Source organism: Saccoglossus kowalevskii, chromosome 18 (assembly GCF_978046115.1).
Source record: "Saccoglossus kowalevskii chromosome 18, keSacKowa6.1, whole genome shotgun sequence".
Lineage (NCBI taxonomy): Eukaryota > Metazoa > Hemichordata > Enteropneusta > Harrimaniidae > Saccoglossus > Saccoglossus kowalevskii.
The window spans coordinates 31,722,630-31,865,745 of NC_140658.1; the positions used below are offsets into that span (position 1 = coordinate 31,722,630).

At 35.4% G+C, this 143,116-nt stretch overlaps 5 protein-coding genes across 8 annotated transcripts; 3 read left to right on the forward strand and 2 right to left on the reverse strand.

The window, feature by feature from the left end:
- Positions 1-3,913: 3,913 nt before the first annotated feature.
- Positions 3,914-61,151, forward strand: LOC100370536 (cytosolic carboxypeptidase-like protein 5). Of its 4 annotated transcripts, none has more exons than XM_085492713.1 (18): positions 3,914-4,036; positions 12,569-12,634; positions 13,815-14,147; positions 19,490-19,661; positions 29,301-29,464; positions 30,950-31,127; positions 33,568-34,628; positions 35,869-36,004; positions 36,422-36,606; positions 37,032-37,237; positions 37,527-37,813; positions 40,891-40,968; positions 49,724-49,809; positions 51,333-51,544; positions 52,162-52,228; positions 55,601-55,688; positions 57,628-57,759; positions 60,821-61,151. In XM_085492713.1, the coding sequence occupies exons 3-17, from the start codon at positions 13,942-13,944 to the stop codon at positions 57,736-57,738; spliced, it is 3,237 nt and encodes a 1,078-aa protein (XP_085348839.1). In that variant the 5' UTR covers positions 3,914-4,036; positions 12,569-12,634; positions 13,815-13,941; the 3' UTR covers positions 57,739-57,759; positions 60,821-61,151. The 4 variants fall into 4 exon arrangements, with proteins under 4 accessions (XP_085348839.1, XP_085348840.1, XP_085348838.1 ...); XM_085492714.1 differs by lacking the exon at positions 40,891-40,968 and adding an exon at positions 47,249-47,281 and having other exon boundaries at positions 60,821-61,150; XM_085492712.1 differs by lacking the exon at positions 57,628-57,759 and adding an exon at positions 47,249-47,281 and having other exon boundaries at positions 60,821-61,149.
- Positions 61,152-68,226: 7,075 nt separating this feature from the next.
- LOC146732302 (uncharacterized) lies at positions 68,227-70,048 on the reverse strand. The gene is made up of 2 exons (XM_085493414.1): positions 68,537-70,048; positions 68,227-68,512 (listed from the first exon to the last, which is right to left on the reverse strand). Exons 1-2 carry the CDS (start codon positions 68,993-68,995, stop codon positions 68,492-68,494), a joined length of 480 nt encoding a protein of 159 aa, XP_085349540.1. The 5' UTR covers positions 68,996-70,048; the 3' UTR covers positions 68,227-68,491.
- On the reverse strand, positions 68,227-80,404 carry LOC146732301 (TATA box-binding protein-like 1). The gene is made up of 6 exons (XM_085493413.1): positions 79,829-80,404; positions 76,858-76,940; positions 73,568-73,631; positions 71,962-72,065; positions 71,767-71,861; positions 68,227-70,182 (listed from the first exon to the last, which is right to left on the reverse strand). The coding sequence occupies exons 1-6, from the start codon at positions 80,060-80,062 to the stop codon at positions 70,097-70,099; spliced, it is 666 nt and encodes a 221-aa protein (XP_085349539.1). The 5' UTR covers positions 80,063-80,404; the 3' UTR covers positions 68,227-70,096.
- Positions 80,405-80,757: 353 nt separating this feature from the next.
- On the forward strand, positions 80,758-95,765 carry LOC100313617 (geminin-like protein). Its single transcript, NM_001168082.1, has 7 exons — positions 80,758-80,853; positions 90,265-90,516; positions 91,556-91,699; positions 93,592-93,637; positions 93,741-93,823; positions 94,096-94,185; positions 94,807-95,765. The coding sequence occupies exons 1-7, from the start codon at positions 80,773-80,775 to the stop codon at positions 95,122-95,124; spliced, it is 1,014 nt and encodes a 337-aa protein (NP_001161554.1). The 5' UTR covers positions 80,758-80,772; the 3' UTR covers positions 95,125-95,765.
- Positions 95,766-105,620: 9,855 nt separating this feature from the next.
- LOC146732303 (uncharacterized) lies at positions 105,621-122,853 on the forward strand. Its single transcript, XM_085493067.1, has 4 exons — positions 105,621-105,929; positions 114,734-114,854; positions 115,068-115,235; positions 122,768-122,853. The coding sequence occupies exons 1-4, from the start codon at positions 105,621-105,623 to the stop codon at positions 122,851-122,853; spliced, it is 684 nt and encodes a 227-aa protein (XP_085349193.1).
- Positions 122,854-143,116: the final 20,263 nt, after the last annotated feature.

Here is a 143,116-nt window from a genome sequence, read left to right on the forward strand (position 1 = left end):
AGGCCTTATTTGACCAATAATGGTTAGCTGTGGTTGAAAGACTTACATTGTCATATTCAATAGCTTGTAAGTTCACCTATCAGCATACCGGTACATTCCTCCACTACAGGGAACCAATCAATTTACTTGTAAAATCAAATGATCAGTGCCTACCTACAACATGTGCTGATTGGTCATTTGCTTTCATTCCGTTTATTTCTAGAATACACATTTCGTCGATGTGTAGCAGAACAAAATTACAGTGAACAAGAATGAATGAGGCTATCAAATGCTATCAAACTTTCATAGTATTTGACTGTGCATGAAAATCCAATGTAAATGTTCACTGCTACTAGTCATCATTCCTGATTTACAGTATATGATATATTTTTTATTTATGAATTATGTTTTATTTTAACTATTGCTACATGTGGGATTTCCAATTACTAAAATAAAAAAAAAATATCAGAAAATAAATAATGAATGAAAATAAAATATATAAAAAGTATATAAATACATATTTACAAAAATGTAAAAAAAATAATAACATCATTATTATACTAAAGTTTGTTTAATGTCTTTTTTGGCTACTTACTCAAAGTAATATTTTGTCTTGAACTAAACAGTACTTGTGAATATTAAATTACAATATTAAAACCAATATCTAAAAAAAATAAATAAATAAATACATATCAAAGAAATAGAAAAAGTAATATGAGGCTCAATCTGAGGCTAGCTTCACGATTGTTGAAAAATCGTGACCAGTGATTTGTACACATTTCCCTCAAAGTTACCCATTTCTTGTGAAAATGTAAGGGTACTAGAAACAAGGAAATAATTATGCTGTGAGTTTATGGGGCACATTTTCACAGAATGCAGACCATCCTATGTCTCCTGCTTTGTGTGTCTACCTACGGTGTACATAACCTTCATGAAAAGCCTGCTGAGATGGAAACAACAAATAGCAATAATTGGTGGTATTGATTGGACGAACAAGTAAAATTCGTGCTTCAACACTTTTATTGCATAGCGCCCTCTTCTGGTGTAAACTGTAAACTATGGAAAAAGTTGTTTATACACCTGTTATGTACGGAGAAATGCATTATTTATTAACTTACAAAATGGCAAAATTTATGAAATTATCAAATTAATGCATAAAGGCCTCAAATAATAACTGAATATATATAATATATATAACATCTCGCTGACACTATTCAATATTTTCGTAATGATCTGCCAAGAATATATGTATAATGTAACTGAAGACAAACCAGTCATCATGTGTGACTGTCATTTTAATTGTACACTATTTAGTGATGATCTGGTTCTATTGGCACGTTCACCAGGAGAAAATTGTATTAATAAACTGAGAGTGTAATTTAAAGAATGGAAACTTGTTAAATATAAAGGAAACAAAAATTGTGATTTAAAAAAATTATAATCTTATAATTATGATTCAATTGATAGTTGTGTGCGAACACCGCTATTTAGGAACCATTTTTATTATTATTATAATCATAGATATTCAAACAACTCAACAGTTTACATATATACATGTACAATTTACATATAACTAGTAGCTATAGTTATCTGTAAGTGTCACCCCAATTTTCTTTCACACGTTGTTGTTGACAACTTTGAAGACTTAAGGAAGAGAAATCTGGACAGAAAGTGTACATTTGGGATAAAACATGAACAGCAGCTGAGACTGTTTCGCGGTTAAACTAAAAATTTAAATTTGGTTTTCAAACCTGACACTGTCAAAAAATTGAAACTGATGTGTACAATAAGAAATTATTGGTTATGTGCAAATATACTTAGTGATGATATACAGGTATATTTGCATTGTAATTTGACAAATATTGTGTCATGCTTTTCACTATCAAATGTCAGATTTGCTTTTGTTACATGAATGAGATGAAGAAATGGCAGTAAAATTAAGTTTTTAAACAAAATTGTTTATTGTATTCTTTATTGTCTTTGATGTTGAAGAGTTATCACCATGGTAATCGTGGATTATACGGTATGTCATATCTGATTGGATTATTATATGAAACAGAAATCATTTGTAACTTTTATAAAACACATGTTAGAAACACTTAAATGTAACAAACTCTGGGAAGCTAATAATCTAAATTCTAAAAACATAAAAAGAATTATTCAAAATAAACTTAAAGATACATATAATAATGAATGGATGAAGCAACTCAATAAAGACAACAATCAAAATGTTGGCAACAAATTAAAGACATACTTACTGGTAAAGAAAAATTACAAATTTGAAAATTATTCAAAAGTAATTTTGAATTATAAAATAAGATCAGCAATTACAAAATTAAGAATTTCAAGCCATAACTTGCCAATTGAGAAAGGGCGGTACAATAATATCCATCAAAAACAAAGAATAAGCAAATTGTGCGACTCATCTGAAGTGGGTGATGAAAAACACTATGTTATGAACTGTTCAAACTCAGATATTAAATCAAATAGAACATTTTTTTTTCACAATATTAGCTTTCCAAAACTAAATCAAGAATGTAAATTCATTTATTTGTTAAGTGCTTTGGATACTCATCTTATGATACCTTTCGCCAAATATGTTAATTCTATTTTAAATGTAGTAAATAGTGTATTTAGTGGCCATACTGCCGTATTGTACTATATCGGTGTTGTGTCAATAAATTATTATTATGAAACATAATATTATGAACCAAACACAGTGCTCGTGTTAACGACTGGGCCGGTGACTCTCATGTGTCACGTCCATGACTCTCGTGTTCGAATGTGACCCTCTTTCCGGTGTCACGCCCAGCGGACTCTCTCCTATGATTGGTTATGTACGTTTGACATGGCACTGCACGGACAACTCTGGAATACACAGAAAGTATATCATGGTATCACAGGGGACATCGGGAAACGAATTTGATTTGGATTGCCGATTTCTTGATGAAATAACAAAGATAAAATGGGTAGACGATGCTGTATACGATTGGACTAATGTTATATACAAGTACATATACAGAATAGAAAAGAATAATGTGGCATTTCTTTTTTGGTTAACAAATTAGTACAATCATAAAACTTAACGTGAATATTAAATGTGACTATTTACAGTATGTAAGAATGTGGCATTCTGGGCATTATCTATATGTAGTTTATACATTGTAATTAACTCTTCTTTGATTAATCACGTGTTTTTTAATATTACTCATTATTTGTGTGAATTGTTCATATCGTTGAATCCACTTATACAGGATTTGACTGTTGCGTATAGAGCGTCTCTGTTGTTTGCATATAAGGTGCTTGCAAATAACATCGTGCAAATATTCTTCAATCAAACTTTACAGACATGTTTGTGTTTATTGACGGAAATACCCAATGCTGATGATCCTATCTATTCACAAAAAACCTGAAATAAACAACAACAAAAAGTTCCTTTGGCAAACTTAAAGTTAGTCTAGTGACTTTTTGACGAAATTATATTTTCATTGCAAATGCACTCACCTGGCGATGGTCACATCTCAGTAGAACCTACAATGTATTCACTATCAGTTATAAAACTTACGCTTATTATTTTCAACTAATTTTAAAGATATTTTTTGTTCCATTCTATTTGTAGGCATATTGGGTTTATTGATATTTCAACTTGACAAGTGAAGAAAACATTTTCTGGTTAAAGATTTTCAGACTTCCGGGACTGTGAATATGCTCATATCAACGTTTTTCGTCGCAATCAATTCAGCGTTTTTTATGTATTTTTTTGTTTTAAATATGTGAATAGTGAACAACGTATTTTAAATGTTGACTATTAAAAAAATACGAGAATGGTTGTGATAATTCTCTTGATGTCAAACTTTTGGAAATAACTCCATATCACTTATTACGTGACTATCCAATCAATAGCCCACAATATGTCACGTGACACAGCAACAGGACCGTTTGTTTTGACCAAGAATCGGTAGCTTCCTTAATTTTATGCTTTGTGGCTGCACTGATATCTCGGATATTTTGCTGCCTGCCAACACAAACACACTGTTTTGCGATAGCTAAGATGCAGGTGAGTGTCAGATGGACCCAATTCAGCTCAGTATTTTGACAGGAGGTGCAATTATGCTCGTTTACCTTAGCGGTGCTCACTGACTGGGAAGTCGATAGAGCACCGCCATGTTGATCACCCAGTGTACAAGCGATTATGACATTTTTGCTGTTTGTTTGTGTATACCCGTAATTATGACCCCCTGTTATAGTCGAAAGAATATTTTAAAACCTAATGTATTGGATTCTTGATGTCGTTATCAAGTTGAATTGTAGATGTTAAACATAGCACTGCACGACTAAAATTGGAACTATTCGCTCGTTTGCTCGCCAAACTTCTGTCGTCGTCATTTGTCGATCATTACATTTAGTGGCGGATCAACTAAACTGTGCGTATCGTATGTCACAAATTTACATCGACGATAATAAGTTGTTGTAATAATAATTCATACATAACGAGTTTCATGTTGATCAGCTGGGTTCAGTGTTGACATTTGTGTGCATTAAAGGGGGCACGGCACATTCAGTGTTTATATTCTTCTAATATTTCTCAAATAGCATAGGTGATAAATACCTGAAGCTTGTAATTGTTATATTGTATTTTCTCACTTTGTGATAATATACAACAAGTTGGTATATTAAGGGTTACAATATTTGTAAAATTGGCGCTAGGTTAGAGGATTATTTGTTAGCTGGGTGGGTAAGTCTGAAGTTGGGGTTGTGGCAAAAATACAACCCCCGAAAAATGCATATTAATAGACTTTTTTTATTGAAAGTGTTTGTTGAGTAGTAAAGTGTAATTGCTGTTGCTTATTTATTTGATTTCATCAAATTCATAAAAATAAACAAGGACATGTATAACTATGATTTGTCATGCTAATTTTTACAAATAATAGCACCACTGCATGCAAAAACAACTTATCATTCAATCTGAACAAGAGAATCTGTGTCAGTTTCAACACTTTTATTGAATGGTGGTAATTAAATATGTTACATGCATATTTCGTCAAAGCTATGAAGAAAAATAAATATAAATTGACCTGAAAAAAAATCCACCAGATCTGAAACATTCCAGTAACCTCATACTTTTAATAATTGTGGTGGTCATTGTGCTGCCAAATTTTGTGTATTAAAACAATTTGTAAAATACATTTGTATGTCATCTATTATCATATTCACAGCTGTTTTTTGTTTCCTTTACGCGATGTACATGTAACTTGAGTGGTTGAAAAATTCACAGTGGTTGTCAAATTGTGGAGTTCAAGTATCACTATTACATATTATTATACCTTATAGCCCTCTTAGCCAGACAGATTCATGCATTTAGCAGTGAATATATTTGCATATTGACTTGATATAGCAGTCGAAGACGTAATATTCGGCTTCTGCACATGCACAGATATTACGATCGGTCTAAGAAATGCTGATTCACCATTGAGGTTTGTGTGCAAAATTTTAAGTAAGTTTAGATTGTTTAGATTAGATTAGATTGACCATGTTATTAAACTCGAAATATGTTGATTGGTTTCAACACTGAGCTTAAAATTAGTTCCATGTTCAAACAAGTTTATATGTATACTTATATTTTTATGGAATTTTAAATGACCCAAAATTGTTGACTATTATTGCTCGATTGAAAAAGTACAGAAATATATGATCTATGGAAACATTGCCTTTCTATGAGTGGTACACATTATCCTGTGGCCTACATATTTATGCCACTTGTAAGAATTTCTGGTGTGAAAGCAAGTTTATGAGATACTTATTTTACATTTACTGGTTTCAACCTACTCCAATGTAACTTTCTCTAGTGAGATTACTGTACATATGACATGTTCTACTGAAGTACATAAGAGCAATAGTATGGGAATCTTCTGCAAATAAATTTGACCTTTCTCTGGTAAAATGTACTTTGTCTGTCACAGACAGCTTTTGATCCTTGGAGACTTAGTAATGTTCTTCAAACCTTCTTGACATTTTCTTATAACATGCTAGTATAATCTACAAAACTTTTACTGCCTAGCATCAGTGTAAAAATATTTGAAGGTTGATTCTTTAAGTGTTAGCTTTGAGATGACAATATACAATTCATTGTTTTATATCCAACAACTCAGTTCAGTGTATGAATGGTGAATATGACATAGTCTAGTTGTTAATGTCTGGCAATGGTGGGTCATTCTTTGTAAGAGATGATGTTTTATTATGTACAACAACGGATACCATTAGATGGTATTTATAGAAGGACAGTTACTTGTAATGTTATTGGAAACAACATTCTCATTAATTTTAATGTTTCCAAGGTTAATTTGATCAGTAAAGATATTCTTACTTTATTTTTATGATGGAAGGTACATGTATAGACAGTTATTGTGTTACTACTAAGTGTGTGTTCTCTTTTGTCAAAGATTGACTCACATTTTGCAGTAAAGTTGGATGAATTCCAAGTAGTTTTGTATTCAATTCTGAATGTTGAGTAGATTGTGATGTTCTTTTGTTGGTCCTTAGCCTGTAGAACGGTAGAAAATGGCTGCCGTACATAAGGTTTAGCATTATAAACCTTGAGAAAAAAAATTAAATAGTTTTGTCAAGGTTTTAATATGATATGAGAAAAAAAGTGTACTTTTACTGACTATTATTTGCCAATACCATTTGTGTTACACAAGTCATAGGTCAAGTCAAGTCAAGTCAAGTCAAGTAGGAACCATATTTATTCTGTGTCAAGAAAATCCCAATATCTGACAAAATATCAATTTAATGTATCAGAAATGACTAAAATACCATAATAAAGACTAAAGACTGACACAAGGAAAGCTTATGAATCCATGAAGTACCAACATACATGTACTAGTAAATGATACAAATGTAATTGTCAGCTCATGTATCATGTTATTACAACTTCAACAAGAATACAAGACAGTACCCAACATGTTTATTGCGTGATTTGGTAAAATACATTTGAACTGTTATCATCGCGAATCATGTAAAAACTCTTCTTTTAAGACATATTTTACCTTTTAAAAATTGCTAATCACATGTTTCGAAAACCATCATGCAGTTTTCAACTGAAATCAATGCCAACACATCGTGCTAGGACATCACTTTACTTCCGCAATGTAATTTTTATGATCACTACCATTCGGAAAACTTCAGATTCTACTGGCATTACCATGCGGCTTTCTGATTGGTTAATGGCATTCTCGACCCATTGGGTCAAAGGACACATGCCAGTCAACTAATACGTCACAAACCGAAGCGATCAAGTGATCAAAAATAACCACTCCTGATAAAACTAAGTCAACTTTTAATTTTATTTCATATCAAAAAAAAAAGAAAGAACATTTTTTGCATGGCATCATGACTGAGTAAGAGGAATTATTGGTATAATCGGTGTATAACATCGCGAAGTAAGTTATGTCACGTCGTAACTTTGAAAGTTTTATTTGTTCGTTCATTACTGTGAATATATATGTTTTAGAAGTTGATGGTACGAATAATAAATTACAACAATACTCCAAATAATTACGTGATAAATTTTTTGAAGGAGAATGTTTTTGGAGTAAATAAGATTGTGAACATATTCCTGACTGAAACATTTCAAATGAGTTTTATTTAACTTTTTACAATATACATTAATATTGCAACAATAATTTATTAGTTTCTGTTTTAGTCTGCACCATTTGCATTTCAAATATATTTCATTTTTAAATTCAAACTCTTCTAAAATTGTGAAACATAATGTCTTAATTTCAAAAATATTTGCACTGCAACCGAACTCATTAATATTCATTGCTAATTAATATTCATATAGTGCATTAATATTCATGACCGACCAGCACTCACGTTGGGCTGGCGAGATCCCTAAGGCCTAGTCCAACAGGGCTACCAATTATTGACAGTACCCAGTAGTCCTAGTCCAACAGGGCTACCAATTATTGACAGTACCCAGTAGTCCTAGTCCAAAAGGGCTACCAATTATTGACAGTACCCAGTAGTCCTAGTCCAAAAGGGCTACCAATTATTGACAGTACCCAGTAGTCCTAGTCCAACAGGGCTACCAATTATTGACAGTACCCAGTAGTCCTAGTCCAACAGGGCTGCCAATTATTGACAGCACCCAGTAGTCCTAGTCCAACAGGGCTACCAATTATTGACAGTACCCAGTAGTCCTAGTCCAACAGGGCTACCAATTATTGACAGTACCCAGTAGTCCTAGTCCAACAGGGCTACCAATTATTGACAGTACCCAGTAGTCCTAGTCCAACAAGGCTACCAATTATTGACAGCACCCAGTAGTCCTAGTCCAACAGGGCTACCAATTATTGACAGTACCCAGTAGTCCTAGTCCAAGAGGGCTACCAATTATTGACAGTACCCAGTAGTCCTAGTCCAACAGGGCTACCAATTATTGACAGTACCCAGTAGTCCTAGTCCAACAGGGCTACCAATTATTGACAGTACCCAGTAGTCCTAGTCCAACAGGGCTACCAATTATTGACAGCACCCAGTAGTCCTAGTCCAACAGGGCTACCAATTATTAACAGTACCCAGTAGTCCTAGTCCAAAAGGGCTACCAATTATTGACAGTACCCAGTAGTCCTAGTCCAACAGGGCTACCAATTATTGACAGTACCCAGTAGTCCTAGTCCAACAGGGCTACCAATTATTGACAGTACCCAGTAGTCCTAGTCCAACAGGGCTACCAATTATTGACAGTACCCAGTAGTCCTAGTCCAACAGGGCTACCAATTATTGACAGTACCCAGTAGTCCTAGTCCAACAGGGCTACCAATTATTGACAGTACCCAGTAGTCCTAGTCCAACAGGGCTACCAATTATTGACAGTACCCAGTAGTCCTAGTCCAACAGGGCTACCAATTATTGACAGTACCCAGTAGTCCTAGTCCAACAGGGCTACCAATTATTGACAGTACCCAGTAGTCCTAGTCCAACAGGGCTACCAATTATTGACAGTACCCAGTAGTCCTAGTCCAACAGGGCTACCAATTATTGACAGTACCCAGTAGTCCTAGTCCAACAGGGTTGCCAATTATTGACAGTACCCAGTACTCCTTGTCCAACAGGGCTGCCAATTATTGACAGTACCCAGTAGTCCTAGTCCAACAGGGCTACCAATTATTGACAGTACCCAGTAGTCCTAGTCCAACAGGGCTGCCAATTATTGACAGTACCCAGTAGTCCTAGTCCAACAGGGCTACCAATTATTGACAGTACCCAGTAGTCCTAGTCCAAAAGGGCTACCAATTATTGACAGTACCCAGTAGTCCTAGTCCAACAGGGCTACCAATTATTGACAGTACCCAGTAGTCCGAGTCCAACAGGGCTACCAATTATTGACAGTACCCAGTAGTCCTAGTCCAACAGGGCTACCAATTATTGACAGTACCCAGTAGTCCTAGTCCAACAGGGCTACCAATTATTGACAGTACCCAGTAGTCTTAGTCCAACAGGGCTACCAATTATTGACAGTACCCAGTAGTCCTAGTCCAACAGGGCTACCAATTATTGACAGTACCCAGTAGTCTTAGTCCAACAGGGCTACCAATTATTGACAGTACCCAGTAGTCCTAGTCCAACAGGGCTACCAATTATTGACAGTACCCAGTAGTCCTAGTCCAAAAGGACTACCAATTATTGACAGTACCCAGTAGTCCTAGTCCAACAGGGCTACCAATTATTGACAGTACCCAGTAGTCCTAGTCCAACAGGGCTACCAATTATTGACAGTACCCAGTAGTCTTAGTCCAACAGGGCTACCAATTATTGACAGCACCCAGTAGTCCTAGTCCAACAGGGCTACCAATTATTGACAGTACCCAGTAGTCCTAGTCCAACAGGGCTACCAATTATTAACAGCACCCAGTAGTCCTAGTCCAACAGGGCTACCAATTATTGACAGTATCCAGTAGTCCTAGTCCAACAGGGCTACCAATTATTGACAGTACCCAGTAGTCCTAGTCCAACAGGGCTACCAATTATTGACAGTACCCAGTAGTCCTAGTCCAACAGGGCTACCAATTATTGACAGCACCTAGTAGTCCTAGTCCAACAGGGCTACCAATTATTGACAGCACCCAGTAGTCCTAGTCCAACAGGGCTACCAATTATTGACAGCACCCAGTAGTCCTAGTCCAACAGAGCTACCAATTATTGACAGTACCCAGTAGTCCTAGTCCAACAGGGCTACCAATTATTGACAGTACCCAGTAGTCCTAGTCCAACAGGGCTACCAATTATTGACAGCACCCAGTAGTCCTAGTCCAACAGGGCTACCAATTATTAACAGCACCCAGTAGTCCTAGTCCAACAGGGCTACCAATTATTGACAGTGCCCAGTAGTCCTAGTCCAACAGTGCTACCAATTATTAACAGCACCCAGTAGTCCTAGTCCAACAGGGCTACCAATTATTGACAGCACCCAGTAGTCCTAGTCCAACAGGGCTACCAATTATTGACAGTACCCAGTAGTCCTAGTCCAACAGGGCTACCAATTATTGACAGTACCCAGTAGTCCTAGTCCAACAGGGCTACTAATTATTGACAGTACCCAGTAGTCCTAGTCCAACAGGGCTACCAATTATTGACAGTACCCAGTAGTCCTAGTCCAACAGGGCTACCAATTATTGACAGCACCCAGTAGTCCTAGTCCAACAGGGCTACCAATTATTAACAGCACCCAGTAGTCCTAGTCCAACAGGGCTACCAATTATTGACAGTGCCCAGTAGTCCTAGTCCAACAGGGCTACCAATTATTAACAGCACCCAGTAGTCCTAGTCCAACAGGGCTACCAATTATTGACAGCACCCAGTAGTCCTAGTCCAACAGGGCTACCAATTATTGACAGTACCCAGTAGTCCTAGTCCAACAGGGCTACCAATTATTGACAGTACCCAGTAGTCCTAGTCCAACAGGGCTACCAATTATTGACAGTACCCAGTAGTCCTAGTCCAACAGGGCTACCAATTATTGACAGCACCCAGTAGTCCTAGTCCAACAGGGCTACCAATTATTGACAGTACCCAGTAGTCCTAGTCCAACAGGGCTACCAATTATTGACAGCACCCAGTAGTCCTAGTCCAACAGGGCTACCAATTATTGACAGTACCCAGTAGTCCTAGTCCAACAGGGCTACCAATTATTGACAGTACCCAGTAGTCCTAGTCCAACAGGGCTACCAATTATTGACAGTACCCAGTAGTCCTAGTCCAACAGGGCTACCAATTATTGACAGTACCCAGTAGTCCTAGTCCAACAGGGCTACCAATTATTGACAGCACCCAGTAGTCCTAGTTCAACAGGGCTACCAATTATTGACAGTACCCAGTAGTCCTAGTCCAACAGGGCTACCAATTATTGACAGCACCCAGTAGTCCTAGTCCAACAGGGCTACCAATTATTGACAGTACCCAGTAGTCCTAGTCCAACAGGGCTACCAATTATTGACAGTACCCAGTAGTCCTAGTCCAACAGGGCTACCAATTATTGACAGTACCCAGTAGTCCTAGTCCAAAAGGGCTACCAATTATTGACAGTACCCAGTAGTCCTAGTCCAACAGGGCTACCAATTATTGACAGCACCCAGTAGTCCTAGTCCAACAGGGCTACCAATTATTGACAGTACCCAGTAGTCCTAGTCCAACAGGGCTACCAATTATTGACAGTACCCAGTAGTCCTAGTCCAACAGGGCTACCAATTATTGACAGTACCCAGTAGTCCTAGTCCAAAAGGGCTACCAATTATTGACAGCACCCAGTAGTCCTAGTCCAACAGGGCTACCAATTATTGACAGCACCCAGTAGTCCTAGTCCAACAGGGCTACCAATTATTGACAGTACCCAGTAGTCCTAGTCCAACAGGGCTACCAATTATTGACAGTACCCAGTAGTCCTAGTCCAACAGGGCTGCCACATTGCATCATGAAAATAGATTATCACAGACCTGCTCATGCTGATATTAAGACTTTTATAAGTTTTTCAGAAAAACAGCTTTACTTTTACTTTGACCAATTATTCTTTTTCAAAAATTTTCCAAGCCCTGCAATATTTTTTTATTAGACGCATAAAATCCTTAGGAAAGGATAAAAAGGGTCTTACAGAAAGAAATTAAAAAAACAAACTACAATCTAAAAAAGAAAACAAAAAATAAAAACTTTTCTAAAAAAAATAAAACAAGTCAAAAACAAAAAAGACAATTTGCAGCCAATGGTGAATACAGAATATGGAATGAACACAAAATGTGGCCTAATACACTGATAGTTGTTGCTGTTTTGTTCCATAGCTGTTTTTTAAGAAGACAGCTAAGGCTGGTGCTAGAGTATGGTTTGCCATAATCAAAATGAATTTATTCTGACTATTTTCTTTATCAAAATTTGGAATTTTACTTTGTGCAGTCAGGAATAATTTGTCCCTATGGTGACTGTAAGCTGGACATTTCATTACAAAATGTTGCTCATCCTCAACTATATTTTGGCTGCACATATCACATGTTCTATTATCCAGCGGCACATTATTATGTCTGTCTTTCTCAATTTTAAGGTCATGGTTGCTTGTCCTGAATTTTGCAATTAACCTTCTAAGACCATGGTTCTGCATATTAATTAGGTAATTTTCAATTTTTAAATCTTGTTTGAAAAGTCTGTATGTTCTTAGTTTGTTTTTAGCCAAGGTTTGTTTTCTATTATCATTATGCATGTCTAAGATCTATTGGTTCTCAAATGATTTTTCTATTTTTTTATGAATAAAGTCTAAATTTTTCTTAATTATTTTTTCACTTGAGTTTACAATGGTGACAACATCTAAATCTTGCATGAGGGTTTCTACACTTGTAAACCATTTACTTTTTACATTCTTATTTACGAAGTAGGCTTCTCTTAGTAATGTGTTATCAGAGTTTGTTACCCGGTTGAAATACTTAAGTTGTTTCTTGATAAAACAGTCAATGGGGTACCTTCCTAGCTCACCATAAACAGCCATTTTTGGTGTGAATTTTGAGAGACCAAGAATGAACCGACAAAATGAAAGATGGACATCCTCAATTGCAGACTTAGTTGTGCTTTCATCAGCCCAAACATCACTACCATATACAATAATTGGTCTTATCAGTTTGTCAAATAAAGATAGTTGGAGGGGTATGTTTAGTGAGTTGTCATAACCGAGTTTGCATTTCAAAGCAAAGAGAGCTTTCATCCCTTTATTTTTTAAATTATTGATACCCTCTTTATGTTTGCCATTAGCACTTATAGTTATACCCAGGTAATTAATTTGCTTAACTATGGCAATTTCTTTTTCAGCGAAGAAGAATATATTATTGCTCAGGGCTCTGTTTGATTTATTGAATACAATAACCTTTGTTTTCTCTGTATTAACAGCCAGGCGCCATTTTGATATATATTTATTTAAGTTGTCTAAACAGTTTTGTAGCCCCCTAGCAGATTTAGATAAAATGACAACATCATCTGCATATAGGAGACAACTTACTTTTAAATTATCAAGAACCGGGGAGTCACAGTTTTCAGAGTTGAAACAGTCAGGTAGATCATTTAAGAAAATGTTAAAAATAGTAGGGCTAAGATTGCACCCTTGTCTGACTCCAACTGTTGATTTAAAGCTCTCAGTTAAACCCTCTTTTGTTTAGATACACTATAATTGTACTGGCATGAAATTATTTTAATAACGATAACCAGTAGAACCGATTCCAGTTTGAATTGAAAAGCTCTTTTGTCCTACTATATTTAAATGCAATTACCTTGGGGCTTGACCAACTTTATTATTTTATTCACAGGTGATTTTTACAAAGTTTGTCATCAACTGATGTTCTGAAAATGGAACAAACTTACTTGTAACAGAGGATACATGGTGTTATTTTGGGATATTACCCAAAGACCAGTCAACACATCAGCATTGCCAAAATGGTGGAAGTCCGCTGTGGTGGTTTGTTGTTCACCTCAAAGTTTGACTCTGGTAATTTAGCTCGTGTTGAGAAAGTCAGTCGTGATGATGAAGATGGTGATATGATTACAAGTCGTATTGGTGATCCATGTCCTATTCCTGATTATGAATTCAATGTTTGGACCAAACCAGACTGTGCTGGTACTGAGTATGAGAATGGCAACAGGTGAGTCTGTTCAGTCTGACTGAATCAACAGTTTAGTTAAATCTTACAATCATCATTGTGGTTGATGTGAGTGTCATGTAACACATACAACACATGTAAATGTTTACACACTAAATAAACATGCAGCCCTGCATGGTGACATGATGTGAATGTCATGTAACACATACAATACATGTAAATGTTTACACACACTAAATAAACATGCAGCCCTGCATGGTGACATGATGTGAGTGTCATGTGACACATACAATACATGTAAATGTTTACACATAGCAAATAAACATGCAGCCCTGCATGGTGACATGATGTGAGTGTCATGTAACAGATACAACACATGTAAATGTTTACACACTAAATAAACATGCAGCCCTGCATGGTGACATGATGTGAATGTCATGTGACACATACAATACATGTAAATGTTTACACACACTAAATAAACATGCAGCCCTGCATGGTGACATGATGTGAGTGTCATGTAACACATACAATACATGTAAATGTGTACACACTAAATAAACATGCAGCCCTGCATGGTGACATGATGTGAGTGTCATGTAACAGATACAACACATGTAAATGTTTACACACTAAATAAACATGCAGCCCTGCATGGTGACATGATGTGAATGTCATGTGACACATACAATACATGTAAATGTTTACACACACTAAATAAACATGCAGCCCTGCATGGTGACATGATGTGGATGTCATGTAACACATACAATACATGTAAATGTTTACACACACTAAATAAACATGCAGCCCTGCATGGTGACATGATGTGAATGTCATGTAACACATACAATACATGTAAATGTTTACACACACTAAATAAACATGCAGCCCTGCATGGTGACATGATGTGGATGTCATGTAACACATACAATACATGTAAATGTTTACACACACTAAATAAACATGCAGCCCTGCATGGTGACATGATGTGAGTGTCATGTAACACATACAATACATGTAAATGTTTACACACACTAAATAAACATGCAGCCCTGCATGGTGACATGTGAGTGTCATGTAACACATACAATACATGTAAATGTTTACACACACTAAATAAACATGCAGCCCTGCATAGTGACATGATGTGAGTGTCATGTAACACATACAATACATGTAAATGTTTACACACTAAATAAACATGCAGCCCTGCATGGTGACATGATGTGAATGTCATGTGACACATACAATACATGTAAATGTTTACACATAGCAAATAAACATGCAGCCCTGCATGGTGACATGATGTGAGTGTCATGTAACAGATACAACACATGTAAACGTTTACACACTAAATAAACATGCAGCCCTGCATGGTGACATGATGTGAATGTCATGTGACACATACAATACATGTAAATGTTTACACACACTAAATAAACATGCAGCCCTGCATGGTGACATGATGTGAGTGTCATGTAACACATACAATACATGTAAATGTGTACACACTAAATAAACATGCAGCCCTGCATGGTGACATGATGTGAGTGTCATGTAACAGATACAACACATGTAAATGTTTACACACTAAATAAACATGCAGCCCTGCATGGTGACATGTGAGTGTCATGTAACACATACAACACATGTAAATGTTTACACACTAAATAAACATGCAGCCCTGCATGGTGACATGATGTGAATGTCATGTGACACATACAATACATGTAAATTTTTACACACACTAAATAAACATGCAGCCCTGCATGGTGACATGATGTGGATGTCATGTAACACATACAATACATGTAAATGTTTACACACACTAAATAAACATGCAGCCCTGCATGGTGACATGTGAGTGTCATGTAACACATACAATACATGTAAATGTTTACACACACTAAATAAACATGCAGCCCTGCATGGTGACATGTGAGTGTCATGTAACACATACATGTAAATGTTTACACACACTAAATAAACATGCAGCCCTGCATGGTGACATGTGAGTGTCATGTAACACATACAATACATGTAAATGTTTACACACACTAAATAAACATGCAGCCCTGCATAGTGACATGATGTGAGTGTCATGTAACACATACAATACATGCAAATGTTTACACACACTAAATAAACATGCAGCCCTGCATGGTGACATGATGTGAATGTCATGTAACACATACAATACATGTAAATGTGTACACACTAAATAAACATGCAGCCCTGCATGGTGACATGTGAGTGTCATGTAACACATACAATACATGTAAATGTTTACACACACTAAATAAACATGCAGCCCTGCATAGTGACATGATGTGAGTGTCATGTAACACATACAATACATGTAAATGTGTACACACTAAATAAACATGCAGCCCTGCATGGTGACATGTGAGTGTCATGTGACACATACAATACATGTAAATGTTTACACACACTAAATAAACATGCAGCCCTGCATGGTGACATGATGTGAGTGTCATGTAACACATACAATACATGCAAATGTTTACACACACTAAATAAACATGCAGCCCTGCATGGTGACATGATGTGAATGTCATGTAACACATACAATACATGTAAATGTGTACACACTAAATAAACATGCAGCCCTGCATGGTGACATGATGTGAGTGTCATGTGACACATACAATACATGTAAATGTGTACACACTAAATAAACATGATGTGTTAATGTGTTAACCCTATAAGTGCCATCATTTTCCCCCAGAAACTTAAGTGTAACATTTTGTCTGTTTTTATGTTTTCTATATTTTATTTCAATACTTTTATCCAAATAGGCAATTTCTACAAGTATTGATCAAAATTTTAGAAAAATCATGAAAAAATTATGGGTGTTTAAAATTTGTAAATGGTGGCAAAAGTTGATGTGATTGGATGATACTCCAGGGGTTTTTCTCGAAAAAAAATGCAAAAGGGAGCACTGCAATTCAGCGGTGCCACCAAGTGAGGGAGATAGGATTTTCCATACCAGGGTGTGAAGTTTTTGATAATTCTAAGTTTTAATGGAGCATTTTATGGCTTTCTTGGGCCAACATTACTATCAGACAGGTCACAGTTGAAGACTCACATGTATGCGCCAGAATATGAATAACAAATATTGATTCTAAATCAGTATCTTTGAAAAGTTTCATTTACCGGTAGTTCTGTTTTATGCTGGGACAACTATGCCCACTGTCGCTTTCCTATGAGGACATTTGTCAACAGTCTAGCAACCCTGTGCCTTATTAGACAGTGACCTGTAAAACAAATTTTCGTAATTGTTGCTGATAAAAAATACTAATATGTGTGTGTGGCATTTGGCACCAAACAATCAGCAAACATATGTACTCAATAATCATCATTTAATGGAATGAATACTGTGTGCTACAGGAACAACATTTTTTGTTTATGATAAACCATTATTTACTGTATTCATCAAAATATATTTAAATATTACGTGTTCTCATCCATATTGTATCTATAAATTGTCATCTTTTCTTCTTCTATAGTTTTTCTCTAGTAAGTCATAAATCCATAAATACCATGACTTTGTGACAGATCTTATCGATTATTGATTGATTTGACCTGTGACCTTTATTTATGTGAGGCTTTGGATTAGTCCCTAGATATCAGTTATTTCTTAGTTACCATAGAATGGATTGTGTATCACTACGGGTGGTCTCTTTGCTGTCATGGTATGAACAGTTCACTTTATACTTGCAATTGTAAAGTGGGATACAACTTCATCATATGTGTTACTCAATAGCAGTCTAGATATAACAACAAAGTTGAAATAAATACAGTACATGTATTTTTCTACAAACTGTACATAAATTTGAGTTTGATAGTGTACAGCTATGTAATGTTGGTACACTTCCAATACAACTAAAAATATGTGGCTTACATTTTGTGTTGCTATTGGAAATATACTTATTCAGTAAATATACAACTTTGTATGTTTACCTTAGGACACTAGAGAATACAGCAATATACAACTACGACAGACATCAAACATCAGTATGCAGGTGCATGCAATAAATCTAAACCATCTATGTCACATTTTTTCCAGTAGTAATAGACGCTACATCCACTCTTTTGTAATGTAGCATGTCAATAGAAGCTGCATCCACTCTGTTGCGATGTACCATTTTAATAGAAGCTACATCTACTCTGTTGTAATGTACCATTTTAATAGAAGCTGCATCCACTCTGTTGTAATGTACCATTTTAATAGAAGCTACATCTACTCTGTTGTAATGTACCATTTTAATAGAAGCTGCATCCACTCTGTTGTAATGTACCATTTTAATAGAAGCTGCATCTACTCTGTTGCAATGTACCATTTTAATAGAAGCTGCATCCACTCTGTTGCAATGTACCATTTTAATAGAAGCTGCATCCACTTAGTTGTAATGTACCATTTTAATAGAAGCTACATCTACTCTGTTACAATGTACCATTTTAATAGAAGCTGCATCCACTCTGCTGCAATGTACCATTTTAATAGAAGCTGCATCCACTCTGTTGCAATGTACCATTTTAATAGACGCTACATCCACTCTGTTGTAATGTAGCATGTCAATAGAAGCTGCATCCACTCTGTTGCGATGTACCATTTTAATAGAAGCTACATCCAATATACCATTTTAATAGAAGCTGCATCCACTCTGTTGCAATGTACCATTTTAATAGAAGCTGCATCCACTCTGTTGCAATGTACCATTTTAATAGAAGCTACATCCACTCTGTTGCATTGTACCATTTTAATAGAAGCTGCATCCACTCTGTTGCAATGTACCATTTTAATAGAAGCTGCATCCACTTAGTTGCAATGTACTATTTTAATAGAAGCTACATCCACTCTGTTGCAATGTACTATTTTAATAGAAGCTGCAACCACTCTGTTGCAATGTATCATTTTAATAGAAGCTGCATCCACTCTGTTGCAATGTACCAATTTAATAGAAGCTGCATCCACTTAGTTGCAATGTACCATTTTAATAGAAGCTACATCCACTCCGTTGCATTGTACCATTTTAATAGAAGCTGCATCCACTCTGTTGCAATGTACCATTTTAATAGAAGCTGCATCCACTTAGTTGCAATGTACCATTTTAATAGAAGCTACATCCACTCTGTTGCAATGTACTATTTTAATAGAAGCTGCAACCACTCTGTTGCAATGTATCATTTTAATAGAAGCTGCATCCACTCTGTTGCAATGTACCATTTTAATAGAAGCTGCATCCACTTAGTTGCAATGTACCATTTTAATAGAAGCTACATCCACTCCGTTGTAAGGTACCATTTTAATAGAAGCTGCTATGTATCAAAATCATCATGCTTTTTTTTGTTTACAGGTCATGGTTTTATTTTGCTGTCAAAGGTGGATATTCTGGTAAACTTTTAAAAATTAATGTGATGAACATGAATAAACAGGGCAAGTTGTACAGCCAGGGTATGTCACCAGTGGTCAGAACAATGCCGTGTAAACCACGATGGGAAAGAATACGTGATAGGCCAACTTATGAGGTATGTGTATTGTTCAATTAAAAAAAGTTGCAAAAGTCTGCTGGGCTTCCATTTTTTATACTGGTTGTTCAATAATACTGTCAAATCTGTATTAGAAGCCGCATCCGTAATAGAGTCGCACCCATTTCTTTTGAATATTTGAGAACCAAAAATTCACCATTGCTCATATGTGTAGATTCTCTAATAGAAGCCACATTCCCTCTGTTGTACCATTTTAATTGAAGCTAATACAGATTTTTCAGTAATATCTGTATTTCATTGTGTGTTGTATGCTAGTATGCCGTGTCAAAAAGTTTGAATACAAATAAATGGATGTCCTATGGCTTTAGTTTTGAATTGAAGACAAAGTGATTAAGGGGCGGTAGTCATCGCCCCACGCATGCGCAAGATATATGGGTCTCATATAAAGAAAGATGGAGTACAAACTGAGACGTTACCAAGCTTTAATTAGCTATTTTTAGGTGATTTTAAGGTATCATATTGGCATTGGATTGTGGGAAAATCAATGTTTTTCAACACAAATGTCGCACATGTGCAGCGCGACGACCACCGCCCTTTAATACATACCGTACTCGTCCAACTTTAGTGCCCAGGGTACTCAGTTTGGAAAATTATTTTTTCAGGGGTGAACACTTAGTTGAACACCCATCTGGAAAAATACAATTTTCGGTCACCATGTGCCAGATTTGAAGGACTATTTTGTATTTTGGAGGAAAATAAACTACACTTTTATTAAAACCGAAACAGAAATGATCACAAAAAATATGCATATTTTATTACAGTATTAATTACATACCATCAGAATTTATGGTGTAAAATTATTAATCTGTGGGAAAATGGTTGAAATAAAGAGATTCATCATTATTTTTATTGTTGAATGTTATAGATTATACAAAAAATCATGATGCAAAGTAATTTCCGCCATGGTGTTTTTCTGAAAGATTTGTCATACAACTCAATTCAAAGTTAGCTGTCAGCTTATAGTGGGTAATTTCAGCCATGGTGTTTTTCTGAAAGATTTGTCATACAACTCAATTCAAAGTTAGCTGTCAGCTTATAGTGGGTAATTTCAGCCATGGTGTTTTCCTGAAAGATTTGTCATACAACTCAATTCAAAGTTAGCTGTCAGCTTATAGTGGGTAATTTCAGCCATGGTGTTTTTCTGAAAGATTTGTCATACAACTCAATTCAAAGTTAGCTGTCAGCTTATAGTGGGTAATTTCAGCCATGGTGTTTTTCTGAAAGATTTGTCATACAACTCAATTCAAAGTTAGCTGTCAGCTTATAGTGGGTAATTTCAGCCATGGTGTTTTTCTGAAAGATTTGTCATACAACTCAATTCAAAGTTAGCTGTCAGCTTTTAGTGGGTAATTTCAGCCATGGTGTTTTTCTGAAAGATTTGTCATACAACTCAATTCAAAGTTAGCTGTCAGCTTTTAGTGGGTAATTTCAGCCATGGTGTTTTTCTGAAAGATTTGTCATACAACTCAATTCAAAGTTAGCTGTCAGCTTTTAGTGGGTAATTTCAGCCATGGTGTTTTTCTGAAAGATTTGTCATACAACTCAATTCAAAGTTAGCTGTCAGCTTTTAGTGGGTAATTTCAGCCATGGTGTTTTTCTGAAAGATTTGTCATACAAGTCAATTCAAAGTTAGCTGTCAGCTTTTAGTGGGTACTTTCAGCCATGGTGTTTTTCTGAAAGATTTGTCATACAACTCAATTCAAAGTTAGCTGTCAGCTTTTAGTGGGTAATTTCCGCCATGGTGTTTTTCTGAAAGATTTGTCATACAACTCAATTCAAAGTTAGCTGTCAGCTTATAGTGGGTACTTTCCGCCATGGTATTTTCCTGAAAGATTTGTCATACAACTCAATTCAAAGTTAGCTGTCAGCTTATAGTAGGTACTTTCCGCCATGGTATTTTCCTGAAAGATTTGTCATACAGCTCAATTCAAAGTTAGCTGTCAGCTTATAGTGGGTACTTTCCGCCATGGTATTTTCCTGAAAGATTTGTCATACAACTCAATTCAAAGTTAGCTGTCAGCTTTTAGTGGGTACTTTCCGCCATGGTGTTTTTCTGAAAGATTTGTCATACAACTCAATTCAAAGTTAGCTGTCAGCTTATAGTGGGTACTTTCCGCCATGGTATTTTCCTGAAAGATTTGTCATACAACTCAATTCAAAGTTAGCTGTCAGCTTTTAGTGGGTAATTTCAGACATGGTGTTTTTATGAAAGATTTGTCATACAACTCAATTCAAAGTTAGCTGTCAGCTTATAGTGGGTAATTTCCGACATGGTATTTTCCTGAAAGATTTGTCATACAACTCAATTCAAAGTTAGCTGTCAGCTTATAGTGGGTAATTTCAGCCATGGTGTTTTTCTGAAAGATTTGTCATACAACTCAATTCAAAGTTAGCTGTCAGCTTATAGTGGGTAATTTCCGCCATGGTGTTTTTCTGAAAGATTTGTCATACAACTCAATTCAAAGTTAGCTGTCAGCTTTTAGTGGGTAATTTCAGCCATGGTGTTTTTCTGAAAGATTTGTCATACAACTCAATTCAAAGTTAGCTGTCAGCTTTTAGTGGGTAATTTCAGCCATGGTGTTTTTCTGAAAGATTTGTCATACAACTCAATTCAAAGTTAGCTGTCAGCTTTTAGTGGGTACTTTCCGCCATGGTGTTTTTCTGAAAGATTTGTCATACAACTCAATTCAAAGTTAGCTGTCAGCTTTTAGTGGGTACTTTCCGCCATGGTGTTTTTCTGAAAGATTTGTCATACAACTCAATTCAAAGTTAGCTGTCAGCTTTTAGTGGGTACTTTCCGCCATGGTGTTTTTCTGAAAGATTTGTCATACAACTCAATTCAAAGTTAGCTGTCAGCTTATAGTGGGTAATTTCCGCCATGGTATTTTCCTGAAAGATTTGTCATACAACTCAATTCAAAGTTAGCTGTCAGCTTTTAGTGGGTACTTTCTGCCATGGTATTTTCCTGAAAGATTTGTCATACAACTCAATTCAAAGTTAGCTGTCAGCTTTTAGTGGGTACTTTCCGCCATGGTATTTTCCTGAAAGATTTGTCATACAACTCAATTCATAGTTAGCTGTCAGCTTTTAGTGGGTACTTTCAGCCATGGTGTTTTTCTGAAAGATTTGTCATACAACTCAATTCAAAGTTAGCTGTCAGCTTTTAGTGGGTACTTTCCGCCATGGTATTTTCCTGAAAGATTTGTCATACAACTCAATTCAAAGTTAGCTGTCAGCTTTTAGTGGGTACTTTCCGCCATGGTATTTTCCTGAAAGATTTGTCATACAACTAAATTCAAAGTTAGCTGTCAGCTTTTAGTGGGTACTTTCAGCCATGGTGTTTTTCTGAAAGATTTGTCATACAACTCAATTCAAAGTTAGCTGTCAGCTTTTAGTGGGTACTTTCCGCCATGGTGTTTTTCTGAAAGATTTGTCATACAACTCAATTCAAAGTTAGCTGTCAGCTTTTAGTGGGTACTTTCCGCCATGGTGTTTTTCTGAAAGATTTGTCATACAACTCAATTCAAAGTTAGCTGTCAGCTTTTAGTGGGTAATTTCAGACATGGTGTTTTTATGAAAGATTTGTCATACAGCTCAATTCAAAGTTAGCTGTCAGCTTTTAGTGGGTACTTTCCGCCATGGTGTTTTTCTGAAAGATTTGACATACAACTCAATTCAAAGTTAGCTGTCAGCTTTTAGTGGGTAATTTCCGCCATGGTGTTTTTCTGAAAGATTTGTCATACAACTCAATTCAAAGTTAGCTGTCAGCTTTTAGTGGGTAATTTCCGCCATGGTGTTTTTATGAAAGATTTGTCATACAGCTCAATTCAAAGTTAGCTGTCAGCTTTTAGTGGGTACTTTCCGCCATGGTGTTTTTCTGAAAGATTTGACATACAACTCAATTCAAAGTTAGCTGTCAGCTTTTAGTGGGTACTTTCCGCCATGGTGTTTTTCTGAAAGATTTGTCATACAACTCAATTCAAAGTTAGCTGTCAGCTTTTAGTGGGTAATTTCAGACATGGTGTTTTTATGAAAGATTTGTCATACAACTCAATTCAAAGTTAGCTGTCAGCTTATAGTGGGTAATTTCCGCCATGGTATTTTCCTGAAAGATTTGTCATACAACTCAATTCAAAGTTAGCTGTCAGCTTATAGTGGGTAATTTCCGCCATGGTATTTTCCTGAAAGATTTGTCATACAACTCAATTCAAAGTTAGCTGTCAGCTTTTAGTGGGTACTTTCCGCCATGGTATTTTCCTGAAAGATTTGTCATACAACTCAATTCAAAGTTAGCTGTCAGCTTTTAGTGGGTACTTTCCGCCATGGTATTTTCCTGAAAGATTTGTCATACAACTCAATTCAAAGTTAGCTGTCAGCTTTTAGTGGGTACTTTCAGCCATGGTGTTTTTCTGAAAGATTTGTCATACAACTCAATTCAAAGTTAGCTGTCAGCTTTTAGTGGGTACTTTCCGCCATGGTATTTTCCTGAAAGATTTGTCATACAACTCAATTCAAAGTTAGCTGTCAGCTTTTAGTGGGTACTTTCCGCCATGGTATTTTCCTGAAAGATTTGTCATACAACTCAATTCAAAGTTAGCTGTCAGCTTTTAGTGGGTACTTTCAGCCATGGTGTTTTTCTGAAAGATTTGTCATACAACTCAATTCAAAGTTAGCTGTCAGCTTTTAGTGGGTACTTTCCGCCATGGTATTTTCCTGAAAGATTTGTCATACAACTCAATTCAAAGTTAGCTGTCAGCTTTTAGTGGGTACTTTCCGCCATGGTGTTTTTCTGAAAGATTTGTCATACAACTCAATTCAAAGTTAGCTGTCAGCTTTTAGTGGGTACTTTCCGCCATGGTGTTTTTCTGAAAGATTTGTCATACAACTCAATTCAAAGTTAGCTGTCAGCTTTTAGTGGGTAATTTCAGCCATGGTGTTTTTCTGAAAGATTTGTCATACAACTCAATTCAAAGTTAGCTGTCAGCTTTTAGTGGGTACTTTCCGCCATGGTGTTTTTCTGAAAGATTTGTCATACAACTCAATTCAAAGTTAGCTGTCAGCTTTTAGTGGGTAATTTCAGACATGGTGTTTTTCTGAAAGATTTGTCATACAGCTCAATTCAAAGTTAGCTGTCAGCTTTTAGTGGGTACTTTCAGCCATGGTGTTTTTCTGAAAGATTTGTCATACAACTCAATTCAAAGTTAGCTGTCAGCTTTTAGTGGGTAATTTCAGACATGGTGTTTTTCTGAAAGATTTGTCATACAGCTCAATTCAAAGTTAGCTGTCAGCTTTTAGTGGGTACTTTCCGCCATGGTGTTTTTCTGAAAGATTTGACATACAACTCAATTCAAAGTTAGCTGTCAGCTTTTAGTGGGTACTTTCCGCCATGGTGTTTTTCTGAAAGATTTGTCATACAACTCAATTCAAAGTTAGCTGTCAGCTTTTAGTGGGTAATTTCAGACATGGTGTTTTTATGAAAGATTTGTCATACAGCTCAATTCAAAGTTAGCTGTCAGCTTATAGTGGGTACTTTCCGCCATGGTGTTTTTCTGAAAGATTTGTCATACAACTCAATTCAAAGTTAGCTGTCAGCTTTTAGTGGGTAATTTCAGACATGGTGTTTTTCTGAAAGATTTGTCATACAGCTCAATTCAAAGTTAGCTGTCAGCTTTTAGTGGGTACTTTCAGCCATGGTGTTTTTCTGAAAGATTTGTCATACAACTCAATTCAAAGTTAGCTGTCAGCTTTTAGTGGGTAATTTCAGACATGGTGTTTTTCTGAAAGATTTGTCATACAGCTCAATTCAAAGTTAGCTGTCAGCTTTTAGTGGGTACTTTCCGCCATGGTGTTTTTCTGAAAGATTTGTCATACAACTCAATTCAAAGTTAGCTGTCAGCTTTTAGTGGGTAATTTCAGACATGGTGTTTTTCTGAAAGATTTGTCATACAGCTCAATTCAAAGTTAGCTGTCAGCTTTTAGTGGGTACTTTCCGCCATGGTGTTTTTCTGAAAGATTTGACATACAACTCAATTCAAAGTTAGCTGTCAGCTTTTAGTGGGTAATTTCCGCCATGGTGTTTTTCTGAAAGATTTGTCATACAACTCAATTCAAAGTTAGCTGTCAGCTTTTAGTGGGTAATTTCCGCCATGGTGTTTTTATGAAAGATTTGTCATACAGCTCAATTCAAAGTTAGCTGTCAGCTTTTAGTGGGTACTTTCCGCCATGGTGTTTTTCTGAAAGATTTGTCATACAACTCAATTCAAAGTTAGCTGTCAGCTTTTAGTGGGTAATTTCAGACATGGTGTTTTTATGAAAGATTTGTCATACAGCTCAATTCAAAGTTAGCTGTCAGCTTTTAGTGGGTACTTTCCGCCATGGTGTTTTTCTGAAAGATTTGACATACAACTCAATTCAAAGTTAGCTGTCAGCTTTTAGTGGGTACTTTCCGCCATGGTGTTTTTCTGAAAGATTTGTCATACAACTCAATTCAAAGTTAGCTGTCAGCTTTTAGTGGGTAATTTCAGACATGGTGTTTTTATGAAAGATTTGTCATACAGCTCAATTCAAAGTTAGCTGTCAGCTTTTAGTGGGTACTTTCCGCCATGGTGTTTTTCTGAAAGATTTGTCATACAACTCAATTCAAAGTTAGCTGTCAGCTTATAGTGGGTACTTTCCGCCATGGTGTTTTTCTGAAAGATTTGTCATACAACTCAATTCAAAGTTAGCTGTCAGCTTATGGTGGGTAATTTCAGCCATGGTGTTTTTCTGAAAGATTTGTCATACAACTCAATTCAAAGTTAGCTGTCAGCTTATAGTGGGTAATTTCAGCCATGGTGTTTTTCTGAAAGATTTGTCATACAACTCAATTCAAAGTTAGCTGTCAGCTTATAGTGGGTAATTTCAGCCTTGGTGTTTTTCTGAAAGATTTGTCATACAACTCAATTCAAAGTTAGCTGTCAGCTTTTAGTGGGTAATTTCAGCCATGGTGTTTTTCTGAAAGATTTGTCATACAACTCAATTCAAAGTTAGCTGTCAGCTTTTAGTGGGTACTTTCCGCCATGGTGTTTTTCTGAAAGATTTGTCATACAACTCAATTCAAAGTTAGCTGTCAGCTTTTAGTGGGTAATTTCAGACATGGTGTTTTTCTGAAAGATTTGTCATACAACTCAATTCAAAGTTAGCTGTCAGCTTTTAGTGGGTACTTTCAGCCATGGTGTTTTTCTGAAAGATTTGTCATACAACTCAATTCAAAGTTAGCTGTCAGCTTTTAGTGGGTAATTTCAGCCATGGTGTTTTTCTGAAAGATTTGTCATACAATTCAATTCAAAGTTAGCTGTCAGCTTTTAGTGGGTAATTTCAGACATGGTGTTTTTCTGAAAGATTTGTCATACAGCTCAATTCAAAGTTAGCTGTCAGCTTTTAGTGGATACTTTCCGCCATGGTGTTTTTCTGAAAGATTTGTCATACAACTCAATTCAAAGTTAGCTGTCAGCTTTTAGTGGGTAATTTCAGACATGGTGTTTTTATGAAAGATTTGTCATACAGCTCAATTCAAAGTTAGCTGTCAGCTTTTAGTGGGTACTTTCCGCCATGGTGTTTTTCTGAAAGATTTGTCATACAACTCAATTCAAAGTTAGCTGTCAGCTTATAGTGGGTACTTTCCGCCATGGTGTTTTTCTGAAAGATTTGTCATACAACTCAATTCAAAGTTAGCTGTCAGCTTTTAGTGGGTAATTTCAGACATGGTGTTTTTCTGAAAGATTTGTCATACAACTCAATTCAAAGTTAGCTGTCAGCTTATAGTGGGTAATTTCAGCCTTGGTGTTTTTCTGAAAGATTTGTCATACAACTCAATTCAAAGTTAGCTGTCAGCTTTTAGTGGGTAATTTCAGCCATGGTGTTTTTCTGAAAGATTTGTCATACAACTCAATTCAAAGTTAGCTGTCAGCTTTTAGTGGGTACTTTCCGCCATGGTGTTTTTCTGAAAGATTTGTCATACAACTCAATTCAAAGTTAGCTGTCAGCTTTTAGTGGGTAATTTCAGACATGGTGTTTTTCTGAAAGATTTGTCATACAACTCAATTCAAAGTTAGCTGTCAGCTTTTAGTGGGTACTTTCAGCCATGGTGTTTTTCTGAAAGATTTGTCATACAACTCAATTCAAAGTTAGCTGTCAGCTTTTAGTGGGTAATTTCAGCCATGGTGTTTTTCTGAAAGATTTGTCATACAATTCAATTCAAAGTTAGCTGTCAGCTTTTAGTGGGTACTTTCAGCCATGGTGTTTTTCTGAAAGATTTGTCATACAACTCAATTCAAAGTTAGCTGTCAGCTTTTAGTGGGTACTTTCCGCCATGGTGTTTTTCTGAAAGATTTGTCATACAACTCAATTCAAAGTTAGCTGTCAGCTTTTAGTGGGTAATTTCAGACATGGTGTTTTTCTGAAAGATTTGTCATACAGCTCAATTCAAAGTTAGCTGTCAGCTTTTAGTGGGTACTTTCCGCCATGGTGTTTTTCTGAAAGATTTGACATACAACTCAATTCAAAGTTAGCTGTCAGCTTTTAGTGGATACTTTCCGCCATGGTGTTTTTCTGAAAGATTTGTCATACAACTCAATTCAAAGTTAGCTGTCAGCTTTTAGTGGGTAATTTCAGACATGGTGTTTTTATGAAAGATTTGTCATACAGCTCAATTCAAAGTTAGCTGTCAGCTTTTAGTGGGTACTTTCCGCCATGGTGTTTTTCTGAAAGATTTGTCATACAACTCAATTCAAAGTTAGCTGTCAGCTTATAGTGGGTACTTTCCGCCATGGTGTTTTTCTGAAAGATTTGTCATACAACTCAATTCAAAGTTAGCTGTCAGCTTTTAGTGGGTAATTTCAGACATGGTGTTTTTCTGAAAGATTTGTCATACAGCTCAATTCAAAGTTAGCTGTCAGCTTTTAGTGGGTACTTTCAGCCATGGTGTTTTTCTGAAAGATTTGTCATACAACTCAATTCAAAGTTAGCTGTCAGCTTTTAGTGGGTAATTTCAGACATGGTGTTTTTCTGAAAGATTTGTCATACAGCTCAATTCAAAGTTAGCTGTCAGCTTTTAGTGTGTACTTTCCGCCATGGTGTTTTTCTGAAAGATTTGACATACAACTCAATTCAAAGTTAGCTGTCAGCTTTTAGTGGGTACTTTCCGCCATGGTGTTTTTCTGAAAGATTTGTCATACAACTCAATTCAAAGTTAGCTGTCAGCTTTTAGTGGGTAATTTCAGACATGGTGTTTTTATGAAAGATTTGTCATACAGCTCAATTCAAAGTTAGCTGTCAGCTTTTAGTGGGTACTTTCCGCCATGGTGTTTTTCTGAAAGATTTGTCATACAACTCAATTCAAAGTTAGCTGTCAGCTTATAGTGGGTACTTTCCGCCATGGTGTTTTTCTGAAAGATTTGTCATACAACTCAATTCAAAGTTAGCTGTCAGCTTATAGTGGGTAATTTCAGACAAATGTTTTACATTGAGTCATACACACACATAACAGTTAATTTCAAAATGTCACTTATAATTGTTGTTGTTCATCTTTAAATGATTATCAGAATATCAGAAAAGTTATTTCCTATTTTATCTCCACAGAATGTCGATGGTCAGTTTATTTTGTCATTTACATATCGTTTTGAATTCAAAGGAGGTGCGACATACTTTGCATTCTGTTATCCAATGTCATACACTGATTACCAAAATAAATTTGAGAAATTAGACGAACACTTTTCTGATTGCCAACTGTTTACACATGACAGGTGAGTCTTGCATTTGTTATGTTATGAATTGAATATTTAAATGTGTGCTATGGACACTTCCCATCATGGGAGTCAAACTCACAATCTCAGTACTTCTCAATAAACTAATCTTCCAACTGTCTGCATGATAGCAAGCTGTCTAGGTGATATTTACAAGTACATGAATAGAAACTGTCTAGATCTTGTTTACACATGCATGACATTTTGTTTTTCAGATTACATTCAAAATGCCTACCTGGCAGCCATTTTTGTTTTAATAAAATGCAGTTCCAGAGCCATATCTCTGACATGACATGATATTTCATGATCAAACTATATATATATTTCTTAAAATTGATAACTCATGCAGACTGTTACACATTTACTTGTGATGAGCATACATAGTCAGCTGTCTAGGTGATGTTAATAAGTACAGCATGTTTTTAACATTTTACCTTGTGTTTTTATTTCTTATCAGCGCATTCGTTTTACCACAAAATTATTCTCTGATTTAAAAATGCAAATAAATTGGAAGAAAATGCAGGTCATGACCCCTTAAATAATTATAAATATCATATTTAAATGTAAACCAAAAAATTACATTTACTGTAGAATGTATGTATGCTGCATCATTAAAATATGACGATAGAATTACCTGTCAGAGTATACGCTACTAATAGAGCAAATACTGTACAGTAATTACAGTAATAAAAAGCAGCACTTTAGTGTTATGTGCAAAATCTACTGTTGCTGATTAAGTTGCATGCAGGAAAACATTTGTTACTGGGTGTTAATATCAATTGAACATAGTCACTGAGAATTCTTAGAGGGAATCCAGTCATTTACAACATGTAATTCAATTTAGAACCACTTCACATTATAGCTTATGTTTAGACTGAATGAATTCATATAAATTGAATTAAAGAACTACTTGACATTAGTTTTTTACGTTTTCATTCTCTTAGGTGAAATTTCAATCAATTTGTGGTGTTCCATTAAGTTGTATTAACTATTGATTTGGATAACGCAAATGTTGCTTCTCTTGACAACTTGGATATTCTAATTTACTTAATTTCAGGTCTTTTTATGTTTAGGCTATGTTTGCTGAAGGCAGCAACTAGGATTTCAGGTCATTCACACGATCATTGCCACATTCAAAAACACAAATCACTTTGCGAATAGGCAAGGACACTAACAAAAGACACAAATTAGTTCTTTCACAGACTCACTAATTTCGGTAAGATTTCTAAGAACGTAATTCATCATATCTTGCACGGCTTCTTCAATTTGTGTGAGATCTTCATCACATATTACAGCCTTTCACATAAGATTTATTATGGTGACTCTGATGATTAAACAAAATGATTTAAAAAAATATCTTTTATTCTATTATCATGAGATTTCTATTATTATGTGTGTTGTATGTGTGTGTGAGTTGTTGTCTTGGTAGGGCACTGCATATAATGTCTGTTAAATTTTTTTTTATTTGCACTTTCTAATTGTCAGGCCAGTGGACAGTATATACTATCATCGTGAGCTACTATGTCATACATTAGATAAATTACGTGTTGATTTAATCACTGTTACATCATGCCATGGTATTACTACTGACAGAGATGAGAGACTGGACAAATTGTTTCCTGAAAAAGACAAACCAAGATCCCATAAATTCAAAGGCAAAAGGGTAAGTGAGGGCTGAAACACCAAATACATTCAGAGAAATACTCTGCACATTCAGAGAAATACTCTGCACATTCAGAGAAATACTCTGCACATTCAGAGAAATACTCTGCACATTCAGAGAAATACTCTGCACATTCAGAGAAATACTCTGCACATTCAGAGAAATGCTCAGCACATTCAGAGAAATACTCTGCACATTCAGAGAAATACTCTGCACATTCAGAGAAATACTCAGCACATTCAGAGAAATACTCTGCACATTCAGAGAAATACTCTGCACATTCAGAGAAATACTCAGCACATTCAGAGAAATACTCTGCACATTCAGAGAAATACTCTGCACATTCAGAGAAATACTCTGCACATTCAGAGAAATACTCTGCACATTCAGAGAAATACTCTGCACATTCAGAGAAATACTCTGCACATTCAGAGAAATACTCTGCACATTCAGAGAAATACTCTGCACGTTAAGAGAAATGCTCAGCACATTCAGAGAAATACTCTGCACATTCAGAGAAATACTCAGCACATTCAGAGAAATACTCTGCACATTCAGAGAAATACTCTGCACATTCAGAGAAATACTCTGCACATTCAGAGAAATACTCTGCACATTCAGAGAAATATTCAGCACATTCAGAGAAATATTCAGCACATTCAGAGAAATATTCAGCACATTCAGAGAAATACTCAGCACATTCAGAGAAATATTCAGCACATTCAGAGAAATACTCTGCACATTCAGAGAAATACTCTGCACATTCAGAGAAATACTCTGCACGTTCAAAGAAATACTCAGCACATTCAGAGAAATACTCAGCACATTCAGAGAAATACTCTGCACGTTAAGAGAAATGCTCAGCACATTCAGAGAAAAGCTCAGCACACTCAGAGAAATACTCAGTACATTCAGAGAAATACTCAGCACATTCAGAGAAATATTCAGCACTATCAGAGAAATGTTAAGTACATTCAGAGAAATACTCAGAACATTCACAGAAATACTCAGCACTATCAGAGAAATATTAAGCACATTCAGAGAAATACTCAGAACATTCACAGAAATACTTGGCACTATCAGAGAAATATTAAGCACATTCAGAGAAATATTCAGCACATTCAGAGAAATACTCAGCACATTCAGAGAAATATTCAGCACATTCAGAGAAATACTCTGCACATTCAGAGAAATACTCTGCACATTCAGAGAAATACTCTGCACATTCAGAGAAATACTCTGCACATTCAGAGAAATACTCTGCACATTCAGAGAAATACTCTGCACGTTAAGAGAAATGCTCAGCACATTCAGAGAAATACTCTGCACATTCAGAGAAATACTCAGCACATTCAGAGAAATACTCTGCACATTCAGAGAAATACTCTGCACATTCAGAGAAATACTCTGCACATTCAGAGAAATACTCTGCACATTCAGAGAAATATTCAGCACATTCAGAGAAATATTCAGCACATTCAGAGAAATATTCAGCACATTCAGAGAAATACTCAGCACATTCAGAGAAATATTCAGCACATTCAGAGAAATACTCTGCACATTCAGAGAAATACTCTGCACATTCAGAGAAATACTCTGCACGTTCAAAGAAATACTCAGCACATTCAGAGAAATACTCAGCACATTCAGAGAAATACTCTGCACGTTAAGAGAAATGCTCAGCACATTCAGAGAAAAGCTCAGCACACTCAGAGAAATACTCAGTACATTCAGAGAAATACTCAGCACATTCAGAGAAATATTCAGCACTATCAGAGAAATGTTAAGTACATTCAGAGAAATACTCAGAACATTCACAGAAATACTCAGCACTATCAGAGAAATATTAAGCACATTCAGAGAAATACTCAGAACATTCACAGAAATACTTGGCACTATCAGAGAAATATTAAGCACATTCAGAGAAATACTCAGAACATTCAGAGAAATACTCAGCAAATTCAGAGAAATATTCAGCACTATCAGAAATATTAAGCACATTCAGAGAAATACTCAGAACATTCACAGAAATACTCGGCACTATCAGAGAAATATTAAGCACATTCAGAGAAATATTAAACACATTCAGAGAAATACTCAGAACATTCACAGAAATACTCGACACTATCAAAGAAATATTAAGCACATTCAGAAAATTTATTGCTACGTATTGTCTCATTGATTTGGTTTATATTGTTAAGGTTATTATGGACAAGTCGTATAAGGAAATTCGTGAGTCCAAGAACAGAAACAATGTCTGATAATGACAAAGCAATCTATAAGAACAAAACAAAATGACTGCTAAGTACACTATACTACATCATCATCATCACTTGTATAATAATAATAATAATTTGAATGTTTTACAGCATTATAAATGAGATGCAGTGTGAAATAGGTATTTCAAATTGTCCTGATATTAGCTTTGTCTGACTTGTAGGTATATTTCCTGTCTAGTAGAGTTCATCCAGGTGAAACGCCAGGAAGTTTTGTTTTCAACGGTTTCTTTGATTTCATTCTTCGTCCCTATGATCCGAGAGCCAAGCAGCTGAGAAAGATGTTCGTGTTCAAACTGATACCTATGCTGAACCCTGATGGGGTTTCGCGTGGACATTACCGAACTGATCAGCGTGGAGTCAATTTGAACAGGGTCTACCTTGAACCTGATTTTGATCGACATCCTTCAATTTATGCTGCAAAAAAAATAATTGAATACCACCATGTACATTCCCGACTGGAGAAACCCACTGATCCAGCTGTTACCAAGAAACCAGAGACGCCAAAACATTCAAGTCAGAAAGTATCGCAAAGTGAACTCTGCAACACCAGCGAGCCCAATGCAATAATTGTTATTCATAATAGTGCTGAGGATACTAGTGCCAAAGAGAGTAGTGACTTAGTTTTAGAGACCATTCAGGTTTGTGAGAATGTGACGTCTGATTCTACAATGGAAGATAAGACTGCACATACAACTGCTGAAAATAATCGTGATGGTGTTTGTGGGGATGTGAATCTTCGTTCAGAGTCTTTGTTATCAGTTATAAGGATGTCAGAAGATAAGGATGACTCTGGTGCATCCGATGGGGAGGCGACTGAAAGTGATTTATGCAAAGAGGTTAACAACGTGAGTTTAACAGTCAAGGAAGATGCTGAGAAAAGTCCTCTTTCACCAAAGCTTCAATCGGAGAGCTCTGAAATGAAAAAAGAAGAGGAGCTGGAAAAAATTCCATGGAATGAAAGTGGCATTGCTGTTTACATGGATCTGCACGGGCATGCCTCGAAAAGAGGATGTTTTATTTACGGAAACTACTTGGAGGACGATGAACAACAAATTGAAAACTTATTATACCCTAAACTGATATCGTTGAACACGGCGCATTTTGACTTTGCTGGGTGTAATTTTACAGAAAAGAACATGTATACCAAAGATAGGAGAGATGGAATGTCTAAAGAGGGTAGTGGAAGAGTTGCTGTTTATAAAACTATAGGAATTGTACATAGGTGAGTAAAAGCTTTGCAGCTGAACATCTTTTGATTGGTGCAGTGGTGAGTAAATGAAAGTTATTGCTCAGTTCTGTACAAGGTCATATGAAGAAAACAATGAGGGTCATGAATCAAATTTTTAAGATGTTTGTGTTATTTACACTTATTACAGAATTAACACTATAGAGAAATTTTTTTTTTATTTTTGCTCAATAGGCTTTTGGTCTTGAGAGCTATTAGGGTAGTGCTGTTGTCAGCATTTGTCAACGATCTGATATGTAGGTCAAACTGTGGACAACGTCTGCTCACATGTGGGATTCTCTATTTGACAATCAAAGATACACTATTTGACAAAATCAGTATTCAATGAAAAAAGAGTAGTTTGAGAAGAATTCAATGCATGACAGGATTTATTGTAGTGAAGACAATATAGTCAACTTAGGTGATACACTAACAAATCTTACACTCCTGAATGCTGTAACTTTCCAATTTAATTTTCGGCTAATTAAAAGTTTTGTCCTACAATACAACATTAAGAAAAATGTTATCACAGCAGATCAAGACCCAGTGCTGATTAGTAAGTATAATTTTTTATCAGACAACATGCTGGTTAGATAACAAACAAAATTTGCATTAGTATTAAATTACAATTTACAACTCTCAGATTGTGACATATAGATTTCAGGAATTGTGGAAATGAATTATGTCTAAAATACATTCAATGGTTTTCAAACTTGGCAATCGCTTGGCTCCTTCATTTCATTGTTTATTCAAATTTTATTCGCTAAAGCTTTTGAATTAATTGTTTTCACATGAATTAATACATGTGATTCATCCATATACCATATGTCACACACAATACATTTCAAAGTATTGTTTCTGAGTGCAACTTTATTGGTTAAAATATTAAGTATAATTTGACTATTTCAAGAATAGGTTTGTGTCTGAAATTTCAGTGAATACTGACAATTTATAAGTAAACACAGTGGAAAGCTATTTCTTGTCAGGAAATACTATACACTTAAACTGACTCACTGCATCTTACACATGGTTTGCCTTGCCTGTGATGAAATGACAGGGAAGGTGTAATAGTACAACAAATACTGTTCTCATTCTTTGTTCTGAATAACACAATAAATTTTGTACGTGATTGCAAAAATGGATTATTTGTCTGTTTTATATCTTGGCAAATTTTGATTTTGGTCTTCAGTGTGTACAGGTGGTAAAATTTGTTGTTTTGTTTTTTTCTTATTCTTAGTTATACCTTGGAATGTAATTATAACTCTGGTAGGATGGTAAACCCTGTAGCACCAGCCACGATGGATGAAGGCCGGGCCACACCACCACCATTAATAGGATTTCCACCAAAATACACACCAGCACATTTTGAAGAGGTATCTGTAATTTCATTACTTGATTTTGTTTTAAAATGTTCATGGAATAAAAATGTTTTTTCTTTTTCTTTTCATAGGTGTGTTTTGATCTCACCACTGTCTAATACAACATTTTTTTTTTATTATTTACATTTCAACATTCACAAATCATCCTACACAAAATAATATACAGAAAAAAAGAAAAGAAAAATATTTCTGCACTGCAATACATGCATACAACAGTGGTTGATGCCATCCCAGGCTGCCTGAGTGCATACTTTCTACAGAAAACTATTATGTGTATACATGTGTTCTATTACTACGCATCTCTAATGGATGCTATTCATACATTATCATATAATTTGATGATATTTTAGTGACGTGCCAGACAGATATATCAATAAACACCTAAAATTACTCATATACATTTCTTATTAGGTTGGAAGAGCAGTAGCAATTGCAGCTTTAGATTATAATAATTGTAATCCTTGGTCTCGTCTTCCATTAACCGAACATACTCATTTAGAAGGAGTTCGTACATGGGTCAATAAATACTTGCGTAGTGCTAGAGGAGCGCCCTCACTGCCAAGAAGAATGTCAAGAATGTCTTCAAAAACATCTTGGTAAGTCACAACTTATGCACATTGCATCATGGGAAACATTCACCAGAAAAGACATAACAGAAGTCTATTGATTTGTGTATACTGTGGAATACTTTATTTTCGCTGGAATTAATTTTCGCTGAAAAGGCTTTTTGGGCGTTTTGTATGGAATTTATTTTCACTGATTTTTGATGAGTTTAATGTGAAATATAGGAAAAAAGATATATTCGCTGGATTTTATTTTCACGGAAACATCCCTTCAGCGAAAATAGCGAAAATAAATTCCAAGCGAAAATAAAGTATTCTACAGTAGTTTATGGAATTGATTTATTTTTCAAAACCGAGATGGGAGAACCCAACTATTTGGTGACTCAGAATTCAGGTTACCTTGAGGAAACCAGACAATCTAAAACATTTAAGGTTAATATTTCTCTTCTTCCTGACAGTATTGTGGCATCAGCGACTGCATACAACCCACCAATCAGAGGCAGACTTTTAGCAGAGTTATCAACATATACCCAGACCAGTACAACTACGTCCATACATACAACATCAGCCACAACATCATCACCAACAGTTACAACAAGTTCTAATGTGTCTAATGGCACAATGAGAAATAGAATTCCAATTAGACAGTTAGCTCCTGTCCGAGGTATGTATATTATGCACATTAATTCATGAGAGTGTGGATGGATATAGCAGATCTAACAGTAAATATGATATAATTTGCTGTTAAATCCACAGAGAAATGTTTGTACACACAGTCTGTTGCAGAATTCCAGGGTATTAGAGTGTCAAGATCAAATTTAGAATGAACTTTAGAAAACCAATAGCCATATCCACGGTTGTCCACTGCTATGGTGGAAAGGGAGCCTGTCTAATACATCATACATATTTTAATATACATTGAGTGTTTATTTCAGTGAAATCTTTTGATACAGAAACAAGGGCGTCACTAGAGCGACGGAAAAGAGTTATGCAACAACAGCAACATTACCAACATCAACCGCAGCGGTCCTTGTCAACGTCAAGTCTTGCATCAACGACTAGTACCATTTCAACTTCATCTTCATCACTTGGTAACTATGGCAACACCAGTAATCTAGGCAACAGCTTGCCAGTGACACTTTCTATGACAACAGCTCCTACTGAAATACCATGCCGACTATCAAAGCAGCGTTCTTCTGATAGCTCTGCCACTGAAGATGAAAAACTGTTTAGTAGAGTTGTAAGTATAATTGTTTACCTTCCTGTACCTCTACCTGATGCCCTGACTTTGAGATTGCTCAGAGATATCATAGATCGGCTATAGTCAGTGTATATAGATAGGCTGTAGTCAGTGTATATAGATAGATAGATAGATAGACTGTAGTCAGTGTATATGGATAGGCTGTTGTCAGTGTATATAGATAGACTGTAGTCAGTGTATATAGATAAATAGACTGTAGTCAGTGTATATAGATAGGTTGTAGTCAGTGTATATGGATAGGTTGTAGTCAGTATATATAGATTGGCTGTAGTCAGTGTATATAGATAGGTTGTAGTCAGTGTATATGGATAGGTTGTAGTCAGTATATATAGATTGGCTGTAGTCTGTGTATATAGATAGACTGTAGTCAGTGTATATAGATAGGCTGTAGTCAGTGTGTATAGATAGATAGACTGTAGTCAGTGTATATGGATAGGCTGTAGTCAATGTATATAGATAGGCTGTAGTCAGTGTATATAGATAAATAGACTGTAGTCAGTGTATATAGATAGGCTGTAGTCAGTGTATATAGATAGGCTGTAGTCAGTGTATATAGATGGACTGTAGTCAGTGTGTATAGATAGGTTGTAGTCAGTGTATATGGATAGGCTGTAGTCAGTGTATATAGATAGGCTGTAGTCAGTGTATATGGATAGACTGTAGTCTGTGTATATAGATAGACTGTAGTCAGTGTATATAGATAGGCTATAGTCAGTGTATATAGATAGGCTGTAGTCAGTGTATATAGATAGGCTATAGTCAGTGTATATAGATAGGCTGTAGTCAGTGTATATAGATAGACTGTAGTCTGTGTATATAGATAGGCTGTAGTCAGTGTATATAGATAGGCTGTAGTCAGTGTATATAGCTAGGCTATAGTCAGTGTATATAGATAGGCTGTAGTCAGTGTATATAGATAGACTGTAGTCAGTGTATATAGATAAATAGACTGTAGTCAGTGTATATAGATAGGTTGTAGTCAGTGTATATGGATAGGTTGTAGTCAGTATATATAGATTGGATGTAGTCAGTGTATATAGATAGGTTGTAGTCAGTGTATATAGATAGGTTGTAGTCAGTGTATATGGATAGGTTGTAGTCAGTGTATATGGATAGGTTGTAGTCAGTATATATAGATTGGCTGTAGTCTGTGTATATAGATAGACTGTAGTCAGTGTATATAGATAGGCTGTAGTCAGTGTATATAGATAGGCTGTAGTCAGTGTATATAGATAGGCTGTAGTCAGTGTATATAGATAGACTGTAGTCTGTGTATATAGATAGACTGTAGTCAGTGTATATAGATAGGCTGTAGTCAGTGTATATAGATAGATAGATAGACTGTAGTCAGTGTATATGGATAGGCTGTAGTCAGTGTATATAGATAGGCTGTAGTCAGTGTATATAGATAGGCTGTAGTCAGTGTATATAGATAGGCTGTAGTCAGTGTATATAGATAGGCTGTAGTCAGTGTATATAGATAGATAGATAGATAGACTGTAGTCAGTGTATATGGATAGACTGTAGTCTGTGTATATTGATAGACTGTAGTCAGTGTATATAGATAGGCTGTAGTCAGTGTATATATATAGGCTATAGTCAGTGTATATAGATAGGCTGTAGTCAGTGTATATAGATAGACTGTAGTCAGTGTATATAGATAGGCTGTAGTCAGTGTATATAGATAGACTGTAGTCTGTGTATATAGATAGACTGTAGTCAGTGTATATAGATAGGCTGTAGTCAGTGTATATAGATAGGCTATAGTCAGTGTATATAGATAGGCTGTAGTCAGTGTATATAGATAGACTGTAGTCAGTGTATATAGATAAATAGACTGTAGTCAGTGTATATAGATAGGTTGTAGTCAGTGTATATGGATAGGTTGTAGTCAGTATATATAGATTGGCTGTAGTCAGTGTATATAGATAGGTTGTAGTCAGTGTATATGGATAGGTTGTAGTCAGTATATATAGATTGGCTGTAGTCTGTGTATATAGATAGACTATAGTCAGTGTATATAGATAGGCTGTAGTCAGTGTATATAGATAGGCTGTAGTCAGTGTATATAGATAGACTGTAGTCAGTGTATATAGATAGGCTGTAGTCAGTGTATATTGATAGGCTGTAGTCAGTGTATATAGATAGATAGATAGATAGATAGATAGATAGATAGATAGATAGATAGATAGATAGATAGATAGATAGATAGATAGATAGATAGATAGATAGATAGATAGATAGATAGATAGATAGATAGATAGATAGATAGATAGATAGATAGATAGATAGATAGATAGATAGATAGATAGATAGATAGATAGATAGATAGATAGATAGATAGATAGATAGATAGATAGATAGATAGATAGATAGATAGATAGATAGATAGATAGATAGATAGATAGATAGATAGATAGATAGATAGATAGATAGATAGATAGATAGATAGATAGATAGATAGATAGATAGATAGATAGATAGATAGATAGATAGATAGATAGATAGATAGATAGATAGATAGATAGATAGATAGATAGATAGATAGATAGATAGATAGATAGATAGGCAGGCAGGCTGTTGTCAGTATATATAGATTGGCTGTTGTCAGTGTATATAGATTGGCTGTAGTCTGTGTATATAGATTGGCTGTAGTCAGTGTATATAGATAGGCTGCAGTCAGTGTATATAGATAGGCTATAGTCAGTGTATATAGATAGGCTGTAGTCAGTGTATATAGATAGGCTGTAGTCAGTGTATATAGATAGGCTGTAGTATATCTGTAACCTTCCTAGTTTGTACATGTAACATTAGGTATTTCCTTTGTAAGTGTAAGATGGAGTCCATTATTTATAACAAATTTCAAGGATACGCTGTTTAAGCCCAATTTAACTCTGATTTATTTCTCAAAGATCATTAGAAATTGAATAAACCTTCAATACCTTCCATGTTAGCACTCACCAACCATATAATTGTAATTGCACTTTAATTTATGTTTTTTTGCCTTTACTACTAATCCCATGTGTGTTCGTTGGCCATTGGTTTGTTATAAACAGCCCAGTTATAATGCTTTACCGCCTTCAAGAAGCTTCTCCAGACATGATAATCGCATTCCTATGAACGTTCCAACAACGGTAATTACACTCACAGTCTTATACATCAACAAACAAGAGTTCTGGGTCTGAGTTCTGTGTAAAAACCACCAAAGTATGAAATAGGAAAATAGTTACACAACATACATTTGAAAGTGTTAGAATATTACTAGATGTATTATCTGGTAATAGCTAAATTAAAATTAGCAAGCATGACAAAATGTTGCAAAATAAACATTATACTACCATTAGTTTGTTTTATATAACTATCATTGTATTGCCATAGCATGCCATCAGTATTGTCTGCATCTTACCATATTTAGGAAATGTGAATTCCAAATATACAACCATTTCCAATATGGCACATATTTTGAAGTTCATAGAGAAAGTTCTAATAATTTTTTTATAATTTTACTAAATTATCCTACTAAGTGTTTTGATCAGGAAGATGTTTTATCATAGGGTTAATACAAGGATACTGCAAAATATACACTCAGGCAATACATGTTTGCATTGACCTCCACTGCACGTCTGTCAATACTACTGTACTGTCTTCATGCATACTTTGTGGCATTCTTGCAATAACTGCTTATTATATAAAATTAACAAGTTTATTTCAAGATATTGCATAGTTACATGATCGGGAGATAACATCATACTTGTGTGTTCATGTATGGGCAAAGCTTCAAGAACAATATTACATGTATGTATGTATGTAGTGATCAATAAAACTTTTAATCCACTGCATACTGGTACTGTGTTCTATCAAGTATTGCCCCAAACACTAAATTCAAGTTAAAACATTGACCAATCAAATTGCTAAATCACAGGACTATATGTTTGTTTTTTGAGTCTGACTCATTTTCTCCAAGTCAAATCTCTTTGTTCGTACTTTTATATTGATTATGTGACAAAATTGCAACAAGAATCAAGCTTTACCATGCTAAGAGGAAACCACAAAATCTGGTTTTGAATTCAGAGCTTATGATGTGACAGACACACTGTGTATTTAGATATCTGGAACATGATGTCAGTCATTGCTTTCTAGGCTATATGATGTTTTGAGTTAGATCATGAAAATTCATCAGAATTCTTGTGAGGTCACTTGCCACAATTTGAGTTGTTTCTCTGGTATGCATTTCATAATGTAGTGTTAGCAGGATGCTGTATGCTGTCCTAAAAACTATCAATAGATTGTTTAGTCCGATTTTAAATCAAATAGAACACTCCTATTTTGACTTCTCTGGATAAACTCTCCTGCATGATAAATAGAGGATCTCTAATGTGTGTGATATCGAATTTATGTAGTAATTTACATATGTTCTTAAGGTGAAGAATATATGAAAATTGCTACGTGAATCAATAAATCTGATATCACTCATTGGGGACCCTATTTATCACATGCATTCATTTTGCAGCTTTTTATCGACGTAAATACATCGTAATCGTTAACTTTGTTCTGTATACATTTGCATATTGAATCAATGTTCTTTGAACACAGTTCACCAACAATTTATAGCCACTACTCAACAGTTTTGCTGATTTGGGGAAATCAATACATTTATGGTTTGTTACATTGGAAACATTTTACAAACTTTATCTGCATATTTTTACACATCAGGGACACTAATGCCATGGGTTGCCATGTGTTGCTAAGTTGAGGTTGGGAAATAAGAAATGACAATGTCTGCATATGCGACTTCAAAAATGCACATTAGTGAATTGTTGAAATTACCGGTATATAGCAAAAACATTAATATTGAACATATTTCAAATAGCTATTTTAAAAACAAAAACAGTAAATAATTGTAAAGTTGTCGAAAAAGTGATGTTTTAGTATGTTTGAAAATTATGTCACAATTATAATAAATAATCAATTCACGCATCATAAATTCCTATCTTATTTGAAAGGTTTTATAATAAATTAATCCAATTGTGGCCGTCAGAACTCTTGTTTATTATCAGTGTAAGCTCACTATACTATTGCATGTCTGTGTGTCACTACTACATTTTTGTCTTGTCACTGTGTTTGTTGTGATGTATACAGCTTCACATCTAATGCATGAATTTTTATTTTTATTTCCTCATCTCTCGTTAACTGTTACGTTACATACACTGTCAAGATTTTCAATTTTATGAATAAAATAATTGTAATCCCCCTGTACATTATCTCATATTAATCTCACTTTTTCATGATATCTTTTGTCTCACACCATTCCTGTAGTTCCTGATTTGTTTCTTCGAGTAACGCAAAAATGACATTGTAGTTAGTGTTGTGTCATCAACTATAGTAAATTATGTTTATACACATAATTATGTTCAGATGTTGAGATATGGATAAATATATTTTAAAGATATGGTAATCATTGTGGAGTACTGTACAAAAGTTGCATTCATTATTCACTCGACAATGTTTGGTTCAATCCCATTTCTATTGGACTACGCTTGGTTCAATTCCATTTCTATTGGGCTATTGTTTGGTTAAATCCCATTTCTATTGGACTATGCTTGGTTCAATCCCATTTCTATTGGACTACGCTTGGTTCAATTCCATTTCTATTGGGCTATTGTTTGGTTAAATCCCATTTCCATTGGACTATGCTTGGTTCAATCCCATTTCAATTGGACTACGCTTGGTTCAATCTCATTTCTATTGGACTATTGCTTGGTTAAATCACATTTCCATTGGACTATGCTTGGTTCAATCTCATTTCAATTAGACTACGCTTGGTTCAATCCCATTTCCATTGGACTATTGCTTGGTTAAATCACATTTCCATTGGACTATTGCTTGGTTCAATCCCATTTCAATGAGACTACGCTTGGTTCAGTCCCATTTCTATTGGACTATTGCTTGGTTCAATCCCATTTCAATTAGACTACGCTTGGTTCAATCCCATTTCTATTGGACTATTGCTTGGTTAAATCACATTTCCATTGGACTATGCTTGGATTAATCTCATTTCCACTAGACTACACTTGGTTCAGTCTCATTTCCATTGGACTATGCTTGGTTCAATCCCATTTCCATTGGATTATAATTTGATTCAATCCCATTTCCATTAGATTACGCTTGGTTCAATCCCATTTCTTCTGGACTATGCTTGGTTCAATCTCATTTCCATTAGATTACGCTTGGTTCAATCCCATTTCTTCTGGACTATGCTTGGTTCAATCTCATTTCCTTTGGACTTTGCTTGGTTCAATCTCATTTCCATTGGACTACACTTGGTTCAATCTCATTTCCATTGGACTATGCTTGGTTCAATCTCATTTCCATTGGACTACGCTTGGTTCAATCTCATTTCCATTGGACTACGCTTGGTTCAATCTCATTTTCTTTGGACTATGCTTGGTTCAATCTCATTTCCATTGGACTACGCTTGGTTCAATCTCATTTCCATTGGACTATGCTTGGTTCAATCTCATTTCCATTGGATTATAATTTGATTCAATCCCATTTCCATTGGACTATGCTTGGTTCAATCTCATTTCCATTGGACTATGCTTGGTTCAATCTCATTTCCATTGGACTATGCTTGGTTCAATCTCATTTCCATTGGAATATGCTTGGTTCAATCTCATTTCCACTGGACTATGCTTGGTTCAATCTCATTTCCATTGGATTATAATTTGATTCAATCCCATTTCCATTGGACTATGCTTGGTTCAATCTCATTTCCATTGGACTACACTTGGTTCAATCTCATTTCCTTTGGACTATGCTTGGTTCAATCTCATTTCCATAGGACTATGCTTGATTCAATCTCATTTCCTTTGGACTATGCTTGGTTCAATCCCATTTCCACTGGACTACGCTTGGTTCAATCTCATTTCCTTTGGACTATGCTTGGTTCAATCTTATTTCCATTGGACTACGCTTGGTTCAATCTCATTTCCTTTGGACTATGCTTGGTTCAATCTCATTTTCATTGGGCTATGCTTGGTTCAATCTCATTTCCATTGGACTATGCTTGGTTCAATCCCATTTCCATTGGACTATGCTTGGTTCAATCTCATTTCCATTGGATTATTATTTGATTCAAGCTCATTTCCATTGAACTACACTTGGTTCAATCTCATTTCCATTGGACTACGCTTGGTTCAATCTCATTTCCTTTGGACTATGCTTGGTTCAATCTCATTTCCATTGGACTATGTTTGGTTCAATCTCATTTCAATTGGACTATGCTTGGTTCAATCTCATTTCGTTTGGACTACGCTTGGTTCAATCTCATTTCCTTTGGACTATGCTTGGTTCAATCTTATTTCCATTGGACTACGCTTGGTTCAATCTCATTTCCTTTGGACTATGCTTGGTTCAATCTCATTTTCATTGGACTATGTTTGGTTCAATCTCATTTCCATTGGACTATGCTTGGTTCAATCTCATTTCCACTGGACTATGCTTGGTTCAATCCCATTTCCATTGGACTATGCTTGGTTCAATCTCATTTCCATTGGATTATTATTTGATTCAAGCTCATTTCCATTGGACTACACTTGGTTCAATCTCATTTCCATTGGACTACACTTGGTTCAGTCTCATTTCCATTGGACTATGCTTGGTTCAATCTCATTTCCATTGGACTACGCTTGGTTCAATCTAATTTCCTTTGGACTATGCTTGGTTCAATCTCATTTCCATTGGACTATGCTTGGTTCAATCTCATTTCCATTGGACTATGTTTGGTTCAATCTCATTTCAATTGGACTATGCTTGGTTCAATCTCATTTCCTTTGGACTATGCTTGGTTCAATCTCATTTCCATTGGACTATGCTTGGTTCAATCTCATTTCCTTTGGACTATGCTTGGTTCAATCTCATTTCCTTTGGACTATGCTTGGTTCAATCTCATTTCCATTGGACTATGCTTGGTTCAATCTCATTTCCATTCGACTATGCTTGGTTCAATCTCATTTCCATTGGACTATGCTTGGTTCAATCTCATTTCCTTTGGACTATGCTTGGTTCAATCTCATTTCCTTTGGACTATGCTTGGTTCAATCGCATTTCCATTGGACTATGCTTGGTTCAATCTCATTTCCATTCGACTATGCTTGGTTCAATCTCATTTCCATTGGACTATGTTTGGTTCAATCTCATTTCCATTGGACTACGCTTGGTTCAATCTCATTTCCTTTGGACTATGCTTGGTTCAATCTCATTTCCATTGGACTATGCTTGGTTCAATCTCATTTCCATTGGACTATGCTTGGTTCAATCTCATTTCCATTGGACTATGCTTGGTACAATCTCATTTCCATTGGACTACGCTTGGTTCAATCTCATTTCCTTTGGACTATGCTTGGTTCAATCTCATTTCCATTCGACTATGCTTGGTTCAATCTCATTTCCATTGGACTATGCTTGGTTCAATCTCATTTCCATTCGACTATGCTTGGTTCAATCTCATTTCCATTGGACTATGTTTGGTTCAATCTCATTTCCATTGGACTACGCTTGGTTCAATCTCATTTCCTTTGGACTATGCTTGGTTCAATCTCATTTCCATTGGACTATGTTTGGTTCAATCTCATTTCCATTGGACTACGCTTGGTTCAATCTCATTTCCTTTGGACTATGCTTGGTTCAATCTCATTTCCATTGGACTATGCTTGGTTCAATCTCATTTCCATTGGCTATGCTTGGTTCAACCTCATTTCCATTGGACTACGCTTGGTTCAATCTCATTTCCTTTGGACTATGCTTGGTTCAATCTCATTTCCATTGGACTATGCTTGGTTCAATCTCATTTCCATTCGACTATGCTTGGTTCAATCTCATTTCCATTGGACTATGTTTGGTTCAATCTCATTTCCATTGGACTACGCTTGGTTCAATCTCATTTCCTTTGGACTATGCTTGGTTCAATCTCATTTCCATTGGACTATGTTTGGTTCAATCTCATTTCCATTGGACTACGCTTGGTTCAATCTCATTTCCTTTGGACTACGCTTGGTTCAGTCTCATTTCCTTTGGACTATGCTTGGTTCAATCTCATTTCCATTCGACTATGCTTGGTTCAATCTCATTTCCATTGGACTATGTTTGGTTCAATCTCATTTCCATTGGACTATGCTTGGTTCAATCTCATTTCCATTGGACTATGCTTGGTTCAATCTCATTTCCATTGGACTACGCTTGGTTAAATCCCATTTCTATTGGACTATGCTTGGTTCAATCTCATTTCCATTGGACTACGCTTGGTTCAATCTCATTTCTATTGGACTACGCTTGGTTCAATCCCATTTCTATTGAACTATGTTTTCTGCACTACCACTTATGAACTTATTTTCATTAATATTTCTTTTTCATTAGAGCTGTTCTATGACCCACCTCCAGTCATACTTTGTAAGTGTTCTACGTTTGATGACAATTACGTTGTACTCTGAGAATGATCTCTCCCTCTCTACTATGGTTTTGCACTTCACTTCACAGTTCAAGCTGAATTCAAGTTTTGCACTACTGAACATGTTACTGCACATATATGCAGATTGTATATAATAGAAAGCAGTTATCCCATGGTAACTCACTGAATTACATGTAAATTTTTTAAAATGTTTTCACAATATTAGGATTCATGTTGATAATCACATGTCACCATGTACAATTTTGAGATATGAAGAAATAATGTCACTGCCAGTTTTGACCATTTTTAATGACATTTTGGTCCTTTGTACCTGATAAATTACATGTTTATTTTTAATTTCACATCAATTGCATAGATGAACATGACAATCCTCAATTCGAATCAAACCTTCTCAAACAAATACGTGATTATCATGCTCTTTGCTAATCAAGTAAAGAGCTTTTTGAGACTCTCATCATCTTATAGTTATATTATCTGCTAAACTTTGTTTTCAACATATGCAGTAAATTGAGTTATACACCTAAATCACCTAGTTACAGAGTCGGAATTTAGAAACTGATTTCTTTGTTATCTGGAAAACCTGGAATCCTGTTATGAACACAGTAGCAACAATGGCCATAGAAAATACATGTATCTTAAAATGAATGCTTCATATTGAAAATTATTGGTTGGAAAGTCCCGGGTGTGATTGGACTTGATGATCAATCACAACCAAATCTACGGAAATGTTTTGTAATGTTATCTTGTGAATACCGTGATTGTTGCATTTGATATATAACACATGTTACTCCATACATAAAGGACTACAAACAATACATATCCCATAATATTACTTCAAAAAGAAAACTGCACACATAGTCTGCTGGGCACCCAAAAATGATTGAAATAAACCTACCCCGGTAGTTTGTGTCAGTCTGAATACATGGATTCCAATTACCGGTAACTGTAATTGTTGTTTATTTCACTCAATGTGTGAAATGTTTCTGTTCTTCTCAGGGTACAACTTTAAATGTCATACCGTATTTGCTCTGTTATAAGCATGTCTCCAACAAAATTATTTCTTGTAAAATGAATCATTAAAACTAATTTTACCCATAAAAACACTATGGTAATGTAGATAAACTGCTAATATAGCAAATTTTGTATTGAAAATAAAAGCACTTTATGACTAACTGCATAAGAGAATCCATTGATAACGCATGTAGCAGTTGTATGCTAATAAGTTGTTACTTTGCTATTTGAAATGTTACAACTGATTGATGAAATGCAAATCAAAATAGATGCATTAGCTTGTTTTCATGTAACTTTATGATTTTCTAATAGTTAAAGTGATGAGCTGCTCTTGTGATCATTTTTAATTGGTAATTAATCAAATCTTATAAAATGTTTCAGCCATTATGTCACAGGGTATAGTGATGTAAGACAGTGTCAGTGTATACTGTGATAAAAACTGTAGCTTAATATTGGTTACATACTGGTTGAAAATACTGACAACTTTCCAGTAATAATGTATTCAAAATCATAGGCTATATTATGTTTTACTTAGATTTTATTGAAAATTAATTTGTATATTTATCAGCCATTTGTTCACAAGTGGTAATTGTCCCCTGTAGAGTTTATTGAATACAATACAGCCAAAATGTTACTTAGCATTTAGGTTATTTTGTTTTCAAAACCATCTTAATTGAGTACTTTGCCTTTGTTCCTTATTATTATAACTTAGGTAATTACTACTTTGAATAAGTTGAAATTATGATGATAATGATAAAAGTTTTTATGATGAAGCAATGCCATCTTATAGCCAGGTTGGGAGTTCAGTTATGCCTGGATTGTTTTGTAGTTCATTACATGCTACACGATATGATCAACATATCATATTTGAAGGGTATTCTTACGAATTCCCCAGTCACTGTGACTCCATATCTATGGAACTCAACTGTGTTTATTGCAAGAAAACTTCATGAAAATGTTACTAAAATCTGTCCTTAAATGCTCAGAACTTAAACATGTTTTACATCCTGGGTATTTAACTGCTTAAATTTTTGATTGTACAATGCATTTTATAGTTTCAATTACACAATAGGGATTTGTAGCCATTACCAATATCTGTATGATTTCTATGGCTGTCTCCTCAGATGTTTCATTAATTATGTCAAATTGTATGATTATTACTGGACTTTGTTTACAGTATAGATGACTTCAATAACAACTATTCAGTAAATAGAGCAGTAAAAACTCTCCATACAAGTAACAAATGTACTATATGTTCTAGTAGTGATCTCTTTGTCTATTTGATGTGCACATATGTTGTAAAGCTAACTGTGTGAAGTACTTTGCATTCTGTCCATCAGGCAATGTGTGTGTCATCTGATCACAGTGTTCTAAACTATGTGTTTTACAATGTCATCTCTTTATTTCTTTAGACACCTGGTTTACGTATCATTCACCCTCATAAACCATCAACTCATCATCCGTCAAGTGAAAGAAGATCGGTATTTGATCCACCAGGGTGAGTGGCCATTTACTGACTGTTACAAATTGCTAAACAGACACTACATTCTTTTACTACTGGAGTAAATATCCTGTTGAAATATATCATGAAGTGTCAACATGTGTAGTGGATTGTAGTATATATTTGACATGTGTCAACATTAATAATGTAGATCTCACGTGTCAACATTAATTGTGGATTTTAATGTAGATCTGACATGTGTCAACATTAACAGTATAGATCTCACGTGTGTCAACATTAATTGTGGATTTTAATGTAGATCTGACGTGTGTCAACATTAATCGTGTAGATCTCACGTGTGTCAACATTAATTGTGGATTTTAATGTAGATTTGACATGTGTCAACATAAATAGTGTAGATCTCATGTGTGTCAACATTAATTGTGGATTTTAATGTAGATCTGACATGTGTCAACACTAATAGTGTAGATCTCACGTGTGTCAATATTAATTGTGGATTTTAGTGTAGATCTGACATGTGTCAACATTAATAGTGTTGTTCTCACGTGTGTCAACATTAATTGTGGATTTTAATGTAGATCTGACATGTGTCAACATTAATAGTGTAGATCTCACGTGTCTCAACATTAATTGTGGATTTTAATGTAGATCTGACATGTGTCAACATTAATAGTGTAGATCTCACGTGTGTCAACATTAGTTGTGGATTTGAATGTAGATCTGACATGTGTCAACATTAATAGTGTAGATCTCACGTGTGTCAAGATTAATTATGGATTTTAATGTAGATCTGACATGTGTCAACATTAATAGTGTAGATCTCACGTGTGTCAACATTAATAGTGTAGATCTCACGTGTGTCAATATTAATTGTGGATTTTAGTGTAGATCTGACATGTGTCAACATTAATAGTGTAGATCTCACATGTGTCAACATTAATTGTGGATTTTAATGTAGATCTGACATGTGTCAACATTAATAGTGTAGATCTCACGTGTGTCTATATTAATTGTGGATTTTAGTGTAGATCTGACATGTGTCAACATTAATAGTGTAGATCTCATGTGTGTCAATATTAATTGTGGATTTTAGTGTAGATCTGACATGTGTCAACATTAATAGTGTAGATCTCACATGTGTCAACATTAATAGTGGATTTTAATGTAGATCTCACATGTGTCAACATTAATAATGTAGATCTCACGTGTGTCAATATTAATTGTGGATTTTAATGTAGATCTGACATGTGTCAACATTAATAGTGTAGATCTCGCGTGTGTCAATATTAATTGTGGATTTTAGTGTAGATCTGACATATGTCAATATTTATAGTGGATTTTAGTGTAGATCTGACATATTTCACTATTTTCACAGTCTTCCTATTCACCTATTCAATGTTGCTAGCCCTGTCGTTTTAATGCATAAAAAAAATATGAATAGTCATTTCATTTCACCCTTCTAAATTTTGTTGAGTCTATTAAGCCTATTGTATGTAAATAATGGCATGAACCAAATTCAGTAGTTATCATGTTCATCAGTTATTTCATATCAATTGTAGATCGGATCCACCCAAAAGAAGATACAAAAAAATATCTGGTACAAAGAGACGCAGCGCCTCCTACAGTCCAAGTGGTAAAAATCATAACCGAAAAGGCAGTGGTACTGATAGTGATATGGAAAAAAAGAGGAAGGTTCGTGGCAGGAAAGCCAGTAAAGGTTCATCAGGATTCAGCATCGTCACATCTAATTCTGCACCATCAGGAGGACACGGTAATCATATTTGCCTTCTGATTGGTTATTTGAAAGACTTTTTCATGAAAATGAGATTTAAATTTGATTGGCTCATTCCAAATACTGTTGATTGGTCTCATTCGTTAATTTTTATAATAATTTTAGTGAAGTTGTGAAACTTGGTTAATTTTTTTATTTATGTTTTTGTTTTATTGGCTCGCCTGTAATGAAGTGAATGGAAATTCATAGTAGTGGCAAAACGTCTGTTGTGGGTCATCATCATAAACTTTTTCTGTGGATGTGAACTCCAGTTGAACTTCTATGAATTGTTTCTTTATAGAGTCATTATGTATAAGATCCATAGTTGTTCCTAAATTCTAATTAGGTGATTACTCTCCAACTTGTATATATGGTTAATCTGTATACGTAGATGAACCTCTCACCCTATGCTATGTTCTTCCCACCATATTCTGTAATCTTCCCTACCCTTTGTAGTACATCTCATGCTGTGATTCCCACCTATGTAATGATAGCCCCACCCCATGCTATGATCTGCGAACTCCTACATATACAGGTCGAACTATGTGTAGTTTAACTATGTGATTACAAATATAGAAAAAATATTAATATGTTTGAGTTTCTGAAATAAATTTTAGGAGAAACACCATTGGAAGGATCTTCTGTGAAGTTATTACCCCAGGCTGAGAAACTATCGCCAAGAAGGTATGTTTGTATATAGTTCAGCCATGGTTTGCATGCTTGTATAGTAGGAAGTGTTAAACTAGTGAGTTTTACTCAACAATTCAATGCAGTGGTTTTTAAATTTTTTTTTTTACAGTCACATACTAAATCAGTGTAAAAGTATATGATAGTACTGGACATAGTAGCATGCCTTACCCCAATATATCTATCATGACCAGTCACATGCTCTTCTGTTTGCAAATACACTAGTATAACTGGTAAAATCACTCTGTGTAGAAGGTGCCAGTGTACTAAATGCACCTAATGCCACAATCTGTTGCACTCTTTCTCTCCCTGCAAACTCAGCCTTCAAGAAATTAAAAGACTTTTACAGTTGGTATATAACTCAGTAATTTGGGTTTTTATTTCCTGATATGCTTTAGTTCTTGCTTGCTAAACAAAATCATCTGCATGGCATGAATTATGTTGATTAATTATATTTTTGTTCGTTATAAAAAATAATAATTTACACATAGTTGCAGTGCTGTGGGATCAATCACCGACCGTAAAGAATATTTTTTTCTGTCCGTGTTTTGAGTACATGCTCATTCTGCAGTCTGGTGAAATTAAAACTGCCTATGCTATATCATTTATGTATTGTAAACCAGGATGTAATTAACTTTGTAAATAATTTATGTTCAATTACAATTAACTAACAGATTGTGTTTTTAGCAAGTACAATAGGAATGAGAAAATGTGCTTTACAAACACTGTACTGCTTGTAACATACATAGATAATGCAATGTTACATATTTTTTATTTGATAATATGTTGTAAACTAAATTGAAGCATGAAATAATTGTAATTTTAACAATACATTGAACATTTTAAAATATCAACCATCATTATAGATCAACCTTTTTAAAAGTGTTACATGCATTATAGACTGGACATCAGATAATTCTATTTTACTTTTTTTGTTTCTGCTTTCAAGATAATCACATGACATGTTGTTGTCAGTTTAGTAATGTGACTAGTCTTGTGATCGCTTTCTTTTCCATTCATCATGTGACTTGTCATGTGATCACTATGCTGCTGCAATCATGTCATGTGATTACATTCTGTGCCACTCAAGTCATGTGATTTCTGCCTCATTTTCACTGTGTATTCTCACTCTGTGTTTTACCTGTTTACCCTTGCAAGCTTACATGATGTGAAAAGACTGTTAAAACTGGTATGTCATATGATGTATTCTGACTATTCCAAAATATGTAAATCTACCTCTCTTAAAATAAAAGTAAAAAATATCAAGCTATCTGAATTATGCCAACCATCAAAACTATTCTGTAGTAATATATTTTCATGTACACTATTTTGCCTCCACAGAGGGAGGGGAGGGCCCAATGAAAACTACTTTATTATATTTTGGCCTACCCTTTTTAAATAAAGTGTTAAATAAGAAATCAACATGGGTACCAATATATCAATCAAGATGAGAGGGGGGGGGGGGGTTATCGCTGCAATATCCTAAAAATATTAATGGTGACTTCAATAAATGAAGTTGTGAAAAACTGAAAATTAAATGTTTTCATATTTTGGAATGGTTGATAAAACGTCTGTACATGTACTATACTGTCAGCATCTCAGTAGTTTATGTAGAGTTGACTGTTTTGGTAATTGTATTAATGTTATTATATGCACTACTGTATAGTGGATTGGATAAGTGTCGCTTGATTCTCTTTTACCTTATATTTCATATTTAATCATGGCTTCTTTGTTTCAATGGCTTCATTTACATACTGTTAACCATTTCATTTTCACTGCTATAAATGTTTGCAATTTCAAGATTTCAACATTCGTAAACAAAATGGAGAAATTTTCACTGCTACAATACTTTGCAATGTTCATGGACTCAAAATTCATGTTCTTCCAGTAAGAAATTTTTTTTTTGCTACAAATAAAAGTTTATGAAAATATTACAATATCAGATGCCTCAACAATATCAAGTAATTTCAACAAATTCCCAAATACACAGTGAAGCTTTCTTCTTAATCATGATAGAGGGCGCTATATGATAATATAAGGAATACATATCTGTTATATTAAACCTATAAATAGACTGAGCATGCAGATTGTTAGTTAATGAATGTTTCAATAGACCAGTTTGTTTCAATCTGTTTATTTCTATTTGTAAGGCATTCATGTATATTGCCTTGAAGTGAGAACTTTTGACAACACACATCATAGTATGTGCATGCCCTTGTATTTATGCACCCTTGGTATCTTAGTTAGACAAGGCTCACTTGACATCATTTCATAATTAATACATGACAGCATGTACAATACCCCAATCACATCTAACATTGCATCCCCTAATATTTTCTTCTTATTTAAGTACTTGTGCAGAGGAGACCGAAACAAGCAAGATCTTTGCTACCGAAAGTAAACAAAATCATTTTGTGGAAATCAGTAGACTTTATACTTAAATTGTGTTTTAAATATTAAGTGAATTACTTTAGTGATGCTCTAGACTATTTGACACCCCTAGCTCTTTTTATAATGGTATAATCTACTTTGATTACTCCTGCTGCGTGTGAATTGCTCACACGTAGATAGGGGTACATGCCTTATAGCAAGCATGGATAGAAACTCTTTCTGTAGAGTAAATACATACTTGTGTGTTTTAAGAGTAGATGTGTTTATGAAATGATATGGCTGCTATAATTGCAATTCTATGTTCTACATCTATGTATATAAAGACTTTGATGTGTCAAGTAATATGCATTATATATAATAAATTTACTAGTTACGGTTTTCACAAGATAAATATCCGGGACAGAAGTTCAGGATTTTTAAGTATATTACTATTACTAATGTTAACACTGCATCCAAGCAAACATTAAATATTACATACTTTCTAGATTATATGCAGCAATGCATGGTGGGATTTATTGTTTTGAAAACAAAATAACTTTGTTGATAAATGGCACATTTTGTTTGATCCAGGATAGTTTGTGAACACCGTAGCTTTCAGAATTTTTTTCAACTGTCAATGCTATATATACACCAATAGTTTAAAAAACTAAAATGGCAATATTGGTTAAAGTTGCTGACTTGTTTGCTATGCATATCTCAAAATCGTTATGTGATTTGATTAAGTTGGGTCAAACCATCATCAATTGGAGATGTCAAACTGAGGGACACATTGAATATCAGTGGAATTAGTATACTGCTCATTTAGCCAAATAGAACACCTTTGACAAAATGATTTAATCTAATTTGTTCTAATCATGTAGCGAACTTGCCTAACAAACCAGTCACCAACTTAGCTGGTCATGTTGCTGTGTCTGAAACAATATAGCATCGGCTTCATCTTTCCTAATCCATGTAATATCAAAATAATTTTTGTTTCAGACTCAGCGTGGATGGCTACGACCAAGAAGTACTCTCTCATAAACCGCCCACTCTAAGTCGCACTAAAAAGAGCAACTCATTAGATGGGGTAAGTATTAAAGTATTTGTTTGCTCTTAGAAAAGATAGAATGTAAGCAAATATATAATGTATGTACATACAGGCTCCGTATTGTACTGTTATAAAACTCAGACATTATATAGCAGTCCTGTTTACAGTGAAAATAGACAATTTTGAAAACCACATGCCATAATTGGCTCTGATATATCCACCAACAAATTAAGTTTAACACCAAAACTATTCAAATTTATGACATCATCGTTAGTTGCAGATTAATGACAATTTTTAGTCTATTCTTAAAATCATTACAGTCGTTACAATTTAGTATTGGCTTAGGAATACCTCATGTGACAATGTCACTTAGTATTGGCTTAGGGATACCTTATGTGACAATGTCACTTAGTATTGGCTTAGGGGTATGTGACAATGTCACTTAGTATTGGCTTAGGGATATGTGACAATGTCACTTAGTATTGGCTTAGGGGTACCTTATGTGACAATGTCACTTAGTATTGGCTTAGGGATACCTTATGTGTCATCACATAGTAGTAGTGTGCTGAAAAGCCAAACTGAACAAAAAAGTACCAGAATACTAGTACACTTAATTTTTTGGTTTGGTAACTGGTAAATATTTATTTGCCCTGCCTACCCATTGCATGTCCATTGTTCACCACAGTGTATGTACTGAATTGTGATATCCATTCACAACACTTTACCCTGCTGTTTTTATATGCATAATTCATTCACCTAATATGGTCACTTTCAAAGCATATATGAAATTAACTCTCCATAACTATATCAAAATGTACAATAATGGAGAGTTAAGTGATACCAATTTGCACACTTCTAATATGTGCAATGAAAGTAACTTACCCTTGGTGGCAATGTACCTTGTAAAATGTTTGTATTTTCACCACGCCTTGTATGCTTTTTTTCCTCTCTCCACCTAGTCCAATGATACAGTGTCTGCACATCTAAACTATGTCATAAGCAATGGCAAAACAAGTTGGATTGTTTTTAATTAAAATTAGTTGTAAGTGTGATGGTCTTAAAATGTTGCAATATTCAATTTCTTATTACGTTACTAATGTTTGTATTTAACTATTACCTGTTGAGTTGTTGGCAAACAAGCATAATTTATTAAGCTTCAGAAGAAATTAGACAATTTTTAAATGCTGTTCTACTGTTCTGACAAATACCACAACACAAAAAACAGTAATGTAGTGATCTAGTTATTTGGAATATAGACCCTGGGGTCTGTGTTTTGGGTCTAGACCCTAGGGTGTGTGGTTAGGGTATAAACCCTGGGATCTGTGTTTGGAGTCTAGACCCTAAGGTGTGTGTTTGGGTATAAACCCTAGGGTCTGTGTTTGGGGTCGAGACCCTAGAGTGTGTGGTTAGGGTATAAATCCTGGGGTCTGTGTTTGGGGTCTAGACCCTAGGGTGTGTTTGGGGTATATACCTTGGGGTATGTGTTTGGGGTGTGTGTTTGGGGTCTAGACCCTAGGGTGTGTTTGGGGTATAGACCCTGGGGTCTGTGTAAAATACTAAATCATTGAAAGAGCGATAGTTACATTTTTGATGACATACTATTGTTTTAATATTGCAAATCACAACTTGTATTGGCAGGAATTAGTATGGAATCTATGCATGTTGCACTCACTATGCCACCACTTAACTAATGACAAGACATCGAATGTTATCAATGTTGTCAACAAATGTCAGTCATTTGCAGATCACTTGATTAGCATGGAATTCTATTGACCACTTTTGATGTCCTAAAATGTGTAATGTAAAAATGTAACATTTGTATAAATCTGAATAGCTAATGAGATATTACTAGCATTGTGTCTAGGCATTAATAGAGTGAGTTTAAACCCATAGATTGCAGGCTGTAATTCATACACTAACTTTAGTTTTGTCATTGTTTGTGTTGTGTTTTCTAATCTCTTGACTGTTTCTCTAATAGCCTGAATTGTGGCCAGCATTTCAATACGTAACTCTATTGGATTTCAATCATTTGTCTGTGACTGCAACACCACTACGACGTGTAAATAGTACAAGCAAGAAATCTCACTGATAAACCATCAACATTACAATGGTACAATATCATGTATCCTAATACATTTGTACACTGCCTCATCTTGAAAACTACAATATATTTGTTTATCTTTCTGTAAAGTGCTGTAATTTTGCAAAAGACAATTTTTGTGAATCGTACAATTACCATTTTTATTGTATTTTGTAGGTAGAGGCGGCTGACAAAACAATCAATGTTTACATTTTCACAGTGATCAGTTTTGGGGATCTGCTAAAATTCATTTGTGTATTTACAGAAAATTCAAACAGTTGTCGAAATTATGTCATGCTTGGTGATAATAAGGGTTTATTGAGACAATAAAGTCTTAGTTACAACTGTGAGCAATGTATTGTACTTGAATAAGAATTGCATGCATATAGTGTGTAATGGATGGGATATTTGTAAATACCAACAGAACAGTAGATGATTATTAAAAAATGTGTCACTTCCCTCGTTGCAATGAATGAACTGTAAAATATTTGGATCATTGTGAAATTATGGCGAGAAAATATCAATAATTTTGCATATTTTATCAACTTGACCATGGTACATATAGTTGATGGCAAATTGTTTTCCCAATGTAATGAATTAGGGTCTTGTACAAAATCATATTTGACTTTTGTTAATGCTTCAATCAGTCAGTGGTGAATTACATTTAAATTTGAATTACCGGTAGAACAAAATATGTTACATTGGCTATCTATAATTTCAAACCATGAAATATTCTGAGAAAATGTGCATCACCTCAAAATGTTAGATCTGAAGAACAAATTTATTACTGTGGCGTATTATATTTGCTTTACATGAATCTTCCAGATTTCAAGATTTTCTATTTCTACACCTTCATGTATGCTGAACTAGTTTTAAACAAAATAAATGTAATATTAGCCACTATGGCTATAATCGTTTTATCCCTAGTGTAAGTCAAAAATGGAAATCTTTTTGTGATTGCACTTTTACTGGAAATTCACAAAGAGTTGTCTCTTGTCAAATTACAGTGTTTGGTGAATGTTACACCAGATATAAGCATTGAGATAAATTCAGGATGAGGTTTGGTTTTTAGAAAATTTATTTAGAACATTATCACCATCTATGTGGCAAGCAGTCTGTTTATATCGTTAGAATAAATTAGAAATTGAGATGAAACAGTGTACATATACCATATCACCCTGCAGACTATTGTAACCAATCATGCTTTGCTGTACATGTGTCACAGTGTAAACACAATTACCGTATTTGTTCTATTAGAAGTGCATTTTCTGATAGAAATGCATGTAAACAAAAAAAATCACATTTGTAGTATACTAAACCATTATAATATTACTTATTTTCCCCAATAATTTACATAAGTACATGCGCTACTAATAGAGCAATTATGATATTATTTGCACCATTCTAACTCTGTTTAATTGTTTTTATAATGTCATTCAGGTAAAAATCTTAAATCGTGAGAGCGCACACATACACACACTGAATGTTATATGTCAGCATATGTACTTTAAATATCACAAAGGGTGGATAATGTAAGGGCATTCAATTATCATGACATGTGATGTAGATCCCATTGTATTCACAAGGTGGACCACAGGCCTTGTATTAAAAAAAAGGGCAACACTAATAATTATTTTCTGGCTTTGAGTTTAACTTGCATAGCATATATACTGTTTTAGCAGTTTGACATAACATTATTACCCTAGTAGAAATAATACAAATTTATGAATAATTTATACTTTTCTATTTGTATTGGTATTGGGAATGTTATATAACAAAATAATCTGTACATAATTTTTTCAATGAAAATTATTTATTTGGATTCAAACTTTCAAGCATGGTTTAAAAAAACAAAACAAACTGACATACCAGCCAATATAACTACCAGGAGGTATATACGTATTTGGATTCCTAGGATAAATATTATGTTGGTCAAAGATTTGTTTTGGATTCACACATTCAGTCTTGCATATATTCAATATATATATTCAAATTATATTTCACATTTTAAGTATCGGTTATTGATTCAATCTTATATGACATTATTCTATATGAATCCCAAAATGAATCTAGATGAATTTGAATCTGATGTTAATTTGAGCCTTATTTTAATATTGTGCCTTACAATTGCATCACTGGAAATGTGTTTGTGACATGAATGAGATCTTTGTCACATGTTACTGCACAGCGTTACATACCCATGCCTAGACATCCTAAATGAATCATGGTGTGCTGTGTGAGTCCAATAACAAGCTTTGTTTTTCATTTCAGTTCTGGTGGAGGGAGTAATTTCATTTTTACAACCTTTAGTAAATATAAAAGTGTGGGCTAACAATAATTTAAATAGTTTGTTGTTTTCTCATCTACATGTTAGTAGCTATTAATACGGTATATTGGTATATATTTTATGATTTTTAAATGCAGTAAAATTAAAGTATTAATAAACGGTTGCCAAACATTTATTTCATAGTACTATTCTAGTGATGTCTAAAACTATTGACATATCTAAATTGTATTTTGGTCATGTTGATTACTCAGTAATTAAACAGCACCCTCAACTTCATTAAAAACAAATCATTGTCATCCAGGACATAGAGGATCGTATGTGAGGTGGTGAGCATAAAATCAATAGATAATTAGTTTTTGTTGTGAATCTTTGTGGAAATCTTCGGAAACTTTGTGGCCCTATAGTGTTAAACTATTTGTTAATAATTTTGAATTGGTCAAATTCATACAACTGAGATTTATAATTCAAAAATTAGGTTGAGTTTTCAAACTTTTTTCTTTGGACTTTCAAAAATTATCAGTCACAGGGAATAGATAATAAACATTCTTTTTTATACAAATGCAATTGCTTTCTATTGTAAATATACAACTTAAACAAATCTTAATGTCACTAGCATTCAAGCTCCTTTAGTAATATGTTACCACTCATCATATCAAAGGTATTTAGAGGTCACCATAGCAACCCTTTCCAGCACTATAAATGCTGCTATTCAGTATAAAATATGTACCAATATATTAAATGTTTGAAGTTAATAATTATGATGTAAATTATTGTTAATTGATTATTTATTGTTTTCTCTTACAGAGTGAGTTGCCGCCTGCAGTCTCCTGTCAAATAGTTGACCTTCAGTCAAGATCTCCACGTAGAGCTGCAACTTTTTGGATTTAATTTTTTTTTTTTTATTCGTCCTTATGAAACTGTTTCATAGTGTTCTTACTATTGTGTGATCATTCATCTGTGAGTGAAACCTGTCCAAACTGAGCCTTGGGAGGTATACAGTGAAACCTGTCCAAACTGAGCCATGTGAGGTATACAGTGAAACCTGTCCAAACTGAGCCCTGTGAGGTATACAGTGAAACCTGTCCAAACTGAGCCATGTGAGGTATACAGTGAAACCTGTCCAAACTGAGCCCTGTGAGGTATACAGTGAAACCTGTCCAAACTGAGCCCTGTGAGGTATACAGTGAAACCTGTCCAAACTGAGCCCTGTCAGGTATACAGTGAAACCTGTCCAAACTGAGCCCTGTGAGGTATACAGTGAAACCTGTCCAAACTGAGTCCTGTCAGGTATACAGTGAAACCTGTCCAAACTGAGCCCTGTGAGGTATACAGTGAAACCTGTCCAAACTGAGCCCTGTGAGGTATACAGTGAAACCTGTCCAAACTGAGCCCTGTGAGGTATGCAGTGAAACCTGTCCAAACTGAGCCCTGTGAGGTATACAGTGAAACCTGTCCAAATTGAGCCCTGTGAGATACATGTATACAGTGAAACCTGTCCAAACTGAACCCTGTGAGGGAGGTATACAGTGAAACCTGTCCAAACTGAGCCCTGTGAGGGAGGTATACAGTGAAACCTGTCCAAACTGAGCCCTGTGAGGTATGCAGTGAAACCTGTCCAAACTGAGCCCTGTGAGGTATGCAGTGAAACCTGTCCAAACTGAGCCCTGTGAGGTATACAGTGAAACCTGTCCAAACTGAGCCCTGTGAGGTATACAGTGAAACCTGTCCAAACTGAGCCCTGTGAGGTATACAGTGAAACCTGTCCAAACTGAGCCCTGTCAGGTATACAGTGAAACCTGTCCAAACTGAGCCCTGTCAGGTATGCAGTGAAACCTGTCCAAACTGAGCCCTGTCAGGTATACAGTGAAACCTGTCCAAACTGAGCCCTGTGAGGTATACAGTGAAACCTGTCCAAACTGAGCCCTGTGAGGTATACAGTGAAACCTGTCCAAACTGAGCTCTGTGAGATACATGTATACAGTGAAACCTGTCCAAACTGAGCCCTGTGAGGGAGGTATACAGTAAAACCTGTCCAAACTGAGCCCTGTGAGGGAGGTGTACAGTGAAACCTGTCCAAACTGAGCCCTGTGAGGTATGCAGTGAAACCTGTCCAAACTGAGCCCTGTGAGGGAGGTATACAGTGAAACCTGTCCAAACTGAGCCCTGTGAGGTATGCAGTGAAACCTGTCCAAACTGAGCCCTGTGAGGTATACAGTGAAACCTGTCCAAACTGAGCCCTGTGAGGTATACAGTGAAACCTGTCCAAACTGAGCTCTGTGAGGTATACAGTGAAACCTGTCCAAAATAAGCCCTGTGAGGTATACAGTGAAACCTGTCCAAACTGAGCCCTGTGAGATACATGTATACAGTGAAACCTGTCCAAACTGAGCCCTGTGAGGTATACAGTGAAAAATAAAGACCCAGTTGAACTAAAAATATTATATACTATATAATATAATTATTTACTGGGGGCACACTATATTTCGGGAATAGATGTCCCTGGTTATCCGGATAAATATTGTAGTAAATGTGACAGAATTGAATCATTTTATGGCAGGTTAGGTTATTCTCTACCATATTTGTAAATTTTGTAAATATTTGTTTTTTAAATCAATATTTTAGATGAATCAGTGAATTATAACATTCCCATATTTCACCTTGACCAGTAATTGGAATTAATAGTACATCATCTTAAATAAAGAGTATATTCTGAATGTAAATAAAAATTCAAAAGTGATATTTGATATATTTATTGAATTTTAGTTCAAACCTTATTTGTTATTCCTGCTTTTATATAATTGTATCTTAGTATGTGACTTTTAATAATGTACAGTTTTATCGTTTACATTTAACACCATGACCAGTGAATTTTCACACTATTATCAGTTGTAATATTTATTTTAGAGCGATATATTGTGACAGTATCTTAAGAATTTTTCTCACACAGATTAAAATTGGTGCAATTAGAAACTAATCAGTCTGTGCAAGTTACTGTGCCCCTTTTGCCAGAAACTTGACTTTTACCATAGAGGGCGCACTGCTAGGCCAAGATGTTAGATACCCTACTCATTATTTTTGTGCATTTTTACATTCCATCAAAGTAAAGGAAAGTTTCATGCATTTTTAACATGTTTTTGTAGATGTTCTGTTTTAAAGATTTTTCAGTTTGTGGTGACTTTATAACCCATTTATTTGCCAGTTTGTGAATTTCTGATCACTGGTAACCAAAGCAACCAATTCAGTTTTGATATAGCACTAGACTGACTGTATGAATATCAGCACACAAGAGAATGAACAGCAGATGTCAGTAGCGCTAGATTATTCTACCAGACGTCATTTTAATTTCACTTTTGTCTAGAAGGGATTTGTAGTGAAATATCTACATATTTTAAAGACAGTGAAACAGAGACTTGCTCATTGGTCAACTTAACGAATTTGCAGCTTGTTTGACTTTGTGTACTGTAAAAATATTAATTTTCACTGATGTTTCATTTTGCTTTTTTGGAAAAAATGACTTCTGTAATTTTACACATTCATATCAATTTGATTTAGTGAATTTCACTTATTAGTGAAATTAAAACTGTGACTAATTAATGTGTTTACAGTAATTTGTCATGTTGTAGTGGCTTTTAAGATAGTTCAGACATGCCTTGATCACTGTATGCATGTATTTAAACGACTTTCATAGTTTTATGGCGTAGTTTTATTGAGTTAAGAGTGTATATTTTCTATGAAAATTTTGTGTACTGTGTTGATGAGTGGAAGTAAAGTTTTATTTATTCAATTGTACATGCTTTGTGAGATGTCGTTATTCAAGTAACTGAAGGAATAAAGGACGATGCCAGGGCATGATAACAGGGCAAGAACGGGATGTGCGCAATAATGAAAGAGACACAGTTTAGCCGAATATGTAATTGAACAATCCCGTCCGAGTCCCGTTATTTAAAAATAATGAATCTATTACAATATATTGAATGATAACTGTCTATAGCAAGATAAGTGCAAATGATACCGGGAGATTCATTATTGTTTTTTTATTAATCACCACCATCAGAATGCTTGGTTAATATTCACTATAAATGGGCTAAACCTGCATTCTCTTCACAAGTCACAGCGATTGAAATTTACCTTTGCATGTACACCAATATAATGTACAGTTTTGGATTATCCTATATGATACGACCCATCTATTTTTTCAGTTAAGGTAGCAACTGGGGGAAAAACAAGAGTTGTGATTCAGACACTCCTTAAAAGTTACCAAATAAGCCACTATGAAAAAATATACATCTGAAAGTTTAGATATAAGCGAATATTGTTGGGCATATGCATAACAATGTTTATCTATGGGATTACTTGACAGCCAACTGCCAATAGACTTCTCAAGTACATTGGGGACTATGAGAACTGGTGCATCTAACTTTTAGAATTTTGATTGACTAACTGGTTTGGCAGCCATCTTGGATTGAAATTATACAGGAAGTGGGTATTTGATCCATAGACTTCTCAAGTACATTGGGGACTATGAGAACAGTGCATCTAACTTTTAGAATTTTGCTAAACTAACTGGTTTGGCAGCCATCTTAGATTGAAATTAAACAGGAAGTGGGTATTTGATCCTTAGACTTCTCAAGTACATTGGGGACTATGAGAACAGTGCATCTAACTTTTAGAATTTTGCTAAACTAACTGGTTTGGCAGCCATCTTAGATTGAAATTAAAAAGGAAGTGGGTATTTGATCCATAGACTTCGATCTCAAGTACATTGGGGACTATGAGAACTGGTGCATCTAACTTTTAGAATTTTGATTGACTTACTGGTTTGGCAGCCATCTTGGATTGAAATTAAACAGGAAGTGGGTATTTGATCCATAGACTTCTCAAGTACATTGGGACTGTGAGAACTGGTGCATCTAACTTTTAGAATTTTGATTGACTTACTGGTTTGGCAGCCATCTTGGATTGAAATTAAACAGGAAGTGTGTATTTGATCCATAGACTTCTCAAGTACATTGGGGACTATGAGAACTGGTGCATCTAACTTTTAGAATTTTGATTGACTAACTGGTTTGGTAGCCATCTTTGATTGAAATTAAAAAGGAAGTGGGTATTTGATTTATAGACTTTGATCTCAAGTACATTGGGGACTGAGAACTGGTGCATCTAACTTTTAGAATTTTGATTGACTTACTGGTTTGGCAGCCATCTTGGATTGAAATTAAACAGGAAGTGGGTATTTGATCCTTAGACTTCTCAAGTACATTGGGGACTATGAGAACTGGTGCATCTAACTTTTAGAATTTTGATTGGCTAACTGGTTTGGCAGCCATCTTGGATAGAAATTATACAGGAAGTGGATATATGATCCATTTCTGAGGATCTAGATCATTCATGGTATTCATGTACACTACCATTACTATACAAAGTCCATAAATTAATATCACATATATGGACATACTGTCAGCCTTCAAACGTTAAAGCAGCTGTTCAGCAACTTTAAATTTTAGTGTAAAGCAGTTTTTCGCTACACAAGAAAACTATTTCTCTCTTTTTAAGGTAGCGAGACTATTATTTGCATACTTGTTTTCATCTTCTAATTGTGACTGAATGACTACAAATAGAATACAAATAGACCTGGGAAAGTATATATTTTTAGAATTGCCAGACTTCAAGCTTTTCACAAGTGTATTTTGCATGCCCGTATCTGCATTCTACGACGCGTTACTCAATCAAAGGTGAAAAATTACTTTTTCTGTAAAAAAAATAATTACGCATTTATGCTGGCGGTAAGAAGTATTTTTTTCACTTTTCCTAGTTGTTCAATAGTCTGGTAAATTGAATGTGTCTGGTCAGTTTTATTCAAGCAACGCGTTTTAAAAAATAGTGTGCTGAATTTCAATTACTGTTTTAGTCGCATTGCCCCTCAACTCAAACCACAACTCGTTGATAAATAATCGATGAAATAGTTTGTCTGGACACATTCAAGTTCCTCTCATTGTCACCTTAAAGCTGTGAAAATTTGGTGTTAATCCAACGACAATAAGTATACGTTATTTTTTGTTAAAGACCTTGTATTTTGAAAAACATAAACTCCTAGAAAACATCCATGAAGTCACAGCAAAGATTTTCAAGCTTGTTTATCGGCACAATCAATTTGTTTTCCCATCAAGGTCTGCTTTAACATGTGTAGGGACATCCAAATGTGTAAGGCTATTGGAAACCAAAAAAATAAAGGAATGGGATAGCTATATTTGGATAAATTCGGCATATGAAAACACCAAAATCAATGATTTTTTTCAGTGGCTGTGTGACCTTGTGTCTGACACATTCATATGCAAATGACTAATCTGTGAGACAAACAGGGGCGGAGACAAACCATTCAAATGTTTGGAAACACTCATTGTGTGTCAGATAGCTACTGATAACACATCCTAACATTGCTTTGTCTTGAGTTTATCTTTGAAACTTATAGGCACACAGATTAAACCTGTGTTGTTGATTTTGGAAAACACTACTGAGGCTGCCTTGCTTTCCTTCAGAAAATCTACATTTTAACCAACTTACATGACATTCTATGTTATGTTGACTTTATCATATGAAAGTTTATAGTGCATTTCATCAATTAATAAATAAATGTGAAAATCGTAATTTTCAACACAAATAATAGTCTCGCTACCTTAAGTGTCTTTTTAGTCGTCTTATTACACACAGGCTATTTAGATTGTTGACAGCATGTCAAGTTATTTGGTTGCAGCTAGAATACAATGGCAGATAAAGAAAAACCAAAACACAGTCTTCCAGTATTACAAAACACACTGTACAATTCATAGGATAGTTACCAAGCATGCTTCTATAACAATCTATACATTATAGAATACGGTATAGACTGGCAAAGTCAGGACTTCTTTTTGTTTTACAAACAAAAATATAATTAATTCTCAATTTAGCCTTTTTAATGTGATCGCAAAAACTAGCGCGACTGCAAAAGAAATCCCGACTGGACACATCTGCAGGCAACCCTGCGTTGGAGTGAAAACCGGTGATTATGCTAATTAAAAGATGTTGACGAGCATTGACAACGAATCAAAGTGCAGCTGTATACGTCATATCTACCGGGGATACTATGTTAATGTACATGACCTTTCACTTCTGAGGTCCCAGCGATTTTGAAAATTTTGACATTTAAATTGACTTGTTTTCAGTAAACATGGATGAAAGTATCGCCTTTGCACTTAGAAAGTTAAAGTATCCATCTCTGCGATCAAATTGAAGCAACCTTTCATCCATCCACCCACTCATGAATAATCAATGACATCATAAATAATTAATAGCCATCAAATGCCTGTAGATGCGTCCAGTTGGGATTTCTTTAGCGGTCAGATTAGTTTTCATGATCACACTAAAAGAACAATTAATTATCTCTTTTTTTTCAAAGTCCGGACTTTGCCAGTCTAAATACAGTATGGCATACGTTACACCACAGTCCCTCTATCATAGAGGGACTGTGGTTACACCAATGTTATGGTTTCACATTCATGTTGGTACAATGCATGTAGTTATTTGTGAATATTTTTTGTGACAAGAAACCCAAGTCTTAATTATTCTATCTATGATTTAGTTTTATAATTACGGCCTGTCAAAACTTTCCAATGAATAGTCTGCGATTTTTTTATTTTTTTATTTATTCAGTCAAAATTAAAAAGGTTACAAAAAAAAAACTAGAGTGAAATACTAGTACATAAATAAAACTACTGCTACTACAATATGGTGAAAACTTAAAACCACAACTATAAAAATTTTGCTTGTGGTAATGAAAAAAATAAAATTATGCTATGCGAACAAGATCCGTCTCATGATCAAGTCTATAGTTTACAGACTCTGTATAGATTGTTATAGTTGTATGCTTAATTAACTTTAAGAATGTTCAATCACAGATCTATTTTTAACTTTCCCTCTGTTGCTACTTTAGGTTGTTCCTGATAAATCACAAGGTTGATTAATTTATGTAGTTAAAATGCAGACTTCAACCAAAAACTGTAACAGTTCATTATCCCAGAGTTTGTACCAAGTTTCACTGAAATCCAAAGAATGTTTGTTTTGACACAAGAGTAAAAAGCCAAACATATCCAGCAAGAACTTACCATTTTCTCTGGTGACTCTGAAGTAGCACGATTGAAAATGATACAAGGAAAATTGAAGACTCAACACATGTATTATTATATCAACTCTTTTAATTACATTCTGCAGTAGAAAAAAAAAGACAATGCCCTCAATACAAATAACTTGGTTTCAATTGCTACAACTATCTACATAGAAAATGACTTTTCCAATGATTACAGTATCATTACTCTAGTAGAAACCCACCCACAAATAAAAAATACCTCAAAATCACAAGCATCGGATAATCCTGATGATTGGTGCTAAATCAAAAATAAAAATAGCATCAATATCAAAACTGTATGACAAAATTGCTAATAATTAGATGTAATAAATAAAACAATTGACATCGACATCAGATCTGACATTGACATCAGATCCGACATTGACATCAGATCCGACATTGACATCAGATCCGACATTGACATCAGATCCGACATTGACATCAGATCCGACATTGACATCAGATCTGACATTGACATCAGATCTGACATTGACATCAGATCCGACATTGACATCAGATCTGACATTGACATCAGATCTGACATTGACATCAGATCTGACATTGACATCAGATCTGACATTGACATCAGATCTGACATTGACATCAGATCCGACATTGACATCAGATCCGACATTGACATCAGATCCGACATTGACATCAGATCCGACATTGACATCAGATCCGACATTGACATCAGATCCGACATTGACATCAGATCTGACATTGACATCAGATCTGACATTGACATTAGATCTGACATTGACATGTGGGAAAAGCTGAATACTTGCAATAGGTGTTAATTTGTTGGCAGGAGATTGCATTTAGTGCCATGCACTGGAAATACCGGTACACTAATTCCAACCATATACCCCAAGACTCAAATCTATAATAGTTGAAACTTAATCAAATATACCAGTAGTAGTTTTTCAGCAGTCATTTTCAACACAGATTTATTTTGTTGTAGTTCACATGCTACAACTTGACATAGAAAATACATCTTTGTGTTCACAAATATCTTGAAAATAAAGAAATCATGGTAAGTTACTGTAGTGGCAGTAAAACCCTTTGAATGGAACAGAATCTCAGTTTTAGGATCAGCCCAATTATTACAAAGATACTGTTTTCACAAGTCACCATGGTTATAAATATATAAAGTAAATTCAATGAGTTCTCAAAAGTTCTATCTACTGTTCTAAAACATGACATGTTATGTGAAAAAAAGATGTCCAGAAATCAGTTAGCATATTAGTTTACGACACTAACTTGGTTAAGACCAATTCAGGTGTTCTCTACTACTAATTAGTTTTGCAGCAAGTATTGATCTCTGGCTCTATTCTCTCAGTTTGACAATTTCTTTTGGAAATTACAAAAACAAAGTTCCAATCTATTATCCCTGTATAATCAACAAGTCATTGACTTCGCATACAACTATGCTACAAGATGAGAGTAAGTTACAAGACTTATCCTTATTGGTCAATACTTAACACTAATAATGACTAGCTGAACAGGAAACTCCTAATACATTCACTCTGTTTAGCCAATCAGGACGTGCCTTATTTATCAACAAAGTACATCTAGCCAATCAGGACAAGCCTTGTATATCAACAAGGTACATCTAGCCAATCAGGACATGTCTTATATATCATCAAGATACATCTGGCCAATCAGGACATGCCTTATTTATCAACAAGGTACATCTAGCCAATCAAGATATGTCTTATATATCAACAAGATACATCTTGCCAATCAGGACATGCCTTATATATCACAAGGTACATCTAGCCAATCAGGACGTGCCTTGTATATTAACTAGGTCTATCTTGCCAGCCAAGAAATACCTTATACATTCAATAGGTCTGAATATAATTCATAATTCTTAGACAAATATCCATCAATTATATTGATGTTGTACTACGGTACTCTCATTTCTCTGGTTTAGGCATTCGGTGTTCATAGACCAATGGATAAATATGCTGTACTGCCATCTGTATATTATATACACAGGGAGCTGTAAAAAAAATACAAACAAGTCAATGCAGATCTCAAATCAGGTTGCTGAGCACGCACACACTTGAAATTGCGCATGTACATTCAATCATGCATGTACATTTTACACACACTTCCTTTTGGTGGCATTTCTATTTTAGGGATCAGGTTTAACTGAGCTCCATCCCTCCCAAAATATCTCAAATTTCACCTTGTCATAAAACCTGGTCAAATTTATACAATACAGCCTGGATATCGACTGCTGTGAATACGGTATAAACTACGCTTTGACAATGACAGTGTTAACTGCAAAAGCCATTTAATACTTCATTCCACATTTTGACATCATTAATTTACTTCCAAACTGTTACCAGAATGACTTTGAGAATTCTTTGAGAAATGTGTCAGTACAACACTGCATTCTGATTGTTTAATAACAGACTTATCAGAACAAAACGTGCAGAATACATGAAATTGCTTTGCATAAAAATTTTGCATATGATCGAACGCATTTAACATAGATAATGATGAAGATTTTAACTTTGATTATTTTTTACAGACGTACTTGAAGACAAAAATGTTGAAAAAAATGGCACTTAAGGTAGATTTGCAGGTTCGTTTGCTTTTTATTATCCAAACAGTCTTGGTTATAGACTGTTAAAATTTTGTAGAATTGTGAATTGTGCAACATACTCAAGACGATTTTAAAATATAGATAACAGGTGCAAACATTATCTCTTTTGAATGCTTAGCAAGATTTAGCAAGGCTGTACATAAATAATAAAAAAGAAACATGGTGAAAAAAAGAAATAATGGGATCTCCATATTATGCACTATATTTAATTTTTTACAAAATGATAATATTTAAATTTGGAACTGTTACAGCCATTTTAAATATGAGCATTAGCAAACTTCTTACTGAGTGAATTGTTATGCAAATTAGCAATTATCTCAGCTTGTTTTTAGTGCACATCTCAGAAAAAATAGCTCCTCGACGATTTGACCTTTTGTTTTGAAATTTTCACAAATGATTGACAATGTGTTTATCTTCAAAACGCTATCGGGGCATTGTTTTTGGTTGAACAGTGTTACAACAATCGTACAGACAACTAGCCTGGTTGTTAATTTATGCATAAACTTGAAGTAGAAAAATTTGAGCTGCTGCCCTGCAAAATTGACAACTGGTAGACAGTTTTCAAGACGGCACTTTCTTCATAGTAAACAGATGTACCCATGAACCAATTTTGACAGGAAACAGAAGCATGATTTAGCAGCTATTTTTTTTAAAATCACTTTTGACCAAAAAAGCATGTGTTTGTGCATATTTCAAATTAGTGTCCATAAAAAAAAAATACTAACAAAATTTTAAAATTCATACAATAAGTTTTCCGAAAATATATAGTTTTGTGGACAAGAGAGGTCATCTTGGTTTCCTAATTAACTAATTAAAATACCTGTCAGGTAAACTGCATCTCTACCTTAGAGATTATATTGGTTTTTTTATTTCCATCTGTTATAGCACACTGCCTTGCCTTGATCTAGGAGATGATTCTTGTGTACAGTATTTCTCATTTGATATCCAGCTATACTGGAATAACCAACTCACCTGTTATTGTAATGCTACCAGTTGAAAAGATTTTTAATGTGGCTTTGGGACTTTTAATTCTATAAGTGACTGCAGGATGTAGTTCTGGTTCATAGCTGTGAACAGAAAGTAGCATACATAGAAATACTCCTGAAAATTATTTATTATTAACTATAAATAATGCTTTTCTGAGGGGAAATTGAATGAGCTTTTTACCTTGCTTCTCGACTGTACAGTTTGGAAAAATGCCCAATCCTGATACCAAAAGGTACAGAACATGTGCCTAGAACATTGACAACTCTAAAGTTGGAAAACCTGACCTGAAAAATAAAACAATGGTTCACTTCAGATACAACAATGTAAGAAGGTTAGCGAGACAAGAGTTTTTAGCGTGGACTTTCCCCAAATCCTGATATTGGTTTCAATAATATTTGCTACATACTTTTTTTTTTTTTTTACATCGGACCTAAAAATGGCCAATGTGACAGGGAAATGAAAAATAACCACATAAAATCTTTAAATTTTCTTTTTTGCCGAAGTAGTGTTTTACATTTTATGTATGACAGTATCTTGGAAATGGGACAAACTTTTCTTATAATTATTATTTGAATTTGTAAATTGTGACACTTCAATTGTTAAGTCTTTTGTATCCCATTTTATCTGATCAGAATAATTCAGCGCCACACTTCTATAGCTTGAAAAAGTGTCAAAGATTTATGTAAATAAAACAATTCATGAAGAATTGGTCTTTGAGCATAAATGGAGGTTTGGTTTTGAAATCTGTTATTTGGCGATGAATTCCTAATCTTGAACCACACCTTGAATTTTGATCATGTGAATGATAATTATGGTCATCACAATGTACTGCAGCTTGTGAATTATTCATGCACTAAGCAAGTTTGATCCACTGATTCCAAAGGCATGAATGTCTGCCATAAAAATCCAATACTGTCAGAATTTAAGCAGATCAGAAATCCCCAGAATACGAGTTGAGTACACCATTTCACAAACACTGAGAAATATGTTGTTATTTAAGCAAAGTGACTTTCATCTCCATGGTTGCAGCTAATTAGAAATAATTGAGGGCATTGATAAATTTTTGGATGTGAAATCTAACGAGTTGACATCAAAATTGACAAATTGTTATATGACCTTAGATATTGAACTGACATTGTCAATATGTCCTCAATGTATATCATTAGAAATTGAGCAAAAACCTCAACAATGTCTATGATCGAATGCTTCAAGAGTTGACTATTCTTGAACTTTTGTTTGGACACTTGTTATCAGATAATTGTGTGTTCAGTATATTACAGATGCTGATAACATGTTTTCTGTGTACAATCCAGACTCTAAATCATTTATAATTTACATGTAGTGTTACATTTGTTTAATAAATAAATAAATGCTGCTCGGACTGATAAGTATGATATATTGAAGATAATATTTGGTAATCGTAGTCCTAAATAACTATTAAAAATAGCTAGACGTTTCGAGCAATGGCTCTTTATCGATAGCATAGCTTCTATAGCTTCATCGATTAGCTTCTATGCTATCGATAAAGAGCCATTGCTTGAAACGTCTAGCTATTTTTAATAGTTATTTAGGACTACGATTACCAAATATTATCTTCAATATATCTTACATTTGATTAAGACCATTTTAAGACTATTACAACTTCAGAGCTTGATTGTGTTAAACATAACACAATACAGACATCAAGAATTATTCTGCCCCTACAGTAAAATATTAGCTTGTAAAATTGACTACCATAGTCAGATATTCCCTTCATCTAACAAGATAAAATAAATAGTTTTCTCACACGAAAACCTATTTTCTGGAGTGTCCTTGCAATTTTTCGAGCAGCTCTTTTAGAATCTTCCTCACTGTAAAGAAATAAAAAAAAGTCAACAATAGTTTTATGAATATGCACGTCAAAATAATGGTAATATGTTATGTGCAATATTAAATAAAACTGAAATGAGACAGTAATTTGGAATCGGAACTTCAAACGAATACTGTACTTCCCCTGTCATAAGCCCTTAGCTTGGTATTATCACACCCCATATTTTTTAACATTTAACAAGTTGGGGGCCGGATATATGCTAGGGTTTAATCTTATAAACAATAATAATAAGTCATTGAAAATGACACATCCCCCACTAAATTTTTGAAAGTTCTCTTTGTGATCGTCGTATTAAAGCGGAGGGGTTGGCGCAAGCATGTCCTTGAAACTTGAGTTCCAAGTGGCGTAAACAACAGATTGTTTATTTACATCAAAACACGTGTTCCGTGTAGTAGTAATATGGCAAAAAATAAAAACGACCGTTATTCGGCCATTTTGAATCAAATCGCTAAACCACTGCATGTGCATATGTCCCACATAAAGTACAAGGCACATGCAAAGAATGAACGGAATCGGTCCAAAGGATTCTGAGATACGACTCCGGTCGGCGCACGGATGGACGAAGACCGAAATATAAGTCCCCGTTTTCGGACTTCGTCCGAACGGGGACTAATAAAGAAGAGTATTTATATTTATAATGTATACAAGATGTAATTGGTAATTACAATGATCTAGACGAGAGAGTACAAATGCACAGATTAGAGTCTTGGTAGCATAAGGGGTCATATAATGGCGAATCAAACTTATCTGTCTTGGCTGAATGTATGTCGCCGTAGACACATTTCTGACATGTTGTGACATATTGAGACTGCTGTCTAGTGTAACACCAAGATTTTTGACTGAAGTTACAAAAGGTATATGTGAACTGCCAACAGTAATTGAGGATGAAAATGATGATTTTGATGCCAGACTTGGTGACATAACTAGCATGGCCTCAGTTTGAGGTTGTTGTTGTTTTAAAATATGTATGTAAAAAGTGTGCTTCAATTATGACTGGCATGGTAGTTCAGTTTTTGGAGCCTGTGGTGGCCCTGAAAAGAGCCACTCGTTTCAAGTGAAAATTGTCATTTGGATAATTTGCAACATGGTGACAATGCAACAAACAAATTCAGGATGTTTTTCGTTGGGAGGTTGCTATATGCTCATCCCTTATTCTTCCCAATTTGACATGCTGAGATACCTCCATATGGTCCATGATTATAGCATCCATTTCCAGACATACCGTAAAAACCCGCAAATAAGCGCCACCCTCAATTAAGAGCCACTCAGTGAAAATTTGTTACATTTGACCCTCCATTAAGAGCCACCAAGAGTTGAGTGGTTTTGTCAATAAGAACCCTGAAATAAGCGCCAGCCGCCCGGTTGTTTACAATCAGGCAGACACCGAGCTTGTCGTGCCTCACTTCCACCTGCATTGTTTATTAAGGTGTGAGACAAATAAAGATTATCCCCATAACTTGCCTGATGTCCTGTGTAATTGAGAACGGAAGAATGATAGACGAAAGAAATGCACTGAGAGCGTGAATGTGACTGTCAACTTGTCCATTTTATATTTCTGACACACAATCGACCAATTCACAAACTATTCAGTAGTAACTACTAGTATGTTTTTTGCCGAAACACCGAAGGACACGTTGAGATATTCATTGTCAATGTTGTCTTTATAACCAAGTAAAGAACGTCACGATTTTAGAATGCCTTTATCGGAAAATCGGAGGTATCGAAAATACATTCTCACAGACGGACCGGAACAGGAAGTCAGCAGAAAACAAAAGATTTTTTCCTTAGCGTGGGGGGAATTTGGTTAGCGTGGGGGAAAACAGAGGTGTTAATCCGGTCATGGCAACGTTTGAGGGATTGTGACGTAGCTCCGACTGTGAGAATGTAATGATTACGCAGCCCACTCTCTTTGATCATGATTTTGGGTTATTTTTTGCATTTTATTTGAGACGTTCGTTTTTGGATGATTCGAGACAAAATGTTCAGGGAAGTAACAAAATAACTGGCATTAGTTTGGAGAGGAGTCTCAAACTTGTGCGATCAACTTGTCTTACAGCAAAGTGAAGTCTACGTGACCCGCCTGACCCAAATATTTAAATTAGCTATTTGTGAGAATTGAAAATAATCTGAACTTGTACCAATCAGAAAATGCCTTGTAACAGGCCTGGGCTTTCGTGAATGATTTCGTCTCTCCGATTGGTCACAGGAAATTATTTTTAATACATGTAATTGTTACTTTCTCGGTATCGTTTCGTATTTGGTTATATAGGAGTGGGGCTATAGTTTGACCCTGTTTGCGTGGACTATGAAGTACGTGAATATCATTATAAGCTGGCTTGATTATGAAACAGGAAATATAAACCAAAGCTGTACTGTCAGACGTCTGGCGCAATTAAAACAATGCCCAAGTACCCAAGCTGTACAAATCTATAGAAAAACGTGTTTTTATTTATTGTTTTTGCCATAAATACAAGTGATTGGGCATCATTTTTATCATTCGTTAAATGCTTCCTTTGCAAGTCTGTCCTCTCCTGTCGCTGCTGGTCAAATCAATTCTATCCGAAACTATTTTATATTGTCACCAAATCAACCACCACGCCAGCCACAGCCACGCAAGTTATTCCCAGTTTTAGTTTGCCGTACCAAACTTGGTAAACAATTGTACAAGTGATTCGAGTGTTGGGTCAGACACTGAAAGTGCTACAAAATCCGACTTCAGGCATCGCTACGCATTGTCAGTGAAACGTGACTTCAGGCATTGCTACACATTGTCGATGAAACGTCGAATCGTCGTATTTATTTGACATTTGTTATTCCCACAACAGTATTTTTACAGAATAAATTAATTGCAATGATACATCATTAATAATTACTTGTCTGTTTTGATTGTGTGTGTCTTTGCCTATCCCCTTCCCTATTTCACAATGAAAAAGTTTGATGACCCTGGTTTAAGAACCACTGGCTACAGGGTTGTCAACATGTTACCTCAAATAAGCACCACCCAGAAATGAGAGTGTTACAAAGTGGCTCTTATTTGAGGGTTTTTACGGTAATATACATCACATTGCCACCACCATATTTCATACCCAGTAGCCCCACTCAATGTTTTCTTTGTTTGGCATATGAATATTCCTACGGAATAGTCCTACATCCTGTATGAAAACACTTTCACAGATGATGTGTACACATAGTGAAAGACAAAATACCTGGTTGCCCCTGCACATGTAATTTTCCCTGATGACCAGATTGTAGACGTAGAATATGGCTTTCTGATCCTCATTGTGACCTTCTGGAAGACAAAAATGGTAAGAGCTCAAAATTAAAACAAAATGTTGTTTTGACGGGCAGACAGGTGGCTGGCTAAAATGATGGGCAGACAGGAGGCTGGCTAAAATGACGAGCAGACAGGTGGCTGGCTAAAATGACGAGCAGACAGGTGGCTGGCAAAAATGAAGGGCAGATAGGTGGCTGGCTAAAATGACGAGCAGACAGGTGGCTGGCTAAAATGACGAGCAGACAGGTGGCTGGCTAAAATGACGAGCAGACAGGTGGCTGGCTAAAATGACGAGCAGACAGGTGGCTGGCTAAAATGACGAGCAGACAGGTGGCTGGCAAAAATGAAGGGCAGACATTTGCTCAAAAAATACTATTTGAATTATAGAAAGTTCCAACGTAATAGTACTCTAATATATATAAGAAAATAACATACTAGAACTTTGACAACAACTAGGACAGACATTTACTACTCATAAACCTTGACATTAACAATACATACAATGCAAACTTCAACTAATTATTATGCAAATAAGGTAATTAATATGCACATATTTTAACCCAGAACTAATCAGGTCTGAGCATTGTTCCATAGCATCTATGTACTAAGTTTCATTGGGATGTAATGATTAGTACTTGAAAAATCAAATGCTGAAAATTTAAAATTATGCAATATAGGTAATTAATATGCAAATATTATTAACCTAAAACCAATCAGGTCTGTGTGTTGTCCTATGTCATTTAGGTACCAAGTTTCATAGAAATGTGATCATTTTTACTTGAGATATCAGAGGAAAAGCCAAGAATTGACTAATCATTATGCAAATAAGGTTATTAATATGCATCATTTTTTACCAACTCACCAAATCTGTGCATTAGTCCAGAGCATACATGTCCAAGTTTCATCAAAAACTAACATGTGATTCTTGAAATATCAGTGGAACAGCAGGGGTCAAAATACTCTGGTGCACACTGCACTATGCACATAGATTATTAGCTAGTGCAAGTAAACTCAAAATATAATGTGCACGCTGTGCATGTAGAAATTAACACAACATTTTCTCATTATATTCACTAAGTCTAAATTAAGTTCAACCAACATTGTGAGACAACTAAAAAAATTGAATTCTTTTGTGATTGCATCAATTGAAAACCCGTAAATTTTATCAAGTTAGTGCAAGTAAATTTCAACTTCAACATGCACACTGTGCATGCAGGGAAAAAATTCTATTTCAATCCCTGAACAGACAGACACACACGCATACATACATACATACATACATACATACATACATACATACATACATACAGAAGCACTAACTGCTAAAATCATTGTGTACTTTGCACAAAGCAGTTAAAAACCCTATTAGCAAGTAATACATTTGAGAAAAAATGAAAAATCATACAAAGCTATGATTGCAGACTCGCTTGTTTGTACAATTGTCTTAAAAGTAGATCTGTGTATAGTTCTGAATGTGCAGAAACCATATTTGTATATTATTTATTCAGGGCCATAGCATTTTGCCTACTGTGACAATAAACCCCAACATTTTCCAAATCGAGATATGAACCCGTAAAAACAACATCAATATAATTAGGCAACAATGTCAATCAACAATAACTTCTACTTACTGCAGATTATTAAATATTTGGGCTGAAATCCAGCGTGTAGCAGTATGTGCGAACATTCACAATGACAACATACATTCATACATTGTACCTGGGTTTGGGTTGTTGAAGTAATTATTCCCAGAATGCAACAATCTAATGTTTTTGTCATCCAATGACAAAATCACCCAATGACGAAGTACCCAAAAAGTGAGGTAAACAATATTGAACATCTTTAAATGTGATTATATAGTGAATAGGTAATTTTTTCAAAAATAATTTTATATAATTATTTTCATTCAATGTGTTGAGAACATTGTAATATCTACTGATGATATAGTTGCGTTATTAAAAACATTGTAATATCTACTGATGATATAGTCGCGTTATTAAAAACATTGTAAAAATACCAAACATCACATATTTAACGTTTTTACGTTCACGTATAAACTTTTTCATTATTTTTCTCCTTTACTTTATCCACATAATAATCTGAAATCTGCTCTAAAAACAATGAATATGACTACAACGTACAAAATATGATTTTCATTTTTATCAAAAGTAAGCCACACCACTCACAAGTGCCTGATATGTAGGTGTGAGTGGCCCCCTCGCCAACCGAATGGCAGTAGACCCCACTAGCGCCTGACAGAATAGTGTACGTCTTGATGACAAGATCAATTCTACGAATTCGCAAAGTTCACACGTTCTTGCAATTTATTTTGGTGGTCATGGTAACACTATCAATCAAAGCAGTGTTTGTACTGTCGTCAAAATCACAGACGATAAACAATGGAAGGAAATAAAGTCTGCTGTGAATGGTTACTCTTTGATGGCACTATCTGGCATTCTTGTAATTTGATGGGTACTGACAAAAAATCATCAGGGGAAGTGAGAAACTACATTGTTCTGTCAGGCATGTGTCAGGTTTGGAGCATATATTCTGTAAAACTCATTAATGTCACAGAGTAGGCCTTATTACGACACACAACTAATGCACTAGTCAGCAAATGACTGGTATATAATGGAGAATAGGTTTGGCACAAGTCAATCATGACGTTATGCAATGAATGCAATAACACATCTAAGGCTGCATTAAAATTGTTATTTAGTATCTAAAAGCAAAATACTTACTCACCACCCAGAACCAATAGATCCGTATGAAATTCGACAGTACATCAACATTTTAAATTTGATACAAATACTAATTGTTTAAATTACCTTATCCAGTGTCACTGATTGAGCCTATATTTAGCACATACTACGTATTCTGTTTTAATAATTGTAATCACTCACCCCAGCATCTCGCCTGTACTCAACATTGATACCTTCCATGCCAATTCTTCTTAAATCCAGGTGACATCGAGTACTAAAACAGCAGACTACATTGTTTATGTAAATGTCAACACTTTGGGACTCTGCTGGTTCTGGTTGCACGTGTGCAGGTTCGCCTATAACCAGGTTCTCTTCGGCTTCTTGCTCTATAACCGGACCAATCATCTCGGTGCCTTGGATGACCGTTTCTGTCATGTTCACACGTTGCTATGGAAACAACTATTTCCAAGTTTTTGTCTCTACTCCCAATTGATGGGAAGTGTCAAATAAAATTTCATCCACCCAGACTAGAGGTTGGCAACAGCCATGATTTCAAGAACGAAGGAAATTTGGTCCGACGTTCCGCAAATATCAGACAGGTTTCTTTGTTAAATGTGATTTATTTTTTGGTTTGCTTCAATGTGAAACCAAAATTGGACTAAAGATGAAATTGTAGCACTTACGTTGTTAGAGACTCGCTAACACTCGCACGTGAACACGGTGATAGGAAATCACAATTCGTGAAATAAATTAACTTTCGTCAACTGAAGCTTCGGCCAATCAAGATATAGCCGAGCATTTACGAAGCTAGTCTAAAACATGTTCGTAACACATCGTCTGATTGGCTTAATCTCAACTATAACCTTTCAACTCCGTCTGTTTGACTGGCGAAATATTATTAATATTGAATCATTGCGCGTAGTAAAATAGAATCATATCGCTTCTTCGTTCTACGAAGACAAAACAAAACACGTAATTGAACATAATATCGGAAAATTCCAATTTTGTTTGACAATTATATCGGTCACGTTTTCTGTAAAACGTGACCAATCAAATTGCGCGTAGCTTTTAAGTGTTGGCGGTCAAGGACGAGGCCGGGAAGTTTGAAGCTAAATCAAACCTTCAGTGTACATTGACGGAAGAACATGGCGACTCCTCTCTCTAACGTCCTTGTCAACGCTCAAAAGAATGCAGTTTTCAGAAGGCTTGAAGTTCGGCGACAAGGGGTAAATACGTGTTACATTTTTTAAGTGCTTGGCTTTTATTATCGTGGGTCACCCCGCCAAATAATAATGAACGACGTCCTTGTTTGTGTGCTTGTGAAACCCACACAGGTGCGAGGTTATTTTCTGAGTTTTAGAAATGGGTATCTATTTACCAATTAAACTTGTCTCTCAATTTTCGAAACTACTGAATATTAACAGTTTTGTTTTGAGTAGGTGGTTCAAGTCATTAGTCAATTGCAATTTTTTTTTTAAATTTAACTCCGGTACTCTGTAATATGTCCACGAATGTAGGCATTTACAGCAAGTCTCAAAAGTATTGGGGCAGCCAATTTGCAAACTCGCTAGCGAATTGGCTAACTGCTTCAGTTTTGACTAAACGGTTGGCTTTCGAATCTCGCAGGCGTCGTCTTGCGGTCATGCCCACTTATTAAAAGCGAATCTATGTAACAGTAGGGGACGATCAATAGGAGCTAATCAGCGACTGTCTTACAGTTGGATGGCGATTTCGCTTTCAAATATACCAGGGAAAGTGTTCCATGCTCTTTGTGTCCACACAAAAACGACGAATGAGGTCGATTTTTCCAGCGGTTGGCTTAATGAAGAAGCCGTACCTACACACGAATTGGTGACGTCACAAAATACATGACCTTCAATCGGGGTCGTTTCCTCGGTATATACGAATTGGTATATACAAATTAAAATAAAGATACTTACCGTAAAAACTCAATCAATTCGGCCATGTAAAAATAAATATTTTTTGGGGTGGGCCAATTGATTGAATAAATATAGAAAATATGTTTCCGAAGTGGTCGATTTGTTTGAATAATTTTTCAACGTTTTAAAACTGGGTTCGAAGTGTGTATCACCGGTAACTGAATAAATATATCGTTTTCCCCGAGATTAGAGTAAAGGTGTAGTACTAGTCTGAGACTTGACCCAATTTTAAAACAAACTACAAGCGCGTTCAAGAAATCTGACGCAACCAGGCCACCTGCTGTTTTGTTGCCGTGGAGACGACAGTTTTATGTCACGCTCCCGTAAATGTAAACAAACATGGTAACGTGAAAAACTCACTGGAATAGAGTAGAATAGAATTATGCTTTATTGCTAATTGCTGTACTATTTTTTTGAAATTATCTACAATTAAACTATACATACAATAATATATTTTAAATAAACTACAATAAATAACACTGAAAAACATAATACGAGACGACACACTTGTATTTCGTTACGGTATCTCTTTTTGGAGGATGTGGGGGCGGGGCGGGTGGTGTTGTCCGGTACATAGAAGCAGGTACAGCTGGGACCTCGGCTAGCATGGCTAGCAAGCGACAAAATAAGTACTAATAGCTTGTGGGAAAACTAAAATTGAGTGTCTTTCCCCAGAGAAATCGCCACTTTTATAGCATGATGATGATACTCTGACCAGCCACAACATTATCACATATTCTTTTGAAATTAAAGGATGTACATCAGTCAGTACTCAGTCTGACATACAATGTCGAAATGATAGGCCCAGGATTCACACCTCACGTCATCTCGTCTGCCACTTTACCGTAACCACGCACAGCTACTGAAACCGCTTCTATGAGAGCGCAGTTTTCACTTCACGGTCATGTTTTTTTACCCACAGTTAAAACGAAACAAAAAATCCAACCTACTTTTAAACGAACAACGTTGCAAGAGGAAGTTTAGAACATAACTGGGACGACTGTGTCGAAACAATCCAGCCGGTGATTTTATTTGGGTCAACCAAAAAAAAAGAAGATATTTTGACGTGCTGAGTGACTGTGTAAACAAAACCATGTCCAATAAAAATGACGCTTTCACGCTACACGTTGGCGACTTTGTATCGACTTACTGGAAATGCCGAAGACGATACAATTTGCAAGTCGGCATTGATTAATTTTTTACCCGGTCCCTGTTAACATTAATAATCTACTTGACTTTTAAACAAACAACTCTGCAGGACAATGTTTCGAACATTACTGAAACGACTGTGCTGAAACAATCCAGCAGATAATTTTATTTGGGTCAACCGAAAAAAAGAAGATATTTTGACGTGCTGCGTGACTGTGTAAACAAAACTACGTCCAATAATAATGACGCTTTCACGTAACACATTTGCGACTTTGTATGGCTTGCTTGAAATTCCAAAGACGAGAGTCAAGTGTTGGCCTGAATTTTGTTGTCCCTAAACCATGGAGCTTCGTTTCGTCAGTGATTGCTAGCAATGACTTAAAGTATTTGTTCGTTGTCGATATTTTTGGCGTCGTGATGAGAATTTTCTTAGCGATTATTTACAACTGATGTACTGGGTAATTTGTAATGACAATCAACAGAGTATATTTCACCATGGACATACAAGAGATTTCACACGTCTTTTGTACAACCACGGTTGACACCATGACTGCACATCTGGCGGATATCCCGATTGCTTATACCATGGATGTAAATGCTTATACATGTACATTGTATTTACGTGATAGATGTGTGAAAATATACCTTTGTTGAGAGAGTGACGTAAAAATCGGGCAGTGTCATCACCGGGCGAACTAATTGAATACAAACAATAGACTGACTGGACAGATGGCCGAACTAAACTGATACATTCTAAAATTAACCATGACGCAAAAAATTGGTGGCCGAACTATTTGAGTGGCCGAATTGATTGAGCTTTTACGATAAGACATTACACATAAGGTAAAACAAATCACGCGACAATATAATGATGATAATGGTAATATATCCTAGCTTAACAGTTGAACAGAACGATCATATAGTCAGTCGGGTCACGCACTTGTTGCAAAATGGCAGTGTGGATGAAACTGGGTCATGGCGTGACGGGTGAGGAAGACATCATTAAACACTCGCAAAATCACAATAAAACTGGGAAGTGGTTGCATATTACGGCGTAGCTAACATGGGAAATAAAAAAACGCCCAATACAAACGACATGGGTTCGAATTACACTAGATACACACTCACCTGAACCGAAGCAATCAGAAACGAACAATTGTTTTGGATTTTCCGTTCAACTCATTGGAACACTGGAGTAGTTAGAAAAATGAACACCACTTAACGACCAACGTCGTGGCGTGGTACACAAGCGTGCCATCAAAATAAAACAAAATTGTCTTGAAAAGATGGTGGGTTTGAGTCCCGCTCAGAGCTACTGTAAAAACGTAAATCAAATAAACTGAAATCCCTCAAACCATAAACAAAGAACGTTGCAAAACTCCACCATGCAAAACTGAATGAATAAATAATAAAATAACTTGAGTCTTAAACTGGACGACGCGCAATTTGTTCAACAGTTTCCAGATTGTGACAAGAGATAAAAAAGACCCAAGTCAAGGTAAGTTTTGTTTTGTTGAAGTGTCAATGCAACAGACTGACTAATATCTTCTGTGGTGTTGTGGAATTTATACTGTGTCTGCGGAATTGTTGATTGACGGTTCAAAGTCGGCAGTTAACATTTTGTTAGAAAGTTTCACAGTTAAATCAAATATCCAATGATACCAGTATATTTATTTCATTATTTTAACAACTTGCAGTGGTGGAAGTTGGTTAAACAAGAGTTCTTACACCTAAATAAGTATCAAATATTTGTCCACACATTTATTCTCTCAATTTAACAACTTGTAATGGTGTAAAATTATTAAATGAGAGTTGTCTACACCAAAATACATCTCAAATATTTGTCCACACATTTATTGTCACAATTTAACCACTTGTTAATAGTGGAAATTACTTAAACATGACTTGTTTAATCAGTTAACATCAATGCAACTTACCCGTGGACAGTGCACAACAGAGTATCATTATTGAGCAATTATTAACAGGAACGCGTCTTGGCATTAGGGTTAGGGTCGCAAATAGCACCCAATTGGCAAGATGTACACTAACGGGTCATGGCATGCATATAGTTTACACAAGTAAAAACACAAAATTGGCAATTTTGTGGACAATTGTAACTCAATAATAGAAATATGTTGTATTTCTAGATATATATATATATATATATATACTGCCAGTATTTTCTCGCAAACACTAATTTGCAATAAAGCTAAATATGAAAACAAATCATTCATTTGCATGACTATCCATATGGTTCAGTGGATATGTACAATGTAGGCAATGTGAGAGATTGCTGGTTCGAATCCAGTACGGTTAGCACGATTTTTGAATGCTAGTGAAAACAGTGCTCCTATAAGTAAGACTTAAATCCTATCACTTGTGTGAAGACAGTGGACAAAACAGTGCGCTGGGAACTCAAAGTTCAAATCAGACAGGACACTCCTACAAGATATGAAAGTCGTTAAAAACATAAACAGCAACTTCTGTAATATAAAGAACTAGAGTCAGAAAAACAGAACACAAGAATACTACCTCACATGGAAGGTCGTCTAAGTACTAACACAGTTGACAGCTGCAGGTCGTGTGCAACAACACAAGAGCAATGGTGCTCTCCAAATGGGTCTCTTCTTTTGTATTGACCCCCTAAGGATTGCTAATCCCCCCTTTCTAACTCTTCCCTCAAAAATATTTGCCCAGCCCCTTTTCAGAATGTATTTACCCACAAATTAATGAATATTCATGATCACAGAAACTGCTACGTCATGAATAAATTAGCATAATTTCGAAAAAAATGCATATAGTGCAGGTACGTCTTCTGGAGTCCTGCCAATATCGGATTAATCGTATTTATCATATGTACGCCAGCTGACTGACCAGTTTCGGGCTCAAAACATTCAGGGGAATCCAGACATGTACAGGCTGCGTAAAAACATTCTATGTCCTCTAATGCAATATAGATTCACCAAGAGTAGACGTGATCACATGCCAACGCCAACCGTTTATTTAGTTAAAACCAAAGCAGTTAGCCAAATATTCGCTAGCGAGTTTGCAAATTGGCTGCCCTAATACTTGCTGTAAAGATTCCAAAGCCACAATAAGATGGGAGCTTTTGTTTTTGTGCCACCAGATTCAACAAGACATTTTTACAATTTTTCTATAATTTCATGTAATTTGTTTCTTGTATACAGAGACACAGCTATTGGAATTCAAGTAGTGCTGCATTACATTAAGTTCAAATGTAATTGACGTACCGTATTACCCCGGGCACGCGCCCAGGGGGCCTGAACATACAAAACCTGCGATTAGGCTGCGAAAGTAGAACATTCCGGAGGGGGTGAAACGGTAGAGCCAAACTTAACGCGTAAAAATAGAACGCGTATTTTGACCTCTACGTGGCCAACCAATGGCTGGACACTGACACGGATACGTTTGCGGTCATTGCCAAAAAAGCCCCGCGTCCATCGCCTGGCGATATTCTTTCGTTTCACCCCCTCCGGAATGTTATATTTTTATTGCCGAAAAACTGCGAACTCGGCAAATTTGGTTGCACAACTTCCCTTTATCATATACACCCAGCGACACCGATGCCAGCTGACTGTGCTCCCATTATGGATTCACAGTCAGCGAAGTGCTACGTTTTGAAACCAAAGCTAAGTGCTTCAAACCACTCACCAAGGTATGGATTATTTGCAATATTGGATTCATCGTGAAAGAGGAGAAAGCAGAACGTTTGCGCTACATGCTGCGTGGTTCATCTTGTGTCGTTAAGTTCCAATGAGTTTTTACGTAAAAACAAACAAAACTGCCCTTTTCAGGGCCACCACATACTCCCAAAAGAGAACTACCGTAACAAACACACTATTTAAATAAATCAAACTCGTTCGTTTTTGACAAATACAACTTTATTGTTGACCTAATTCTTGGCTTAAAAAAAATCACCCAGGGCGTTTAACCGAGGATGTCCCCAACATGTAACTTTTGTGAAAACAGGGGGGTTGGGTGCTTGCCCAGGGAGGGGCGCGTGCCCGGGGTAATACGGTAACTAACAATTTAAAAAAAATGTTGCCAGGACCAATCACAAACAGGACAATCTTTTGTCTTCTACTGACTTCCTGTTCCGGTCCATCTGAGAATTACTGTGTACATTGTATTGATAAGTGAAGCTGTCAAATTAAATGAATGCTAAACAATATTTACATAGCCAGAATTTGTTGGGAATTGTTTTTATTATTTGGGTTGAACAACATGTGTTTCGTTTCAAATATGTACTGTTTTTTAGATAAATTTCAACACAATTCACCAAAAAAACAAAAAAATTCTGAAATTGACTAATGAAGTTCACTTTCAAGAAATGCATAAATCTGGTCTCAAAATTACAACATTTATATTGTGGAATACAAAACATACCAAAGGAGACAGATAGGCAAACGTGTGTCCAGATAAGTTGCATAAATGTTTGCAATTTACAAGGGTTTTGTATCACTTTTATCACTTCATTTAGAAATTCAACTTGTACAATGTAATCAGTATTGGCCACAACGTTGATTCTTCAGCAAAGAATTGTGGGTAAAGTACAACATCATAGCCACTGATGTGAAAAATTTAGTGATTTCATATACAAGGACAATAAATTAGTGGAAAGTTTAAAACATAGAAGCGTACAGTTTTCTTCCCAAAGCGACATAGCATAATCATTTTGTTTTTCATTACCACTGGCAGAATTAATATTAGGTGTTGTAGTTTTAAGCTTGCTAAATGTGACCTTGCATTTCTGTATCGTTGCAATAGTTTTTAGCTCTGCTGTTGACTTTGTCGAGCGAAGCTTATCATACGAGTGATTGTCTGTCGTCCCTGTCAATGTTTTACTTTTTTGACTTCTTCTTGAAAACTACAAGCCTGAATGCTTTGATACTTGGTGTATATGTACTTTGGGTAGACCTCTCTCAGATTTGTTCATTTCATGATATCTTCAATTTTCTAATTTTGATGAATATTTTTGTTATTTTTGGTGAAAAGTGATATTTTCGACTTCTTGTTAAAAACCACAATCATTTTTGGTGAAAAGTGATATTTTCGACTTCTTGTTAAAAACCACAATCATTTATGGTGAAAAATTATATTTTTGAATTCTTGTTGAAAACGGCAAGTCCCATTGCATTGATACTATGCATATTGTTTATTTTCTAATGATATATCTGTTCTTTAATTGAAATGTGCATTGCTAACAGCGGAGCTACATTTTTTTGTTTTGCATCTCAGCTGAGAGGCTGCTTGTTTCTTTTCTTATGTGCCATTTAGTTTTGTATTTGGTGATTGACATTACACTATAGTCAAGATGGACCAACAAAGACTGCTTGATGGCAATGATGTAATTGAGAAGTACTTCACTATCAATAAATCTACCATCATTGTCAGTAAATATGATGCCAGAGATGTCTACATCCACGACATACATTCATTGACTAGACAACTATACGCAGCAATGGTTTAGCAGTTAATTAACTGTCGCCAGATGTGCACAATTGAAAAGAATTACCGGTAGATAAAATTGGGAGGGGGGGGGGGGTGTTCAATTTTATTCTAACCTCAATTGTATACAATTGTTACCAATTAATATTGAATACAATTTTATTGATACAAGCATATCCAATTTTAATCAGCTAATGAATTAATGCATAATCATTCATAATTCCATAAAAAAGTGTACATTTTTAGCAAATTAGCTGCAACCATGCGACAATTCTCTTGGGAGAACACAAAGCTTTTACTAGTGCCAACCAATACAAAAAACAAAACTGTTGTCATGACACCGGAACTAATATTTATTTATGCAATTTTCTATCAAATGTTCATTTCTTTGTGTATTTTAAACAATTTATCAATTAGTAGCTTGTACATATTATGTAAAACCTGCTAACCATTAAAAGGGACAACGAACATAACAAATATTTTACTTTTTTTAGCAATATCTTTATTTTTTTGTGTCTTCGCAACATATACACGAGTAAGGTGCACACTGAATTTGAACATATTCACATCAGTATTTCTCAAGTGAATTTTCTCATTTTTTTTTTTTTTACAACACTGGCCATTCTTTACCCACAATCCTTTGTTCTACCGTACTTCCCAGAGTACAAGCCCACCCCTGTTTTTGGACATTTAACGAGTTTATGACATCCCTGAGTATAGACCCAGGGTGTTTTTACAGAGTGTCGATGACATTTTTTACAAATATGCATGTAAAAGTGCTTTTCATTGCATAAAAATCGTGATTGGTACAGTAGTTTGGTTCCTGCTTTTATGAGAAAACTGAAGTAATCCATATTTCTTTTGAGTAGTAGTTTTCGAAACTCCAAAAATATTATCAAGTCGTGAAACCTGGCCGTCATGGAACATGGTTTTACTTTTCTGAATAATCGTGTCCATTGACACTATTGTGTTAATATGAAAAACATCATGGCAGTAATTGCTTTGTATCGAGAGTTTATGTACAATCAAACATTCCACAACGAAGATAATGATAAAGATCATGCCTTCAACTGTTTTCCCCACAGACCCTACCCATTATTGCACTGTAAGTTCACAATATGTAAATCGTATTGTAATAAAATGTGCGTATTTTTATGAACAGGTTTGTTTCTTCATTGTAAAATGTGTTGTGAAAATCAATGACGACTTAATCGTTTTGCCTATTTTTCCTCAGAAATACAGGAAAAAAGTATATTCGCTGGATTTTTCTTCACTGAATCATTTCTATAGCGAAAATTTATTCCAAGTGAAAGTATTTCACAGTATATCAGTTTGAAGCACGCACACAGATGAATGCATTGGAGTATCTATTCTCAACAATTTGATCTGGCCAGCAATACAAATTTTTCCTTACACTTATTAGGATGTCCAGATTTATATTTTGTTACTGTAAAATGACTAATTTTCACTGGGTTTAAATTTTGCTGATTTACCATTGCAGGCATATTCAGCTGGTTTTAAATTCTCGGTTTTATCATTTAGATAATGTGTTCTATATTCAATTTTACTTATTTGTTGGGTTTTAATTTAGTGCATTTTCCAGTCAGCGAAATAAGCAAAATTAAAACCAGTGTATAACTAAGCCTTTTACATTGTTTTAAGCCTTGTGTTTATGGCTTTGTCATTGTATATTTTGTTTGTTTCAACCCATCACTTCTTCTGCTTGTATTCACTCAATAAAACTGATTTGACTTTTTTGGGGACTAAACAAAATCTCTACAAAAGTATCAGTTTACATGTGTAGACTGGTTCACATTTTATAGATCATTGACAATTAGTTCCTTTTTCCCCAGCATGAGTCAACAATGGTCTGTTCTTTTATGGAAAGCCATATTTTATGTAGTACATACTGGGCAGTGTTTTCACACGAGTCAACAATGGTCTGTTCTTTTATGGAAAGCCATATTTTATGTAGTACAAACTGGACAGTGTTTTCACTTACTTTTATCCTTCAAGTGAATTAAATCTTGGATAGTATATTTCTAAATGCACATATTAAATTGTTTTATTTTTCTAAAGGGCTGTAATTCTGATACGGATGGTTCAAGTGGTCTGAGTGACTTGGAAGTGCCAAACAAGATGATATCTATGAGTACAATGGGAGGCAAAAATAGAATGTTCACACCAGCAAGGAAAAGAAGTAGTAAGAAACTGGGCCAGTCTTCTCCAGGGTTGAGTGATAAAAGAATGACGTTAAAGACTCTACAACCCCTGGCAGGAAGCCAATCGACTTTAGTTGGAACAAATGGTTTCATTAGGTTATGTGATTCAGTAAGTACAAAATCGCCAGAGCCGTGTGACCCTACAAAATCGCCAGAGCCTTGTTGTGACCCTACAAAATCGCCAGAGCCCTGTCGCTTGTTAACTCGGAACAAAGACTACTGCTATAAGTCTAATGGTGGGTATACAGGCAAAACTTCTTTTGAGTAATCATTTACTGTTGGATTGAAAATACAACTAACGGTAAATTTAAATGCTCTCTATTTAACCAAGGGAACACTATATTATGAATGCCGTACTCGTCTGACTTAGCCCCGAGGTACTCGCTCCAAAAATGTTTCATTCATTTCAACAACACTTACAATGAAAAAACGGAAATTGACTAAAAATCATTTTATTATAATTTATTTTAATTAGGTATAACCAGAATTTGAGGTTGAAAATATTAGTCTGTTGGAACAGTCAAAATCTTCAACATTAACTTCATTGTTGAATGTTTTTGATCATTTTCAGTCATCTTTTTATGACCTATTTGACCTGTTAGTCTCTTATTTATAACCTATTAGAATGCTGTTGTACCAAATTTAAGGCAGTTCTTCGGAAATTCTCCTACTTTCTGGTAACATGGAAGTGAATTATTGATGTCTATACAATCTGTTGATATTGATTTCGGCGAATAAACGGCAGGATTTAAAAAAAAAACAAAAAAAAAACTGGCATGGCATGAAGTATCAACAGGTCATTGTCAAAGCATAGTTTATGCACAGTTACCATGGTCTTCGCATTCACAACTTGTTCAGTGCTATATTACCAGTAGCGATAGTCGAACAATGATCATGATTAGTCTTTATGATTAGACAAATTAGCCGACCGTGAACCTAAAAATGTGCTAAAAGTGGGGGTGTACGCTGGTGCATGGGAGTACAACACCACGTTGTTAGAAATGCATCTCTAATAATAGAAAATCAAAAAATTGCATTTTGTGTATGCTGGAAATATTTGATCACTTGTCTGTCACCACTCCCCAGAGCATTATGGCATCCATACTTTGTAATTTTGGATAAGCAAATTGCTGTGATTTACATTACAGAGTATGAAGAAAGGTAAAAGAAAACAAACTGAATCTGAAGACCAGCAGTATAAACAAGGACGATCCAAGTTAATGAAAAGTTCTAAAGTACTTGGTGCTGCAATGATTTATAAAGATCCAGAGACAGATGCCCCAACTGAAAAGGTTAGTTAATTTTATTGAAGCCCTGGTACAATACTGTTGCACAATCCACAATTTATTTGCACTATTGTGCTTACACAAGGTTTCAGAGACAGGCTTAGTCCTGTTAATTTACTTGTTTCATCGACTTGACCACATACCAGCAAGTATGCTGACTTACTTTTTCCAGATTTTAGTACGTCTTTCAGCAAATATGTACCTGTGCGTGTGTGGTACACCTTAAAAAGTGAGTTTGCTTGACCACAATTAGACAAATGTACCCGATTTGGCAGATATCCCGCCCTGGGTGATCTCGTGGAGAATTTGGTTATTTTTTAGAAATGTGTAGACCAAAAGATCGCCCGGGTGATCTTTAGGCAGATATTACAAAGCCCATCTTGTCTGAAAAAATAACCCTGTGCTGATAAAAGCGGAGGAAAAACAATGGCGATGGTAGCACCACCCATAATGTTTATTCTTTGTTTGTATCACATTCCAGACAAAAAGTTCAAGATCGGTAAAAAAAAAAAAATGAGTGAACTAAAATGTCTGCTGCGTTTCACGTGTGACATGATTGTTTTTTTATTAGTTAAGCGGTCATGTACTTTCTATAAGTCTAACCTTGCACACATAATCTTGTATTGACATGTTTTTGGTCAATTTTTTTTTGAATAAATGATAAGTAACTATCGATTAGTCAAGCTGGGTGGCCTGAATTTGAATATCAGTGCATGAACTCTGGGTCAGTGCCCTAACAGTACCGTTGGATGTAACAATTATATTAGATCGATGCGTGGAGCATGCAAGTAAAAAGTTGCCGAAGTCAAACTTGTGTCAACACACACTTGATGTCTGCATCACCACGCAGCAAGTTTCTCAAAGAAGTACTGCGTCCCCAAACTGAGGTCTCTGATCACTCGGTTGTCGCAGCGCATGTTTTACTAGATACATGACTTTGGCTTGCTTTTCCTTCTTTAATACAATGTATTAAAACACTTTGAATTTATATTTTGCATGATTATATTTGTGTCTATGCGAAACATTAATCTTTCTAAACATTTTCTGAGATCATGCATATGACGTATATTCACAAAATAATGCACTCATGTTTTATGTTCTGTCTCTCGTGATCACTTTGTGATTTTATACCAAGGCTCAGGCAAATCAAATCCAAGCATTTGATGTCAACATTGTATAAATACCCTGTACATATACTAGAATTTTATCACCACTCAAACCAAACTACCCTTTTCAGAGCCAATATGTCCTACGAAAGAGTGTGCCAAGATGAGAGAATCTTTTTTTTTTTTTTTGTGTCAATTATTTTTTAGTGTCATATTTGAAATAGTACAAAAGATGTCAGACGGCCAAATTGGGGTCTGTTATGTGTGGACCAAAACTTCACCCACTATTTGAAACACAGCCCATATGCGGGGTATCAGCCAGATGCGGTGTATATGCAAGGCAAATTGACGGCGATACTGAACATTTACCTGATGCATCATCAAAACCATTACCAGCACGCAGCTATTTATTTTTAAGAATGCAGAGTTTTTAAAAGCACTAGTTCAGTCAAACAAATAACAAAGGGTACCTTAACCATGATTTTGTGATTTATCTAGTTTAAAATCTATTTTGGTGGCAATTTTGAAATTAGTAAAAATTCTTAAGACTGAGGATATAACAACATTCAGTTAATTTATTTGTTTGCTTGATAGAAGCTAATGTTTAGGTACACTATTTTTATGTGGTATTTGACGTGTGAAACTGACAAAAGTTTGCATTTTCATATGCAGTATACAATGGAGTAGGTCATACAGCGAGTGTTGTAAACACTTGCTATCTTGGACCAAAACACAAAACTGTGGAAGATTTGCATTAAAAAACATTTAACCCCCATTATTTTTAATTCACAGAAAGGGAAATCATTGGCAGAAGAAGCCATTGAGATGATGACCAGTGGTAAGTGGAAATGCATGGGTATCTTATTTTGTCATAAGTTGAGTCTTCTTGGGCAATAAGATATTTTGAAATATTCACATAAGATTGTTTAATATTTGAACAGAATCTGTACCAGAATCATACTGGAAAGAACTAGCAGAAGAAAGGAGAAAAGCACTTGAAGAAGCCCTTAAAGAAAATGAGCAGGTGTGTTTATATTGTATATTACTCCTAGACCAAGAGATTGGATGCATCATGTGTGTTGTATTGTATATACTATACTATACTATACAACACATGATTACATCACTTGTATATGCTTGCAATCATTACTTGGGGTATCAAAGTTTGCATAATTGAAATATACAAGTTATTTTGTACTTGCTACACAATGAATAGCAGCTACAGAAAAATAGTGTGAAGTGTGTTTGAAGTAAACATTTTAATGTACTTTGTATTTTACACACTTTTTCTTACAGTTGCATGGTAAAGTTCAAGAATTAAAAACGGAAGTAATGAAGCTATCGGAGCTTGCCGGGCAAACAGAATACTTTGCTTCTATAATAAAGGTAGGTGGCCACGTTTAGCATGGATATTAAAATTGTGGGTCAGGGTGATTAATCTACTAATTATTCCTTGGGGGTGGGGGGTCCCTACAGATGTAATATTTGATCAAGCATCAGCTGGTTTAACAAGAATGGGTATTGTTCTGATCGAGTTTGTTTAACTGACTTCAAACTTCCACTCAAGATGGACATTTTGAAAACTATGTACTCTAATTTGTTAGCCAACAATTTTAGAAGGAATCAAAAATTAAACAGGATGTTGTGATCTATATGCATTGCTTAAAGTATTTTGTTGCTACATGTCTATAGTAAGGTTTGTCATGAGTAAGGTTGAATACATTTATGGGCAAGTTGTGAACATCCTTATTTTTGTAGTAAACTTGATATGTGAAAACTTGCAATTCAAAATAAAGTGGGAACCACACAAGTTATCAGGTTGTAGGTTAGCGGTGAAGTGCCACTTTTTATTGCAGAACATGTGATCAACTCATAATATAGCGCAATGTGATTAGTGAATATGTTCATGACATGATTATGTAACCCTAACTCTATGAATAAAAATACATAAATGCATAGCAAAGTCGAAGATACTACACTTATCATATGTTTCTCATTTTTTCACAGGAATTGATGGATGAGAGAAAAAAAGATGATGAAAGTAGTGATGAAAATGAGGCTAGTAGCGAGGAAAATGAAGCTAGTAGCGAGGAAAATGAAGAAACTAATAAAAAATTGGCTGATAATGCTCACTCATTCGACAGTGACACTGTAATTCAAGAACTAGATGAGAAGGAAAAAGAAGACTCTGTTAATATCAATACTGATGAATTGAGTGAATCTAGTGAAGAAGAAACTATAAAACTGATTCCTTTACAACAACCACAATTTAGTGACTCGGAACAAAACAATTCAGAACAAGAAAATGATGCTGATTCCTCATGACCAGTCTAGTATATTTATGAATTTTTTGTTTCATTCTTTTGTCATGTTATCCACAGAAATTTAAACCACTGCAATGGTAAACATGTCCATAACAACTTGTATAATTATTCCAAACTAAAATTCACAAGCTTGTTAAAATGCTGAACTACACACAACTATAATGGCATCAAGAGTGATACTCAAGTTTTCAGCTACTTTGCCGACTTCAAAACAAAATGCTATCTCGCATTAGAGATGAATCGCTGTCTGTCTGTCTGGATATTGTCTGGCTGTCCAGATCATTTTAGTAGTAAAACAAAACATAGTGCTGTTTGCATCTTCGGGAAAACGCTTTGTTTCATCAATGCATGCTTTTGTAGGTTTGGAGATTTTTTAAACCCAGAGCTCATTTTAAGTGTTATCTTGAGACTTTATGAATATTGATATTTTAAAATTACTAACCTTTTCACATGATTGCAGTTGAACTCTTGAAGTCTTTCAGTTTGGGAATTGTCATGTAATCAGTTCTTAGAAAAAAAATATTGGTTGTCCTTTTGTAGCAAGATTTTATTGCTGTACATGATGCAAGTGGAGAATTGATCCCACATTTTTGTGTTTCAGCAAGTTTTTTAAAATATTAAATTTCTAGCTATTCTGTGGAATTGTGTTAGCATTGCAAAACACCAATGACTACTTGCTATGCAGGTGAAATTACTATTTGAAAAGTTTTTAATGTGCATACATTTTACCGGTAAATTACAAACTGGTTTGATTAGTCACCTAGGAGTCCCATTACAAAGAATGTAAAGTATGGGAGTTTGTATGCAAGGCAAAATGCTGACCCAGTTGTGCATTGATCACTGCAGTAATTATGTACTCAATGTTTTTCTAAATCTTCGATCAGGATTTCAATCTATGTACATCTTAGGACAGTCAGTGAAATGAAATTTTTTGTTCCTGCCCTTTTATGTATTTCCCTATCCATTTTTGCTGTAAAATATTTTTAAATTTGGTCTGATTATAAAAGCATAGGAAATTAAAAAACTACAATCTTTAGCAAAACCATATCCTGTAACATACTGTGGAATACTTTATTTTCGCTGGAATTAATTTTCGCTGCAAAGACTTTTTGGGCATTTTGTATGGAATTTATTTTCACTGATATTTGATGAGTTTAATGTGAAATATAGGAAAAAAAGTATATTCGCTGGATTTTATTTTCACGGAATCATCCCTTCAGCGAAAATAAATTCCAAGCGAAAATAAAAGTATTCTACAGTAGTGTATCTAGTACAATTAGCCATATCATTGATTTGAATATAGAGTACATTGTATGAATAGAGACCTGTTAATTTCTATTGTTTGGTCGTTTTTATTGTGGATGCAAAAGTTGAGTGAAGGGTCAAACAGCTAATGTACATGCAGTGATACAACTGCACGTTTAAGCAAAACAAATTTGTGTTTGTGATTTAAATTGGTGGCTCCCTCTAAGGGAGCCAAGTACGAAAATGCGTTTTGATGATCCTATTTACTTCAAAGGCTAATTGAACCCAGATAATGTTCAAAATGTTGACTGCCGTGATATATGGACTCCCTGGTGTTTAGATTTTGTGCATAATAAACGATCCTTGTAGACATCTAAAAATGTTAGTGCTTCAATTAAGGCTCAATAGTATCAAAATCAGATTTGTTTGTAATTTTCAACTCTCCATATGTTTGAGTCGGACGCATCAGTTTAACCTTGTAAACGTAAAGTCTTGCCAACAGTTCTAAAGCTTCATGTTTCTGACTGCTTCTCACAATTTGGAAAATGAGGCGGAAACTATCAAATAAGACTTTGGGTAATAGAAAGGGGCAAGACTCTTATAAATTTTGTTTTCTCTATATTCTGGGCTGGCTGTTAACACCAAATCACAACTCTCATCAAACAAGTACCAAAATGGCTGCAGAGAGCCTGTCAAACACCATAGGCGTTTTAACAAAGCCAGGGCTGTAGGGCCCCAAGAGACTCTTATAGCATGTAATGCACTCGTGCTGCATTGCATGGAAATTGCCCGGTGACGTTCCTGCTGAGACTTGTCACTCAAACTAAGTCGTACACCGATCAACACAGTAAGCGAAACTGGTCACCAACGAACAGGAAGTGGTAGCAGTTGAAGTAACAAGTCTCAACAGGAATGTCGCTGGGAAATTTCATCGTAATGCTGCATTAGGAGTTGCATGCTATAACTCGGGGCCTAACTGCCTTCGCTTGAAACTGAGTTTGCATACAAGTGACTCTTCATTAGGCCTGAGAACTGTTGACAATCTAGATACATTCCTACAAATTTCAATGCATCTGGTTAAGTCTCACCCCCCCTCCCCCCATGTGCTTTGGGTTTGTAGTCATTGGAAAGTCACAATTAGATGCCTTTGTAACAACTCGTTTTGAGTTGTCAGAAACGAGGTTCGTGCACAATATATGGCTACATGAATGGAGGCAACAACTGATAGTTGGAACACGTCTGTCTGATGGGATTGATACCTCAACCATATGGCTCGCCTATCCAGTGATCATGGTCTACCTTGAGTTAAGGTTTGAGTTGACAACAGTGTAGGAAGGCTCTACAATGGTGGGCCAAACCTGACCACTGGGTGGTCAGGAAGGCAGTCATTCCAGACAATGTCAAATATTGTTGATACAGCACATGTGATGGATCAACAGAGGGTTCTTGAGCAGCTGAACACAAATTCACAATTTCAAAGAAGAAAAGAGAAGCGGTTCAGTTCAGTTCAGAGAGCACAGATCTCCTGCAATACAAAATTGCCTACCTCTTAAAGGTTGGGGACAAAGTCACTATCGCACCAGAAATTGACAGTGAACTTCCTTTTTTGGTGTACAGATCAGAACATTATTCTAATATGCAAGCACATAGGGGAATTCACCAACATGAAACGAAAATTCTGTGGGTAGGCAAGTAGTTTACTAAATCTTTTGGTGTATGTGAAACACTTCATGCCAAATAGCTTAAACAAGGGACGCATTCTCAATCAGTTGGGACAACAATTCCATAAATAGTACACACACACAGGAAACTCCCTGTATCATGCAACACCATGTCACTGATATCAACCTTGTGGGGAGTTGGAGCTGGAATCTTATTCTGACTGGATTAGGTCCATAACCACTAAAATGCCCAGAAAAGTGTTCTCTGGTTTGTCACATCAATGAACATAAACATATATGGCATGGTTCAACGCACTTTAATGACGTTTATAATGTTCTTGAGTTTGTACATGTATGGTATGGAATATAGCGTGTCAATGAAATTGATTGCGAGGTCAATGATCTGTCAAGGATTTAGTTGCATCAATAATTTTGATAATGCCCATCATAAACCTTAAGTGTGAACAACATAACTAATAATACTCATAAATATAAAGTTATTCGTCAAAAATCAGTAGAAAGTGCAATTAGGAAATTAAAGTGCCCAAGCATATCCTGTGTGGGGTCAGGTTTACACTTGTGTATATCAATAATATCAATGTTATTGCAAGTAAAATTTAATACAAGTTCCAATATGAAAGCATTGATAACAACAAATATGATTCGAGATCCAATGTAAACTGCAAAATAACACTCAAGGATGTTATGTCATCATTGAACTTTGGTCCCCTCATCTGGCTATATCATTATCCAGAGAACGCAAGTTACTTGGACATTGCGCAATATTGTTTTTATCAGCTCAGCAAGAGTTATGCTCATTATTATTTTACTTGTTCACTTGTTCTCAACCTAAATGAAGTAATATAAGGGTGGCACATGGCAGCTTTTCCCCAATAACTGGCGATCTCAACATTTCAGATAAAAAGAAAAACAAGTGTGCTGGCTGTTGTCAACCTGTTAAGGACCACTATTGGTGTAAACCAAGAAAACACTGTAATGGAACACCTGAACTTGACGAGACTGAGGGGTCTCCATTGTTCGTTTCGCCCACACAGCTCAAGGAAAAAATGTTTGGTCAGCGAATTAAGTTCATTATCGATGGACATTGATGCATTACGGGAAAAAAAGCAATATTGGGAGCCAGGCTTGAGACTTAAAGCTGAATTATCCAAGCTAGAAATGGGGTTTCAACACTTGGTGTCTTCTCTCGACATAGCAGCTGGTGGCAAGCAATGGCAGTCTGTAAATCCTTCATGACATTTCCGTTAAGTTCTGCAAGCATTCATGCATTTGTAATTGACTTGATATGCTCTGGTGGCAGACTTTCCAGAAGTACAATGGCGTCTCCAGGATCCTCACTAAACCATGATCTACACATGACAGTGTCTCGTACATAAATGCCTTACTGGTTGTGATGTCGTCAAAGTGAATCAAATTTCCACACTACCTGGCCTTCACACACCATCGATGTGAACCTATCCATTAATTGTCTAGAATTGTTGGCATTGGTTATTTCTCTCAAGCTCTGGGCTCCACTCTGGGCTCCACCCTGGGCTCCACTCTGGGCTCCACTCTGGGCTCCACTCTGGGCTCCACTCTGGGCTCCACTCTGAGCTCCACTCTGGGCTCCACTCTGGGCTCCACTCTGGGCTCCACTCTGGGCTCCACTCTGGGCTCCACTCTGGGCTCCACTCTGGGCTCCACTCTGGGCCAGACTTCGCATCCATATTGCATCAGACAACTCTACTAAAGTAGCTCTTATCATGGGCGCTCAATGTTTGCCCTCAGCTGTCTTTGCAACATCCAAGCTCACCATGAATTTGACCTCCGCGCTGTCCACGTCCCCAGTGTTGTCAATTTGGCTGATATGCGAAGTAGATTCCATATCTCATATCTTGAAGGACAAGTTAGTGAGCTTCAAAAATTATTCAATTTGTCACAGGTCTTCATGTCGCTTGATATCTTCCAGTTCACCACTTCACTTTCTAATTTTTCGCATTGGTGAATTTGACTCTCTCGACCGGTGGAATCTTGATGGTCTGCTTTCTCTTATCAGCATAATATCTTAACCCAGTAGCGAGCATTTCTCCTGTTTTGTCATTTAATACTTGTTAGTGCTACCAACACTTTTCCAGTATCTGCAGTTTCTCACCCATTCATTTAGATTGATTCTTTCTATTCGCTTCTACTCCAACGGTAGTATATCTGCTGCATCTTGTAATGGATCTTCGTCGGAAATTGCCACTTATTCCAGCCGTCTTGCTTCGCATCTACCATTGTCTTGATCTTCACAGTCTTTTTCATGTTACTTTGTGGGCAGCATTTCTTCTTTGATTTTTTACGTTTTTTGTCGTAAATCAAATTTGGTTTCCTGCTCAGCATCAGAATTAACAAGCACCTTACACGTTTTTCTGACGTGGGTTTGGTGATGCAGGTTACCTGATCTAAGACAATCCGATTCAGCAAGTGAGTTAATCAAGTGCCTGTCCTATTGAACAGTCCTCTACAGGATGATTGTGCTGTATGTCGGTCACCACCTTCTTACTGCTGCATGTATCCGCTCTTCAAATCGAGCGGGTGATCGGACCCTAACACTTTAATTATAGTTTTTATAAGTTTTTTTTTGCAGATTTTTCAATTTACCTTGAATAAACGAATTTTCTTTTCCACCAAATTTCTGACTTCTGGTAGAGGAATAATTTATTATTTATTATACCTCATTATGATATCACTGTGTTGTTGTGTCTAGGGTACATGCCAAGTCCGCTTTAGGTTTGCCAATGGTGTGTTATATCGTCTACACACATCGTTTGAAAAAACAGCGTCATAATATATCACTAATATCTTACGTACATGTATATCTACAGCTGAGTGACTGGAGACAATTATTATACTGATTGGTTAATAATGCAGCAGAAATGTGTCGCACTCTAATTTGTACATGATTGGGAATTGGGAATGACAAACTCACGAGACAATGCAGCCATATAATATATTAAATAATTCACCGTAATACAATTCTAGGTTGATGGGTTAGTGTGGTAGTCATCTACATTCTATTGATATGCTAATTAAATGTACACCTGGGTATGCCAGTACACCTGGGTATGCCAGTACACCTGGTATGCCTGTACACCTGGTATGCATGTACACCTGGGTATGCCTGTACACCTGGTATGCCAGTACACCTGGTATGTCTGTACACCTGGTATGCCTGTACACCTGGGTATGCCAGTACACCTGGGTATGCCAGTACACCTGGTATACATGTACACCTGGTATGCCAGTACACCTGGTATGCCTGTACACCTGGGTATGACAGTACACCTGGGTATGCCAGTACACCTGGTATGCCTGTACACCTGGGTATGCCAGTACACCTGGTATGCCTGTCACCTGGTATGCCTGTACACCTGGTACGCCAGTACACCTGGTATGCCTGTATACCTGGTATGCCTGTACACCTGGTATGCCTGTACACCTGGTATGCCAGTACACCTGGTATGCCAGTACACCTGGTATGCCAGTACACCTGGTATGCATGTACACCTGGGTATGCCTGTACACCTGGTATGCCAGTACACCTGGTATGTCTGTACACCTGGTATGCCTGTACACCTGGTATGCCTGTACACCTGGGTATGCCAGTACACCTGGGTATGCCAGTACACCTGGTATACATGTACACCTGGTATGCCAATACACCTGGTATGCCTGTACACCTGGGTATGACAGTACACCTGGTATGCCTGTACACCTGGTATGCCAGTACACCTGGTATGCCTGTACACCTGGGTATGCCTGTCACCTGGTATGCCTGTACACCTGGTACGCCTGTACACCTGGTACGCCTGTATACCTGGTATGCCTGTACACCTGGTATGCCTGTACACCTGGTATGCCTGTACACCTGGTATGCCAGTACACCTGGTATGCCTGTACACCTGGGTATGGCAGTACACCTGGTATGCCTGTACACCTGGTATGCATGTACACCTGGTATGCCAGTACACCTGGTATGCCTGTACACCTGGTATGCCTGTACACCTGGTATGCCAGTACACCTGGTATGCCTGTACACCTGGTATGCCTGTACACCTGGTATGCCTGTACACCTGGTATGCATGTACACCTGCTATGCCTGTACACATGGGTATGCCAGTACACCTGGTGTGCCTGTACACCTGGTATGCCAGTACACCTGGTATGCCTGTACACCTGTGTATGACAGTACACCTGGTATGCCTGTACACCTGGTATGCCTGTACACCTGGTCGTGCTTGTGTCTTGTGTAATGTTGACAACCGTAAATCATTACAAATAATAAAGAACTAAAAACACAGCCACAGCAAGTTTTACTCACCTATTGTGAGAATTATTTGTTATTAAATGGTCATTAGTATCGGAGTACTTATTTTTTATGTAACTATATTTGTTTAAGGGAACGAGTTTATGAAGCCATTTATCGTGAATTTATTTATTTACGAATAGCAAGAAAATTTAAACTGTGGTCGGGGTTTCTGCCGAGTTTGGGGATACAGGTAGTGTCGTCGTTTCACTTCATGTTAGGCTAGAGTTTCACTCCATAAGTTGTTAGGCTTGAGATACGTACGGAGTCGGTACCAGTATGCAGAGCTTAATTGGTTTATTCCACAGAACGTTCGACTGATCTAATCACTAACTACAGACGATTGCATGATGATGATTTCCGCATTGTAGTGAGACTGAACTGTTCGCAGGCAGCAATGATCTTACTGTCGACTCACTCGTTGCTCTTATGTTCCTCTCTACTCAAACAAGTTCTTACCTTTTATAAACACAAGCAAGCAAATTGCGTAGTTTCTAATTTTAGCTACCAATTCACTTTGTCATGGATCGATCGCAGTTCAAATTCATTGTCATTTCAACGGCTGTTTTGATTGAGCAGTTAATAAGTAATACCAACATATTTTGGGGGGTTTACACGTGACCCACTTTTCAAAAATAAGACCGTCGCGATCTTAACAACAAATGACTACTACTTTCTGTACAATACAGTGTATCTAGTAAAACTCCAAGGCTTTACAATAGTTCATTAACATACAGTAAAATAGTATATTTCATTCAGAAAAATAAAATGTATAGACTGTACTGTCATGAATTAGTTTTCGCGTATCAGTTGATCGACTTATTTAGCTGATTACTAGTGAATGGCTGTGTTATATCTGTCATTATTTAGGCTCATGCGAGGTCCTGGACGGAACTCAACTCAGTGATTTGGAACTAATTACGATATAACCGACGCCACCCGGACCGCTATTTCTGACAGTTGGGTATTCGCAGTTATTAATGTAGTGAACGATTAATCAAAAGATATGACGTGTCCAGTACTTAGTGTGATTGGCTCTATGATTGAAGGTTACGCCCTAGAGTCTTTTACTGTTTTGTAATTGGTTAAGTTTTTGATACGTAATAAACGGTCTAAGCCCTTGGTCACAGAGAGAGAGAGAGAAAACTCCACGAGGCGAGGGAGTCTTGGTCCGGGGCAGAGAGGCTTCGACGAGGCAGTTTGCCTTGAGGCGTTCTCGATGTGGCTAATGACTAGCTATTTAAACGTAATTCGTTGTGTCTATTTGACTGTAAAGCTTAATTGACTTTCCCGGTCCGGTACCTCAAGCAGACGTGACATAGAGACAGACGTGTATTTCCCCCTGACACGTGTTGGAGAACCCCGAGACCCAGAGGAGAAGAATTTCCCCCCACAGTACGATAAAATCAACAAAACTTTAAAATTCATGTATACTGTATTTTCGTCGTGTTTTCATCATGCACTGAACGTGCACTAGGTATTCGAAGCATTTTACGAGTTCACAGACAAAAAAATGTTATTTAAAACAGAAATGAAAAAGGTTTGAATCTAAGTAAACTCATTTATTCCTACACGTTAATAAACACCATTCACATTGAACATTATGGTACAAATGTATCTTGTCATTCTCAACACGTACAAACCCACACGTTTATGTATTTTCACTGACATTCCATTGGAATTATGTCATAATTAATATCTTTATTGAAATCGAATCCACTTTGGGATATTGATGTCGAGGAACAATATAGTGTTAATAAATGGAAATAACTAAAACAAAAAACAAACATTGAAATGACATTTATAAAAATATGTATACAATGTGTAAGGAATGTACTAGTGTATATATGTTATTTTGTGGGTTTAACTGAGGCAACTGCTATGAAACAATCATGAACATCTTCATCCTTTTTGTTGTTTAGAGAAATTTTAAGCTTATTTATGAATATGTTTCTTTCATGTTTGTAAAGATCGGATTTCAGCCACAAAATCGCCTTATCGTCAATGTCTCGGTTTTAACAAATAGGACAACCTCTCTGAAATATCAACATTGTTAAATCTGTCCCTTTTAATTTGTAAGATATATGAACTAATTCTTAAGTTAGTTAAAGAAGATCTATGTTGTGGTTTTTTTAATTATGTCTTTTTAAGTATTAAATCTTAAGTATTTTTTGAATGAGAATTTTGATTCACTGCCTAGAAGTGCGCAGTTTATTTTTATGATTCGCTCCCTTGTCATTATTTAACTTTTCCGTGATATTTTTTTGGAATTTAATTTTCAATATTTTGAATATTTTTTCAATCAGACCATTTATGTTCTCAGATTTTGCTACTTCCCAAACGTGTTTCATATTGATTATATTTAGAACATGTTAAATGCTGGATACTCAGATTTGTATTCCAGCAATGTCTAGTTGATAATCTTCATTAGCCAGTGTGTTTTCTTGCATTGTGTTAATTCTTAATCAATATTTCATTTGTTCAAAGAAATGCTTGACAAAATAAGTGGGATTCTCCCCAGTTTTAAGAAGCAGGCTAGGTTTGGTGCTCTACTATTTATCGTGAGGATAGAATTTACAATATATTGTGCGTTTTTTTTTAATTGGTAGCAGCAGGTTAATGAAGTTGTGTTGCCTAATTATGTTACCAGACCTTACATCAGAGCAGTATAACAAAATGGGTTTAACCATGCATGGTTTTCAAAATTGTAGTTATAGGTATTTGTTTCTGAACAGAGGAGTGTTTCATTTTAAAACATGCTTTCATGACTCACTTGTTTGTTGCATGTATAATAAATATTCGCAATTTAATTACTGTGTTGAAATATGTCATCACGTGATTTACACTCGACATATGCATCACGTAATTGTGTGTATTTAAAGAGGGGAAGTAATTAGCTTAATTATCTGTTTATATCACGTTGTTGTGTGTCAATTTCTAAGTCTTTTCTTGGATTATACTACTATCGTGAGGGGTGACAAGACCAATGTTTTTTTTAAAAAAACATCTAATAGTGGGGTAATTCTGAAATCATCTAACCTAATTTTCACTATATTGTATTATATAATGATTTTCACGTGGATTGGGATTTTATGTGTTTAAAACGGCATTATATTACTTTCTGATAGGTTAGCATTTACCCGTTGTGTAGTGTTTTCAGCCTACATGTTATAATAGATCAAAACATAAACGCAGTTTAATATTCTTTGCAATGTAGATATGAAGAAGTACGTTTCACGAAACATGATGTTCTCTGTATTATCAAGAACGTGTTTATTAAACATTACCTTACTCTACATCGTTAATATTGGATCAGCTAAAGAGACAACGTGCCCATCACCATCCAAAGTTATATCTGCCCCCAGTTTCAAGATGTGTATGTCTGCATGTATTGCATATGGAGATATGTGTATGTCAGTTCGATACAAAGATGGAATATGTGAAGCATATACAGTTGCAGCCAGTGACATTTCACATGGTAACTCTACTTGTTTAGGAACTGGATGGATTACTCAAGACAAGCCAAAGATGGTTCGACAAGACAACAATAAAGTAAGCGCAAATTTGTTGTTTATTATTCTTTGTTTTTATTTGTAAATGTCTGACATAGTTTATAATAAATTGCACGTAGGATAGTTTGAGGTATGCCACTCTTTAACAACTACATACGTTGGTATATATCAATATTGTATTTCAACCTCGTTGTAGATCTACATCAATGCCTTGTCTCGTCGTTTGTAGGTTTTGAAACCTGTTTTCGCGAGTGAAGTAAAATACTGTGTGGATTAATCAGTGTTTGATTATGGTTATGATTTGCAGTTTACTTCCTTGAATTTTGTCATTTTTTCTAGATTTTATTGTTCGATGGCATGGACTGTACATACCCCAAATCCTTGCGCTTTTCTGTAACAATCCTGTAAACTTGGCTATCATGGGAGGTTCCGTGAGGCGTCTATCAAATTAAGTTTACTTTTTCTTGCCAAAATAGAAGTAGCAGGACTCGACTTTATTATCACTCCAATATCCCGTGATAGCACATGAAATAGTTAATAATCTTAAACGTTACCCATGTGTCGGGGGATTAAGTAATTTAAAAGCCGTTCGGCCTTGTATCTGATAATACAGGACAAATTCAAATTCTATGTTGACGGAAGGAACTTGAAAATTCAAAAACCTACACGTACATGTAATTTTAAAATCGAAAATTTTCAATTTGAAATATTACCAATTTATGATCGAATAATTCCATTTTTAGTTTAAAATTGTCATTTTAAAATTTAAAATTGTCATTTTAAAATTGAAAATGTTCAATTTAAAGTTGAAAACTACCAATTTATGACCGAATAATTCCATTTTTAGTTAAAAATTGTCATTTTAAAATCGAAAATTTTCAATTTAAAGTTGAAAACTACCAATTTATCACCGAATAATTCCATTTTTACTTAAAAATTGTCATTTTATAATCGAAAATTTTCAATTTAAAGTTGAAAATTACCAATTTATGACCGAATAATTCCATTTTTAGTTAAAAATTGTCATTTTAAAATCGAAAATTTTCAATTTAAAGTTGAAAACTACCAATTTATGACCGAATAATTCCATTTTTACTTAAAAATTGTCATTTTATAATCGAAAATTTTCAATTTAAAGTTGAAAATTACCAATTTATGACGGAATAATTCCATTTTTAGAAAATCGAACATTTTCAATTTAAAGTTGAAAACTACCAATTTATGACCGAATAATTCCATTTTTACTTAAAAATTGTCATTTTATAATCGAAAATTTTCAATTTAAAATTGAAAATTACCAATTTATGACCGAATAATTCCATTTTTACTTAAAAATTGTCATTTTATAATCGAAAATTTTCATTTTAAAGTTGAAAACTACCAATTTATGACTGAATAATTCTATTTTTAGTTTAAAATTGTCATTTTAAAATCGAAAATTGTCATTTTAAAATCGAAAATTTTCAATTTAAAGTTGAAAATTACCAATTTATGACCGAATAATTCCATTTTTAGTTAAAAATTGTCATTTTATAATCGAAAATTTTCAATTTAAAGTTGAAAATTACCAATTTATGACCGAATAATTCCATTTTAGTTAAAAATTGTCATTTTAAAATCGAAAATTGTCAATTTAAAGTTGACAATTATCAATTTATGACCGAATAATTCCATTTTTAGTTAAAAATTGTCATTTCAAAATCGAAATTTTTCAATTTAAAGTTGAAAATTACCAATTTATGACCGAATAATTCCATTTTTAGTTAAAAATTGTCATTTTAAAATCGAAAATTTTCAATTTAAGTTGAAAATTATCAATTTATGACCGAATAATTCCATTTTTAGTTAAAAATTGTTATTTTAAAATCGAAAATTTTCAATTTAAAGTTAAAAATTATCAATTTGTGACCGAATAATTCCATTTTTAGTTAAAAATTGTCATTTTAAAATCGAAAATTTTCAATTTAAAGTTGAAAACTACCAATATATGACCGAATAAACTACATAAAATTACATAAATCAGGTAAAATCACCAGAGCACAAGAAGACCTCAGAGCTAGAGCAATGAAGGCATGTTTCAAAACGAAACAAATGCTATTCTCAGAAAAATTGATTCCAATCAAAACATACTTAAAAATGTTCGATGCAATTATAAAACCAATTATGCTTCACTGCAGTGAAATTTGGACGAGCGAGAACATCAATAAATCACGTCTTATGGCAAATCTGTCTACACCAATGGAAAAAGTACAAATACATTTCTGCAAATACCTTCTAAAAGTAAATAGCAAAGCAAGTAATTTGGCACCTACTAGAGTTGGGAAGATATCCACTCCTAGCAACAAGCTTAAAATATATGATCAAATAATTAGATCAAAATAAATAATTCTAACCCAAATTCTCTAGTACATGAAGCTTACAATCTTGGAATACATCTCAATAAAAAAGGAAAAGAAAACTGGGTAACATACATAAAACAAATTTTAGAAAATTTAAAAATATGGGAAATATTTGGAAAAACCACAAATCTCTGGATGACAAAAAAACAGTAACGCGCAAACTAGAACAATCCTTTGAAATACATAGCACACAAACATTACACGATGACAATAAAGGTAAAAACCACAAAAACAAGTTACGAACCTATAGGAAAATTAAAACAGAATTTGCATATGAAAAATATATCACCACAATCAAAAATTCAAATCATAAGGCTGCTATTACAAAACTCAGAATAAATACATGACATGACTCACTTGCCGCAAGAATGTTCGTGTAGGCCACCAGTGTCTTTCACGAACAAAACCATTCTTGCGGCAAAATAATTGTAACGCCAACAAATAATTAAAATAAATAATAATTATAGTAATTACATAAAAAACATTAAAAAAATTAAGCCAACCAGGATCTTATTTTAACCGTCGTTAAATTGACAGCGATGCAACAATAGCGTAAATATAACAGATTATTAATTAACAAGTATTAATTAATTATCGATGCCCGATCGAACATGCATTTAATTGCCATCGGCCATGTGTTTTTCAGTTTTTTAAATATGTTTTTTATTGAATGGATGTAATTAGAAAAATCACCCATCCCGCGAATTAACTTATGGGGTTAATCATTGAAACGCAAGAGAAAGGAAAGTAGAACTGGTGTGCAAAGTTTTGTTTTCACCTTGTTTTCAGCTACATTTATTTTTACGGTGATGCTGTTGTATTTTTTTTTTATAAATATCTTTGTTCTGTGCTGATTTGTTTTCTCAAAATTCAGCCAGACTTGCTTCCATCATTGACCTTAGGTCTAAGCTTCCATATATCTGAGCTGCATATACATTCCGTAATGACAAGCCAATATGAAACGTGTTACAAAGTGATGTGGCATTGAACATTTCTTTTAATTACGTTCAACGATAGCGTTCATCTGATATGCAGAATTGACGTATCATATCCATTTGCCACCCTCGAATCGTTGATTCCACGGCGATGACCACGAATCACGTATGCTGTCAAACTCGATACGGTCAACAATAAAAGAATATTCACTGCACAGCGTTCACCTTTTCACTCGCATAAATGCTGCTGCCGACTAGTTTACATTTCCTAATGTGTAAGAGGTCGGTTAAATAAAGAAAATCAGAGCTTGTATTATCTAAAATAAATATGTTTAGTCACTTGTTCACCTACAGTTAGCGTGACTGTAATGGTCAGATTTAGTAGTCACGTTAACAAAATAATTTTACCGGAGCTTGGCTGAAGCTGCTTACTACAGCGTGACTTTTATGCAAATAATCCCTATTGTTTAGAAGCGTATTTATAGTATACCCGGGCCTTTAAAGCGCGGTACCGCAATCCCAGGGATTGCACCAGTGCGTCATGGGAAATGTAATTTGCATGGTCAACCCAGTTGTTTACTTAGTACACAGCTGTTATCATTTCAACCAAAGGTGTTAATTCCATAAGCTAACATCATGTATTACCGTACGCTATTATCCGATTTGAAAAGACTTATTGAATCGCGTTGTTCAAAGCTCACGGGGCCTCGCAATCTTTTGAAAGCATTTTTCTTACTTGCATCATGGAGCTTCTTATTTAGTTCCGTGCTTGCATGAAACAGCACATCGTCATAAATAATTGTGGTTTATTTGAATGACCTACACAATGTAATAATAATAATAATAATAATCAAGTTTTATTGCATCCTTAGAAATTACAATATTTCTTTTTTTAAAAAAGCAATAAATTTATCCATACACAACACAATTACAATACAATATAAATAGATACGTTAAAGTTTTCTGTACTCCATGGCTTTAAGTAGATAGGTCCCCATACATTTAATTGCCTTAGAGTCCTTGTTGCTCATCAAAAATATAAAATTACTCAATTTATCTCCTGCATTAGTTAATGTAATTTCTGTGAGCAATTCATGTCTAATATATTTGTACCGATCACGTTCTAAAAGGAAGTGAACTTCATCTTCTATTTTATTTTGGGAACACATATTACAAATTATTTTTTCAATGGGAGTTTTTGGCTGTGTGTGCCTTCCTTTTTCAATAGTGTTTTTGAATTTTGCATATGTTCTTAGTTTTGTGTTTTCTTGATTGACATTCTGTTTCCAAAATGTAATATAGTTTTCTTTTATTTAAAGTCTTATCAATGTTCTTCATATTCAAATCTGTTTTACTAGTTTGAATTCTTGAGTCAATACCTAAATTCTGAACCGATGAACACCATGGTAAATTGAATTTCATTTGTTCATAATATGCTTGTTTTGTAAGACATTTGTCTGGAAGCCCTTGTATGCGTAACCAATACTTGATAAGGTTTTTCTTGGTGTCTATTAGTAATGGGAAACAGCCCAACTCTGCCATACAAGCTAAATTTGCACCAAATTTATTTAGGCCTAGAATATTTCTACATAATTTCAAATGTAGTTTTTCACTTGTAGTTTTGTCCCATTTGTTTTCATCCAAAACTTCAATTCCCCAAATTTCTGAACCATAAATGAGTACTGGAAGAATACATGTTCTGAACAGATAGATAAATGTTTTACAGTCGCATTCAGGTGGAATGTGTCTTAACATTGCATATAAGGCTCTGTTGGCTTTGTCTGCCATGTTTTGTCTGGCTTCAGTAAATTTCCCATTGGACTGCATTGTAACACCTAAGAAATTATAGGAGTTAACACAGTTGATATGATTTCCAAGATATAGGAATTTATCATGTGTTTTTAAAACTCTTTTACTGAAAATAACAATTTTTGTTTTTGTTAAATTGACACTAAGTTTCCAATTAGAACAATAGTCTGATAAAATATCTAATGCTTTTTGAAGACCAGTGTTTGTTGTGGAAAGTAAAACTAGGTCATTTGCATAGAAGAGTGAGCTAATTTTAGTGTCATTTAGTGAAACATGGTCTATTGAACTATCCTGTAATACATCATTTAAGTCATTAATATAGATGTTAAAAAGCATAGGGCTGATTACACAGCTTTGTTTTACTCCCTTGGTTGTCTCAAAAACAGAAGAAGTCTTGTTTCCAAATCGTATGCAGGCCTTTGTATTTAAGTACATATATTTAATAATATTATAAATTATCCCGTCTATACCACTGTTCAGAAGTTTGTAAAATAAACCATTTCTCCAAATAGTATCGAAAGCTTTCTGGAAGTCTATGAAACAAGTGTATAGTCTTCCATTTTGCTTTAGATACTTATGTACAATTGTTTTTAGAGTGAAAATATGATCAGTGGTGCGGAAACCTTTTCGAAAGCCAGCTTGGTTGGAATGTAAAATATTGTTTTTGTCAATAAACTGTTGAATTCTATTATTCATAATAACACAAAATGTCTTACCCACACAACTGGAAACAGATACTCTCCTATAATTACCAGGCTCTGCTCTATCTCCCTTCTTAAAAATATGTGATATGATACTGATGTTCCAGATATCTGGGTAAATACCTGAATCCAGGATGAGGTTGTAAAGTTTTTGTAGTGGTTTAATCAAGAAATCTGAACTTTGTTTCAATAATTCTGGACAGTATCCATCATACCCTGCTGCCTTTTTTGACTTAAGTTTTTTAATAGCTAATTTAATGTCTTTATCTGTAATTGTGCTATTCAATTTAGTTGCTAAATGTTCCCTATTTTCAAGTGATGTAATTTCAGAAATTATGTTATTATGATAATTGTTATTGGTCTCACAGGCATTTAATTTACTGTATACCTATTCCATTCCTCTGGTGAAATATGGCTTGCCTGTTCATGAGTTGATTCTCTTAATTGATTAATAACTTACCAAAATTGATTAGGGTTAGTATTATTTAAGTTAATAAGTTCATTCACAATTAAGTTTTCTTCTTGTTTTTTCTTTAATTTAATTAGTTTTTTAAATTTCTTCTTTCTTCCATAAAATAAGTCTCTCAACCTAGTATCGAAAGGAAATTTATTAACTAATTGGGCTGTTTTAACAAGATCTTTTTTGAGTACCATCAGTATTAGTAGTAGTATCGCATTATGATAGTACAACGTTTGCCATAATGTGTCTTGTCGGCTAGGCAATAACGACGTTATGCAACGTGGAACAAAACTCCAACAAATAAAAGAAAATGACACGGCTGCGTGGCACGGGCATACCCAGTTGCCCGACGCCAAATATACACGAATATATGTAACCATGGATGATGTAACGTACAAAACATGAACACACATACCCTTTTTTACGAAATGTTGTCGGTCAACAATCACTTCATTGCGGGGATATATTTCAGGGAACATAACATTTTTCTTATTCATTTCGAGACACATTTGTACTTTTTAAATTGTCGAGAACGTTATATATTAAATTCGAGAAGCATATTCATATTGACGGGGACGTATATGTTGACGAGTTCCTGGAACGAACCCCGTTATTATTATGTTATCATGACCAGGCTCGTCACGGCGCCAATGAACTAATCTAGGCCAGTATCCACATCTTGGTTCGTCTTGTCATCGACAATGGGGTGAAAACTATATTTTTCGATTCTCGTAACTGACCTAGTTCACCTCTGTTTTCGCTGGAAAAAATAAGAATCGAGCAAGTTTGCAAGCCTTGCAACCGCGAACGTCTTTTTTGCGCACATACACTAAGGAAGTTATTGGAATGTTTACGCACACCTCAGCTCGTGTCATCCACACTCGCTTGGGCCGGCTTTCCCATCGCTTTTATGCGGAATTCACATTGACATCGCTTGTAAATTAACATCGAATTTGTATTGCGGATATATTCATGTTTGTGTGCGACATGAAAATAACGCACCACAGGCGTTAATATTGTCGAAAAAGAGTGATTTTGCGGAGCACCCCGAAGCGATGTTTCACGCTTGAGTGTCATTTGCATACTGAAAACTGACAGTCATCTTTCCTTTTATAAGTTTGATCTAGCAAAAAAGCATTTATATCAGAAAACATTTAGCTATATCAACAAAATAATCAGCACATCAACAAATATCAACATAGCAACTTGGATCAACATTTTTGACCATATAATAAGACCAACTTATGGATGTGAAATATGATGGGGTTCAGAGACGTATACAGATAAAACATACATAGAAAAATTAAATTTGAAATTTTGTAATATGCTTCTAAAAGTTAACCAGACAGCATCAAACCCAGCAGTTCATGAGGGATTGGGCAGATACCCAATCTCAGCTTTCATTAACAAAATTATGGTCAGATATTGGTATAAAATATTTAACAAAAATGGAAACAAACTAGTAAATGATGCAATTTCCTGTAATTGATCAATAGATCAATCATAATGGGCAAAATCAATACAAGAATTAATAGGCGAAAGTGAAATTAATAATTATTGGAAAGAGACCAAGAAAAGCATACATCACATAAGTGATCAAATAGAAGCCAGTTATGTAGATTTGTGGAGAAAAGCAATCACTTCAGAAAAATCTAAATCTGAGGAAAATAATAAATTAAGAATATACATCAAATTCAAGAAAGGACAACAATTAACAATCCAATTTATAGAAAATATATATGCAAACTAAGAATTAGTGATCATTATTTAATGATAGAGAAAGGTCGTCATACAAGACGAAAATGAAAGCGCCATTTTCTAAATTTATTTTCATTATTTCTTCTTTTTTTAATTTTGTTTCATAGAATAGTATTTGACTATGTTCTATTTATAGTCTGTTCTAGTTATTATTATTATTTTACTCATAGTTGTGGAGATTACGTGCACAGGACATGAAACCCGTGCACACGATCTACGCCACTCGGCGTAGCCAGACATTGCGGCAAAGTACAGCCGGTACAGCATTATAACAATAAATAAGTACTGAGTAATAATTTTAAACTCATAGTTGCTGCATATATAGAAAGTAATGTAAGCAACTTGAATAACACCGAATAAACAGCAAGGTAAATACTATGTCAAATTATAGTAAACACGTACTACATGCGTATATATGTGTTCGAGTATAGCGTGGTTATTTCTCACGATATTAAATATTACTATCAAGACATTATGCGATATTAATGGTGTCATAGAAAAACTGATTCATCAACTTGAAAATGTGCATTAAGTTTATATAACATAGTTATAATCATATTTATTGTTAAGAAGGAACACTATACACATTCATTATCGAACATTTCGTTTAGTTACAGGACCACAACACGAATGTGATTTAAGGAGGCAATTAAACCATCCCTAAAGGGTGACACAAAATCAAACTCTATTATAATAGTCTTCAGTTAATTAACTCATAGAAATCCAGATGCAATTTTGACAACATTTCTTTCTCATTTAACCTTTAAATGATATGTTTTCAGAATCCATGTATCAGCAATCCCTGCAATGACCACGGATGGTGTGTCGCACTGTCACGTGATGATTACGTATGTACTTGTAGAGCTGTTGATGGATTCACAGGAAAGAATTGTGATATTCCAGGTATGTAGCATTCAACCAACTGATTGGATTTTAATTGTGAAAAAAGTAAATAAAACCAAATATGCGCTTTATTTTTTCCATGTAATCCAACGCCTCTTGTCATTTTGAAAGAAACTGGTAAGTTGTGATGTTTGGGGAGTATTGCTACGTACTCCTAATTATTTGAGAGATATTGGAATTAGTTGATTATTAATCGTTAACATCGCATTGTAGTTACTGATGACGTTTGGAGTTTATGGACGTCTTGGAGCGAATGCAGCACGACTACTGGTGTTGGTTATCATGAAAGAAATAGACACTGTGTACAACAACATACATATGCAAGTAGTGGGTGTGTTGGACAAACAACTGAATTTAAGAAATGTTTCAATCCAATACAAGGTAATTTCAATTCATCTCAACTCATGTGCTGACGTAATTTAAGAAGAAGCATTATGGATGAGAACATCTAATAATGCATGTTGATATTGACTACTTGTATATTATAGCTAATTATGTTGGCTACCTGCATATTATAGCTAATTTATCTTGGCTACCTGCATATTATAGCTAAATTATCTTAGCTACCTGCATATTATAGCTAATTTATCTTGGCTACCTGCATATTATAGCTAACTATCTTGGCTACCTGCATATTATAGCTAATTATCTTGGCTACCTGCATATTATAGATAACTATCTTGGCTACCTGCATATTATAGCTAATTTATCTTGGCTACTTGCATATTATAGCTAATTTATCTTGTCTACCTGCATATTATAGCTAAATATCTTGGCTACCTGCATATTATAGCTAATTAATCTTGGCTACCTGCATATTATAGCTAATTTATCTTGGCTACCTGCATATTATAGCTAACTATCTTGGCTACCTGCATATTATAGATAACTATCTTGGCTACCTGCATATTATAGTTAATTAATCTGCTATTATAGCTAACTATGTTTGTTTTCCTGCATATTATAGCTAATTAATCTTGGCTACCTGCATTTTATAGCTAACTATCTTGGCTACCCGCATATTATAGCTAATTTATTTTGGCTACCTGCATATTATAGCTAATTATCTTGCCTACCTGCATATTATAGCTAACTATGTTTGTTTTCCTGCATATTATAGCTAATTAATCTTGGCTACCTGCATATTATAGCTAATTATCTTGCCTACCTGCATATTATAGCCAACTATCTTGGCTACCTGCATATTATAGCTAATTTATCTTGGCTACCTGCATATAATAAGCTAATTTATCTTGGCTACCTGCATATTATAGCTAACTATCTTGGCTACCTGCATATTATAGATAACTATCTTGGCAACCTGCATATTATAACTAATTTATCTTGGCTACCTGCATATTATAGCTAACTATCTTGGCTACCTGCATATTATAGCTAATTTATCTTGGCTACCTGCACATTATAGCTAATTTATCTTGGCTACCTGCATATTATAGCTAACTATCTTAGTTACCTGCATATTATAGATAACTATCTTGGCTACCTGCATATTATAACTAATTTATCTTGGCTACCTGCATATTATAGCTAATTAATCTTGGCTACCTGCATATTATAGCTAACTATCTTGGCTACCTGCATATTATAGATAACTATCTTGGCTACCTGCATATTATAACTAATTTATCTTGGCTACCTGCATATTATAGCTAACTATCTTGGCTACCTGCATATTATAGCTAACTATCCTGGCTACCATCATATTATAGCTAATTAATCTTGGCTACCTGCATATTATAGCTAACTATCTTGCCTACCTTCATATTATAGATAACTATCTTGGCTACCTGCATATTATAACTAATTTATCTTGGCTACCTGCATATTATAGCTAATTAATCTTGGCTACCTGCATATTATAGCTAACTATCTTGGCTACCTGCATATTATAGCTAATTAATCTTGGCTACCTGCATATTATAGCTAACTATCTTGCCTACCTGCATATTATAGCTAACTATCTTGGCTACCTGCATATAATAAGCTAATTTATCTTGGCTACCTGCATATTATAGCTAACTATCTTGGCTACCTGCATATTATAGATAACTATCTTGGCAACCTGCATCTTATAACTAATTTATCTTGGCTACCTGCATATTATAGCTAACTATCTTGGCTACCTGCATATTATAGCTAATTTATCTTGGCTACCTGCACATTATAGCTAATTTATCTTGGCTACCTGCATATTATAGCTAACTATCTTGGTTACCTGCATATTATAGATAACTATCTTGGCTACCTGCATATTATAACTAATTTATGTTGGCTACCTGCATATTATAGCTAATTAATCTTGGCTACCTGCATATTATAGCTAACTATCTTGCCTACCTTCATATTATAGATAACTATCTTGGCTACCTGCATATTATAGCTAATTTATCTTGCCTACCTTCATATTATAGCTAATTTATCTTGGCTACCTGCATATTATAGCTAACTATCTTGTTACCTGCATATTATAGCTAACTATCTTGGCTACCTGCATATTATAGATAACTATCTTGGCTACCTGCATATTATAGCTAATTAATCTTGGCTACCTGCATATTATAGCTAATTTATCTTGGCTACCTGCATATTATAGCTAATTAATCTTGGCTACCTGTATATTATAGCTAATTTATCTTGGCTATCTGCTATTATAGCTAACTATGTTTGTTTTCCTGCATATTATAGCTAATTAATCTTGGCTACTTGCATTTTATAGCTAACTATCTTGGCTACCCGCATATTACAGCTAATTTATTTTGGCTACCTGCATATTATAGCTAATTATCTTGCCTACCTCCATATTATAGCTAACTATGTTTGTTTTCCTGCATATTATAGCTAATTAATCTTGGCTACCTGCATATTATAGCTAATTATCTTGCCTACCTGCATATTATAGCCAACTATCTTGGCTACCTGCATATTATAGCTAATTTATCTTGGCTACCTGCATATAATAGCTAATTTATCTTGGCTACCTGCATATTATAGCTAACTATCTTGGCTACCTGCATATTATAGATAACTATTTTGGCAACCTGCATATTATAACTAATTTATCTTGGCTACCTGCATATTATGGCTAACTATCTTGGCTACCTGCATATTATAGCTAATTTATCTTGGCTACCTGCACATTATAGCTAATTTATCTTGGCTACCTGCATATTATAGCTAACTATCTTGGCTACCTGCATATTATAGATAACTATCTTGGCTACCTGCATATTATAACTAATTTATCTTGGCTACCTGCATATTATAGCTAATTAATCTTGGCTACCTGCATATAATAGCTAACTATCTTGGCTACCTGCATATTATAGCTAACTATCTTGACTACCTGCATATTATAGCTAATCAATCTTGGCTACCTGCATATTATAGCTAACTTATCTTGGCTACCTGCATATTACAGCTAACTATCTTGGCTACCTGCATATTATAGCTAACTTATCTTGGCTACCTGCATATTATAGCTAACTATCTTGGCTACCTGCATATTATAGCTAACTTATCTTGGCTACCTGCATATTACAGCTAACTATCTTGGCTACCTGCATATTATAGCTAACTTATCTTGGCTACCTGCATATTATAGCTAACTATCTTGCCTACCTTCATATTATAGCTAACTTATCTTGGCTACCTGCATATTACAGCTAACTATCTTGGCTACCTGCATATTATAGCTAACTATCTTGGCTACCTGCATATTATAGATAACTATCTTGGCTACCTGCATATTATAGCTATTTAATCTTGGCTACCTGCATATTATAGCTAATTTATCTTGGCTACCTGCATATTATAGCTAATTAATCTTGGCTACCTGTATATTATAGCTAATTTATCTTGGCTGTCTGCTATTATAGCTAACTATGTTTGTTTTCCTGCATATTATAGCTAATTAATCTTGGCTACCTGCATTTTATAGCTAACTATCTTGGCTACCCGCATATTATAGCTAATTTATTTTGGCTACCTGCATATTATAGCTAATCATCTTGCCTACCTGCATATTATAACTAACTCTGTTTGTTTTCCTGCATATTATAGCTAATTAATCTTGGCTACCTGCATATTATAGCTAATTATCTTGTCTACCTGCATATTATAGCTAACTATCTTGGCTACCTGCATATTATAGCTAATTTATGTTGGCTACCTGCATATAATAGCTAATTTATCTTGGCTACCTGCATATTATAGCTAACTATCTTGGCTACCTGCATATTATAGATAACTATCTTGGCTACCTGCATATTATAACTAATTTATCTTGGCTACCTGCATATTATAGCTAACTATCTTGGCTACCTGCATATTATAGCTAATTTATCTTGGCTACCTGCATATTATAGCTAATTTATCTTGGCTACCTGCATATTATAGCTAACTATCTTGTTACCTGCATATTATAGCTAACTATCTTGGCTACCTGCATATTATAGATAACTATCTTGGCTACCTGCATATTATAGCTAATTAATCTTGGCTACCTGCATATTATAGCTAATTTATCTTGGCTACCTGCATATTATAGCTAATTAATCTTGGCTACCTGTATATTATAGCTAATTTATCTTGGCTATCTGCTATTATAGCTAACTATGTTTGTTTTCCTGCATATTATAGCTAATTAATCTTGGCTACCTGCATTTTATAGCTAACTATCTTGGCTACCCGCATATTACAGCTAATTTATTTTGGCTACCTGCATATTATAGCTAATTATCTTGCCTACCTCCATATTATAGCTAACTATGTTTGTTTTCCTGCATATTATAGCTAATTAATCTTGGCTACCTGCATATTATAGCTAATTATCTTGCCTACCTGCATATTATAGCCAACTATCTTGGCTACCTGCATATTATAGCTAATTTATCTTGGCTACCTGCATATAATAGCTAATTTATCTTGGCTACCTGCATATTATAGCTAACTATCTTGGCTACCTGCATATTATAGATAACTATTTTGGCAACCTGCATATTATAACTAATTTATCTTGGCTACCTGCATATTATAGCTAATTTATCTTGGCTACCTGCACATTATAGCTAATTTATCTTGGCTACCTGCATATTATAGCTAACTATCTTGGCTACCTGCATATTATAGATAACTATCTTGGCTACCTGCATATTATAACTAATTTATCTTGGCTACCTGCATATTATAGCTAATTAATCTTGGCTACCTGCATATAATAGCTAACTATCTTGGTTACCTGCATATTATAGCTAACTATCTTGACTACCTGCATATTATAGCTAATCAATCTTGGCTACCTGCATATTATAGCTAACTTATCTTGGCTATCTGCATATTACAGCTAACTATCTTGGCTACCTGCATATTATAGCTAACTTATCTTGGCTACCTGCATATTATAGCTAACTATCTTGGCTACCTGCATATTATAGCTAACTTATCTTGGCTACCTGCATATTACAGCTAACTATCTTGGCTACCTGCATATTATAGCTAACTTATCTTGGCTACCTGCATATTATAGCTAACTATCTTGCCTACCTTCATATTATAGCTAACTTATCTTGGCTACCTGCATATTACAACTAACTATCTTGGCTACCTGCATATTATAGCTAACTATCTTGGCTACCTGCATATTATAGATAACTATCTTGGCTACCTGCATATTATAGCTATTTAATCTTGGCTACCTGCATATTATAGCTAATTTATCTTGGCTACCTGCATATTATAGCTAATTAATCTTGGCTACCTGTATATTATAGCTAATTTATCTTGGCTGTCTGCTATTATAGCTAACTATCTTTGTTTTCCTGCATATTATAGCTAATTAATCTTGGCTACCTGCATTTTATAGCTAACTATCTTGGCTACCCGCATATTATAGCTAATTTATTTTGGCTACCTGCATATTATAGCTAATCATCTTGCCTACCTGCATATTATAACTAACTCTGTTTGTTTTCCTGCATATTATAGCTAATTAATCTTGGCTACCTGCATATTATAGCTAATTATCTTGTCTACCTGCATATTATAGCTAACTATCTTGGCTACCTGCATATTATAGCTAATTTATGTTGGCTACCTGCATATAATAGCTAATTTATCTTGGCTACCTGCATATTATAGCTAACTATCTTGGCTACCTGCATATTATAGATAACTATCTTGGCTACCTGCATATTATAACTAATTTATCTTGGCTACCTGCATATTATAGCTAACTATCTTGGCTACCTGCATATTATAGCTAATTTATCTTGGCTACCTGCATATTATAGCTAATTTATCTTGGCTACCTGCATATTATAGCTAACTATCTTGGCTACCTGCATATTATAGATAACTATCTTGGCTATCTGCTATTATAACTAATTTATCCTGGCTACCATCATATTATAGCTAATTTATCTTGGCCACCTGCATATTATAGCTAATTTATCTTGGCTACCTGCATATTATAGCTAATTAATCTTGGCTACCTGCACATTATAGCTAATTATCTTGCCTACCTTCATATTATAGCTAATTAATCTTGGCTACCTGCATATTATAGCTAATTTATCTTGGCCACCTGCATATTATAGCTAATTTATCTTGGCTACCTGCATATTACAGCTAATTTATCTTGGCTACCTGCATATTATAGCTAATTTATCTTGGCTACCTGCATATTATAGCTAATTATCTTGCCTACCTGCATATTATAGCTAATTAATCTTGGCTATCTGCTATTATAGCTATTCAATATATATTTGGTGAAAATTCGCATTTATTTCGAACAAACAATTATAATAATAGAAAATATTGGCAGTTTCTTCCCAACCCTCGTCAAGACTTCTGGTTACTTTCTGTGGTAATCTATCATTATTACCGGCCAATACGCCATTATGTCTATGCTTAATGTTATAAGAAGCGTCTCATCACTGAATATGACCTTTGAATATACTAAATTAACCTAACTTGTCCTACAGTGATATCAATGTTTGCAATAATAAATGCACCTTTCCTGTTGTTTTGCACGATAGCCACCGTACGTATCATTCTGAGTGAAAATAATAGATATTCTATTATGGGTTCTGTTGTCTTATACTCAGCAATCATGGATACTTCGGTTTTGGGGTTTTCTATAATGCAATTAGACAATTTTCACTGTCTGTTATCGTTGAATAATCAACCATTTGTCTTATCGATCGGTTCTTGCATCTAAGGCAACCTATTTTGAAAACATGAGAATCAATCCATAATCTTTGAGTTATAAATGAAACATCAGTCTCCGAATTGTTGTTTCCGTCGAAACTTGATCCACATCTCTACTTATGTCTAATGGAGTGTTTCACGTGTCACGATCAACCTGAGAATAAATACAGAACTGCTTAAGTTATAACTGCAAATTTATTTCCGAAATTTCGTTTCCATTTCAAATCCATATATTTAATTTAATTGATTGGACCATGTGTCAAGGGAAACCTATCAACCAATTAATGAATTTGACATTGTATCTCTAGCAATCTCGACTAAAACGTCATGAGAATTTTTGTTTACTTTGCCTACAATCAGACAGATAGGTAAATTTATTGCAAAAACATAATCTCTGTGGCGTTATTTCGCTGCAGATCGGCATCGCTGCTTAAAAGAGCACATTCTCTAACGACACAGTGACGTATGGACATGTAATACAAGCTTCCAACTCACGACTATGGCAAAGTGCTTGGCTACTGTAAGCAGATGTACACCTTGCCACTCCCTAACTGAATATAAAAGTGACTAGATAGACGATCTTGGAAAACAACAAATGCACATTGAACCCTATACATATCCCATTTACACCATGACATATCAATATATTGGAATAAACATGTGTCTATATGTATTTTTATCTTCAGGTGGACAACTTCAAAACGAAGGTATGGTATATGTAAACACATTCATATCATCTCATTCGTATATAACAGAGGGAACAGTGACATGAATTTAAAAACATGCAAACACTTTATTACAATCACTTTGTATTGAGGCTTCATACAACACTTAAATTCTTCATAGACCCAAAGTTTCATACTACAATTAATCCCATAGATGACAATATACATGTATACTATTATAATTAACCCATAGATAATACTGCCAAAGTTTCATACTACAATTAATCCCATAGATGACAATATACATGTATACTATTATAATTAACCCATAGATAATACTGCCAATGTTTCATACTACAATTAATCCCATAGATGGCAATATACATGTATACCATTATAATTAACCCATAGATAATACTGCCAATGTTTCATACTTGAATTAATCCCACAGATGGCAATATACATGTATACCATTATAATTAACCCATAGATAATACTGCCAATGTTTCATACTACAATTAATCCCATAGATGGCAATATACATGTATACCATTATAATTAACCCATGGATAATACTGCCAATGTTTCATACTACAGTTAATCCCATAGATGGCAATATACATGTATACCATTATAATTAACCCATAGATAATACTGCCAATGTTTCATACTACAATTAATCCCATAGATGGCAATATACATGTATACCATTATAATTAACCCATAGATAATACTGCCAATGTTTCATACTACAATTAATCCTATAGATGGCAATATACATGAATACTATTATAATTAACCCATAGATAATACTGCCAATGTTTCATACTACAATTAATCCCATAGTAGGCAATATACATGTATACTATTATAATTAACCCATAGATAATACTGCCAATGTTTCATAATACAATTAATCCCATAGTTGGCAATATACATGAATACTATTATAATTAACCCATAGATAATACTGCCAATGTTTCATACTACAATTAATCTCATAGTTGGCAATATACATGTATATTATTATAATTAACCCATAGAAAATACTGCCAATGTTTCATACTACAATTAATCCCATAGTTGGCAATATACATGTATAATATTATAATTAACCCATAGATAATACTGCCAATGTTTCATAGACGACAATGGAACAATCTAATCACATTTATTTTACACTTAGAGACTGAGTACTCTTCATTCAACATGGATTGTCTAGTTTCTATATAGATAATTATTATATTCGTGCATTGTACATTGGTGTGACACGTTTTCTACATCATTATATTAACGTAGAAATATGATCAATTAAGTACAAAATTCATACTTGGGGTTCACAGCATTATAATTAAACAAATTACTAAAAAATATAGTAGAATATAGGTCACAATGAGAATTGGCCTAAAGGAATAATAGAAGAGTAAGGACACACTGCTCCATATGTTGCAACTGTCATGTATCCTTCTGAGATATATTCAAATAATTCCACCCGAAATATATTTTTGATATAATTCACCTGAAACACACAACAACGATTGTGCTAAGTGGAATATTTACAATTATTGTAGATAATATTATACATTTTGTATTTAGGAATACCAATAATACGTGAGTCTGTAATCAGAAGTGATGCAGATCATGTGACCCAGATATTTGCGGAATGGTTAGGTAAATGGATCAATGTAAGTGACTCTGATCCATGTGATTTCAAGGGTGGCAGTGTTGCATGTAGAATTATTGGTGGCGCTGCTGCAGTAATCAGTAAGTACAAATACTGTGGTCAACTATACGTTATGTACTTTTGATATTGAATGTGTAATTTAAAGGAATAATAATTACTTTCGTCTTTGTGTTGGTATTCATAGTTTCTCTATCAATATTAGCCTGATTCAGTTGTTCATAGAGTAGATCTTAATGTTTTAGTCATTGTACGTATACCAAAGTGCACTCAATATTAGCATTGCACATTGCCATATGAAAACGTGCTTGATGATGTCAAATCAACATCATTGTAAACTATTAGTTCACGTAATCCAGCTAAACCCAGCATGATTACCGCCTCTAGAGGTCGCTATTGCTAAACCTGTTCCCGACTCTAGAGGTCGCTATTGCTAAACACAGCACTCCATACATACTCTCTATACTCCATACATGCGTACACTGGTGATGATGTATGGTGTTTGAAGACTCTACTATGGGAGTATAGATATGTCTTATTGGTTGAAAACCTTCACTGGGAGAGGTAACTTATGTCTGATATTTCTCCTGGTGAAACTTTTGTTTTCATTGCTGATGTACTTATGCAATATCATCATAATCACCAGATGAGTGGGGTCCATGGTTGGCATGGAGTTACAATTATTTTGGGAAACATCGCACACGATCATGTGTAGGAGACATTTGCCAAGGAGTATCCGAACAGCGACAAAATACGGAAGGTATGTTTTAGATTTGTGACTAACTGTGCGTGCAAGTATGTGTGCATGCGTGCAAGTGCGCGTACGTGCGTGCAAGTGTGCGTACGTGCGTGCAAGTATGTGTGCATGCGTGCAAGTGTGTGTACGTGCGTGCAAGTGTGTGTACGTGCGTGCAAGTGTGCATACGTGTGTACGTGCGTGCAAGTGAGTGTACGCTCGTGCAAGTGTGTGTACGAGTAAGTGAATATTCAATAATACAGTCCTTAATGCTTCACTCAATTGTAGTAAGCCTAATCTTCAATAAAATGCGCATATAAAAATTACATTGCAAATAAGGGAATTGGCGTCTGTCACGAGGTCACGGGGTTAGGTCGAATATTAACCCACACCACCTCGAGTGAGGGTTCTTAAGTAGTTTAAAGTTACACAATTCGTGTTTCACAGTGTTTGACTGATGGGCACTTATGTAGTATAATACAACTATATTAATATGTAAATAGAAACAATAACGAGCATTGGCCAGTCATACACTTACCACGCCACACATTAACTCCATGATATTTTATACAACGAGAATTACTCATCTCTGGCCATTAATGAAATAATGAATGGAAACATGTGCAAAGCTGGAACCCCTCAAAAATTAAAATCAACCACCAAACCAGAAGAATTTGTTACAAACAGTAAGGATATTGCACATTTGTTCAATTCTTACTTTGTTAACATTGGCCCAAAGCTTGCTTCGGAGATTACCTGTAACACCAATTTTAATGACTACCTTGGCAACAGACAATCAGAGTCATTTTTCTTTCGCCCTGTCTGTGCACACGATGTCTTAAATGAAATTGACAAATTTGACATTCGTAAATCCGTTGGTTATGACGGTATTCACCCAAAACTTATGAAAGTGGCTGCTGAATATATTGCCGAACCAATCGCCTATATTATAAATTGTTCCTTGTCGAAAGGTGTATTCCCTGACAAACTGAAAAAAGCACGGGTGACTCCCATTTTCAAGAAAGGGTGTGCTTATGAAGTTGGAAACTACAGGCCGATTTCCGTTTTACCTGTCTTCAGCAAACTATTCGAATCATTCGCCAATAAACAGTTGTGTGCCTTTATGGACAAATTTAAAATTCTTTCAGAAAATCAGTACGGGTTCCGAAAGCAATATAGCACTAAACTCGCCTTAGCTGATCTCACAGCTGAAATCTCAAAAAGAATAGATGAAGGTTTTGTCACACTTGGTGCTTTTATAGATTTGAGAAAAGCTTTCGATACCATTGATCACAGTATTTTGCTAGCTAAACTACAACAATATGGGATTAGAGGGTCAACTTTGAACTGGTTTAAAACTTTTTTGGACGGTCGGCAACAATATGTCAGTACTAAAAACAATGATTCTGACTGTGAAACTATTTCCACAGGGGTACCACAAGGGTCAATCCTAGGCCCTCTTCTTTTTTTAGTTTATATTAATGACATTTCTCGATCATCCCCCCTTTTTTCATTCAGACTATTTGCTGATGACACCAGTCTATTTTATTCCGTAAAAGACCGTTCTGTAAACCTTCACACACTTAATATTGAATTAAATAAAGTTGCTACCTGGTGTAAATCAAATAAATTAACTATAAACATTGACAAAACAAATTTCATGATTTTTCAGACAGCTCAAAGAAAAACAACTATTGAGGGCGTATTATCAATTGATGATTTGTCATTAAGAATGGTGTCGTCAGCTGTTTATTTAGGTGTCACGCTTGACTCAACACTTTGTTGGAGACCCCATATCGATAACATTGTTAAAAAAATCAGTAAAACAATTGGGATAATCTCATACTTGAGGCATTATTTACCAAAATCCATTATGATATTACTTTACAACTCGTTGATTCTCCCACACATTGCTTATTGTATAGAAATATGGGGACACACTTTTAGCACATATATTGATCCAATTTTTAAATTACAAAAAAAGTTTGTCAGATTAATTTCTTTCTCTCATTTTCGAGCAAGTACCACACCACTTTTCCTGCAACTTGGCATTCTTGATGTGTATAAATTATGTAAGTACAATACATGTTTATTTGCATACGATTTGAAAAATGGCCGCCATGCACACTCTCTGGATCATTACGCCTTATCAATATCACATCCATACCATACACGATCAGTAACCTCTGAGAAACTTGCCACACCACAAATTAATTTAAGTTCAACTAAGAAAAGTCTGACATTTTCTCTTGTAAAACATTGGAATGAGCTCCCAACTTCGTTAAAAATATTAACTTTACGAAACTCGTTCAAAACGGCATTAAAAAAATATCTTTTAACTAATGTATAAATACTTGCATTATTGTAGTATATGTATTAGTATTGTCTATTTTTGTTTTCTTCATTATTATTGATTATGAGAGTTTGTAGTCTCTTTACTTACTTAATTATGTATTTATTTATTTATTTTTAACTTAACAATATAATTTTTTGTGTGTGTATCACTATTCACAACAACGTATATTTTAACAGTTGAGTATGGTTTTGGGGCCAGGGACTAGATTAGTTCTGCTAGAACTACCTCTCTGGTCCCCACCAGGAATAATATATATATTATTATTATTCATTCAGATAAAGTTCCCTGTACAATTGTCTCTTTTTTCTGGTGGAATAAATCTATTCTATTCTATTCTATTCTATTCTATTCTATCACCGCCGTCCCTGCAATAGTGCTAAACGCGACGTAAACATGAATTACACTGGCACACACAGCAAAGTCGGCAACGATACGATGAGAGATAGGGATAGTTTTCACATATATTTGCGTAAATCGAGTATTTTATTTCAATTTTCGCCTTTTTGCTGACGACTCCAACTTATTTCATATTCAAATTACATGATGCAACATGTCATGCTATGGTGTGATGCCAACAAACTTTTCATAAGTAAAAAGAAAACGATTTTTATAGTTTTTAGTAGCAAGTAAAACTTACCTAATGTGGCGGGCTCCTTTAGCATCAGAGGAGAATGTGTTCAGGAAGACAGGGTAGTTTCATTTTAATGGATAAACATCTTACTTGGTCCGGTCACATCGATCACATCAACAATATAGTTAGAAAAAAAGTGTGGCCTATTATTTAAACTTAGACACGCCATTGCTTTATAATTCCCTTATACAGCCGAATATTACTTACGGTATGGAGGTTTGGGGTAAAACATATCACTCACACTTAAATGTCATTTATGTGAACGATTAAACGAGTGTGTTATTAACCTCACGTCAGAGGTACCAAGTTCGGGGAATTCTCCACCTTTCTATCGAACAAAGACACACAGAGAATCGAATCGCGTCACATTTGGTCTCAGCCGCGTTGTAACTCTCCCACGGCCGCCTCCAGACTGTGCTTCGTCGAGGGCTTGCCACAACTAACTGAGATCGGTTTTATTCACATTCCAATTGTTAACCAATTATAGAGAAGTTAAAAGACTCTAAGGCGTGGCCTTCACACATATAGTCAATCACGCAAAGGTACTCAACACGCCATAATGTCAGATAAATTGCCCCCAATGTCGGGACATAACTCTCATACTTATCGGTGCCTCGTTGACTTAAGGTAGAGATGCAGGTTCGTAGGCACTTAGGAGTGAAATTACTCAAAAAACGATTTTAAAATATAGATAACAGGTGCAATCATTCTCTCTTTTGAATGCTTAGCAAAAATTAGCAAGGCTGTACATAAATAAAAAAAGAAACATGGTGAAAAAAAGAAATTACGGGATCTCCATATTATGCACTATATTTACCTTTTAACAAAACGATAATTCGTTTAAATTTGGAACTGTTACAGCCATTTTAATTATGAGCATGAGCAAACTTCTTACTGAGTGAATTGTTATGCAAATTAGCAATTATCTCAGTTTCTTTTTAGTGCACATTCCAGAACTTTAAAAAAAAATAGCTCCGAGGCGCTTTGACCTTTTGTTTTGAAATCTTCACAAATGATTGACAATGTGTTTATCTTTGAAACGCCGTTGGGGCATTATTTTTGGTTGAACAGTGTTACAACAATCGTACAGACAACTAGCCTGGGTGTTAATTTATGCATAAACTTGAAATAGTGAAATTTGAGCTGCTGCCCTGCAAAATTGACAACTGGTAGACAGTTTTCAAGACGGCACTTTCTTCATAGTAAACAGATGTACCCATGAACCAATTTTGACAGGAAACAGAAGCATGGTTTAGAAGCTATTTTTTTAAATCACTTTTGACCAAAAAAGCACATTTTTGTGCATATTTCAAACTACAGTGTCAATTAAAAAAATACTAACAAAATTTTAAAATTCATACAATAAGCTTTCCGAAAATATATAGTTTTGTGGACAAGGGAGGTCATCTTGGTTTCCTAATTAACTAATTAAAATACCTGTCAGGTAAACTGCATCTCTACCTTAACCAACTTCCATAGTCGACCATTATATCAGCCAGTTGTTCCAATCACTAATTCCCTAACATACGAATGAACCTGATCATGACAAGTTACGAGCAGGTGTTGATTATCAAGGGGTCATCAGTGAAAGTCGCTCATAACTGCAAAAAACAGCCTCACCGAAATACATGAAAATATGAATCATGACATTTATATGACCCAGAAAATGTTAGTTCGCGCAATGACGCTTAGTTCGTTCCCTGAACACTCGGCCCTTTTTATTCAAAAAGTTAAACATCCTTGATACATATAAAATGCACAAATTAGTAACCTGTACTTTCATCCATGACTTAATCCACCATAATTCTGCCCATATCATTAATGACTATTTTAAACCTATACATCATTCATATCAAACCAGACAACTCCACAATCAAAATATTTGTGTTGAATATACCCGTACAACTTTTACAATACAAACTTACAAGTTTTTGATGACATACTCAGGTGCAAAAATATGGAATAATATCCCGGCTAAAATTATTATTGACAGAAAACGAGACACATATGACTTTGTTTGCCAAGTTGTTTATTTATTCATTTTCTTTTCTTCTTCAAACTTGTGTGTGGCACCAGGTTGGTTTTGGCGGCACCACTGTCGCGGATGCTCGGCGGTGTTTGGTGCTGGGAGTGGTTGACCACAAACGTGAGAAATGTTGGTAATGACGTCATATGGGGTGCGGGGGAAGTATAATCCTCCATGTTTGTGGTTCATCATCCCTGGCCATCGGGCGCTGCCGGTGTTTCAGTGGTGGTGGTGTCTTCAAAGCGCGATGCCATACAGATATATTTGTTCATTTATTGATTAATAAGCTATATGTTTATTTATCACTGATTTGTATTAATTTACATATACATTTATTTAGTTATTTATTAATTTGGTTAGTTAATCTTCATATTGATATACTTATTTTTGCCCACAACTTTATACATTAAAATCTTTTCCAGTGTATATTGGAAATCAGACTAGACTAGCAGTAAGCTATTTTCTGATTTCCTTTTTTTCTCCGTATTTATTTTTGTGTGTGGCTTACATTTATTATTATTTTTGAGTGCTTATTGTTGTTATTATTATTGGGTAAATAAATATTATTATTATTATTTCTTCATGTTAAAGAAAATATTATAATTATACTATATTTTGTGATAAGGGCGGGGCTTTCTTGTAAATCTGTTTTAATGGATGGCTCTTTCCAATCGGAGTCAGCATTTCTGCGATTGTTTTTTTTAAAAAATGTGTTTGTGCCAGGCGACAGTTTTGGACATTGAGTGTCACTGTTGTCTCTCCGACATTGCCTTAGCTGCCTAACTTATTTTGTAAACCAGCCTCGTTTTAGCTGCCTGACTTAGGCATATTTTGTAAACCAGCCTTGTTTTAGCTGCCTAACTTAGGCATATTTTGTAAACCAGCCTTGTTTTAGCTGCCTAACTTAGGTATATTTTGTAAACCAGCCTTGTTTTAGCTGCCTAACATAGGCATATTTTGTAAACCAGCCTTGTTTTAGCTGCCTAACTTATGCACATTTTTGTAAACCAGCCTTGTTTTAGCTACCTAACTTAGGCATATTTTGTAAACCAGCCTTGTTTTAGCTGCCTAACTTAGGCATATTTTGTAAACCAGCCTTGTTTTAGCTGCCTAACATAGGCATATTTTGTAAACCAGCCTTGTTTTAGCTGCCTAACTTATGCACATTTTTGTAAACCAGCCTTGTTTTAGCTACCTAACTTAGGCATATTTTGTAAACCAGCCTTGTTTTAGCTGCCTAACTTAGCCATATTATGTAAACCAGCCTTGTTTTAGCTGCCTAACTTAGGCATATTTTTGTAAACCAACCTTGTTTTAGCTGCCTAACTTATGCAAATTTTTGTAAACCAACCTTGTTTTAGCTGCCTAACTTATGCAAATTTTTTGTAAGCCAGCCTTGTTTTAGCTGCCTAACTTAGGCATATTTTTGTAAACCAACCTTGTTTTAGCTGCCTAACTGTAAAATATTTTGTAAACCGTTAATGTAAATCAGATCTTGGTAAGAAGTGACCGGCTTTTGTCCAGTGTCTGAAGTTAATAGACTTCTTTCTCCATTATTGAAAAAAAGTTTGCAAGTAGGGAGTTCGAACCCACGACATCATCCACAGCAGGTAAAGCCGTTAACGACAGAGCTATTGCATGTGAAATGCCAAACGCCTATGTCAAATGTTTATTCCATTAATGGTGATTTCCATGTGATGGTCTGAATACAACATTACTGGAGTCTGGAGATTTCCATGTGATGTTCTGAATACAACATTACTGGAGTCTGGAGATTTCCATGTGATGTTCTGAATACAACATTACTGGAGTCTAGAGATTTCCATGTGATGTTCTGAATACAACATTACTGGAGTCTAGAGATTTCCATGTGATGGTCTGAATACAACATTACTGGAGTCTGGAGATTTCCATGTGATGTTCTGAATACAACATTACTGGAGTCTAGAGATTTCCATGTGATGTTCTGAATACAACATTACTGGAGTCTAGAGATTTCCACGTGATGGTCTGAATACAACATTACTGGAGTCTAGAGATTTCCACGTGATGGTCTGAATACAACATTACTGGAGTCTAGAGATTTCCACGTGATGGTCTGAATACAACATTACTGGAGTCTAGAGATTTCCACGTGATAGTCTGAATACAACATTACTGGAGTCTGGAGATTTCCATGTGATGTTCTGAATACAACATTACTGGAGTCTAGAGATTTCCATGTGATGGTCTGAATACAACATTACTGGAGTCTGGAGATTTCCATGTGATGGTCTGAATATAACATTACTGGAGTCTGGAGATTTCCATGTGATGGTCTGAATACAACATTACTGGAGTCTGGAGATTTCCACGTGATGTTCTGAATACAACATTACTGGAGTCTGGAGATTTCCACGTGATGTTCTGAATACAACATTACTGGAGTCTGGAGATTTCCATGTGATGTTCTGAATACAACATTACTGGAGTCTAGAGATTTCCATGTGATGTTCTGAATACAACATTACTGGAGTCTAGAGATTTCCATGTGATGTTCTGAATACAACATTACTGGAGTCTAGAGATTTCCATGTGATGGTCTGAATACAACATTACTGGAGTCTGGAGATATCCATGTGATGTTCTGAATACAACATTACTGGAGTCTAGAGATTTCCATGTGATGTTCTGAATACAACATTACTGGAGTCTAGAGATTTCCATGTGATGGTCTGAATACAACATTACTGGAGTCTAGAGATTTCCATGTGATGTTCTGAATACAACATTACTGGAGTCTAGAGATTTCCATGTGATGTTCTAAATACAACATTACTGGAGTCTGGAGATTTCCATGTGATGGTCTGAATACAACATTACTGGAGTCTGGAGATTTCCATGTGATAGTCTGAATACAACATTACTGGAGTCTGGAGATTTCCATGTGATGGTCTGAATACAACATTACTGGAGTCTAGAGATTTCCATGTGATGGTCTGAATACAACATTACTGGAGTCTGGAGATTTCCACGTGATGGTCTGAATACAACATTACTGGAGTCTGGAGATTTCCATGTGATGGTCTGAATACAACATTACTGGAGTCTAGAGATTTCCATGTGATGGTCTGAATACAACATTACTGGAGTCTAGAGATTTCCATGTGATGGTCTGAATACAACATTACTGGAGTCTGGAGATTTCCATGTGATGGTCTGAATACAACATTACTGGAGTCTAGAGATTTCCATGTGATGGTCTGAATACAACATTACTGGAGTCTGGAGATTTCCATGTGATGGTCTGAATACAACATTACTGGAGTCTAGAGATTTCCATGTGATGGTCTGAATACAACATTACTGGAGTCTGGAGATTTCCATGTGATGGTCTGAATACAACATTACTGGAGTCTAGAGATTTCCATGTGATGGTCTGAATACAACATTACTGGAGTCTAGAGATTTCCATGTGATGGTCTGAATACAACATTACTGGAGTCTGGAGATTTCCATGTGATGGTCTGAATACAACATTACTGGAGTCTAGAGATTTCCATGTGATGGTCTGAATACAACATTACTGGAGTCTGGAGATTTCCATGTGATGGTCTGAATACAACATTACTGGAGTCTAGAGATTTCCATGTGATGGTCTGAATACAACATTACTGGAGTCTGGAGATTTCCATGTGATGGTCTGAATACAACATTACTGGAGTCTAGAGATTTCCATGTGATGGTCTGAATACAACATTACTGGAGTCTAGAGATTTCCATGTGATGGTCTGAATACAACATTACTGGAGTCTGGAGATTTCCATGTGATGGTCTGAATACAACATTACTGGAGTCTAGAGATTTCCATGTGATGGTCTGAATACAACATTACTGGAGTCTGGAGATTTCCATGTGATGGTCTGAATACAACATTACTGGAGTCTAGAGATTTCCATGTGATGGTCTGAATACAACATTACTGGAGTCTGGTGATTTCCATGTGATGGTCTGAATACAACATTACTGGAGTCTGGAGATTTCCATGTGATGGTCTGAATACAACATTACTGGAGTCTAGAGATTTCCATGTGATGGTCTGAATACAACATTACTGGAGTCTGGAGATTTCCATGTGATGGTCTGAATACAACATTACTGGAGTCTAGAGATTTCCACGTGATGTTCTGAATACAACATTACTGGAGTCTGGTGATTTCCATGTGATGGTCTGAATACAAAATTACTGGAGTCTAGAGATTTCCATGTGATGGTCTGAATACAACATTACTGGAGTCTGGAGATTTCCATGTGATGGTCTGAATACAACATTACTGGAGTCTAGAGATTTCCATGTGATGGTCTGAATACAACATTAATGGAGTCTGGAGATTTCCATGTGATGGTCTGAATACAACATTACTGGAGTCTGGAGATTTCCATGTGATGGTCTGAATACAACATTACTGGAGTCTAGAGATTTCCATGTGATGGTCTGAATACAACATTACTGGAGTCTAGAGATTTCCATGTGATGGTCTGAATACAACATTACTGGAGTCTGGAGATTTCCATGTGATGGTCTGAATACAACATTACTGGAGTCTAGAGATTTCCATGTGATGGTCTGAATACAACATTACTGGAGTCTGGAGATTTCCATGTGATGGTCTGAATACAACATTACTGGAGTCTAGAGATTTCCATGTGATGGTCTGAATACAACATTACTGGAGTCTGGAGATTTCCACGTGATGGTCTGAATACAACATTACTGGAGTCTGGAGATTTCCATGTGATGGTCTGAATACAACATTACTGGAGTCTAGAGATTTCCATGTGATGGTCTGAATACAACATTACTGGAGTCTGGTGATTTCCATGTGATGGTCTGAATACAACATTACTGGAGTCTAGAGATTTCCATGTGATGGTCTGAATACAACATTACTGGAGTCTGGAGATTTCCATGTGATGGTCTGAATACAACATTACTGGAGTCTGGAGATTTCCACGTGATGGTCTGAATACAACATTACTGGAGTCTGGAGATTTCCATGTGATGGTCTGAATACAACATTACTGGAGTCTAGAGATTTCCATGTGATGGTCTGAATACAACATTACTGGAGTCTGGTGATTTCCATGTGATGGTCTGAATACAACATTACTGGAGTCTAGAGATTTCCATGTGATGGTCTGAATACAACATTACTGGAGTCTGGAGATTTCCACGTGATGGTCTGAATACAACATTACTGGAGTCTGGAGATTTCCATGTGATGGTCTGAATACAACATTACTGGAGTCTAGAGATTTCCATGTGATGGTCTGAATACAACATTACTGGAGTCTGGTGATTTCCATGTGATGGTCTGAATACAACATTACTGGAGTCTAGAGATTTCCATGTGATGGTCTGAATACAACATTACTGGAGTCTGGAGATTTCCATGTGATGGTCTGAATACAACATTACTGGAGTCTGGAGATTTCCACGTGATGGTCTGAATACAACATTACTGGAGTCTGGAGATTTCCATGTGATGGTCTGAATACAACATTACTGGAGTCTAGAGATTTCCATGTGATGGTCTGAATACAACATTACTGGAGTCTGGTGATTTCCATGTGATGGTCTGAATACAACATTACTGGAGTCTGGAGATTTCCATGTGATGGTCTGAATACAACATTACTGGAGTCTAGAGATTTCCATGTGATGGTCTGAATACAACATTACTGGAGTCTGGAGATTTCCATGTGATGGTCTGAATACAACATTACTGGAGTCTAGAGATTTCCACGTGATGTTCTGAATACAACATTACTGGAGTCTGGTGATTTCCATGTGATGGTCTGAATACAACATTACTGGAGTCTAGAGATTTCCATGTGATGGTCTGAATACAACATTACTGGAGTCTGGAGATTTCCATGTGATGGTCTGAATACAACATTACTGGAGTCTAGAGATTTCCATGTGATGGTCTGAATACAACATTACTGGAGTCTGGAGATTTCCATGTGATGGTCTGAATACAACATTACTGGATTCTAGAGATTTCCATGTGATGGTCTGAATACAACATTACTGGAGTCTGGAGATTTCCATGTGATGGTCTGAATACAACATTACTGGAGTCTAGAGATTTCCATGTGATGGTCTGAATACAACATTACTGGAGTCTAGAGATTTCCATGTGATGGTCTGAATACAACATTACTGGAGTCTGGAGATTTCCATGTGATGGTCTGAATACAACATTACTGGAGTCTAGAGATTTCCATGTGATGGTCTGAATACAACATTACTGGAGTCTGGAGATTTCCATGTGATGGTCTGAATACAACATTACTGGAGTCTAGAGATTTCCATGTGATGGTCTGAATACAACATTACTGGAGTCTGGAGATTTCCATGTGATGGTCTGAATACAACATTACTGGAGTCCAGAGATTTCCATGTGATGGTCTGAATACAACATTACTGGAGTCTAGAGATTTCCATGTGATGGTCTGAATACAACATTACTGGAGTCTGGAGATTTCCATGTGATGGTCTGAATACAACATTACTGGAGTCTAGAGATTTCCATGTGATGGTCTGAATACAACATTACTGGAGTCTGGAGATTTCCATGTGATGGTCTGAATACAACATTACTGGAGTCTAGAGATTTCCATGTGATGGTCTGAATACAACATTACTGGAGTCTAGAGATTTCCATGTGATGGTCTGAATACAACATTACTGGAGTCTAGAGATTTCCATGTGATGGTCTGAATACAACATTACTGGAGTCTAGAGATTTCCATGTGATGGTCTGAATACAACATTACTGGAGTCTAGAGATTTCCACGTGATAGTCTGAATACAACATTACTGGAGTCTAGAGATTTCCATGTGATGGTCTGAATACAACATTACTGGAGTCTAGAGATTTCCATGTGATGGTCTGAATACAACATTACTGGAGTCTAGAGATTTCCATGTGATGGTCTGAATACAACATTACTGGAGTTTAGAGATTTCCATGTGATGGTCTGAATACAACATTACTGGAGTCTAGAGATTTCCACGTGATAGTCTGAATACAACATTACTGGAGTCTGGAGATTTCCATGTGATGGTCTGAATACAACATTACTGGAGTCTGGAGATTTCCATGTGATGGTCTGAATACAACATTACTGGAGTCTGAATATTTCCATGTGATAGTCTGAATACAACATTACTGGAGTCTAGAGATTTCCATGTGATGGTCTGAATACAACATTACTGGAGTCTGAATATTTCCATGTGATAGTCTGAATACAACATTACTGGAGTCTGAATATTTCCATGTGATAGTCTGAATACAACATTACTGGAGTCTAGAGATTTCCATGTGATGGTCTGAATACAACATTACTGGAGTCTGAATATTTCCATATGATAGTCTGAATACAACATTACTGGAGTCTAGAGATTTCCACGTGATGGTCTGAATACAACATTACTGGAGTCTAGAGATTTCCATGTGATGGTCTGAATACAACATTACTGGAGTCTGGAGATTTCCATGTGATAGTCTGAATACAACATTACTGGAGTCTAGAGATTTCCATGTGATGGTCTGAATACAACATTACTGGAGTCTAGAGATTTCCATGTGATAGTCTGAATACAACATTACTGGAGTCTGGAGATTTCCATGTGATGGTCTGAATACAACATTACTGGAGTCTGGAGATTTCCATGTGATGGTCTGAATACAACATTACTGGAGTCTAGAGATTTCCATGTGATAGTCTGAATACAACATTACTGGAGTCTAGAGATTTCCATGTGATGGTCTGAATACAACATTACTGGAGTCTGGAGATTTCCATGTGATAGTTTGAATACAACATTACTGGAGTCTAGAGATTTCCACGTGATGGTCTGAATACAACATTACTGGAGTCTAGAGATTTCCATGTGATGGTCTGAATACAACATTACTGGAGTCTAGAGATTTCCATGTGATAGTCTGAATACAACATTACTGGAGTCTGGAGATTTCCATGTGATGGTCTGAATACAACATTACTGGAGTCTAGAGATTTCCATGTGATGGTCTGAATACAACATTACTGGAGTCTGGAGATTTCCATGTGATGGTCTGAATACAACATTACTGGAGTCTGGAGATTTCCACGTGATAGTCTGAATACAACATTACTGGAGTCTAGAGATTTCCATGTGATAGTCTGAATACAACATTACTGGAGTCTAGAGATTTCCATGTGATGGTCTGAATACAACATTACCGGAGTCTAGAGATTTCCATGTGATAGTCTGAATACAACATTACTGGAGTCTGAATATTTCCATGTGATGGTCTGAATACAACATTACCGGAGTCTGGAGATTTCCATGTGATAGTCTGAATACAACATTACTGGAGTCTAGAGATTTCCATGTGATAGTCTGAATACAACATTACTGGAGTCTGGAGATTTCCATGTGATAGTCTGAATACAACATTACTGGAGTCTGGAGATTTCCATGTGATAGTCTGAATACAACATTACTGGAGTCTAGAGATTTCCATGTGATAGTCTGAATACAACATTACTGGAGTCTGGAGATTTCCATGTGATAGTCTGAATACAACATTACCGGAGTCTGGAGATATCCATGTGATAGTCTGAATACAACATTACTGGAGTCTAGAGATTTCCACGTGATGTTCTGAATACAACATTACCGGAGTCTGGAGATATCCATGTGATAGTCTGAATACAACATTACTGGAGTCTGAATATTTCCATGTGATAGTCTGAATACAACATTACTGGAGTCTGGAGATATCCACGTGATGGTCTGAATACAACATTACTGGAGTCTAGAGATTTCCATGTGATGGTCTGAATACAACATTACTGGAGTCTAGAGATTCCACGTGATAGTCTGAATACAACATTACTGGAGTCTAGAGATTTCCACGTGATGGTCTGAATACAACATTACTGGAGTCTAGAGATTTCCATGTGATAGTCTGAATACAACATTACTGGAGTCTGAATATTTCCATGTGATGGTCTGAATACAACATTACTGGAGTCTAGAGATTTCCATGTGATAGTCTGAATACAACATTACTGGAGTCTGGAGATTTCCATGTGATGGTCTGAATACAACATTACTGGAGTCTAGAGATATCCATGTGATTGTCTGAATACAACATTACCGGAGTCTGGAGATTTCCATGTGATAGTCTGAATACAACATTACCGGAGTCTGGAGATTTCCACGTGATGGTCTGAATACAACATTACTGGAGTCTAGAGATTTCCATGTGATGGTCTGAATACAACATTACTGGAGTCTAGAGATTTCCATGTGATGGTCTGAATACAACATTACTGGAGTCTGGAGATTTCCATGTGATGGTCTGAATACAACATTACTGGAGTCTAGAGATTTCCATGTGATGGTCTGAATACAACATTACTGGAGTCTAGAGATTTCCATGTGATAGTCTGAATACAACATTACCGGAGTCTGGAGATTTCCACGTGATGGTCTGAATACAACATTACTGGAGTCTGGAGATATCCATGTGATAGTCTGAATACAACATTACTGGAGTCTAGAGATTTCCATGTGATGGTCTGAATACAACATTACTGGAGTCTGGAGATTTCCATGTGATAGTCTGAATACAACATTACTGGAGTCTAGAGATTTCCATGTGATAGTCTGAATACAACATTACTGGAGTCTAGAGATTTCCATGTGATGGTCTGAATACAACATTACTGGGGTCTGGAGATTTCCATGTGATAGTCTGAATACAACATTACTGGAGTCTAGAGATTTCCACGTGATGGTCTGAATACAACATTACTGGAGTCTGGAGATTTCCATGTGATAGTCTGAATACAACATTACCGGAGTCTGGAGATTTCCATGTGATAGTCTGAATACAACATTACTGGAGTCTGGAGATTTCCACGTGATGGTCTGAATACAACATTACTGGAGTCTAGAGATTTCCATGTGATGGTCTGAATACAACATTACTGGAGTCTGGAGATTTCCATGTGATAGTCTGAATACAACATTACTGGAGTCTGGAGATTTCCATGTGATAGTCTGAATACAACATTACTGGAGTCTGGAGATTTCCATGTGATGGTCTGAATACAACATTACTGGGGTCTGGAGATTTCCATGTGATGGTCTGAATACAACATTACCGGAGTCTGGAGATTTCCATGTGATAGTCTGAATACAACATTACCGGAGTCTGGAGATATCCATGTGATGGTCTGAATACAACATTACTGGAGTCTAGAGATTTCCATGTGATAGTCTGAATACAACATTACTGGAGTCTAGAGATTTCCATGTGATAGTCTGAATACAACATTACTGGAGTCTAGAGATTTCCATGTGATAGTCTGAATACAACATTACTGGAGTCTAGAGATTTCCATGTGATGGTCTGAATACAACATTACTGGAGTCTAGAGATATCCACGTGATAGTCTGAATACAACATTACTGGAGTCTGGAGATATCCACGTGATGGTCTGTAACAGAATGCATTACTCAGTGGCGGCGGCACCGGTGGAGGGGCAAGGGGGTCACGCCCTGCCCGAAAAAATGCGCGACGACTTGCGAGATGGTGAGCAGTTCTGGTCCGCATGCAAGACTTCGTTCCATTGCCTCTGTTACTGGAGTCTTGAGATGTCCACGTTTAGTTTAATAAATCCCCAAAAGTGATGAGTGCCAATGAGCACACACGCGATGTTCACTATCGGTTGAGATCCATGTTTTTGCAGTTGGCTTCGAAACTTTTGTAAACGTTTGATATAGACTTATATCGAAGACATGCAACGTACGATATTAAACATTGAATGAAACAATGGATCATGATCATGACTCGGGAGTTATTTACATGAATTATGATGATAGGCTAAAACAAAAAATGTCCTGAACAGAAAATACTCAAAAAAAATGCTAAAAAATGATCTGAAGAAAAACATTTTCATTCAAAACATTTTCTTAGAAAAAATGCTCAAAAATCTAAATACATCGAAAAATCCAAAGATGTAACACAAAAATTAATAAAAAACAATCATATACTGAAAAAAAAAGTAACTATATAAATATATCTCACCCCATAGTTGACGTATTAATATATTCTTGTCTAATTCATGTTGGTGATTTCTTTCCTACTAAGAGAGATGGGAGTTGGTTTTTAAGGCTGTATCTGGGGCTGGTGGGAATGTATACAACCTTTGGTCATCGAATTCTAATCGTAACGAGAACAACGCACAAGCAATGGAACTAAACAGCAACTTTCCTGAACATTATAAAAGCTCGAAGGTGGATCAGTGGGAATCACTTCACATCAGACGTGTTAGTAGTCATATGAAATATTTTACTATGTGTTGTGTTCGTAAATATCAGTCTGTGATTTTAGTGAAACAAACACTGTGTTTTCTCTGAATAGGTTAAACTAGCTGTCTACTCTGATGGTGGAGAACAAATCAGTCTGTGATTATAGTGAAACAAACACTGTGTTTTCTCTGAATAGGTTAAGCTAGCTGTCTACTCTGATGGTGTAGAACAAATCAGTCTGTGATTATAGTGAAACATACACTGTGTTTTCACCGAATACGTGAAGCTAACTGTCTACTCTGATGGTGTAGAACAAATCAGTCTGTGATTATAGTGAAACATACACTGTGTATTCTCTGAATAGGTTAAGCTAGCTGTCTACTCTGATGGTGTAGAACAAATCAGTCTGTGATTATAGTGAAACATACACTCTGTTTTCTCTGAATAGGTTAAGCTATCTGTCTACTCTGATGGTGTAGAACAAATCAGTCTGTGATTATAGTGAAACATACACTGTGTATTCTCTGAATAGGTTAAGCTAGCTGTATACTCTGATAATGTAGAACAAATCAGTCTGTGATTATAGTGAGACATACACTGTGTATTCTCTGAATATGTTAAGCTAGCTGTCTACTCTGATGGTTTAGAACAAATCAGTCTGTGATTATAGTGAAACATACACTGTGTTTTCTCTGAATAGGTTAAGCTAGCTGTATCCTCTGATGGTGTAGAACAAATCAGTCCGTGGTTATAGTGAAACATACACTGTGTATTCTCTGAATAGTTGAAGCTAGCTGTCTACTCTGATGGTGTAGAACAAATCAGTCTGTGACTATAGTGAAACATACACTGTGTTTTCTCTGAATAGGTTAAGCTAGCTGTCTACTCTGATGGTGTAGAACAAATTAGTCTGTGATTATAGTGAAACATACACTGTGTATTCTCTGAATATGTTAAGCTATCTGTCTACTCTGATGGTGTAGAACAAATCAGTCTGTGATTATAGTGAAACATACACTGTGTTTTCTCTGAATAGGTTAAGCTAGCTGTCTACTCTGATGGTGTAGAACAAATCAGTCCGTGGTTATAGTGAAACATACACTGTGTATTCTCTGAATAGGTGAAGCTAGCTGTCTACTCTGATGGTGTAGAACAAATCAGTCTGTGACTATAGTGAAACATACACTGTGTTTTCTCTGAATAGGTTAAGCTAGCTGTCTACTCTGATGGTGTAGAACAAATTAGTCTGTGATTATAGTGAAACATACACTGTGTATTCTCTGAATATGTTAAGCTATCTGTCTACTCTGATGGTGTAGAACAAATCAGTCTGTGATTATAGTGAGACATACACTGTGTATTCTCTAAATAGGTTAATGCTAGCTGTATACTCTGATGATGTAGAACAAATCAGTCCGTGGTTATAGTGAAACATACACTGTGTATTCTCTGAATATGTTAAGCTAGCTGTCTACTCTGATGGTTTAGAACAAATCAGTCTGTGATTATAGTGAATCATACACTGTGTTTTCTCTGAATAGGTTAAGCTAGCTGTATCCTCTGATGGTGTAGAACAAATCA

Excerpts from the sequence above, each read along its gene's own strand:
- LOC100370536 (XM_085492712.1), top strand. The coding sequence starts at position 13,942 with ATGGTGGAAGTCCGCTGTGGTGGTTTGTTGTTCACCTCAAAGTTTGAC. Across the intron at positions 14,148-19,489 it reads GAGTATGAGAATGGCAACAG|GTCATGGTTTTATTTTGCTG; the intron begins GTGAGTCTGTTC and ends TTTTGTTTACAG. Across the intron at positions 37,814-40,890 it reads AAAAACTGTTTAGTAGAGTT|CCCAGTTATAATGCTTTACC; the intron begins GTAAGTATAATT and ends TGTTATAAACAG.
- LOC146732302 (XM_085493414.1), bottom strand. The coding sequence starts at position 68,995 with ATGCAATCTCCTGCCAACAAATTAACACCTATTGCAAGTATTCAGCTT. Across the intron at positions 68,513-68,536 it reads ATGTCGGATCTGATGTCAAT|TGTTTTATTTATTACATCTA; the intron begins GTCAGATCTGAT and ends GTCGATGTCAAT.
- LOC146732301 (XM_085493413.1), bottom strand. The coding sequence starts at position 80,062 with ATGACAGAAACGGTCATCCAAGGCACCGAGATGATTGGTCCGGTTATA. Across the intron at positions 76,941-79,828 it reads AGTACAGGCGAGATGCTGGG|AAGGTCACAATGAGGATCAG; the intron begins GTGAGTGATTAC and ends TTTGTCTTCCAG. Across the intron at positions 70,183-71,766 it reads TGGTAGCATTACAATAACAG|CTCCCTGTGTATATAATATA; the intron begins GTGAGTTGGTTA and ends TTTTTTTTACAG.
- LOC100313617 (NM_001168082.1), top strand. The coding sequence starts at position 80,773 with ATGGCGACTCCTCTCTCTAACGTCCTTGTCAACGCTCAAAAGAATGCA. Across the intron at positions 90,517-91,555 it reads TCATTAGGTTATGTGATTCA|AGTATGAAGAAAGGTAAAAG; the intron begins GTAAGTACAAAA and ends TTTACATTACAG. Across the intron at positions 93,638-93,740 it reads CATTGAGATGATGACCAGTG|AATCTGTACCAGAATCATAC; the intron begins GTAAGTGGAAAT and ends ATATTTGAACAG.
- LOC146732303 (XM_085493067.1), top strand. The coding sequence starts at position 105,621 with ATGATGTTCTCTGTATTATCAAGAACGTGTTTATTAAACATTACCTTA. Across the intron at positions 105,930-114,733 it reads TTCGACAAGACAACAATAAA|AATCCATGTATCAGCAATCC; the intron begins GTAAGCGCAAAT and ends ATATGTTTTCAG. Across the intron at positions 115,236-122,767 it reads ATGTTTCAATCCAATACAAG|GTGGACAACTTCAAAACGAA; the intron begins GTAATTTCAATT and ends TTTTATCTTCAG.